This window comes from Rhinolophus ferrumequinum, chromosome 24, assembly GCF_004115265.2.
Source record: "Rhinolophus ferrumequinum isolate MPI-CBG mRhiFer1 chromosome 24, mRhiFer1_v1.p, whole genome shotgun sequence".
NCBI lineage: Eukaryota > Metazoa > Chordata > Mammalia > Chiroptera > Rhinolophidae > Rhinolophus > Rhinolophus ferrumequinum.
This window is the reverse complement of record NC_046307.1, coordinates 13,380,074-13,520,933: the sequence shown is the minus strand read 5'-3', so window position 1 is coordinate 13,520,933 and position 140,860 is coordinate 13,380,074. Positions and strand designations below refer to the sequence as shown.

The 140,860-nt window shown below is 44.7% G+C and overlaps 7 protein-coding genes across 16 annotated transcripts; 2 read left to right on the top strand and 5 right to left on the bottom strand.

Annotated features, from left to right (window-relative positions):
• Positions 1–3,989: 3,989 nt before the first annotated feature.
• Positions 3,990–7,996, bottom strand: EGR1 (early growth response 1). The gene is made up of 2 exons (XM_033096774.1): positions 7,274–7,996; positions 3,990–6,553 (listed from the first exon to the last, which is right to left on the bottom strand). The coding sequence occupies exons 1-2, from the start codon at positions 7,572–7,574 to the stop codon at positions 5,226–5,228; spliced, it is 1,629 nt and encodes a 542-aa protein (XP_032952665.1). The 5' UTR covers positions 7,575–7,996; the 3' UTR covers positions 3,990–5,225.
• A 13,045-nt stretch (positions 7,997–21,041) lies between these two features.
• REEP2 (receptor accessory protein 2) lies at positions 21,042–27,719 on the bottom strand. 2 transcript variants are annotated; one of them, XM_033096843.1, is made up of 8 exons: positions 27,159–27,719; positions 25,253–25,325; positions 24,900–24,976; positions 23,410–23,530; positions 23,068–23,181; positions 22,569–22,716; positions 22,326–22,456; positions 21,042–22,239 (listed from the first exon to the last, which is right to left on the bottom strand). In XM_033096843.1, the coding sequence occupies exons 1-8, from the start codon at positions 27,188–27,190 to the stop codon at positions 22,171–22,173; spliced, it is 765 nt and encodes a 254-aa protein (XP_032952734.1). In that variant the 5' UTR covers positions 27,191–27,719; the 3' UTR covers positions 21,042–22,170. The 2 variants fall into 2 exon arrangements, with proteins under 2 accessions (XP_032952734.1, XP_032952736.1); XM_033096845.1 differs by having other exon boundaries at positions 22,569–22,710; positions 27,159–27,343.
• A 1,369-nt stretch (positions 27,720–29,088) lies between these two features.
• On the bottom strand, positions 29,089–81,697 carry KDM3B (lysine demethylase 3B). 4 transcript variants are annotated; one of them, XM_033096069.1, is made up of 24 exons: positions 81,303–81,697; positions 68,372–68,539; positions 66,049–66,162; positions 64,890–64,995; positions 63,210–63,334; positions 61,682–61,756; positions 58,403–59,002; positions 53,989–55,225; positions 53,004–53,205; positions 49,592–49,806; positions 48,653–48,805; positions 43,521–43,628; positions 42,407–42,534; positions 41,005–41,278; positions 40,049–40,305; positions 37,631–37,897; positions 36,661–36,832; positions 36,177–36,267; positions 35,439–35,569; positions 34,691–34,810; positions 33,536–33,675; positions 33,081–33,257; positions 32,433–32,567; positions 29,089–30,511 (listed from the first exon to the last, which is right to left on the bottom strand). In XM_033096069.1, the coding sequence occupies exons 1-24, from the start codon at positions 81,498–81,500 to the stop codon at positions 30,431–30,433; spliced, it is 5,274 nt and encodes a 1,757-aa protein (XP_032951960.1). In that variant the 5' UTR covers positions 81,501–81,697; the 3' UTR covers positions 29,089–30,430. The 4 variants fall into 4 exon arrangements, with proteins under 4 accessions (XP_032951960.1, XP_032951959.1, XP_032951961.1 ...); XM_033096068.1 differs by having other exon boundaries at positions 29,112–30,511; positions 37,631–37,900; positions 81,303–81,517; XM_033096070.1 differs by lacking the exon at positions 81,303–81,697 and adding an exon at positions 70,490–70,609 and having other exon boundaries at positions 29,112–30,511; positions 37,631–37,900.
• A 5,674-nt stretch (positions 81,698–87,371) lies between these two features.
• On the bottom strand, positions 87,372–94,686 carry FAM53C (family with sequence similarity 53 member C). 2 transcript variants are annotated; one of them, XM_033096260.1, is made up of 5 exons: positions 94,449–94,686; positions 91,357–91,586; positions 90,899–90,956; positions 88,548–89,332; positions 87,372–87,636 (listed from the first exon to the last, which is right to left on the bottom strand). In XM_033096260.1, the coding sequence occupies exons 2-5, from the start codon at positions 91,432–91,434 to the stop codon at positions 87,379–87,381; spliced, it is 1,179 nt and encodes a 392-aa protein (XP_032952151.1). In that variant the 5' UTR covers positions 91,435–91,586; positions 94,449–94,686; the 3' UTR covers positions 87,372–87,378. The 2 variants fall into 2 exon arrangements, with proteins under 2 accessions (XP_032952151.1, XP_032952152.1); XM_033096261.1 differs by having other exon boundaries at positions 94,431–94,488.
• Positions 94,687–95,745: 1,059 nt separating this feature from the next.
• LOC117016697 (oocyte-specific histone RNA stem-loop-binding protein 2-like) lies at positions 95,746–97,963 on the bottom strand. The gene is made up of 5 exons (XM_033096262.1): positions 97,923–97,963; positions 97,714–97,818; positions 96,886–97,038; positions 96,623–96,743; positions 95,746–95,877 (listed from the first exon to the last, which is right to left on the bottom strand). The coding sequence occupies exons 1-5, from the start codon at positions 97,961–97,963 to the stop codon at positions 95,746–95,748; spliced, it is 552 nt and encodes a 183-aa protein (XP_032952153.1).
• Positions 97,964–99,391: 1,428 nt separating this feature from the next.
• Positions 99,392–120,378, top strand: CDC25C (cell division cycle 25C). Of its 5 annotated transcripts, none has more exons than XM_033096255.1 (14): positions 99,392–99,605; positions 100,048–100,257; positions 100,988–101,097; positions 101,796–101,841; positions 103,064–103,097; positions 103,220–103,309; positions 104,289–104,366; positions 108,178–108,330; positions 114,595–114,645; positions 115,534–115,596; positions 116,974–117,072; positions 117,613–117,746; positions 118,127–118,238; positions 118,433–120,378. In XM_033096255.1, exons 2-14 carry the CDS (start codon positions 100,064–100,066, stop codon positions 118,580–118,582), a joined length of 1,314 nt encoding a protein of 437 aa, XP_032952146.1. In that variant the 5' UTR covers positions 99,392–99,605; positions 100,048–100,063; the 3' UTR covers positions 118,583–120,378. The 5 variants fall into 5 exon arrangements, with proteins under 5 accessions (XP_032952146.1, XP_032952148.1, XP_032952145.1 ...); XM_033096257.1 differs by having other exon boundaries at positions 99,392–99,629; positions 100,988–101,082; XM_033096254.1 differs by having other exon boundaries at positions 99,392–99,629.
• A 3,391-nt stretch (positions 120,379–123,769) lies between these two features.
• Positions 123,770–140,114, top strand: GFRA3 (GDNF family receptor alpha 3). Its single transcript, XM_033095714.1, has 8 exons — positions 123,770–124,193; positions 129,824–130,111; positions 134,705–134,797; positions 136,040–136,352; positions 138,365–138,468; positions 138,635–138,769; positions 139,168–139,241; positions 139,428–140,114. Exons 1-8 carry the CDS (start codon positions 124,109–124,111, stop codon positions 139,515–139,517), a joined length of 1,182 nt encoding a protein of 393 aa, XP_032951605.1. The 5' UTR covers positions 123,770–124,108; the 3' UTR covers positions 139,518–140,114.
• Positions 140,115–140,860: the final 746 nt, after the last annotated feature.

The window sequence follows — 140,860 nt, the reverse complement described above, 5'->3', positions numbered from 1 at the left end:
AGTGGGTGAATGGGGCCTGTGTCGCAGAACACCATCTGGGGAAGAGCCCCAGGAGACAGTAATAAAAAGCAAAGTGTACAGATAACCTCTTAGGACTAGTCCCCTGGGGTAATATTCCACATCATCTGATCTTAGCTCCTTCTTCCTTTCGAGGCAGGACTGCCTCATCAATGTGTAGCCCACCCTCTATCAGATACTTTCTCTTTAGGAAAGTATCACCAAGGACTCACGTACCTTTGCCAAGCTGAATAAATAATGATGTATTTTACTTAGTCCCAGACAGCTCATTACCAGGAGGGTATAAACAAACGGGAGGGAGTTTGAAGCAGAGCAATAAAAATGATGAAGGGGCTGGCTCTGTTAATTGGGGGGAAAGCTTTGATGAAGCAAACCCCTTAGGAGGCTGGGCCCTGACTCTGCGAGGGTGGAGGGAGATGGGTGATTATTCTTTGAATAAAAAGAAAGTGAGTAAATGGAGGCACGGTGGAAAGAAAGGGCGAGAATGGGGGACTCTGGAGTAAATGGAGGCACAACCACACAAAGACTTTTACTCAAATGTTGACAGTGGCTTTATTTATAGTAGCCCTAAAGGGAACCCACCCAAATGTCCTTCCACGGGTGAAAGAGTGAACAAATTGTGCTATAGCCATACAGTGGACTACTACTCGGTGATAAAAAGGAGTGAGTTATTTATACATAACGTAACAAGATGGATGAATCTCCAAATGATGCAAAGTGAAAGAACCCAAACCAAAAGCATTACACACTGAATTATTCAATTTATATGAAACTCCAGAAAATGCAAACCAATCTATACAGCAACAGAAAGTGGATCGGTGGTTACCTGAAGACAGGAGTAGAAGAAGGAAAAATTACCAAGTGAAACAAGGAAAGTTTTGGAGGTGGTGGATAGGTCCATTATCTTAATTGTGGTGATGGTTTCACCATCTGTGTACATATGTCAAGACTCATCAAATTGTATACTTTGTATGTACAGTTTACTGCATATCAATTGCACTTCAATAAAGTTGCAATAATAATGATAATAGTAATAAAACAACCTAAGTACTGAGGAGAATGGGCTTCTTGGAGAGAGCTCCCCGAAAAGAAAGATGAGACAATTCTACTTGGATCTGAGAAGCTGAGTGACCAACTTGACCTAAGAGAATGTCTCGAGTCAGCTTTGCCTCAAAAGGCTCTCCTAGGTTCTGGTAATGAGAAAAGGGAGATGGGAAGAAAAATTACGGAAGTGGAGGGTCAGATTTGTTATTTGGGTGCAAAAATCTTATTAGCATTCAAAAGTTTATGAGTAAAAATGCTGAAATCTTATTTGCTCGACACCTGATTGTTAGACCTGGCCTCATTTTCTTTAGGACCCTGGGATCTTACTCTGCACCATTTTCCCCTCTCACAACTGCCCTAAGTGTGGCTAGACTAGAGAAAACAGCAGGGATGGGGACAGAGAGGGACATTGCAGGGGATACCTCTGAGCCTATAGTGCTCATTTCTTGGTGTGTGTGTATGTGTTGGGGGGGGGTGTCTCTGTATTGGGGGAGGTAGAAGGAAGCACACCTCAAACATAGCCTGAAAACTAGGCTAAGTACCATCCTGAATGCATAGAATCTTTCAAAATGGATGAGACCGAACATTCCTGAAATTCAAGAAAAAAACCTCTCTCTCAGGTACTAGGGGGAAGGATCAAGGGTCCTTAGGACCTGGTTCTTTCTTTTACTTCAGAATGTGAACCTGTCCTTTGCTGGAGGAGTTCCCCTGGCCCCTCTCTTCTACCACCCCACTCCTCTCTGTCCTTCTCCACATTCCTGAAGCCCTAGACAATGTCCCCAGGTAGCAATCAATTCAACATTATCTGGGTTTCTTCCCAAACCTCAGCCTTTATGATGACAGCTTTTATCAGCACTGCCCTGTGTCCTTGGTTTCACATTTCCCTCACAGAGGCAGGAGTTAAAATGAACAGTTTCCTTTTATTTTATACCATAGGACTGTAAAATGGGGGCAATTTGTGAGTTTTGCCCTATTTTAACCATGCCAAGAAACTTAAGTTTGGACTGTCAGAACCTAAAGATACCCTGCTGACCACAGGCCTCATACAAAATTACCTAGTAGGATGGGCAGAATTTCTTACCAAGGCATCTGCATCAGAATCGCCTGGGGTGCTTACTATCAAGGCAAGTTCCAGGACCAAGCCAGACCTGAAGAATCCAAGATGTGGGAATCTGATTCTGATGATTGTGATAACATAGGAGACCCTCTGTTAAAGGAACAGACTCTCTTCACTCCTTCTTTCATATTTTATGCTTGCCATGTTTTGTTTCTTGGGAGTATGTGGGAGAAATTCTTAAGAATGTGTTGCAGGCATAGACTTGTGTTCCTGGGTCTAGAGTGAGATGGGAAGGGGTAGGTGGGGCTGGGAAGAGGTATGCCAATGCAAATATTGTCCCATCAGGACCTGGCAGATTTGCCAGGAGGCTCACAAGGACATGCCCTTTGCTAGAGAATGTGGCTTGGTTACCCCTGCTCTAGTCTCAGGAGTCTGGTATCATGGGATAGAGCAGAGATCAACAGTGCGGGGGGGGGGGGGGGGGGGGGGGGGGCGGGGGAGGCTAGAATAGAAGACAAAGAATTGGGCCGATTCCAGGGAATTGCTGGAATTCCCCTGGCCCCAGGTGTCCATCAGTAACCTAGGACACTCTCAGAGGTGGGAGAAAAAGGGCAGGCAGGTGAGACCTTGACTTCACTCAGGGCCTGATAACCAGACCCAGGTAAGGGCAGGATTCTTCCTTGCCCTTGATTTTGGGAGTCAGAAGTTAGGAGGACAGCCGAGGCTTGAGAATTCCAGGACACCAAATCTACTGCACCCATTTGACCAATGGATGGTGGTGTCTAACCAATTCACGAACTCGTTATCAGAGTTGGAGGTAGTGCTTCCATTCAGTTATACATCTATCCACTCTCCCCAGCAAAGACTCAGCCAACACCCTTCCTGCCTCACACACAAAGCAAGTCAATCAGGTTGACTCCTACTTACCCTTTCCAACTCAACTTTTCCACATTTCCTAAGTCCCTGGGTGGGTTGAGTGTCCTTCTCTGTGCTTGCATTAGAGCCCCATGCTTGCCCATATTATGTAACATAATACCATGTTATAATTTTTGGCTTATATCTCTGTCTCCTCAACTGACAATCTGCCTTGCTATAGCCAGCTCAAGGCCTCTCACAGAATATACAGATGCTCATGAACCCCCTAGGACTGCTCCGGGCCTGAGTGCAGAGCCTCAGGGGCTGGGGCCAGAGGAACTTAGCGCCTCGGGCCTCCTACACAGCTGGTACAGACTCGGTCTGGATGGGAATCTTAGACACCAGGCCAGACTCCTGCCCACTCTGTCCCGTGTCCCGGAAGCTGCCAAGGATGGCAGCTCCAGCTGGCAAGCGATGAGATTTCTTCCTGGAAGGATTCTTGGCTTGAGAACTGGCCCTTGACTCTTCTAGGCTTCTTTTTCACCCTTAGGTTTCTGGAGACATGGAGGATGGGAGAGGCTGAGTCAACTCCAGCTGTTATTGTTTCCCAAAGCCTTTGTGCCCACCCCTTATCTCCTCCAAGTATATGGCAGGAATTCCCAAGAACATAGATTTTCCCAACCTTTGGTAAAGATGGGGGCAGGGCTGGTTGAATATTTGGGGTCATGGGGACAGCACTGCCTTTGACCGCACATGTCCCACCCCTCCCTCTGGACTTCTTCAGCTTTAACTAACCAATATAAGGCTGCAGCCCACCAGATTGAGGAGGAACAGGCCCAAAATCAAAGAGACCCACACCCAGTCCTCATAAAGAATTCAATCCAGTCACACACAGTGGGCACGACTCTGTTTGGAATATCCTTGTCCCTGTAAAAGCCCTCAAACCCCCAAGAGGACAGGGATGGCAACTGCAGAGCCCACCCCCTAGCCCAGGAAAGACATGTGCAACCACAGCTATTTTATTTTCCTTTTAATTTTTCTGAAGGATATACACCACATATCCCATGGGCAATAAAGCGCATTCAATGTGTTTATAAGCCAAACAGTCACTTTGTTTAAGCAAACACAAGTACAAAGTAAAATAAAACCACAAAATAATGAACTTCATGTTCATAACATACAAAAATCGCCGCCTACTCAGTAGGTAACTACAACATTCCAACTCCTGAATATATTTATAAATTTACAATTTCAGTTAAAAAAATAGACTTTTGAGAGTTCAGATTTTGTTTTAGATTTTGTTTTCCTACATTCTGGAGAACCGAGGCTCAGCTCAGCCCTCTTCCTTATTTTGCTCCCAAAGCTTCTTCCCCCAAATCATCACTCCCTGCCCCCCTTAAGGCTAGAGGTGAGCACGTCCCTCACACTGGCACATGTCAAGCCATCAGCAAGGCGCATCACACAAAAGGCACCAAGACGTGAAACTTTTTAAACCAAAAGGACAAAAAAAACAAAACACTTTCAAAAAAAAAAGAAGAAAAACCAAACCATATTTTGCCACATGTGAGAGTACAGACGGGCAGTATTTACAAAAAGGTTAACGGAACATCACTCTGACACATGCTCTGATTAATACCAGGACTGCTGTTTCAAAAAAAGCTTCAAACTTAATCGTCACAGCATCATCACAAAATAAAGGATCACCATTGGTTTGCTTGGCTTTTCTTTTTTTTTTTTTTTCCCAAAGTGAGGACCTAACTCCAAATAATACAATAGAATATTCAAATTATCTTCACATCAAGAATACCCCAAGAAAAATGAAATCCATGGCACAGACACTGTACAAGGGCGTGGGGCTGGGCTCTGAGGGGCCCAAACCCCATTTTGCCAACTCGATTTTCTAGCATTGAAGGGAGCAAGGGGTCAGGCATATGGTGGAGATGATACTGAAATGATATATCCAAAATCCATGCAAATCAAGTTCTTTGGATAGAGGTGAAGAACTTGGACATGGCTGTTTCAGGCAGCTGAAGTCAAAGGGAGTAGGGGAGGAAGGAGGGGAAGTGGGCAGAAAGGATTGTTGGCCAACAGACCTTCCACGGCTGACCCTGGGGTCAAGTAGAGGGGGAGGATTGGCTCTGAGAACCTCCATCTGGCCTAAGAGGAAACGCTCCTATGGCCATCTCCTCCTCCTGTCCTTTAAGTCTCTTGTGTTTCTTTTTCTCCCTTTTCCCTTTCTTCTTCTTTCCCTTTAGCAAATTTCAATTGTCCTGGGAGAAAAGGTTGTTGTCATGTCCGAAAGCCCTGTGGAGGCGCTGAAGGAGTTGGTGACAGCTGAAGAAGGGAAGCTGCTGACTTGGGCCTGGAAAGCAGGGGGAATGGAGGAGTATGTGGTAGCCACTGAGGGTGAGGGGAAACCACTGTGCACAGGGGATGGGTAGGTCGAGGAGCCAGGAGAGGAATAGGAGGTGGGCACGGGTGATGGGTACGAGGTGGTGGCCGGGGATGGATAAGAGGTAGTGACTGGGGAGGCATAGGAGGTAGCCACCGGCGAAGAGTAGGAAGAGAGGGAGGGGGTGGCAGAAGAGGCCACAACACCTTTGTCTGCTTTTTTGTCTTTCTGCCGCAAGTGGATCTTGGTATGCCTCTTGCGTTCATCGCTCCTAGCAAACTTTCTTCCACAGATGTCACAGGCAAAGGGCTTCTCGCCTGTGTGGGTGCGGATGTGAGTGGTGAGGTGGTCACTGCGGCTGAAGTTGCGCATGCAGATGCGACACTGGAAGGGCTTCTGGCCAGTGTGGATGCGAATGTGGCGGGTAAGCTCATCGGAACGGGAGAAGCGGCGGTCACAGGACTCCACCGGGCAGGCGTAGGGGCGTTCATGGGGGGGAGTCTTGCTGGGCCTGTTGGGGTACTTGCGCATGCGGCTGGGTTTGATGAGCTGGGACTGGTATGTGGTGTTGAGGGCCTTCAGGTCCTGGGAGCCCGACTGTGTGGCAAAGGCCTTGATGGTAGAGAGTGGAGTGAGTGAAGGCTGCTGGGTACGGCTCTCCAGGCCCTGGAAGGGCTTTTGGTCTGGGGTGCCCAGGCCCAGGTCCCCCTGCTGTTGTGGGAACAGATAGTCAGGAATCATAGGGACCTGGAAGCTACCTTTGGCAGCAGGGTAGGCAGGAGGCGGGTACTGGAGCGCAGTGCCTGCTGAGCCAGGATAGGCCTGGCCTTGTGGCTCAGGGAAGATGTCAGTGTTCGGCGTGGGGAAGGTGGGTGCAGCTGAGTAGATGGGGCTGCTGTCATTGGACTGCACAGTGCAGCTCAGGGGTGGGCTCTGGGACGCTGAGGAGGAAGAGGAGGCTGCTGGAGATGGTGCTGAGGATGAGGTGGCTGGTGGGTTGTTCATGCTCACGAGGCCGCTGACCAGGCTGAACAGGGGCTCAGGCCATAAGGTGTTGCCACTGTTGGGTGCAGGCTCCAGAGAGAAGCGGCCAGTGTAGGTGATGGGGGGCAGCCGGGTGGTTTGGCTTGGGTAACTTGTCTCCACCAGAACCTTCTCGTTATTCAGAGAGATGTCAGGAAAAGACTCTGACAGGAGAGAGAGAGAGAGGCTTGGTTACTGGAGAGCAATCACTGGAGGGCAAGGAGGACCCGAGCGGCCAGGCAAGAGGTCGGGCGGCTACCATTGACTGCTGAGGTAGTTAATAATTGATGGCAGCAGATTGCAATGTTCCTGGACCCGCTCCAGCGGCAGAGCCCATTTCAACAACAGCTGACGCAAATACAGAGAATCCCCCTCCACTGCAGCTCCCAGCGCTCCGCTCCGCAGCGGCGGCTGCCCGGCCAAGGGATTCCCGCCAGCACCCCCTCGGCCACGGCTAGTGCGCGTCCCCTACCCCGGGCTGCCGGGACATCCCTGGCCACGGATCACGGCCTTTCCTTGGGGACAGGAAGCAGGCAAGGCAAGCCTTTGGCGGGGAGGAGGGCCGCGCAGCCCTGCTCATCAAAACAAGCTCTCCCCCCCACCTCCACCCACCCACGCAGCCCCAGAGCTCTCCATCCAAAACAAAAGCTCGCTCCTTTGAGCACCGCTAGGGACCAGGAAGGTGGGGGAGGGTGATGTCCCCAGCCATCCCTCTAACACATGACCCTGGGGATGCGAGGAATGGAAGGGAAACCCCACTTGCATCCCTGAGGTCTAGGAGCACTGCTGCGGTGAAGGGAGCGCTGCAAGGGCCCCGGGGGAAGGACTGCACGATAGGACGGTAGCTAAAGGACTAATAATCCTCGGCGTAGGCCACCGCTTACCTGAGGTCAGGTGCTCGTAGGGTTGCTCGCTCGCCTCCCCTTGAGGGTTGAAGGCGCTGCTGCTGCCGCTGTTGCTGCCGCCCCCTCCACCTCCACCGCCCCCGCTGCTGCCGCTGCTGTTACTGCCGCTGCCCTCGGGGGCCCCGGCGGCAGCGAGGAACTGGGGAGCCCCATTGCCCAGCAGCATCATCTCCTCCAGCTTCGGATAGTTGTCCATGGTGGGCGAGTGAGGAAAGGAGCCAAACGGGTCGGAGATCTGCAGCGGGGACATCAGCTGCATCTCGGCCTTGGCTGCGGCCATCCGGGACCGGCGGGCTTGAGAGCTAGTGCTGGGGCGGGTGGGCGCAGCCGGAGGCTGGAGCTGCGGGGGACACACTCTCGGGGCCTGGCCGGGTCACATGCGGGGCGCGGGACACACTGTGGATAGCGCAGGTGGGGTTCCCAGGCTTGCCCTCGCCGCCGGCCGGTGTGGACGCGGCGCTGCTACCGAGGCTGGGGTAGGGGCCGGTCCTGGGCGGCGGAAGTTGGCGGCGAATGTAGCTGGTTGCGGCGACGGCGGCTCCCCAAGTTCTGCGCGCTGGGATCTCTCGCGACTCCCCGGATCCGCCTCTATTTGAAGGGTCTGGAACAGCACGGGCCTGCCTCCGTCGTGACGTACATGGCCATATATGGGAAGCAGGAAGCCCTAATATGGCAAGACCGGCCGGGAGGACCCGGAGTGACGTGAAGCCCCCCCTATGCGAGAGCAGTGGGCACCACCATCCCGAACCCGAGGCACGGCGCCCGTTCCCGCATCCTGGGCGCCCAGGCCTCGAGGAAGCCTGAGGATCAAGCCGCAGCCGAGGACTCCCGGGCCCCAATGCCCCGGAGTTCCCGAGGTTGCCCCCGCCCCTTCCCTCCGCCTTCTTCCCTCCTCCCGAGCCGGAAGCGGCTGGGCCAAATCGGGCCGCTCCAAATAAGGCGCTGCCCAAATTAGGGTTGTTCCGGCGGGGGATCCTTCCTGCTCCTTATATGGCGTTTCCGGGTCGCTGCTTGCTGCTCCCTGGCTTCCTCCCTCCTCTCTGGTCTCTAGCGGGGAGCCCGAACGCGCGCAAGAGCGGGGGACGCCCAGGCGGGGAGGGCTCAGGCGCGGAGAACTGGGAGCATCTTGGCTCTGGCGGCTTCCCGGCGGGGACTGGGCTGGGGAAGCCCGGCCCGTGGCGGGGGCGAGGGCGAGTCGGGCCCGGGTTCTGCCGGCGTCATCCAATGCCCGCCCGCCCACCTCTGGGACCGTGGGAGCGGGGCGGGAGCGAAGGGGAGGAGCGGCTGGGCTGGCGGGGGCAGAGGCCGCCCAGGAGAGGCGGGGCCTTGACCTCGTGCCTCGACCAACGACACGGTGCCTTTCCAAGTGTCACTGGGGAAACTGAGGCTAGGAAATAATAGCCAGATGATTCCTGGGTTCCTTTGCGTTGCGGTGAGCGCCTGCTTCTCCGCCATCTGCCAATGGGATGTTGGAGCGTGGGGATACTTCTGCGCCACCAGAACTGAAAGGCTGTTCCCTGGTCCCCTCCGGGGAAGAGACCACCTTTGGGTGGCCAGATAAGGGAACCTGGTTGCCCTAGGAGAGAACTGAGTCCTTTTCCCACTAGGACCTGGGGGTCCTTGTGGTGGTGGGTAGACTGTGCCATCTTTATCCAGAACGGGTGGAGGTGGGGTGGACACTGAAACGGGGGGCTTCGCTATGGGCTGTGTGCGGACCCCAGGCTAGCACGAAGAGAGGACGTTTTGCGGCTTGATGCTGCCCCCTGGAGGCCCCTTCCAGCTCGGTTCCGCGATCCCCTGGCCAAGCGGGCTCTTCCGCTGCCTACTTGCCCCTCCTTCTCGGCTCCGGTGCTGGGCGCCGCGCCAAGCCGGGGGAGCCTGAGACGCAGTGAGCGCGAACTGAGCAGGCGCCGCAGCCTGGGCTCTCCCTGCAATCCCTGGGGAGCCGCCACCGCCGAGGCGACCAGACTCGGGGCGGGATAACACTCCCCTCACGTAGGTCTTCCGGGAGCGGGATGAGAACAGGGAAGCCCTCCCCGTTCCTTCTTCCCGGTAGTCAAATGTGCACCCCCAAAGAGAGCAGCGATTCCAGGAGCGGAAGGGTCCAGCTCTAGCTCTGAATCAAGGAGAGGTGTTTTTCTGAATTTAAAAAGAAAGCAGAAAGTGTGTGTGTGGAAGGCGGGTGCTGACGACACCTGGAGGTCGGGGTCTAGGGATTTGGAAGGAGGGTTGGCGGGGGTGGAGGGGGTAAGGGGGTGGGGGGGGGTGGTAACTTTTGGGCTTCATCCCTCTGTATCATCCCCGCCTCCAACATTTTTGACTAAAAATCTGCTTAAGGAATCCAGCAATGAACCAGGACTCCCTTGTCTGTCTGCTGTAGGACTGAGCTCCCCATGCCAAGTGCTTAGGATAGGGTAGGGGTCCCCCCCACTGCCTACCTACCTAGTTGTCTATTAGGGGCAGGAGTGATGCGCCTCTTTGAGGTCTCCTGCAGGGCACGAAGGCCACGCTTGGCAGGATCAGATGGTCCTGTGTCTGAATGCCCATTTCGCCACACCCTGCTGGGTATCTTGGCCAGGCGTTTTATCTCTCGCTTTCTTCAGCTGTAAAATAGGGCTGATGTTAATGATACCCACATGGAGTGTGTGAAGTCTGAAACTTACATGGACTGCCATCTGTGAAGTCCCAAAGCACAGTGCCTGCCTTGTAGTTGGCATCCAATAAACAAAGTACCTATTGTTATTTTCCAAAATAACAATCCAAAAGTACCTATTGTTATTTTCAGGGGCTTTTGACCCATAGGGTCACCCACAGTTCACCCATCCTCAGCCTCCAAGCACACCCCAGTGACCCTTTTCTAAAAAGTTGTACAGAGAGGGAGAAACATTCTGATTCTAACACAGGGGACATTGTGTGGAAGGGCTAATCTGAATCCTTCTTGCTGCAGCCTAGAATCCCTGTTCTGTCCCTGGAGAGCTGCCCAAATCCCAAGAGCACATCCTCCTTTTTTAGCCAGAGCAAGCTGGTTCCCATTCATTCCAATGTGCAAGCTGACCTAAGGTATCTTAAGGTCCTCACTGAAGCTGGGCTCTGGAAATCTTATAGTCTACATCTTTTGTTTTGCGGGACCAACATCAACTCCCGCCTTTTTTTCATAACTACTCCCCAGCCAGCGACTTCCTTTGGGGAACCACCCCAATCCATGTGGTTGGGGAAAAGATAACCCCATTCTAGATGTAGGCGTCCCACCCATGCCCGGCCATCCATTTAAGATGCTCCAGTCTAGGAGCATTCCACCTCTCTAGCCATGGCAATTGAGTCAGGATGGGCACACGACTTAAACCAGACCACTGAGAATCACTTCCGGGACTTCTGGAACTCTTGAAAAATAGGAATTCCCAAATATATGGTGATGGAAGGTAGTGAACTACTCTGGGTAGTGAACAATGTGACATATAGATGATGTATTACAGAATTGTACACCTGAAACCTATGTATCTTTACTAACAATTGTCACCCCAATAAACTTTAATTTAAAAAAATAAAAATAAAAAGAGGAATTCTCTTTCCCTGGTAGTACTCAGCCATTGCAATGTGAGCCTGGAGGCCATCTTGCTATTAAGACTGGAGAGCCTACCTGAGAATGAAGCCAGTGCAGAAGAAGTCAGAGAGAAGAGAGATTCCTGCAGAGAACAAGTCTCTAGATACAGCCTGGGCATTTTAGTTATGTAGGCCAGTGAATTCGTCTTTTATTTAATAGCATAAAACAGGCTCATTTCAATTTCTGTTACTCACAACCCAGGAGGTTCTGACTAATATACCCATTTCCACAACAACAAAAAGCTTTTCTGAGGACTGACTTTGGGCAAGGCCTGGGAATAAGGCCTAAGGCATTGGCCCCCGTCCCTAAGGAGCTTACAGTTGGGTAGAAGGAGCCTGGATTCCATGTTCAATGCGAATTAAGAATAGGAAGCATCAAATTTATTGTGATGGCAAGAGAACTGACTCTGGGTGGTGAACACACAATCTGATGTATAGATGATGTACCACAGAATTGTACACCTGAAATCTATGTAACTTTGCTAACAATTGTCACCCCAATAAACTTAAAAAAAAAAAAAAAGTAGGAAGCAGTCCTATTAGCCACCAAAAGTCAGTTACACCAAAGGACATAGGGGATAAGAGGAGGGAAAAGTTCCAGAGGTCTGGGAAGAGCGGAGGGATGATGAAGAGATTTTAGGGAAAGGACATGAGAACCAAACTTTGTGCTGAGGAAGTGAGAGGTGCTTTCAAGTCGGGGCTGGGGGTGGAGTGGGGAAGAGAGTCCACGTGTAGTCTGTCTGGGAAAAATGGGCTGGAGGAGAGCAAGTTACTATTGGGAAGTAGGAGGAGGTAAGAGTGAATAAAACATTCATTCTCTAAAAAAAAAAAAAAAGTATTGGCCACTGCTTATATCAGACTCAGTGCTAAGTCTTGGGGATCCCACATGGGGAAGGCAGATGTAGTTTTGCCCTCCTGGAAACTACTATTCAGTGGGATAGGTGGAACTAAACATCTATAGAAATAGAAAGCCTAAGTTCATGTTATGATAAGTATCACATACTAGAGAGATGAGGGAAGGCATCTCAGAGGAGGTGACGTTTATATAAAGATACAAAGGATGACAGGAAACCAACTCTGCACAGAGGAGTGTGGTGGGGAGAGCATTCCGGGAAAAGGGACAGCTGTGTAAAGGCCTCAGGAGGGAAAGAGGCCTGGCGATGATCAGGCTGGAGCTTCAGGCTAAGGTGTGAGCAGCGAGAATGTCCCTATACCCCGGCACTCTCATCTCCCCAGTTCTACCCTCTACAGCTCATACAGAAGAGAAAGGGGCCTTCTCAACCCTGCCCAATCTCCCTGGTGTATGCCCTTGGAAGGCAGCTTCTACCCAGGAACAGTGAGAGGAGCTGGTTCAAAGCCCCTACACACTGCCCGGACCTAAGCCCTCTGTGATGAGACAATCAGTGAGAGAGAAGACCTGAAAGCTTCTGTTTTGGGTAGGGTTATGCTGCGGGCCTGCCCTCTCAGCCCCAGGGCTGGGGACATCTGAGTTATCCCCACTCTCCTCTGGTCTGTCTTTTGGCCAGTGATCCTTCTGTTTGCTGTGCCTGGGGATACAGGAAGGGGAGGAGACGTGTTGAAAAGAGTTGTCCCTTTCCAAGGAACCAAATCTCAGCTTGGGTTTGTGAGCACCCAACTTGTAACCAACAACCCTGATGGGACAACTGGCCTGGGACCCAAAGGAAGCCAGGTTGGAGGGAAGGAAGGCTCTGAGACACTCCTGCACCTCACTGTGGGTGCCCACGGGGCCTCAGAGATCGCTTAAGGATGAGACTCTCAGACCTTGCCTGCCAAGTGACTGGTGCCAGAAGCCCTGGGAAAGGTAAGACGCCCTCGGAGGATCTGCAGGCCTGAGCTGCTGTCTGTGCTCAGACTTTCCTTATAAATAGGGGAGGAGGAAGAGGAGGAGACAGAGGTGAGAAAAGAACTGAACTTGTCTATGGTAGCTGGGGCTCCAGGAGAAAGCCAGTGGGAACCATCACGTCTCAGACACCTGACCCGGGGCTGAGAAGGCTACAGCTCTCAGAGGAAAACAAGCCCCTTTTTCCATTGCTGCTTCCTTTTCCCCAGCCCCAGGCTACGTCAGCACCCACATGTGCCGCTCAGATTGTGGTTTGCCACGGCTGTGGCCAGCCGCGGGGCTCAGGAAGTGACTCTTTTTTTGGTTCTGTCTGAGGCGCCTGTCACACTTTCCGATGGCTGATAGGCTGTGTCGGAAACATGAAGGGCCTGGCCTCCAGTGGGTCTGGGGGCAGCTCTGTGCCCACACCAGGGAGGGTTTTAAGGGGTTAGAAGAAACCTGAAGAGACCAGGTATAGGGTGGGACAGAAGGTGCCCTGAGAGGGTGGGGAGAAATAGAGAAAGGGGAGATGAGAGAGAATCATCCAGAGTGTTGGAGTGTGAAGCCATCTTATCTACTCCAATTACAGACGGGGAATGGGTGCCAGAGGAGAACCCTGAGTCTTAGGATAGGTGCAGGCAAGTTCTAAGAGGGACCCATGCAGAGGGATGCAGAGGGGGTCCTCTGGACTCTGAAGAGGGTGCCTGGCATGCTGCAGGTGGGACCCAAGGACTGTAGGGAAGGGACCATGGAGGACTTGGCCCAGGGCCAGGGTGGGAGGTATCTGCCTGAGAGAGTTGGGGTCTGGGCTGCTGTCCTCAGAGTCTGCCTGAAGCCCATGTGCCAGAGAGTTAAGTTAGGCCTGAAGTGAAAGACACAGGGGCATTATAACTTGGAAAGTGGCACAGAGGGTCTGTTAAGGAAAGAGGGAGTGGGTGCAGGTGAGGGAACACTTAGGGCTCTCCAGGTCCCCTCTGCCCCAGAGTGCCCTGCAGATGCAGAAAGCAACTGTTGTCCTTGGACTCAGCCCCTCTGCCCTATGCTGGGTGGCCTCTCTCTCGGGCTGGGACTGGCAGGACCCTGGACTTAGAGGACAATCTAGCCTGTGGTGAATTCTTTGCTCCCCCAACCACCCCTAGCTGAGTATGCAGCAAAGCTGGCTGCAGAAATCTCTGGAAGCTCGTTGGGCAGGCAGAGGGAGGGGAGCGTTACATAAGAGTCCACTGATGTGCAGGAAGCCTTTAGATTAGAAAGGCAGTGTTCCCATCCAGCCCAGAAAGGCAGGAATAGCAACCACGGTTATTTCTGGCCCCTCACCACCTCCCAGAGCCGGGGCTGCTCAGTTTGCCGTGGGGGAGCTTGGGCTCTGCAGAGCTGGTATGAGGGGAGGGAAAGGAGGGGGCAGGCAGCCCCTGGGGTTACCCCACTCTGGTCTCACCCCCCACCCCATCTCCAGACACCAGAACGCAGCAATCAGTGGTGGTGCTTGTTTCCCCTAATTTTCCTTCATCTTTAGATGCATTCTCTAAGCCCCCCAGGACACATTTACGCTGTGACAAGGCTCTGTGCTAAACACTCAACAGACGTTTGTCCTCACAACGCGTTCTCAGCTTCATGTCACTGATGAGGAAACAGACTCAGAGAGGACAAGGTGACTTGCTCAAGGTCGAGCTGGGCAATGGTGAAGCCAAGGCTCCCGTCCAGACAGTCTGGCTTCAGAAGCTTCTAGCTGAACCCCAGGCGATAACAAGAACTGTTGTCTGGGGTCCCAGAATGAATCAGACAAAAACTTTCATCCCACAGGGGTTCTTGAGTCAAGTAGACTAGGGGAGACAGACATGTGAACAGATCATTTCAATTCATTCATTCAACAATTATTTATCAAACATCACTCTGCTCTAGGCATTAAAGACACAAAGAGAAGTAAGGAGGGTGCTCCTGTTGCCGTTCACAGCCTCGCGGGGAGACAGGCTAATAAACAAGCAAGTACAACAGTGTGACCCATGCTCTCACTGGGGGTGCACAGCGGCAATGGCAGCCCCTAATCCAGCTCCCCCCCGGTTCCCAGGCAGTCAAATGGCCAACTGGCCGTTTTACAATAATGGCAGGAGGCTGGGTAAGAGAGGGATGGTGGTGAGACCAGCCACGAAACCATGCAATAGTCCAGGAGAGAGGGTGAGGGATGGATGCATCAGCACCAGCTATCACAGACGCCCTTCAGGGGCCTCTCAGTCAGAGGCACAGAGCAAGAAAAAAGTGACACCCAAATTTACTGACAGGCAGTTCGACCCAACCTGCATCTATTTCCCTTGCTACAGTGGCCATAGTGTGGTCAGAGAGGCTGGATGGAAGGGTCCTCTCTTTTTCCTTCTCCAACCATCCCCTTCCTCCATCCACAGGGGAGGACAACATCAAAATGAGTAACTGAACAGGACGCTGGCACTTGGAACCAGGAGGAAGAGCTTCCATCCAGATGATCACACTGACAAGTGGTGACAAGAGGGAGGGACAGTTAGCTCCTCTCCCTAGGAACACCATCGGTGTCCATCGCAGAGGGATCTTGGCTTTGCTCTGGGCAGGGTAGCACTTCTGTTCCTATCAGCAGCCAAAGGGAGGGGAACCTTTGCCGTGTACAGGACCTGGTTTTCCTTTGGTGCAGCTGCGGAGAGAGCCATCAGAGCAGGACGACTGTGTTTTAAAGCTGACGTTGGACTCAGTATCTTTTTTTAAAAAAATGTATTGTGATAAAAAAGTGTGTTGTGGTAAAAAAAATGTATTGTGGTACGTAACATATTTTAACCATTTTTAGGTGTACAAATTATTCAGTGGCGTTAAATACATTCACAGTGTCGTGCAACAATCACCATCTCCATTTCCAGAACTTTGCTTTTTCGTCATCCCCAAACAGAAACTCTGTACCTGAAATTAATGAAACAATTATTCCCCATCCTGCTCCCTCCCCTCAGGCCCTGGTAACTCTGTTATAGTTTCTGTCTCCATGAATTTGCCTTTTCTAGGTTCCTTATGTAAGTGGAATCATATTTCTCTTTTTGCAACTGGCTTATTTTACTTGGCATAATGTTCTCGAGGTTCATCTATGTTGTAGCATGTGGCAGAATTTCATTCTTTTCTGAGGCTGAATAATATTCCATTGTATGGATATACCGCCTCGTGTTTATCTATTCATCTGGTGATGGACATTTGGGTTGTATCCATCTTTTAACTACTGTGAACAATGCTGCTATGACTATTAGTGGCCAAGTATCTGTTTGTGGACTCTCTTTTTGTTCATCATCCATTTCAACTATCACAAGAGAGATTCAAGTTAGATTTAAGAAGCACTTCCTGGTTTCACAATCCCAGTGACCAAAGCAGCAGCATCTCCCTCTTTGGGTAGTTTTGATAACCAGAGTCTCTTCTGCCTCCCCTTATCCCACCCCTAGACAGGGATAGGAAAGAGGCTTTATAGGGGTCACTCTGGGGTCATGGCTCTGGGTGATTTATTTTTAGGAGCTGGGTTGTGGGGGTTTCGTTGTCTTCTCTTGGGCTCTGGGTTCGTTTGTCACCACTCCCCACCCCACAACCAACTTTTTCCTTTCCCTGGCAACATCCAGGCTGTCTCCCTTTTTCTCTCCCAGGCTAAATTGGGAGTGTGAAGCTGCTCTTCTTCCCAATTTAGCTTTTGAATTAAAGTGAGAACTGAATGTGGCTGGAAAGCTGACTCCCATCTGTGTGTGAGAGAGAAAAAAGGAGAGCAGGTGAGCCTGAGCACATACTGTGGCAATCAGAGGGAGGGGGCTGATCTGGGCCGCTGCTGTTACACAGACACCCATCCTCGGGCAGACAAACAGCTCAGCAGACAGTTGCTGAGGTTTGAAGGTTGGTGTTTTTCCAGGAGTGCTGCAGGGACATCATTCGAACATTTCATGAAAATGTGCCGAGAGCTTACTGTATGCCAGGCCTTTTATAGATGCTGGGGAAACAGTGGTGAACCAGATAGACCCATCACCGATGCCCCAGCTTTCAATGTGGCGGTGAAACAGGCAACGACCAAACAGGGTAATGTGTGCTGTCAAGGAGGCAGAGAGGGGCCTAGATGGAGTGGAGTGAGGGAGTCACATTTCAGCTAAGACTTGCAACACATGTAGAGGCTGACCAAGTGATGCAGAAGAACAAGAATGGCTGGGCAGAAAGCACTGTGCATGCAAAGATTTGAATGGGCCAGGCAAACAGCGTTGACTCCAGATGAGATGGGCTCAAGAGGGCTCAAGAGCGTTTACCTCCTCCTCCAGCTCCTCTCTACTCCCCGTCTTCCAGGGAGAACAAAACTAGATAAGAGTGACCTAGGCCAGAGAAGTCTGGAAGCCCCTAAGTCCCTTCTGCTCGGGACGTAAATAGTTAAAGTGGGGATGGGGAAGCTGCAGGTCTCCTGAGCTGCAACTCAGAAATCTGGACCTGGCAGGTCAAAGATGGACATGGCACAGAGGAAATGGGATCTCAATCGCATCATAGGAGACACAGGTATCAAGAAGGGTCTCTGCTTGGTTTAACTTATGCCATCCTTTGCCCCCTGGGGATGGGGGGACTGGATGAGTTGGTCTCTGGGGGACCTTTCCTCTTCTTAGTTGATAGGAGTGAATCATGATTCTGGCTGAGGTGGGAACAGGTCGAAATCAGGAAGACCTTCTGTTAGCAGAGACAGGAAAGAACTTTCTGGGGGTTATGCATTTCTCTCTCAGCTCTCGAGTTACTCAGTGACAGGCACAGCTAAGGGATTCTGGTGTAAAACTCGTCATCAATATTTCAGGCAGCATTATTTATTGATCACTCATCTGGCTGGGACAAAAGGAGAGTAATTTATTGCGGATGCAGGGCTGGTGGGGTCAGTTTGGGAAAGAGGTTAAGGAAAGATAGATCACTGAGGAGCCCCAGCCTGGGGTCCTGAAAAAATACCTTGGGATTCCAGTGTTCGGGGATTAGAGTCTTTGTCTTCTTCTTTTTTTTTTTTTTCTTTTTCTTTTTAATTGGGGAAGGGGAACAGGACTTTAGTGGGGAATAGTGTGTACTTCCAGAACTTTCTTCCAAGTCAAGTTGTTGCCCTTTCAATCCTAGTTGTGGAGGGTGCCATTCAGCTTCAAGTTGTTGTCCTTTCAGTCTTAGTTGTGGAGGGCGCAGCTCAGCTCCAGGTCCAGTTGCCGTTGCCGTTGCTAGTTGCAGGGGGTGTAGCCCACCATCCCTTGGGGAATTCGAACCGGCAACCTTGTGCTTGAAAGCCCACTGGCCCATGTGGGAATCGAACCGGCAGGCTTCGGAGTTAGGAGCATGGAGCTCTAACCACCTGAGCCACCAGGCTGGTCCCCTTTGTCTTATTTTTAGGCCCCACAGTACCCCAGAGGAAAACAACGGAAGGGGCAGGGGACGGAGAAAGCAGAGGCAGGCCTGGGACTGTCACTGTGGCCATCAGGGAGCTCATATACAGGGAATCCTGCAGCCAGATGAGCTTCCCTCCTCTGGACCCAACTGGCCCCTCCCAAGTTCCTACCATTTCCACCTCTTGAGTTCTCTCCCCGCCCGACCCCTGAAATCAGTTCTAGCAGCCTCTCTAGATGCCGTGTCCCTTAGGCTGCAGCGCCCTCCCTGGGTCAGCCTGGCAATTTCCATGCTCCCAGGAGGGTATCTGATTCTCAACTAAAGGGAGTACCTGTCTCTGAGTCTGACCTCCTGTGGGGAGTGGGCAGGGGTTGTGCACACAGGCCGGGCTCAGGGAGTAACTTCTTGAGAATCTATAGCTGTCCTGTCTACCAGCAAGAAAGCTTTCTTTATGAATCTCCAACTCTAGGGAGTTGGGGCACTTTGCTCACCAGATCTTAGGTGGAATGGCTGCAGGAAAGATTGTCCCTTGCAGAGGCCAGGGAATCCCACACTGGGAGGGAGCTGCGCCACCTAGTGGGCTTTTCCCTCCTTGCAGGCATGCCTCCCACCTGCCTCCAGCCTAGATAAAGGACAAACAAGCTCTCAGGCAGAATTCAAAGGGCTCTAAGAGTTGAGGTGCCCGCCTTCTCCAGGCAGACCTGACCAGCTCAGAGAGAGAAAAACTGGGGTAATTTGGGAGGGAGATGATCACGTACTGGCTGAAATTGAAGGCAATGGGGAAGCCAGCAGTGGATTTTGGCCTGGAAACAGTCTCTCCCTGTTATCCTGGAGGCCACAGATATGGGGACCGTGGACCAGCGCCCCCAGTGCCCTTGCCTCTTCTGTCTACCCCCCCTTTCCTCCACGCTGAGCAAGGCTGGGCTCAGCTCTGCTGATCAAGGAAGAGCTGGCACAAGCTGGAGATGCTGGCTTTCCTCTGACGTCACGGCCTGGAAATCCCATTTTAAGCAGGTTCTCTGGGTATGGGGCACAAAGAAGAAAGGGAGGGGAAATCAACTGAAGCAGCTCCATGCCTGAGGCCATTCTAGCCAGAAACCTCAGGCCTTGAGGGCTGCCCGGTGTCCCCAAGATGGTCTGGGTGTGGGACACAGGGCTAGACCTCAGCCCCCACTCCAAAGCTAATTATCTCTTAAAACCCACTGGGGACCCAGGCAGTGATCAAGCACCTTTCAAACATCTCTAGCCAGACACCTCTGTTCTAGATTTTCTTCCCCACTTCCCCGGCCTAAAGGGATCTACTGAGGCAGAGGGGAGAGGACAGGTTGTCCCAAGGAATGAGATAGCAAAGGGTCACCTAGACCCAGATGTGTCCCACCAGCTTCCTCTCAGAAGCCTTTCCACCCATTCCTTTTGTCACCCTGCATCTCTCCTCTCCTCCCCTGCACCACAGGGGCCAGGCCCTGTGCCGAGTTCTTGGAGGCTGAATGTTTCCATGGCAACGGACCAATGAGCTTGGAAATCTGAGCATGTTCTTATTGACACAGGGAAAGCCAGATGTGCACGGAGATCCTGGCAATGCAGAATCTGGCAGTGACCTCCTTAGCTACCGGTCACTGTGGGTACCAGTGTGTACCTGAGTGTGTGTGTGTGCGCAGCAAATGGGATTTAGGTTAGATAGGGCCTAACCTGGTTTCCTGACCATATGGTAGCTGCTAGCACGAGACTGCAGCATCTTACTCTCTGGAGATCTTTCTAGAACAAGAGAGTCTCTCCCCTGAATTCTGCCCTGACACTGCCTCTCCTTTCTGAAAGAGAGAAAAGGGCCATTTGCTCAGAGGCCCAAAGGAATGACCTTGAGAGGGCTGTTGACTGGAAGCTTCCAGGGAGGATGAAAAGGTTATCTCACCCCCCACCTCCACTGTGACCTCAGTTCCAGATGTTCTTGGCCGGCTTGGCTCAAGGGTGGCAGGAGGAAAGTGCTGTGATGCCAGGGAGGGGGGAGGAAGACCTGGTGTAGGGGCATTTGCTGACCTTGGGGCCAGAGCCTGGGGCTAGGTTGCCACCCCCACCACCCCCACCACAGCCCATGCTCTGCTTCCTCCATTTTCCTTCCACAAGGCTGAGCTGCTCTTTCTCTGCTCCCTTCTCCCTCCTTCCTACTTGCCTCCCTCTCCACTCTTTCATCTTCAGATGCTGCTTCTACTTCCCTGCTATCCTTTCCCTTCTCCTGAGTTCTGCCTTCCAGGGTCTCATTCTAGATATTTGTGCCCCTTGGCCCCTATGGCCTTGGCTGTCCCTCCCAAGGGCTCAGAACCCATGTCCTGCAGCTCAGGGCTCGACCTCTCTTTTCTGGGGCCACACGGGCTACCTCTTTGGCCCTAGTACTTGGGTACCTGTCCTCTTTGTCTGTTCCCAAGGTCAGACAGGAACCAGGGGGCTGGTTCCCCATCTCTACCTTTCCCTTCACACCACTTGCCTCCTCCTTTCAGAGTCTCTGGCTCACAGTCCCCCTCCATCTCTTTTTTGCCTTTCTAGGCACTATGGCCATCCAACCCTCCAGCCCTGCCCAGCCTCCCAGCCTCTCCCCTGGAAGCCTCACTGGGGTCTTTGTCCCCAGAACTTACACCTGGCACTTTCTATGTGTACCAGAAAGCCTATTCAGGGAAGGGGGTCTCAGGGCAGGATTCTGAAGGACGAGGGTTGAGGCTCCTAGCCCTCCTTGTCCCCTGGCTCTATCTCAAACCCCACAACCATTTTGCCATGCTGAACCCACTCAAGCCTATCTTTTATCTTGGAAATCAGAGCTCCCTGCATTCAGTTTGACCATTTCCCTCCTTCCTCCCACAGTTGGGCCCTGCTTCACACTTCAGGTCCCTTCCACCTGTGGACTGGGTGGGATAAGAACAAAGCACAGAGGCCAAAGTAAATGAGGTGCCAGAGTTTGGTTTATTGGCTCATCCAGTGCCAAAGGCCCAATGAGCATCCACTTTCCACAAAATCGGGAGCCCCTTGGCTCCCCCACTGTTTTTTCTTCTTCCCACATTCCTCCTGGCCCTGACTGAAGTCACAGGCAGAAGCTGGGGCAGGGTGTGGGGCAAAGGCTGGGCTCTGAGCGGGGTCTGCTCACATGCCCCCACTCCGCTTAGCACAGGGAGAGGACTGGGGGAAAGGAGGACGGGCCCAAGGTGGGGAGGACAGGAACTGGCTCCGCAGGCGCCTCTATAGACCTTCCAGTCTAGGGGCAGGGCAGGAAGGAGAGGAGGCAGAAAAGAATTGGGGGCAGAGGAGGAGGGGAGAGGACCCCCCCTTGGAGCCCCATTTTCTCTCATGGGCTGGGGTCCTCTGAGCCTCAGAGACCAGGAAGGAGGGCTGGGGGGGAGAAAAGGGACAGCTGACTGTGGGGCTCGGGGTGGGGGGTGGCTGTTGCTGGAGGGAAAGTCATTTGTCCCATATCCCTCAGCCTTAGACCCAGAAAGACACACACACACACACTCAAAACTCACATCCCTGGAACTCTACCTCTTTTTAGTGGGGACACATAGCACACAGCCGTACCCAGTGCCCCCAGCGACAGCTCTGGCCTGGCCATCCTGGTTACTTACGCACACACTAAGCCCCTTTGCTCCATTCACAGCTGTGGCCTGGAGCCCCTGCCCAGGTTCCCTGAGGCCTTCCCCACACACCCCCACCCCCAGGTGCCTTCAGGCCCATCTCTGGTCCATCAGGGCTGTGACTGCCTCCCACCCCTGACCAGGGAGAGCAGTAGGGGCATGTTATGACCCCAGAGAAGCAGATGGCCATGGTTTTCAGCAAGGCACTGGGTGGGCGGGCAGGGTTGGAGCGGGGAGGGCTGGAATGGCGGTTCAGGCTCTGAGGGGCCCCCACTTCATTGGGTGGCTCAGTCCTCAGCTCCTGGTCCAACCTCTACCCTCACACCCCCCAGCATGGCTCCCTCCTCTTTTCCAAGCCCTTCCAGAGAAACAGCCATCTGAGGGGCCTGGGGCCCGAGACACGTGGGCACACAGTGTGAGCAGGGGCTCTGTAGCCTGTGGGCATTGGGACCTCAAGCCGAGTCGCCCCCGCCAGAGGTCTTCTTCTTGGGCCGGGTCTTCAGCGTCTTGGAAGCCAGTGGCTGTGGGAAGGAGGGAGAAAGACAGAGTGCTCAGCCGGGAGTCACAACCCCGTCCGCCTCCCCCCAAACTCTGGCTGGGCTCTCACCTCAGCTTTGGGCACTTTTTTGATGGACTTGACCCTCTTGGGGGCCTTGTCTCCCACATCCTCCTCAGAAATCTCTGTCCGGGGATCTGCCTGGTGTGCGCTAGACCGTAAACTCAGGGCAGGGTCATCTCCTGGTTGTGGGGACAAAGGAGAACTGGGGTCTGGATGTTGCTCCCACCTGGCCGCATCCGAGCCCTGGTACCTCCCCCCGCCCCCCCGAGCAACGGCAGGCCCTGCCTGTACCTAAGTCCTCAGCGGTGTCCAGGAGGCTGCCGGGGTTGGGTCGGAGGCGGCCATCAGGCCCCTGCAACGGCAGTGTGTCCTCATCCCGGATGAGGGTCAGGTCCTGCATGCTGAAGCTTCGGAGCTTCTCTGACAGCACCCCCTGGCCCTAGGGTCACCACCACGCACCGGGAGGACCGGAGGAAGGGGCGGGGTGGAGAGAGAGGTCACCATGGGGCACTGGGCCACCACTGGGCTCAGTGCCTTCCCCACACTGTCCTCTCCCAGTCCTGTGGAGCACTGACAGGCAGGGGCCATACTTTCCCTTTGGACAGATGAGGAAACTGGCTTGGAGAGTAGAAGTCACTTAGCTGGAGTGGGGTAGAGCCAGGATTGGAACCCTGAGCTGCACAAGCCCCAAACCTTCATGGCCTGAGGACAGGGTAGTTGCAAAGGGTCTGACCAGGAGCATGAGATGAACAAGGGGGGCCCCAGGAGCGTGGGTCTGCCCCCGTCTCACCTTGGCAGCAGCTGTGACCGCAGCATTGGCGGCCAGGTTCAGGCCTCTCTTGCCCACCCTCATCATGGTCTCATAGCTCTTGTCTCGGGCCTGTGTGATGTACTCGTCAATCTCCTGAGAGGTCGAAGGGGGAGGAGGAAGAAGTGGGGGTGGGCCCTACTGGCCAGGCCCTGCCCTGCCCTCGTTCACACCTGGACAAAGGCACTGCCTGCTGCAGAAGGCCAGGCCCTGCCAGCTCACTTCAGGCTCTGGGCACCCACAGGGAGGGCCAGGCCTGTGCGTGGCTGCAGGCACTGGGCGGCCTTGGCCTGCGGCCGGCTGGGAAGCAGAGTGGGGGCGAACCTTCTCCTTGTTGGACAATGTCGGGTGCACGAACTTGCGGTAGAGTACGCTGGAGCCCTTGGTATAAGGGGACAGCAGCCATATCACAAAGGCGATCTTGAGCTCAAAGTAGAAGGGGAACCTGTTGAGGGGACAGAGGCATGGGGCATGTGCCGGGGCAGAGAGTCAGGTGTCCTGATCCCCTGCACGACCTTGGCCGGCCCCCACCCCTCAGTGCACTGGGGTCCCCTTGTGGCTCAGGAGACCGGTCATTTCTAATCTTAAGGGTACTGGGAGGCTTGGCTGAGATCCCAAGCAGGAAGGTGAGAAGGGAGCCCACCGGGAATTCCCCTCAGCAGTGGCTCCCTTGCCCTTTTCTCTCAGTCTCGGCCCTCTCAACTGACAGAAGACACCCCCGCCCACTCCTCTGTCCTGGGGTCAACTCCAAGGCGAGACCCCTAACCTTCTAGATCTACTCCTGCATCCTCACCCCCTTCTCCTCCTGCCCTTCCTCCCATGAAGAAGATGGGGGCTTCTCCAGCTGTGCTCTGGATTCCATCCCTCAGTGCCATGACATGACCTTGCTTTTAAGAATCCTCCATTCTTTTCAGAATTCTCCATTCCCCATGGTTCCCTCTCTCAGGCCACAAACTCCTGCAGGCAGGTCTCCTACATCCTCACAAAAACACCAACAAAGCTCTCTCCTTTGCTTGTTAGTCAAGAGGCAGCTACACTCACTGCCCTCAATTTTTAACCCAATTACCTTGCTCTGCTAAAACTATTTTTCTCAAAGGACATAGATCCTTGTACAGCAGGTCCTCGAATAACGTCGTTTTGTTATAACATCGATGAGATGCCATAAGAACTTAACTCTTATTTGTTATCAATTAGCTTGTGGTAAAACTGGTTTTGTTGTAAGTCGGTTGCAGAACCTACCAACGACGTTAAGTGAGGACTTACTGTAATCTACAAATGCAACAATCTTTTGTCTTCTACCTCTCTGTAAGGCTCTTTTCTTGACTTCCAATGGACTGTGCTATGTTAGTTCTCTCTTCCAAGAGGCATCTGTCCATTCAATAAACATTTCTGAGCTCCTACTGTGAATATACAGATGCTGAAAGCATTCCGTCTTCAAAGTATTCACACATAATCTAGTTGTGCCTGGAAAATGTCTTTGAAATACACGCATCCAATGTGCTTAGGACTGAATCATTTACAAATAGGGAAAATGAGCCTAGAGAGCTGTGACGTGCCCAAGGTCTGGCAGAAACTGAATTCTATTGTGGTGCTTTGGCTGCCACCAGAAAGAAATGTGGGGGTCATGTTTGTTCTTATTCTGCTGATCAAACAAGGCCTGGATGGGGTGGGCGTGGCGGGGAGGGGGGTGGAAATCCAGAAACCCATGGAACTGTGCTCTCCACCCTGGGTCTCAATCTTCTGTTTGGCTGGCTGGGTGGAGAAAGTCAGAGGCCCTGGAGCCCGAGATGCAGGGAGGGCGTGCTGGACCTCACCAGGAGAGCACGATATCCGTGAGCGTCTCAGCTGTGGTGAAGAAGGCAAAGACGATCCAATACATCATCCACTTTACCTGAGGGTACAGAGGGCAGCGTCGGCTGGGGCCTGGAGGATCTCTGCCCGTCAACTGTGCGGGAGGTACTGTGGGGAAGGGACACTCAGGACCTCAACTTTGCCTGAGGGTCATACCAGGGCAGGGGGAAGGCACGTACAGGAACTTGCTGTGAACCAGGGTCTCGTTAGTGCCAATAGCATTGGTCCAAAGTTACCCCCCATATAATGTGACCCACTGTCGTTCCCCTATCTCTGCCATGTGGGTTGGGTGCGAGATGAAGGGTCATACACTCACATATTCCTTCACGTTTTTTGTCTTCACGGCCTTGTAGGAAGAATAGGCTGGATACAGGGTGCCAAAGATGAGCCTAGGGAGGCAGGCATGGTTACTGGGCCCCTTGGCCAAGAGCGGTGGCCTGTCCCTCCCAGCTCTGCATCAGTCCCTGGATAGGTAAAGGGAGCAGGGACAGAACTCCAGAGTGCCACAGCAGCTGGATTGATGAACTCAGGTCAGGGGTAAAGGTCAAAGCAGTCAAGATTCAGGCAATATGTAAGCATGGAAAGTCCCAGCCAGCTAGGGTGATGCCCTTTCCCCTGTATTGATCAGTTTTTCTCCAGTCCCTGAGATACAGAAAGACCCAGCGGGTCCAATATAGTCCCTTCAGCCATGATCCTTGATTATGCACAAACATATGGGAGTGGGGATCTAGTTACTGCCATAGAGGTGTCTTCTCCAGACACCATGTCCATTCTCACCCTTCTGCCCTCACCATCTACCTCCCTGTCGCAGAGCCAGTCTGGGTAGGGCCAGGTCTGCAAGGGAACCTGACACTGCCTAGCAGGGCACTCCATATGGCAGTCAGAGGCAACACTGTGGCCCTGGGGACCTGGGGAGCAGAGGACATAGGGGCAGGAGGCCCTGGGAAGGGCAAAGAGGATTATTCCCCCAAGAAAACACTCTTGGGGCCAGGCTCAGGGAAGGGCTGTGAGCTCAAGACCCTGGCTGGAGTGGACCTGATGGTGACTCCATCAGAGACCATCTATATATAGGTCGCAGGTGAGGGGACGAGAGGACTAATGCCCCTCAGGGAGCACATCGAGATAAGAGCAGTAGCCACTCTGAAGACCACATGAAATGAGCCCCCTGGACGCCCTCTGGGGTGGAATGTAGGAGAGGAAGCGAGGAGACTCCGGCAGGTCTAGAGGAAGCCAGGACACACGCACATGACAGCAATGAATGGGAAGAAGGCAGCAGGGAGGGGATTCTGGGGTGTCAGCCCCCATGGTGGAGGCTGAGGGGCAGGGTCCTGAGCTGGGGGAGGGGTTGGCTGAGGCCCATGTGGACAGCCCCTTGACAATGTGGGGGTACTGCCTATTCCCTCCTGGACCCACCTCATAGAGGCAGGATACTTCCGAACTGGCCTGTGCAGATGGGGTGGGGGTGGAATCCTCAGACAAAGTCTGGGGTTGTGGGAGCAGGGTTCCCTCCTGGAGCCTGAGGGAGGTGGCAGGGGTATAGCTCCAAGATGTGGCTGACAGCCTGGATAGAAGGCCACTTAACGCCTTCCCCTCTGTGACTTTCACAATCCCGAGCACACTCATATTCTCTCCCCATTACCTCCCACACTTTGTCCTCCAAGCATCTCTGCTTCCTGATGCTCAGACATCGTCCCTGGGGGGGCTTCAGAGCATATGCCCTCCTCCCCATCTCCTGATGGTCAGTGGAAGAGGGAGGGAGAACTGAGCCCTTTGGGGAGACCAAGGCTGCTGCTATGGCCCTAAGCTATGGATGACAAGGCCCTGCCTTGCTCCCACTCTTCCATTAGCCCTTATGCTCCAGGGAGATTAGGGCCCAGGTCTGAGCAGCTCCTCCAGCTCCGATCTGGTAGGTGGGGGAAGGGACATGCCCGCCTCCCCTCATAAATCAAGCGCAGTGCTCAGCCCCTAGGATGAGGGAAGGCGAAGGAGCAGGGAAATTAAAAAGGGTGGGAAGCCAGGCCTGCCATGCTCCTCAGTATTTCCCCCTCCAGTCCGGGGTCCCACACCTCCATGTCCCTGGGGACCCCAAATAGGGATGACATGCCTTTGGGTCACCGCGCTGTTGAGGCCACGGAGTGGCCCATCCCGGGCTTCAGCACCACCTCACTCCCACCCCTACCCCCACCCTCCTCCCACCCAGCCGCGCCCGCCGCCGCACTCACACCACCAGCCGAGAGATGATCCAAGACACCATGGCGAGGCGAGGCGAGGCGAGGCGAGGCGAGGCGCGGGCCGGGGACCCAGCCCGGGCCGAGGATGCAGCTGCCGGAGGTCGAGCGGTGGCGGCAGCAGGAGCCGCAGTAGCAGCAGCAGCCGCAGCAGCAGCCGCCGCGGGGGCCGCGGAGCACTGAGCCGCCGCCGTTTAAAGGGGAGGTCCCTGCCGCAGCGGCGGGCCGTGGGCGGTGGCGGCTCTTAAAGGGGAGGCCGCGGCAGCGGCGGCGCGCCCCCCGCACCTGCTGTCGCCGGGCACGCGCCTTTGACCCTCAGTGCCCGGCCTTCTTCTACCGGTAATCGCTCGTTCACTTTTCTTGGCTTCCAAGCCTTCACGGTTCCATCCTGACAGCCCAGCCGTTCTCCTGCCCTGCCCACATTGGGCTGAAAGGCTTAAACATCCACGAGGAAGAACAGCTATGACTTGAGGGCTTACTGTGTGCCAGGCCCTATGCTCAGGGCTTCCCCTGCATTGTTTCAGTGAACCCTCACGACCATCCTCTAAGGCAGAGGTTATAATTATAATTATCCTCATTTTGAAGATAAGGAAACGGGAAGCTTATGGAGGTTCAACAATTTGCCGAGTGTCACAAAACCACTAAGTCATGGTTCTCTGAACCCCATCTACTTTAAACAGGCTACTTCTCCCCACTGCTGACTCACAAACCTTCCTCCCCCATCACAGGTCCTGTAAAGACACCCCCACTCGTCCAAGAATTCCTGAGGTCAAAGGCAGAGCTGCGCCTGTCCACCTCATCCCTTCTCCACCGTCAGCAATCACCCAGTTGTGAGAACCTCCCCATCTGACCTGTTTAGGGTTGTCAGTTCCTAAGCTTTGCAGGGAACCCTATGCTCTCAAGGTGGATACCTTGGGGCACAGGAGTTAGACCTTCAAAGGCCTGGGTCTAGGTTGGAGATGGAGCCAGGCACTCCAGTTCCACCCCCATCAGTAAGCACTGGCAGCCGTAGATGCCCTAATTCTGAAGACATTTATATCCAGAATGTAGGCTAGCCTAGCCGGCCTCCTGATTTTTACCAAACCAACAAACCTCCAACCCCCACTCCCTTCCCTTCATTGCTTTCCTCTCCTGTCCCATTTCAAAGCTTTTGCATTTGTCACCCCTTTGTGTGGAGGTGTAATCCTCCTGGAGATCACAGCACCAACCATGCCCATCTAGGCTGAAAGGACATGCTCAGAGCTCTGCGTTTCAGTTATGGTCCTATTCAAACGCAGTATGTTTGAACCATACAATGATCTATGTCCACCCTGATAATTGTGTTTCCAGGCTCAAACTCTTTGGAAGGTGTTTTCCAACAGGCTCCAGAGAAACAGCCTCTAATGACCCCTCTTGCTATTCTTTACAACTTCCTCATCTAAAGGCCTTTTCTAATTGGAATATCATCTGTCCATTTCATTGCTGCTTTGTAAACAAAAATAAATCCCATTTGGGTCTTCCCCTCGCCAACTCCCAGGTGGAGCTAGAGCCACATTTATGTGAGCAGCCCAGGCCTCTTGCTTTGAGGAACCCCACCACTGATGGCTCAAAGCCTTGCTCAGGTCATCCTCCATGACCTTTCCCCCCCAGACTGCCCCAGGAAGGCACCCCACCTTTCCTACTCCATTCACTGAGCAGAAACTATGGGAAACCTCTCTCCCATCCTGTAACTCATGTGATCCCTTACCCTCACCCCCAAGCCCTCACAAACCACAATGACTTGGCACTTCCCTCTCCCAATTGGGCACAAATTCAGAAGCAAAGGGTAATAATGGGATGCAGCAATGTAATGATCTGAAAATGAACCATCTTCCACCTCCAACCCTGCCCTCCACCTGGCCTTGATTTTAATAGCTGGCACAGGAAAAATTTAATCCACTCCAAACAGATTTGTTAGATTTTTAATAAGAACATGGAAATCCCAATCAGCCCTTCAACAAAATTAAAATACAGAAAGTGAAATTAAAAGTATTCTACAGTAAATGACTTTTATTTAAAAAAAAAAAAAGTAAGTGTGAACATATAAACAAGCCTGCAGGGCACTACAGTACAGCTGGAAAGAAGATAGATACATTTTCCAATGTACCCATGGGCCAATGAATTCCATTATTTTCAAATAAATTTTTAATAAAACTCCACTGAATTGTAAAGTTTTGCTGAAAATATTTCTGGACAAAAAACCCAAAAAACAAAAAGCTTCATGTAGGAAAATGCAACTTTCCTTTGAATTTGGAACTGTAAGAGGAGTCCCAAGGGAACGCTGGTAGTAGGTGGAAATGGTTCCTGAAGTGTGTGTATGTGTGGAAAATACCACAGCTCAGACATGACAAAGTTATTTTCTCAGGTGGCTGTTCCCTCAAGATAGGACTGAGATGGGAGGGGGAGAAACTAAAAGAATCCTAAAAAGCCAATTCTTTTAAATTCTGCTTTGGCTGATTTTGTGCTATAATGGGCAGTTGATTTCTAAAAATCATATTTCTTCAAAGAGTTTTATCGAAAGGAAGACTAAATGTAATGTGCCTTTCCTCATAAACCAGGAAAACAACTGTGGTATTTCAAAAATTCTAAAAATATCTACTTTCATGAAATAGTAACTATTTCACTACAAACCTATTTTTCACTAAATACACACGTTTCCTAATCCTGGAGCCTCCTGGGAAAAGCAGTGGGTTCTCCCTGGGTCCTGCAAGACTCCAGTGTTCACGGGAGAGAGTGTGGGGAATGGCTTTACCCCGTCTCCTGGGATGGGCTGTGTCAGAGGTCACGTGCAGAGACACTGTCAGGCTTCCACCAGGCATGTTTAGCAATGAGCCCCTACTTGTACCAGTTATATAATTCCCTCTACCTCCAAACACATTCCCACTTCACTAGGCACAAGAGAAAAAGAAAAGAAAGGTGTGCCCACATTCCGGGTTTCCATGAATCTCAAATCACAAGAATGTAGGAAAGCCCCGCGACGTTCAGGCAATTCAGAGTCCCAGAAGGCCACAGGATGGGAATGTGGCACCCTCGGCTTGGAGTCTGAAACTGTGTGTGTGAACAGTGCGACTTTCCTGTGTCAACCTTCAGTGTTGAGGCAGCGTAGACGAGAGTGGCTGGAGAGTTTGTAATACTGACCACACTGGCTCCGAGTGAAGGGCCTCTGCTCCAGCAGAGAACCCTGCCGTTCCCTGTATGTGTGTGAGTGAAAGACCTGCTTCACAGGGGAGTCTGGAATTTCTTGATGCCTAAGACCTTGCCAGTTTGGATTCATGAGCCTTGAGGGTGCCAACAGCATCTTTCACTGCATGATAAATGATGTTCTTCACCTGCAGAGAGCAAACAGCAGTCAGTTCGTGGCAGCCCCATGCTGTCTTCTGCAAATGACTATGTACGTTCTACACTGACTATAATACGCCTACCGGTTAGTGAGGAAATCCCCCAACCAGGATTGCGTGCTTCCCAAATCAACCCCATAGGTGATTTACCACTCACGTAGGACGTAAGGTCCATATTCAAAAAAGAATGATGAAAACGTTTGAAAGGCTACATAGTCACCACCATCTGTGTGCTCACTATGTGCTGGGCACTACTGCTAACCTCTGTATATGGACTTTCATTTAATCCTTATCATAATCTTGTGAGGTAGATTTTATTATTATCCCCATTTTATAGAAGAGAAACTGAGGAAGCCAAGGTTCCATGGTTAAGAACCCTGCCTAAGGTCTTGTAGCTAATAATTCACTAAAACCATAGTGGGCAAGTCGGATTACTGACTAAAAGGAACACGCATTATGTGTGAAGTAGGAAGATACAGTAATAGTTATTGAAGTGAACGGCCGAAAGACAGTTTACAATGAACAGGCTAAAGACAGTTTTAAACCAAGATGGTGATTTCTGGGGAAGGAAAGTGGGGAGATGGAATGGGAAGGGTACATGGAGACTTCAGCAATGTAGTTGTGTGTGTTTATGTTGTACAGTGTACGTACATATATGATGCTTTATTACTTAAGCTGAGTGATGGGCACACAAGCCCCCCGGTGCTATTCTCCATTAAATTTTTTGTATTAATTCAACACATATTTACTGAGTACCTACTTACTATGTGTCTGATATGCTAGGGAAATTCAGTGAATAAAACAGTAAAATACCTGCTTTCATGGAGCTTAAATAGCTTACATTCTAGTAGGGATAGAAGCAAACAGATAAAATACAAAGTATGTTAGATGGGAAAAAGTAATACAGAACAAAATAAAGCAGTGACAGAGGATCGGGAATGCTGGAGGTGACCTGTTAGAAGTAAGAGACCTAATGGAGGTAAGGTCTGAAATATGTATGCCTGAATATTTGCATTATATCTACAACATCACTGTTATTTATTTATCAATGTGATTGCATTTTATATAAGAAGTTTATGGTTGAAATGCTCCGTAATTTTGAAAAAGGAACAGCAAAATAGATCAGACTCAGGGGTTGGAGGTGATTGAATCTATCAGTAAACGAGGAAAATCTCCAACCTCATTGGTCACTGACCAAAGAAGACACACCTGAGTCACAGGCATGATGGAGGAAAACAGGCCACAAGTGAGAGGCTGGGAGAGTGCATATTCACATTGCTAAAGTTCTGCTTGGGGAACCGTGCTTCCTTATTCTTTCTTCTTTTTCTGCTACTAAAGCACCCAAGTGTATTAACAATGAAATTCTGCCCTGAAAGTTCCAATCCATTTGGGAGCAGAGGAAAATCTAATTTGTCTAGCTTAGATCTACAAGAGGAAAACAATCCTCACCCTTGCGAATACAATTTTTAGGGACATAGATGGCAGTCCTTAGCAGGGCTCTGAAGAATTGAGTTTGCACAGAAATCTGTTGTGAGAAGCAGCTTCAGAGAAATGGGCCCTTTTTGGAAACAAACTCAGAACAAATTGCCACAGTGCTTTTCCCACCTGACTGGGGAAGTCCGCCTAATCAGAGTTACTAACACAGAAACATTGTATCTCCCAGGGGCAGAGACACAGAGCACTGTCACACTGGGAATGATTAGGTTAAAAGATGAGCAATCTCTAAAACCAAATCAGTCCTGGATTAAATACTTCCTGGAGGGAGGACTCCATACCCGCACACAGGTTCCCTTAATCATCTCTCCCCAGTTATACCTCCTAGAGAATGCTCTGCAAGTTCAAAGTGCCTCCTGTGTGTGTAGCTGAGTGGGAGATGAGAAGATGGAGGGGAAGTGAAAGAGGAGCTATTTACCTGCAGTTTATCCTCATGGTTTGTATGAGTGTTAGAGAGATGTCTGAATTCCTGTGTTAGGCGGAAACAGTGCTTTACGTGTTCTGGAGAAACAAAGTCTTCTGCTACTTTTATGCAACTGTATAGATTGTGCACCTGGAAGGGGAAAAGGACAGAGGGAAAATATCAGGCATTAGAGATTCAATAATACATGGAAAATGTCCATGCAAGGTTAAAAAAAAAAAATTAAACTTTAGAAATACTTATAATAGTCCATTTTTATAAAAATAACAGATGCAGAAAAACTCTAAGATAAATTTATAAATAAAAACATTAGTATTTGCACAGAAAAGGATCTGGAAAAATATACACCAAACTGTTAACAGTATGTCTGAAGAAGGCAGGATGAAGAGATTTAAAAGGGGTATGACACAGGGAGCTGAGCTGGGACTTCCACTTTTTCTTTAATAGTCTCCATTGTCTAAAAAATTTTTAATAAGCATTTAAAATTACACAGAAGAAAATTAAAAAGCAAAAGATAAGTAGTAGTTTAAGAGCAATCTGCAATCTGTCTAATCCAGACATTTGTGTCTATGGCCAGATTAGCAGGAAACTCAGAAATAAGGAAGCCCATGGAACCGTGGAACCCAGCCCCAAGATGGAACCCACCTGGTGTGGGGCTCCAGCAGGTATGAAGACGGCATCTCCCAGGAACTGAACAATGGCCCAGCCTTGCACGCCATACTCTTCATAGAGTCGCTTACGGAGGGTCTGGTCCAGGTACCAACTTTGGTCATGAATTGGGTCATGATCAGGGGGATTCTCTTGGCCTTGCTCTTCTCCAACCTGAAGCCATGACCAAACATAAAGACAGAAAAATCAATGAATATATAAAAGTTATTAACAGCATAAATCTAACAAGCTGCAGCAATGTCCATAGGGGGCCAAAGCTTCTGCTTTACTCTATTCAACATCCTCTAGGTGTAGATTCAGACCTTTGGGGCATTTTGACAAAAGGTACAGGTCTTTAATGCCAAGGGACTCCACACGAGAAACCCAAGGCAGGTTGTCTCAGCACCCCCAGACCCTTAACCTGTGCACTGGTAGCCCACTCTGGGGCATACCTTTCGGAGCAGCTCCCGAATCTTCTCTGCATCCTTGGCTGCATAGATGTGCCACAAAGCACCAGGCTTCTCCTTCCCATCATGAATCCTCTGCTTTGTCACCTCATCAGCATCTCCCTCATCAATTGTCTTGAGTACCTCTGAAAAGAACAAAATGCCACTTTTCAATGTAACTAGTACCTCTGAGTGAAGCAAAATGTCTAATTCAAACAAGTTTCATCTCCACTACTCTCATCTCTGTGTAGTAATATAAGGTAGAAACGAAACTCATATTGGTCTAAGTTTCCTATACACAGGAGAAGTGACCATGTAATCTTCCTTACTTAGTAGAGGCTCAGCATTTTTTTGGAAGTATGGTTTTCCTTTAAAACATATTTCTTGTTCAAACTGTGGAGCCATATCTTACGTTCAAACTGCAGGTTATTTCCTGCTGCAAGTAGATGGACTCTACATATTTTCTCAAGACATCTCCGAACTCTAAGGAGTCTATGCGTTAAGGCCACAAAGTGTAAAGCTTCTCTGGCGAGTTAAGAGGGCCAGCTTCTAATGCTTATCTGTTATAATCCCTTAAAGGTGACACAACGGAAGGATCTGCAGGTGTGTAGCATCAAAAGCAAACGTGTGGCAGGGAATATACCAAAGTAATGACACTGATTATCCCTGAACCTTGAGATTTTGAGTTACTTATTTTCTTCTTTAAAACTGCCTATGTTTTCTATACCTTCCATAATTAACACATATTAATCTTAAACTCAGATAGCAGGGAGTACAAATGCAGCAAAATATCACTTTCATGCTTTATTTCTGTGCAAGTGACCTGGCTTTATCATCTGACACCTGACAGCTGATCTGGCTGATGGACCATGTAGGCTGGTTTGCCCTTTCTTCTTCATCCCTCTTTGTGATGCTACACACTCAGTGGAAAAAGGCAGCACTTCCAGAAGGAGAATGACATGGTCAGAGATACACAAGTAGCATTCTTCTCTGCTAGACCCTCCCTTTGTCTAGCAGCATTCACTGGGCACCTACTACAAATCAAACCTGGTTGAGATTTAAGCAAAAGCCACTGGCCTTGACTGAGGAGGAAAACACCCAATTCTACTCCCGAGGTCAAACCTCGCCATCCTGAAGCAGTGGGGGTTCTAGAAATCGTACCTTCATCATGAGCACCCTCCCCGATGGGGATCCCAACATACACCATCACATTAACTGCATCAGACACATCCAAGTGAAGATTTGTTGTGCCAACCCTTCTATCTTCCGCTGTTATCAAGCCTAAAGGTAAAAGGAAGATATGCAAGGTGAAAGGGGATATTCTGAAGAATCCACAGAGACTCTGCGAGTGAAATGAGTAACATTGAGAGAATGAAGTATGTCTATTCATCAAGGAATTATTCTCATTTCTACCGTTTTAAGACTTCTAGCTTGGTTGACACTATCGTTAGCTTTGGCCACTAAACCATTCCCCTCCCGGTCCCCCTCAATGATCTCTTCTTCAAAAGCAAAACAGATATGGGCATTAGTGACATTCAAATGAAGCCTGGCTTTCACAGTGACTTAGAACATTACTGAGACTTCACAAAGAGCTGGTTGGGTAGCATGGTACCCAGACTTCTTCATTGTTATTTTACGACGTCTCTTAAAAACTAAGAATCCTATCTCCTTTGAGAGGAAGTTTCCTTTGAGAGGAAACTTTCTAACTCCTGGAGACTTACAAGCTTATGGACTGGGCTGATATGGTATTACGCAAACCAGTATGGCAAAAGCAAACACATTCAAAACTCTCCTGGATCCTGTGAACTTCCCTAGCACCTGCACTGGCCTCTATCATCTGTACACTACCTCTCAAGGTGAAATGGGAACAACAGCGCCTCAAAAGGGCACCATGGTCTCGCTCTCATACCATAGGCATTGTACATCTTGGGGCCCAGATCGGGCCTTACAAAGTAGCTGGGTAGCCTAGAGGCCAGATTGAGCCTGCCGTCTCGTTTGGTATATTCTGGTAGAGGAAGGTTCTCCATCAGATCTTCAAACCTACAAAAAAATAGGAAAGATGACTTAGTTTGTTACTGGGAGCAAAAAAGCAAAGAGGCAGGGGGCCAGCCCGGTGGCTCAGGCAGTTAGAGCTCCGTGCTCCTAACGCCGAAGGCTGCTGGTTCAATTCCCACATGGGCCAGTGGGCTCTCAACCACAAGGTTGCCAGTTCGATTCCTCAACTCCCTCAAGGGATGGTGGGCTCCGCCCCCTGCAACTAAGATTGAACACGGCACCTTGAGCTGAGCTGCCGATGAGCTCCCGGATGGCTCAGTTGGTTGGAGTGCATCCTCTCAACCACAAGGTTGCCGGTTCAACTCCCACAAGGGATGGTGGGCTGTGCCCCCTGCAACTAGCAACGGCAACTGGACCTGGAGCTGAGCTGTGCCCGACACAACTAAGACTGAAAGAACAACAACTTGACTTGGAAAACACGCCTGGAAGTACACACTGTTCCCCAATAAAGTCCTGTTCCCCTTCCCCAATAAAATCTTAAAAAAAAAAAAAAAAAGCGAAGAGGCAAAGTTCATTTTTCTGTGATTACTTTTGGGATGGCTTTGGCAAGGCAAAAAAGTCTCTCAAGATGACCCACTATAAGTTCACTGACCTTGTTGGCATCATGTCCCGAAAATCTTCCCCAGGAGGCCAGTCCTTGAGTTTGAGCACCATTGGCTGTCCATCTTCTGACCTTAATCGCTCTGGAAGACAGAAAGCACTCCCATAAACATCTGCTGGGTTGGCCGCTGCCTGATTTTCCAGTGACTACAAGTTTTAGAAGACTCGCTCTTATTTTCGAACTTGTAAACTCCCAAAATGGACTAGATGGGCCTTGTTAGCACTGCTTTAGTACATGCTACATTTATCCCCCTCCCTCAGAGTGAAAGTGCTCCACAAACCCTGTGGGATCACGTGCTTAAGCTCAGGTGTGCTCTGGGAGCCAAGTGACTGCCAGGTGAGCTACCTGATTGGCACCAGGAAAGAATGTGTCTCCCTCCAAGAGGATATAGTCCGTTATTCTGGGGGGCGGGGAGGGCAGGCATATGCTTACTTCCCAGTCTTCCATTATTAAAGTAGGTATCAAAGCTACTTACTGCATATGATCTCGAAGCCATCCCAGAAATCCCGAACTTTCACATCAGAAATTATAGCACAGTTCCTGCAGTTCACCAAATCCACATCTTGGTCTCCAAATTCCTGGCTAAAGGCTTCTGGCTTCCAGAGTTCAGACTTGAGCTTTTTATGTACCCCTGAAACGAGCACTGGCTGTGGAAACAAAAATACCCCATTTAGGAAATACTTTTAGCTTAGGACTAAGGGATGGAGTAGAAAGATTTCCTGGGGACCACCTCTTCTCCGTGATGATTTATTGTTCCTTCTCAGTTTCAGAATCTATGGATTTCAACATATCAGCTGCAGCAAAGGGACACTACTCCTACTCAATTATTACTCAATTCACACCCTAGGAATATACCATAGAAATCACTTCTGTTGCCCTAGTATCTACCACTATTTTGAGGTGAGAAGATAAAAGCACCTTTGAGAATACTTCCTCACATTGACAATGAAAAAAAAAAAGACTATCCAGACAATTCCATAACTTCCCCCTTCCTTAAGTACCTGCTAAGGGAAAAAAACGAATATTATCACACTATCACACAAACTTGTGTGGCCTTGAAACATTTACCTAGAAAAGCACTACTCGCTTCCACCCACATTCTCCTCACCCCACATCACACTTAAGGATTTTCCTCTAAAGGTGTCATTAAGATCAGATCACCACCTAACAGAAGTTTCAAATGCCCTATTAAGAGCACAGAGCCACACAGCTTAGAAACAAAATCCATAATGTGTTTTTAGGAATCTTCTGATTTTTAGAAACCCAAGAAAACTGGAAGTAGCAAGGCTGTCTACAATGAACTTACTTATGTCTAAATCTCCCTGGCCAAAGATCTCCCAGAGAGAACTGCATCTCTCCTGGTAGGTGTGGCAGGCAGGCAGGCAGGCAGGCAGGCAGCCAGCCAGCCAGCCAGCCAGCCCAGGGAACTTCTTATTCTTGCTTACCTGGCCTTGTTTCCAACACTCCCGGAAGATCTTCCAATTGTTTTTGTTGCTGGGGTCATGGAGACACAGAAGTCTCCCATCACAGAGCCAGGAGTGAGAGGTGTGGGGGTCCAGCACATTTAACCCCATCACCATCTCCTTCACCTCCTTCTGGGTATCAGTCAAGTTACAGGACCGCTTTGCAGCATCTGAGGTTTTCTTATTTTCCACCACTGAGGCAATGATGTGGTCAAGGAAGTTGGGTAGGCTGGCCTTGTTCTTCACTCCCTGCTAGACACAAATCCATCAGGTAAGTTTGACGGAGGCCACGTGAAAAGAGCATTCAAAAGTCAGCAAGTTGTGTTCATACCAAGGAGTTCTGATCTACTTCCTTAGAGTTCATAAAAATTGTTGAAATGAGTTTTATAATTGGAGGGGGGAGTCTATTAAGTCAATATCTTAAATTTCCCTATCCTTCATTTGCTTTACATTTATGAAAGAAAGAACAGGAAGATCCCTTCTGCCTCAAGAGATCTGACACCTAAGAAAATAGCTCTGCATTCAGCCCTGCACTAAGCATAGGCACACAGAACGCAGGGATCACAAAATGCTGTGACTGAGTGAAAAACGTCATTCACTTGGAGGGTTATCAATTTTTTTCTGGCCAGCATGCCCAAGGGATGCAATATTTGAGCTTTTGTCAACTTGATAATCCTATGCCTGAAGTGTCACTAACCATTATTTCTGCAGAGTACATGTCATCATATAACATTCTGGAAAAATTAAAAAAGAAAAAGGAAAACTGGGGCTTGGAGCAAGTACAAAAAAATAGAGCCAAAGTAATTTTTTTAACGTTACTTATCTAGAAGAGAAACAAATAACCCACATTGTACAGGGCCCAACCACCCAAAGCTAATCAAATTTCAGCCATTAATCATAAAACAGATTTAAGCAGAATCAGAAAAACATTTATGTACTTGTTTGAAATGATCTCCGACATATATAAACTGAAAACAGAAAAACTGTGTAGAACCTCTGTGTAAAAAATGGGGGAAAAAGCTATATATGCATGATATTATCACAGAGAGACTACTCATGAAACAACAGTGACCTCCAGAAAGGGAAACAGGTGGCTGGGAGACAATGGTGGGAAGACTTCACTGTTTCTTTAACATTGTGTACCTTGCGAATTCATTTGTTCAGTAAATGCTTACTAAACACCTACTATGTACCAAACACTGTAGCACTAGGGATATGGTGAATAAAACAGCCAAAAATGCCTTTAAAAAGAGGCGAGACAGACAATAAATAAAACACACAGTAAGTCAGATGGTAAGAAGTGCTATGGAAAAAATAAGTGTAGAGAAAATAGTTATGAGTGGAGGATGGGAGTGGGATGGACCTTTAAAAAGGGTGATCTAAGAAGTCTTACTGAGGAGGTGACATTTCAGGAGGGAGGAGAGGAAGCGGATGATGAAGCAAGCCATGTGATTACACGGGAAAGAAAGTTCTAGGTGGAGGAAAGGACAAGTGTAAAGGCTCTGAAGAGGGTGCTTGCTGGGCCATATTCAAGGAACAGCAAGAAGCCGGGCATGGCCAGAGCAGACTGAACAAGAATGAAAGTGGTAGCTGAGGTCAGAGAAGTGAGGGGAAGATGCAGAGAGAGGGCTGGAGCCTTACAGTTCACTGAAAGGACTCTGCTTTATGAGAGAAACAGGATGCCCTTGAAAGCTTTTAGGCAGAGGTGACATGATTTGACTTAAAAGGATCACCTAGCTGCTGCGTTGAAAACAGACTAGAGTGGAAAGGGAAGGAATAAAGAGGACCCGTATAAGGAGTTTACTGCAAATATTCACGCAAGAGGATATTGGCACAGACCAGAGAGGAAGCAGTGGGGCTGATGAGAAACAGGTGGACTCTGAATACATCTGAACATCAAACTGAAAGGGTTTGCTGACAGACTATTATGAAATGTTGAGAGAGGGAAGTCCCAAATGACTCCAAGATTTTTGGCCGAGCAATTGGAAGAATGGAGATGCCACTGACCGAGAGGGAAACTAGAGGAGATAGCTCACAGGCAGATCAGGAGGGTGGTCTTAAATATGTTAGGTTTGAGGTGTCTCTTAGATATCCAAGAGATTACAATATGAAGGTACTGCCTAGGTTAAAAAAAAAAAAAATTAATGTCTTTCAAGAAAATAAAGTGACTTCTACAGATGACTAAAAATTTCAATACCTCAATTTCTATCGACTTCCTAATGTGGCACAAAAGGTTCACTATTTAAAAGGACCTCAAACATTCCCAAAACTTAAAGACCTTTTGGCTGGACAATGGAGAGAACACAAGTCACCCACGTACCCTCTAACCCAGTTATCAGCTCTGTGAAGTTTCTTTCACGGAAAAGCAGGAAATGCTCGAGGTGTAGAGGAGACACTTACTGCTGAGGATGTAGAGAAGACCGGGGGGAAGGGTATGCCTGTGTCCAAGGGGGTTTGAGGAAGTTTTCCGGGCCCGGAGTGAAGGAGGTCTCGAAGGCTAGAGCCTTCGGTTTTGTTGTTGGAGGCAGTGGGACCGAGTAACAGACTGTTAAAAAGCTTTGGAGTCAACGGAGAGACTTTTGCAGTGGAGTTGAACGAGTCCAGCCCAAAGGGTGAATGAGACTCTTTATTGAGCACCGACCTCAGGGACCCTGCTTCTGTAAGAACATAACCGGGAACAGCATTAGGCACGACAAGGAACACCCAGCAGGCAACTGACTCCTAAAAATCAGCCTGCCCCCCAAAACTGCATACGGGTTGTCTGGGCCAAGCCTGATGAGCTATGACTATGGCCAAGGAGAAGCTCCCCTACTTCTTCCTTTCTCTTCCAGATCTGGATTGCAAACTTCCTTTTGTTCCCATTCATCTTTAGTCTCCCTCACTTTCTAAGGCAGTGTTTCTTCAAGTGGGTCTCCAGAACACTTGTACTGGAATCACCTGGAGTGCTTGTTAAAAACGGAGATTCCTGGTCTTACTCTAAGAGATCCTCATGTAACAGGGCTGGTGGGGCACAAGAATCTGCATTTTTTACGATTCCCCAGGTGATTCTTGTGCCCACTGAAAACGGGGTCTAGCCCTCAATTCTGGCTGCGTAACAGAGCCACCTGGAAAGCTTATTAAAAATCTTGCATCAATTCTGACTGAAGAGGTCTGGGGTAGAGCCCAGCCACGTGCCTTTAAAAAAAGGCTCCACTTCTACAAAGAAGTTGAAAGAGATTCCCTCATTTTATGTGATCAGCCAGAGAAAGCAAGTGGCATGTTTCATAAATGTGGATGGTAATGTGTGAGTTTGAAGAATCCCAGAATAACTCAAGTGTTCCACCCACAGGCAGAGCAGAGGCTTGTGTTCATCTCACCTTTTGTTTCTTCTTTAGCCTTTTGAGTTGCTAAATCCGCCAACCAGTGCAGGGCAGAGGAGGGTGGGGCTGTGTCAGGGCAAGGGGGCCTGATGGCTTTTAGCTCACTATTGCTGTTTGATGCCAGACTGTCTGCTTTGGGAGGCTCCTCAGCTCTGATGTCAGTGCTGTCGGCTTTGGGATCGGGCTCTGGAGTTGTTACCACTGCAGTTCCTCCTCCGCCTGAGAAGGTGGTTTCATTTCCAGAAGAGGCACTAGGGTTTATGCTAGGAAGCTAAAGCACAGGAGGCCACCATGGTTAGAGGGGAGTCCTTGTGCAGAAAAAATAAAACACAAATAGCAATACCTGCTCACACAAAATCGGTCTGGAAAAACAATCTGAAACTGCCCCATAAACTGCTATTTCATTCATTCATTTATTCATCATATAATTATTGAGTCCTATGATGTGACAGAAAACTACGCTAGGTTCTATGGAAAGAGCAGTGAACAAGCCTTGGAAATAAAACAGGTTTTTGGTTTTTTTTTTAAATTTTTATTTAGCATATCTGACGTTCAAATTCTGCAATCGGTGATTAGAACTCGATCTTACAGAGCTGTTCTGAGGATTAAATGAGATAGTATATGCAAAGAACTTAGGATAGTTTCGGGCACACATAAACTCAATGAATGTTATTCTGTTACTGAATTTTACACATCATTTGCTCTAACATGGCAACTCTACTAAAAATGTATCTTGAGGTCCATCAGCATCAATCCCTGCGTCTCTTATTGACCTTGTGTTAGTGGGAGCATTCCTGGAAGGGCCTCCCAATGTATGCAGTTAGTTGTGTGTGTGTGTGTGTGTGTGTGTGTGTGTGTGTGTGTGTGTGTGTGTTGAAAAACCAGCCTTTTGTTCAAAATAGCCACCGTCAAACTGGAATGACCTCCACCTCTGAGAGAGCAATGAGAAAACCACTGCTCTCTTTGGAGGTCTGGAGGCTTGGGAATGCTTTCAGGGCAGGATGATCCTGGCTCAGAAGGCCAATCTTCGTATCTTCGTACCTAACAGGACCAGGACAGGGACCAAGCATAGATAGGACTGTATTCCTAGTAACCTCGTCTGTACTCTTCATCTGCACAGGACCCTAAGGTATAAATCTTGACAAGATGCAAAGAATCTCTTTGTGCCATTTATTAGCTAAGCCTGGATTGGTTTTAAAGATGAACGAAGAGACACTTGTACCACTCAGGGGAAATTAAAGTCCTTTGAGTAACTCTTCTTAGGCTCTTTATAGAAAGGCTTCACCATTCCCTAACTTCTCAGGAATTGCAGGAAAACCTGGGACAACAGAGGAGAAAATGGGGCATTTCCTAAGAACTTAAGTTTCACTCAGCTATACCCACACACACACCACTTTACCTGCGACATCCCATTGGTGACAGCAGGTCTCAACACAGATTTGTTTTGCCGACTAATACAAGGGCAGTTTGCTTTAATTCCCCACTTGCCGCGGGCAGCATGTACCATGTCTCCAATATTATAAAGAGCTGGGAGAAAGACAACAATAACAACATTAGAATGCTTGTATGTGCCAGGTCTTGTGCTAAAGACCTTATTAACATTATCTCCATCAATCCTTACCACATTCCCATGAGACAGCAGCCTTTTCCCTCAGTTTTTGACAATGAAACTGAGACTCAGAAGTTAGGTCATTTGCTCAAGTACATATAGTTGGCCAGTCGAAGCACTAAGGCTTTATTTAACCCAGGTATTCCTAGCCCCGAGTTCTGTGTTCTCTTAACCTCTAAAGCACACTCTTTCCCTCCTCTGGAAAACTTAACCCGGTGTCCTCCAGAAGAAACTTTAGGGGTAGATTCCTTAAAGTGGAAGAGTAAACATTTTGAGATGTACACTTGAGGTTTATGTACTTTACTGTTCTATTGCTTAGAAGCACTGGGGTATAAAGGATCCAGGGACTCCCACCCGCTACCCCCCCCACCCCGGGGCTTTCTTTAGTGAAGAAGAACATGGGCAGTAGTTTTGCATATTAACCACCTTCAATGCATGTATGTTAGTGGAAGTGTGCAAGCTGGAACGACTTTCTGGAGGAATCACTGAAGTAAACTAGGGCTGTGACACACACACAACCACTTATTCCTACTGTTAAGCCACGTTTTTCGTGGATTCGGAGGTTTGACTAGCTTCAGTTGGATTTTTATGAACCTAAAACGAAAGGTCTTTCTGGCAACGTGGGGACTGGCTTTTTCTATTCTGGTCCTGACAACCATGGGAATGTAAAATGGTACCTGGAACAGTAACCAACATCTCCAACCAGAAAGGGGAAGCAAAGTGTGTGCAGTGGCTGCATGTATTCTAACACATGTCTAAAGATTCCATTTCTCAGAAAAATCTGATGAGGCTTAAAAAAAAATCATGCTGAGATAAACCATTTCACCAAACCTTAAGATGTGAGAATTCTATCTCAATTAAAAACATTTTCCCCCCACCAAATCCAAAAAAGGAATTTCCGTACCTGTGCCAGGGATGATCTGCGTGGGCATGAGATTCTCTGGTTCATGGGACTGCCCCTTTGCACACTTCAACCAGGAGAAAACCTCTTCGTCACCCATCTCTTCTGTCTCTGAAAGAGAAATGAAATGCCTTCACTTATTTTATGGGGTCACAAGATGTAGCCCTCTTAGACTCCAAAGACCAGTTTTCTCAGGGACCAAAGAAGGTAACAGCTAACTTTTTAAGTCTGCTTCACTGAGATATAATTTACATACAATAAATCCAATGATTTAAGGTGTGCACTTCAATGAATTTTGACAAATGTACACAGTTGGATAAACACTATCACAGTCATAACATAGAACATTTCCATCTCCCTTCCTAAAGTTCCCCTGAGTTCTTCACAGTGAATACCCTTTCCTCAACCCCTGGTCACCCCCGAGCAGCTTTCTAATACTCAAGTTTTGCTTTTCCTAGCATTTCATGTAACTGGAAGCATACGGTATTTGTGTTGGGTTTCTTTCATTTCTTTCATTTGTGTTGGGTTTCTTTCATTTAGCATCATGATTCTGAGATTCACCATACTGTTGCATGTGTCAGTAATTCACTCCTCTTTATGGCTGAGTGGGATTGGTATGGATATATCACACTTTGTTCACCCATTCCTCAGCTGGCGGACCTTGAGATTGTTTCCAATTTTTGTCTATTATGCATAAAGCTGCTATAAATATTCAAGTACAAGTCTTTGCATGGACATGTTTTCATTTCTCTTATCAATACCTAGAAGTGGGATGCTGGATCATATGCTAAATTTATGTTTAAATTTATAAGAGGTGGCCATACTGTTTTCCAAAGTGATGGAATCAATTTGCATTCCTATCAGCAGTGTTTAAGATTTCTAGTTCCTCCACATGTTTCACAACACTTGGTACTGTAAGTTTTTAAAATTTTAGCCATCCTAGTGGATACAGTAGTCTCTCATTATGATTTTGATTTGCATTTCCCTAATGAATAATGATATCTTTTTCCCATGTTCTTATTGAATCTGTTCAAATCTTTTGCTCATTTAAAAACTGGGTTCTTTGAAAAAAAGAAAATAAAAAGTGGGTTCTCTGACTTCTTGTTATCGAGTTGTAAGACTTGGTTTTTATTGTGGATAGAAGCCCTTCAGGAAACATGTGATTGGCAAATCTTTTCTCCCAGTCTGTGGCTTGCCTTTTCATTTACTTAACACTTTTGAAGACCAAAAGTTTTCAAATTTGATGATTTAAATTTTTCTTTTGCTTTTTGTGTCCCATCTAAGATATATTTGTCTAACCCAAGGACACAAAGATTCTGTTTTTTTCCCTAGAGTTTTTAGGGTTTTTATAGCTTTTATGTTTAGGACTATGATTTACTTAAGAGTTACTTTTTTGTATATGGTATAAAAACAGAAGTTTTTTTATTTCTTTGGATACGGATATATAATTATTCTAAAACCATTTGTTGAAAAGACTATCTTTTTCCTCACTGAATTATCTTGGAAACTTTGTCAACAATCACTTGACTGTGTATGTGTGGGTTTGTTTCTAGACTTTGTTCTCTTGAAATGAGGTAGTATAAATCCTCCAATTTCATTCTTAAAAAAAAAATTGACAATATCTTTCTTTTAGTGTTTATTCATATTGAATGTAATTATTTATATTTAATGTAGTTATATTGTGGGGTGTCAATTTACAATCTTGCTATTTGTCTCATTTTTTTGTTTTGGTTTTCCTTTTTTTGAATTGAGTATTTTTATGATTTCTTTTGTCTCTACCTTTGGCTTTTAGCGACACTGCTTTATTTTCTAGTGGTTGCTCTAGGGTTTGTAGTATCTTTAACTTATCACATTCTATCTTCAAATATTATACCACTTCACATATATTATAAGACCCCTATAAAACCATACTTTCATTTTCCCCTCATTTCCTTTGTGCTGTCATTACATATTTTAATTTTATATACATTGTAAACCCTGTAATACACTGTTAAAACTTCTGCTTTAAACAATTATCTTTTAAAAGATTAAAAATAAGAAAAAAAGTCTCTATATGTACCCACATATTGATCATGGAGGTTGTTCTTCATTCCTTTGTGTAAATCCAAATTTCCTTATCATTTACTTCTGCCTGAATGACTGCTTTTAATTTTGTAGTATGGATATACTGCTTCTTTTCCCTTTATAACTTTTTTCAGTAAGTTGGTTATGATGTGCTTTGGTGTGGTTTTCTCAACCTTTCTTCTGTTTGAGGTAGATTGTTGGATTTGTGGTTTTATAATTTTGTTCAAATTTGGAACTGTTTTGGCTAATGAAGCCAAAATACTACAAATGCACAGATATTTTTTGTCTCTGCCCTCCCATCCTTTCTCTTGCTTGGAGCCCTAGTTATCCGTTTCCTAGACTGCATACCATTTCCTGTAGTTCAGTAAGGCACTCTTCCATTTATAAATTGAAGTCTTTCTTCTCTCTGTGCTGAGTTTTGGATAGTTTCTAGTGCTAAGAGCTCACTGTTTCTTCTGCAGTGTCTTGCTATTAATCCTATGTGACGTTAATTTTTTTGAGATATTTTTCATCTCTAGAAGTTTCATTTCAGTCTTTTAAATATCTTCTTTCTCTACTTGTCATATTCATGTTTTCCTATGTCCTTAAGCATATTTATAAAATTTGTAAAAGCTGCTAATGTCATTTTATACTAATTCTATCACTACTGTCATTTCTAGGTTTGCAGCTATTGATTTTTCCCCTCAGATTACTGGTCATAATATTCTGCTTTGGGGGCCGCAGGATGGCTCAGTTGGTTAGAGCGTGAACTCTCAACAACAAGGTTGCCAGTTCAATTCCCGCATGGGATGGTGGGCTACGCCCCCTGCAACTAAAGATTGAAAACAGCAACTGGACTTAGAGCTGAGCTGCACCCTCCACAACTAGAATGAAGGACAATGACTTGGAGCTGATGGGCCCTGAAGAAACACCAATAAAATAAAATAAAATAAACCCCCCCCACACACACACACACATAATATTCTGTTTTGCATACCTGATAATTCTCGACTGAACACAGAGCTTTATGACATTTATGTTTCTGTGTATTGGATTTTGTTGTGATCCTTGAAAGAATATTTGGTTTTAGTCTGGGACATAGTTAAGTAACTTGCGGATCAGTTTGATCCTTCAAAGGCTTGCTTTATACCTTGTTGTGGAAGGTCCAGAGAAGCCTGTATTCCACTACTAAGGTGTGACCCTTTTGGACTCTACCCAGTGTCTCTCTACTCTGGCTGGAGGGAATACAAATTCCAAGTTCTGTAAATTATTCAGCCAATTGCTTTCTGAGGGTTTTTTTTTAAGCCTTCAGGAGTTTCATCTCATGCATGTGCAGATCACTATATAGCCAAAAAATGCAGGTGATCTCTCTGTAAACCTCAGGGTTCTCTCTCTATGGAGCTCTGACCTCTTTAGTACTCTCCCTCACTGTTCTCAGACTGATCTCTTTCTCAACTCTGTGAGATTGCCAAACTCTGTTTTAGTTGCCTTTCCATGTGCTACAGCCTGGAAACTGCCTCCAGGCAGCAAACTGGGGCAATTGTAGGGTTTACCATGTTTCTTCCCTTCTCACAGGCAGACTCATGCTGCCTGTTGTCCAATGTCTTAAACCATGGTTTCATATATTTTGTCTGGTGTTACTGTGTATGGCAGGAGGGCAATTCCTGTAGCAGTTAATCATTCATGGGCAGGAGTAGAATATCTAACAGCTACTTACCATGTAGTAAGTAGTGGGTGTCAGGCCTTGTGCTAACCACTTTACATATATTATTTCATTTAAACCTAACAACAGAGATGTGAGAGAAATACGCACATTATCTTTGTTTTTATGGATAAGAAAACTGAAGCTCTGAGGGGTGAAGTAACTAGCCCAAGACACCATACTGGTGGAAGTAGGTTTCAAATCTCAGTAGCCTAAGTTCTAAACCAGTCATAACGGTTACACTGTATCTCTGAAGAGGGAAGAATGAGGTGGTCACGGAGCAAGGATTCCTGGTGTATCATAAAATAAAGCAAGAACAAAGGGAAGCAAAGGATTTAGATAGACATTTCTCCAAAGATAATAAACACGGGCCACAAAGGACATGAAAAGATGCTCAACGTCATTAGTCATTAGGGAAATGCACATCAAGACCACATCAGAAGCTGGCACTTCACAGATATTATGATGGCTATAATAAAAAACAGACAATAACAAGTGTTGGTGAGGATGTGGAAAAATCGGAACCCTCATACATTGCTGGTGGGTTTATAAAATGGTGCAACTACTTTAAAATACATTTTAGCACTTCCAAAAAGGATTAAAATAGAACTGTCATAGGACCCAGCAATTGTACTCCTAGGTATATATATAGGTATATATATATACTCAAAAGAACTGAAAACATATGTCCACACAATAATCTGTACACAAATGTTCACAGTGGCACTTTTAATAATAGCCCAAAGTGGAAAAAACTCAAATGTCCATCAATTGATGAATGGATAAACAAATGTAGTATACTCATACAATGGAATATTATCTGGCAATACAAATGAATGAATTATTGATATGTGCTACAACATGCATGGGGCATTAAAACAGTATGCTAAGTGAAAGAAGCCAGTTACAAAAGGCCAAGTACTGTATGATTCCATTTATTTGGCACATACAGAATAGGCAAATCTATAGAAACAGTAAGTATATTAGTGGTTAACAAGGACTGAGGGGACATAGATAGGAAAGGGGAGAGTCTGGTAGTGGGTACGAGGTTTCTTTTTGGAGTGATAACAATGGAATTAGATAGTGGTGATGGTTGCACAACCTTGAGGACATAGGAAAAATCTGTGAATTGTATACTTTAAAAGAGTGAGTTTTATGGCATGTGAATTCTATCTCAGTAAAGATGTTACTAAAGAAAACAAAACAAGGAGGATGAGTAATAACCCTTCTTGGATTGTGTTAGCCTTCCCAACCAGGCTGAAGGACTGGCAATTGTAAAGAATGAAGCTAAATAGCTAAAGACGGGGCACAAACCCATTCCTGCTTCAATTTCCAAGGGCCACACACTGACAGGTTACCTTTAGAACTGCAAAGCACAATATTTGCTTACCACTGCGCGGACGGCTTTTCCTGAGCCTGTAACAGTCAAGGCAGACCCCAAATCCACATTTGCGACAAACCCAGTGAATGTTGAAGAGAGTTGTTTCACATACGTCACACATCTCCCGTACACCACGCACAGCTCGCTTCCATGCCACTTTCTCTGGTGGAAAGAGGAAGAGAAATATTGTTGGCACCGACCATCTTCAACAATAGCAAAAACCCCAGAGACCCACTGCTTCCTACTCAAGTTGTTTTTTCCAATGATAAAACTCAAAAATTCATGAGGTATGTTTCTGTAATTGCAAGAGAAACAAAATACATGAAATTTCTAATATTTCTGAACAAGGGTCAATAGAGAATGAATGCCTCATGGTACCACTTACAATATCGTAAAATTTTTAATTTGGGGGAGTTTGAAATAAGAACATTCTTCTCTTGAAATGTAGGGCATAATTTCCTAGTACAATTTCCCTTAGTCTGGAAATAGGGTCCAGTATCTCACAGACATGGAAATGTCATAAATGTCCGAATAATGTAGGTTCTAGGTGTGAAACACGGCACCTTATAGCACTTCATCTATTCACAAATCAGAGTGTATTGCTTAGTAATACAAACTGGTTCAAAGTGAGCTGCAAATATTCAGAACCAAACCCAAACAGGGATCAAAATGCATTTTATGGTAGCTGTGCCACAAAAACGAAAGGTAAGCAGGAAGAAGTTTTTGGTTTAACTGCTAAAGACTGAAGGAATGAGGTCTGCTGGATATAGTTAGGGCCTATATAGTTTGGGCCTATATAGTAGCTATATAGTTTGCTGCAAAGGAGTCCCATCACTCATTAATTCATCTACAGAAAATGCCGTCTGCCAGTCCTTCCGCTCCTCCCTTTACAAGAAAACGAAAGTTCCTACGAGGAGTGCCTGGAAGATGAGCAAGAGGGTGCCTTACGGTGTGGCTCCACCATCATCATGGCCTCCTTCTCGGACATCACGAGCTGGCAGAACTGGTCCCCGACGTTGGCCAGGATGTATTTTGAGGTTTCTAGGTCTATCCCTTCTGCTAGGGAGGAAGAGGGAATCCACAGGTTCATGGCATCAGGGTCGCTTTGCTGGGGACTCAGAAACCCCTCCACACGGAGTACCCCTTTTCGAGTGAAGATCAACCTGAGATGGGAAGGAAAACAGTCAAACACATGGTAAACAGCAGCAGTCATGCAAAGTAACATACACCTAAATTCCTAGGACCTAGAAGACATTAAAATGAGACTTAACAGGAATCAGGCTGAATTAAGAACTTTCACCATATCTGACCAACATATTAGGTTGGTGCAAAAGTAATTGCGGTTTAAAAGGTTAAAAAAAAATTGCAGGCAGTCTCAGTGGCTCAGGTGGTCGGAGCGCGGTGCTCCTAAGGCTGAAGTCACCAGTACGATTCCCACATGGGCCAGTGAGCTGTGCCCTCTACAGCTAAGATTGTGAACAATATCTCTCCCTGGACCTGGGCTGCCGTGAGCAGCCGGAGTTGGCGTGAGCTGATGTGGGTTGCTGCGGGCTGCTGTGCTGCCAGCAGCGGCCAGTGGCCAGCATGAGTGGCCGGCAGCTGGCGAGAGCTGCCGTGAGCGACCGACGACTGGTGACTGACTGCCTCAGCCAGGGGAGCGCAAGGCTCCTAATACCAACATGGGCCAGGGAGCTATGTCCTCACAACCAGACTGAGAAACAATGGCTTGAACCAGAGTAGGGGGGCAGAGACGGAAAAAGGGGGAAAAAATTGCAAAAACCACAATTATATTTGCACCAACCTAATAGTATGCATTCTTTGTGCTAATAAGAAGGTTGGCTAATACTTAAGTCACAGAAAAACACAGAGCCAGGCTCACTGTCACACTTTAAATTCATGTCTACCTACATCAGCTGTTCCCTTACTATTGCCTAGCAGTCACAATCCAGAGGGTGCACTCCCTCTCCTAGATGTCCGTTTCGTATCTTCTCCTTTCTTTTTAAACCTCCAAAATTCCCCTGGAAGACCTTGTTAAGTGTTCCACTGAGAAAATACAAAGAGCCAGAAGAGAACTCCCACAAACTCTGACCACCACATTACCACACCTTCCTGCAGCTGGGCCCATGGACTCCATCTAATCTGCTACAATGAATGAACTAGGTCTCAGCAAAGACCAATCTTTCCACCTATGCTTTACATCCTATCCTTTCATAAGCATCCCTCCACTAATTTTCTCTTCTACATCATCTATTTTCCTCTCTGCTGAATCATTCTTGTCAGTATTTGTACTTGCTCTCTCAAAAATCCTCTTGCTCCCATACCAGCTTCCATTTATTTGCTTGTTAGAGCAGCTTCTTGGAAGAATTGTCTATACTGATGTTGCCAACTCTCTTTTCCTTTTTATTTTCCTTTAATCCACTCCTATCACGTTTTTCCCCCAAAAATCTACCAAAGCTTTTTGACAAGGTCATTCCCTCTTGTTAAATCTAATGGTCTCTTGCAGTCTTTATCTTACCTGACCCAATCAGGAGCATTTGCCACCGTTCACTATTCCTTCCTGGATAAACTTTCTGCAGTTGTATTCCAGGATACCTCGCTGGCTGTTTTTTCTCAGCCGTCTGTACTAGTTCCTCCTCATCTCCCTCTCTATGTTGGAGAGCTCCAGAACTCAGTACTTGGACTGCTTCTCTTCTCTATTTACACTGTGATTTCTTACATGACTATCAATTAGGCTTAGAGTCAAACAGTTTTAAATACCTGGTGACATCCAAATTCTTACCTCCAGTTTAGACCTCTTCTCTCAGCTCTAGAGTTGTATATGCAGCTGCCCTTTCAACACCTCCATTTGGAAATCTAATAAGCACCTCAAATTTAACATGCCCAAATTAAAGCTCCCTATTTTCCTCCCCAAACCTACTTTTCCCCGAGAAATCTCCTTATCAGTAAATGGAAACTCTGTTCTTCCAATTTTTAGGCCAAAAGCTGTAGAATCATCCTTTACTCCTTTCTTTCATACTTCACAACTGACCCATCAGAAAATCATGTGGGCTTTATCTTCAAAATATATCCTTAATCCAACCACTTCTCATCACCTATATCGCTACCTCCCTGCACTAAGCCACCATCATTTCTCACCTGGATAATTGCAACAGCCTCTTTCCTCTGCCTTCACCTCAATGTAATCTATTCTCAAGAAGGTTGTCACAGTGCTGCTTTGAAACATTCATCAGGGTCACTCATCAGCTCAGAACCTCCAATGATTCTTATTCAGCATAAAAGCCAGGGCCCTAAGAGTAGCCCTTTAAAATCTGGACCCATCATGAACTCTTTGGCCTCAACTCCTTTCTTCCCTGCTTACTTTTTTAGTCACTCTGGCTTCATAAACACACCAGGGATATTCTAGCCTTGGGACAGTTGCTCTTGTTGTGCCCTCTACCCGGAATACTTGTCTCCCAGAAAAATGTGTGGCCAACTCCCTCACCTCCTTCAGGTCTTTACTCAGATCGAACTTTCTCAAATCATCCTATTTAACACCATAGCCTCTCTAAGTCTCCCGAAACGTCAATCTTCTTTCCCTTCTTTATTTTTCTCATAGTTATTATCAGCTGACATACCATATATTTAATTTTTTGTCTTACTTACTGGCTGCCTCCCCAACTATAATGCAAAGCTCTCAAGGACTGGAATTGGAGGTTTTGTGCACTGATACTCTCAGTGTCCAGAGCAATGAGTAGCACACACTATGTGCTCAACATAACATTTGCTGAATAAGTGAATCCACACCGTGTGGATAAACCATTTGGATTTCTTTATTTTAAAAATTAAAGATTCTTAAAGATCATTTAGAAGAAATTCCTCTTCTAAGTCTATCAAGCGTAAGAAAAGTAACTAAATAGCTGTGGTTTGGTAAAATTAGGGGATATTCCTAGGATTTATCAGTTATCTCTAATTCAAAGACGATTCACTTTCTCTCCTAATCTTACTTTCCCTTCTTTCTAGGGGACTCCAGTTACTCTATCACTGAAGAGGCGAGTGAGTGGTCAGACAGATTCAAAACACAAAGCGGAGTCCTGCTGCTGCTATACCACTGGTTTCAAATAGAACCCAAGTTAGGAATAAGTCAATGTAGCTGAGGAGCTGGCAGCCGAGACTGTTCAACTTCAATTCTCCAAGGACAAAGCCACATGGCATTTCGCCATCCAAACAACTAAGTGGCTACTATGACAGAGCAGCAGACTCTGAGAGCAGAGGAGTAAGGAAAACGAAGAGAAAGATGGTGAGATGTTTCCAGATGCAGACGAACAATGGGAGTTATACATCACTAGTGGGAGCTGGGCAGGAGACAAAGAACTCTGGGTACCTCCGGAAGTGAAAGAAGCGGCAGGCCACCGTCGAGTCATCTTGTTCCTGTTCCTTAAACTTCCGATAGCGTTCCAGGCGGCACTCACGACACTTGTGCAGGTGAGGGGCTACATTGATGCATGACCCATCCTGTAGGAAGGGCTCTCCAGACTGCTTCAGCTTCTTCACTTTGCTTACATCCTTCAGGACTGACTGGCCAACTACGTCAAGGGAGGGAGGAGAAATGGTTGGCTGTGACAGGTACAGACGAGATGCAATAACACGATCCTTTTGGGGACACACTTGTCCTGACCTGGGTCACTCCTCTGCACTGTTTGGGTGTGTGCCCGTCAGGGCCATCCTTAACAGAAAGGGAGCAGAGGGAGAAAGAGGCTTCACTTGGGAGCTAAGGACCATGGAGAATTTGTGGGAAGTGGCCCATTATAGTGAAACAACTGTGAGCATGGGCGAGGAAAAACCCAAGAAGGCAGAAGGGAGCTACCATCTGCCTCGAGCTCCTCACGGGATGACTGTTCTAAAGCCATTAAAACCTGATATATTTGCCAGATAGAAGCAAAGTGAGGAGTGATTCTCTTTGCTTCCAGTCAGTAAAAGCCTGCTATGTGAGAATGGAGACCAATACTCACAATACTCAGTAACTCTCCTGAAGTAAATTAAAGAGGAGGGACCAAAGGGAAGCAGAAAAGGTGAGAAAAACACAAGGAAGAAGTTTCTGACCAGACAGACTGCCAAGAAGATCACAGATCTTCCTCTGTGGGATTATCACTCTGCAGGGCACATACCCCTCTTAGTGCCGATTTAGAGGCAATCCTGCCCTGAAACAGGCCTGGTGAGGGGGTCTCTGTTAGGGCCTTCTGGCTATGTGATTCTGAGACGATAGAACTTTCCACCACAGGGAGGGCCTCAGCTGCCCAACAACACAACAGGCAGTGGAGACTTGTGCCAGAGACAATCCCACATACATAGAGCCCCAGCAGGATCACCTTTCAGGGGTGCGGTCCGAGGCCGGCCCTTGGGGGCCTGCTTCCCCTTGCTTTTGCCCAGCAACAGCTCAGCACTGCGCTCCCCATTGGGGCCCAGCTTCCCCATCAGGTGCTCTGGAATCCCCTTCAGGCCACTCTTGGCCTGCAGCTGCTCCTCAGAGTCGCTCAAATCTGACAGGTCACTGTTGGTGCTGGAGTCCGAGTCCTGTCTGCAAGCCAAGCTTCGCTCATCCAGTGAGAACCTTTTCACAGCTTCAAAAGGAGCTTTGTTCTCCTGTGAAAAATCTGCTGGGGAGGACAGAAAGCTGCCTGAGTGCCTGCCAAAGACGTTACTAAAGGTTTTGAGGAGGGGATTGTCCTGCTGCCCAGGCCCCACAGTTGGTCTCTCCTCCGTGGGGCTGGAGGAGAGGGTAGGCATCTCAATGGGCTGGGTGAGGCTGCTGGTGGGCGAACTGGAGCGGCCATTCCCCATGGCAGAGAGGCTCGGACCCCCGGTGGTAAGAGTGGAGCCCAGAACACTAGGCACCAGTTTGGAAGAGTCAGTTGTGATGAAGAGGGTTTTCTTCTTTGCTAAAGATGCCGAATCTGAAGAGGAGTGAGACTCGGGCCAGTTGGGTGCTGCCTTGGAGGTGACAGTGGTAGCAGAGGAAGAGCTACCTGATGCCTGAGATGCAAAGCTGCTGAAAGGGCTATGGTCAACTTTCTCCACAAATGCCAAGAAAGGGTTAGAGGGCTCTTCTCGGGATAGTTTGGGGGGCTGTAAAAATAGATTTTCATGACTCTCTGGGGTGCGGGCATTCAGGAGGCTCCGTGGGAAGGCTGGTGTGAGGGTGGGCATGGACTCTGCAGGCACTTTCCGGTCCACAGAGCTGCCAGCCTTAGAGCCTGATTTAGTGTCTGCTCCAAGAGTGGATCTGCCTTTACACAGGCTCTCAAGGCTTTGTTTGAATGAATCTCGACTGGAGGAATCATCAGCCAAACTTTCCGAAACGGTAGTGAAGTAGTTACTGGTGGGTAAAGTCTGGGACATGCATTGAAAAAACAAGTTTTTTGAGAGATCAGAGTCTTTTTGAGACTCTGGTGCAGAGCTCCCACCAAAAGAGAAGCCCAAAGGTTTGTTTTCTGTGGCTAGAACCCCATTGGACTGGCTCCTTCCACTTCCAAAAGTCAACGGTTGTGATAAACTTGGAAGAGACGCTCCAAATCCAGAAGAAGCCAGAACAGAATTTCTTGAATTCTGAAAAGAAGACAGCTTGAGTTAGTGATGCTGGCATCGCTGTACAACCTTATGACCTCTTTCTTGGACCTAGGCCAACATTTCTTGTAAGGTCAATCAACTTTTCTCTCCTACAATTCCATGAAAACTGCTCTTATAACTAGATTTCACCAGCATTAGGGAAGAAACCTGCCACAGACCACACAGAGAGCATCTTTAGCAAGTTAGCTAGACATAGCAGGATGTCATTTACCCTGGCACTCCCGTGGTTGTTAGTGAACTGGTTGTCACAGCACTAGGAAGCTATGTAGGCTTCCTAGTATCTCTTTGGAAATAATGACTCCACCAGGGAATTGGTGAAAAGGATTCCTGAACAGACATCAGCTTTTACTTTGAAATATACCAAATGACCATGTAATATTAATCTCCTCGATGACCTTAGGGGCTATTGTTGAAGTTTTGATTTATTTAAGCTACTGCAAATTTCCCATCTTACAAAAGTGACTTCAGCCCCATGAGCCCATTGTACATTAAGGAAAAGTATTCTTTTATTAGTTTGAAACTCCCAAAGATGGATCCTTTTGGAATTTGGCAATTCATTTTTGGGTCCAAGTCAATCTAAAAGCTGAGTATGTTTCAATTAAAGTTAGACCTAAAGATGCTAAATTAAAGAAAGCACACTGAACCCTTGTGTTATCATCAGGATCTAACAAGTCTCCAAACAGGAAAAATGTAGATGCTGATTTGCCCACCCAACAAAAGCATTAAGCATAACAAACTGCACAATGAAAAAACACTTTCCTTTTTTCACCTTGAAAAAGTTAACTTATGTATATGAATAAAGGGTGTGTGCGTAAAGAAGGGTATATATTATACACCCATATACCAATACATACACAGAAAACATCCGTAGGTAGGTATGAGCACTTATGTAATACTTGTTAATTTAATAAAACCCAGGTCTTAACACTTGACTAACGAACCATAGAGTACTAAAAACAATTAATGTTCAGGTAGTAGAGGATGATCCCCGCAAACATTCACTTTGAAACACTGTAAATAAAAATTATCCCATGACGGCTTAATGGATATGGTGTTTCCTTTGGGGTCAATGAGAATTTCTGGAACTAGACAGTGGTGATGGCTGTACAATATCGGGGATGTACTAAATGCCACAGAATTGAACTCTTTAAATGGTTAAAACAGCACATTTTATGTTACAGGTTACTTTGCCACAATTAAAAAAAAAGTTCCAGGTAAACAAAAGGGCTTTGTTAAAAAAAAAGGGGGAAGTTTCAATTTACCTAAGGTATTCTTTAAATATGCAAGAGGATTCTACTTTAGGACTTCGCTTGAGGGCAGCATAGAAGCATGAGGACCAAGCAGCTCACCAGCTGACATTTGCTATAGAGACAGTTTCAGGGCGTTTTAGAGTTCATTATTCTTTTTTCTTTTCCTTTCCACTAACCAACAACCATTCCCATTAAAAAAGAAGGGAATAGACAGACACAGCCCTGAGGCTTCGCAGTTGTTTCGCTAGCAGGATTTGGCCAGGCGCCTTGACACCTGCAGGACTGCAAGAAACCAGCATGGATAGCTCAGGTTTCACTACTAAAGTTACCCTTTAAAAATAAATACACACATGAATGAAGACCAATTTGGATGGTCTTTCATTTTCCTTCAAATGATTAAATTCCAAATCCCTTTCTTATAAGAAAGTGATGACAAGCTGATTTCAACTCAAGTTTTCAGTGCGAGAGGTTTCTAAACTTATTGATTTGACATCATAATGGAAACATCCATGTCTGTATTTTTAAATCCTATCCCAAGGAGAATACCTAGGCTGACACATAAACAAAATTACTGATGCGGTCACAGAAATTTCTCCAACCTGTATGGAAAACGCCCTTTGAATCCATATTTCATCTATTCAGCTTTGCTACTCCCAACAATAACAGCACTCAGTGAAGCTCTCCTTGCAGCGTGTAAAATGTGGTCTATTTTGTAATCCCCATTTACATCGACACTGCTTTCGACATGGAGTTGATTTTAATTAATCTGGGCAATATGACAACACACACACTGGAAATCCACATGAGACCTCACCTTGTTCTCTTGGGAATGCTGGTCAACTAAGAGGACAAACCATGAACAGTGTGAAATTTGCATTTACAGGCCTTCTTCTCTCTGCCTGAACATTTCACCTCTCTCCCCATCCCTACACACTAGGGATTGACAAACTGCATTTTCTAGGGAGGGGAAGAAATCAGGTGAAATGCATACTCCATGTTTTACCTGGCATTGTTATACCTAAAATGTTTTCATTTTAGGATGTGAGCTCCTTCAAATAGGGATTTCAATTCTTTAAAATATACAGTACTTAGCACACAGTAGTTTCCTATATGTAATTTAAAAATGTCATTTAGCATTTTATCTTTGTAATTCATATTCCAGCTTGAAAAAATATGACTAACATCATGAATCAAACTTTGGTGACCAAAGTAAGAGTCAGAAGACTATGAGAATTGATTTTGATATTGTTTCAAATTTGATTGGGGAGTCAACTTAATGCTAATTTGTATTTAACAAAAGTTCAATTTCAGCAACGATACATGCATATCAGCTAAAGAAAATAGTAAACTGGATACTACTGTGATTAATTCTATCAAATTTTCCAGCTAAAGCTTAAAAAGATTAAGTTAGGATAAAAAATTTAGGGCCATATCAAACCGTGGAAAGCCCAATCTCAAGGGAAAATATCATAGAAAATGATGAACTGAAAGCATGGGTTGGTAACAGTAGCTTTCACATAGCTTTAATTATAGTGTTGACTATTACCATCACTGTAATTCATTAACCTTGCCTCTTACAATCCTGGTGGAGGCTCAACCATATGTGAACTAAACAGATAATTGAATTAAGAAGATTCTCCACCAAATCTATCTTATTTCATTAAATTGGGTTGTATAATCAGTTTTGATTAGCCTAACTGTTCAAGTGACTTTTAAGAGCTGAAAAGGTTATTAAAATATACACATTTGCCCAATGAGCACTAAAGGACTATCCAGAGTTCAATTTAAGCACATCTCAGAAATACTTCTTCCCTGTGACAATTGAGATACTTTTTAATGTGTTAACAACAAAGTAGGGTGAAAGAGTGAACCCAAATCTTGCACATCTGCCCCTGAAACAACTCACCTCTCCTGGGGCCTGCGACCGGCTGTCTTTCTGTTTGTCTGGCCCAGTCCCTGCTGCAAGGCCAGTGTCTGAGATCCTCACCGTGGTTGGGGTAGAGCTGGCGGTAGTGACCACAGCTGCTGAAGCCACCATGCCCTGGCCAACTTGTTCCAGTGTTTTTCCTGCCTCTTTGCTTTCGGCTCCACCCACCTCTGGGGCCAAAGGTGTCTGACCTGTGGCTGTAGAATATGGAGTAAAAGGTACAGGTGTGTCCCCACCTACAGGCTCATCCTGCACCACCAGAGTCCTGCCGTTTTCTTTGGTGTAAGTGGCAAAGCGAATGTTGCGGTTAATCTGGGGGACAAATGGAGTCGGTGGTTGCTTGGCTCTCTGATCCAGCCCTGGCTCTCCACTGGCACTCCCTCCTTTCCAGGGCCCTCGGCTCGCCTCACCTCCATCACTCCCATTACTGTCTACTTCACCCCTGTCTCCTTTTAATTTCTTTGATGCAGGGTCACACCCAGAGTCCGAAGCACTTTTTCTCCTCCGGCCATCTTTCCCCTCTATGCTCTCTCTCTTCTTCTTTCCTTTGGAAGATTTTACTGCTTTTAACGTACCCCCCTACAAAACAAAATTCAAAAGAGATTTATTACAAGGGACTTTCCATCCTGTGAAAACCATAAACCATTAGCTCTTTCCCATGTCTAGAAGCAGAAAATCAAAGCAGGCACAGATTGCCAAGTGCCAATGCTAGCTCTAAGACCTCCCCTTTGTGAAAAAGCTCCAATCTTACTATGACTCAATTTACACACACATATTCAAGATAACGGTCACTAGAGATTAACTCACTTGGCAAACCTTCCCTTAAATAAAATGTACTACTTCCTCAAATGAACTTTTTGAAGATTTTAAAAATTTGTAGAATTTCTTTTGCAGAATAGACTGCCAAAGCTAGGCTGGGATCTCATTCGTCCCTTGATGGAAAAACACTTTATTTCATATTTATCTCCTTGTTTGACAGAAACTGGCATTTCAAATATTGAAATATAAAAACTCTTCCTCCAGAAGTCACTAAAAGCTGGTAACAACAATAGGAAAACCAACATTTCTGAGTCTGACCAGAGGAAAAGTGAACCCACAGAGACAGGTCTGGATTGCTCTTAAAGACGCTATAAAAAAGCAAAAAAAAAAAAAAATATCTCCAGACCTTATGTCAAAGCATTAGAGCAAAGCAAAAAAGGCAGGTTCATAGCCCAAACAATCAAATCTCTTAGCTCTTCCAATAATTTCAGCCTATCTCATAATATATTACTTGTGTCTTATTTGAGAGGCCAGATAACCTTAAAAGATACAGGTTAGAAGGGGCAATTTCTATCTTCTTTCCTAAGAAGTACAAAGGGGGAGGGGCTTGGGACACAGCTAACATTCTCTCAAGCAACCATTGTGCAGCAAGAACTTGTCTGAAACATTCTTAGATTGGTATCCCATCATGAAGCAGGTATTCTTTTTAGCTTTATTCAGGTAACTTTCAGATAGTTTAATTTGTTGATAACGTGTTGGGGGTGGCAGTAAGCTAGTGACAGTTATTTAGCCATTAATATTTACTAACAATAAATCTACTCTTAACTCCCCTTGAATATTTATAAATTCTTTGTGCAGATCTACAGATTTGCATTTGTTGTAATCATTATTATAGCTGTTATAACAAACTTTTTCAAATTTTATATTTCTTTTGCCAATTCTAGTTCCTGTATGTCCCTCCCTCCCTTCTCTTTTTCTGCCTTTATTTCTATCTTGTATCCTTTAATTTCCTTCTACAACTCTTAATCAAAGCTCAAAGTTCTACTTCCCGCATACTTTTGGTAATATTAACCTAAGTTTCTAAATCTTTCATTCAAGAACTATTTTTGGTTGCTAAGAATTATTTTCATTTGATCCTTTTGAAACATTTTTTATCCCTTCTTCAACCTCTATCACCATCCAGTTTTCATTGTTGTAAACTACAAAAAGCATGATCAGTGAAATCTCCCCTCTTGCTCACTCATTCAAGGAGATGAGGTTGACTATGGATCTCTAAGAAGGGTTACTATAAAACTTGGCAGAACTGTCAATAATAGTTGTGCTTTGCGAGCTAAGAAGGTAGTCACATCATGGCCAAAGCTGAAAAGGGAAGAATCCAGACCTGCTGCTGAAAACCACAGATCTCACCTCTAACTCACCTGGCCAACGAGCAGAGCCTGGCTCACAGCAACGCCGCTGAGCAACAACTTACAGTAAATACTCAGTGTCCTACTTACGGTGAGCTACTCACATGTGAGCAGACAGCCTAGGACGTTGAGACCAGTACTCCCCAGCTATATCTAGCCAGCTGAACACTACCTGGCATATAATAGTAGCTTACTGAATAAATGAAATAAGGAAGCAAAAAGGGGCCCAACACACCATCAAACAGGTGTTTTCAGCCATGTAAACACAGTCAAGAGACTTATCCTATTTGTGGTAATATAATATGTAGTAAAGAACTATTTCATTTAACCCTGATTCTTCTTGTCCTACCCTTATCTTGCTTCATGAAGCCATGAATGACTGGATAAAGAAGATGGGGAAGAACTGTATACTTAGCGGGAGTGGCCAAAATATCAATATCAGAGGCGCTAAGAGACTATGAGAATATGTGGACAGCTGGCTGTACTTGTCAATATTCTACTAAAGGAAGATCACATAGAATTCCTTGATTGGTTCAGGCACTGATTTATAATGTACATTTATGGGGGCTACGATAATTTTAAACGAACCAAGAGTTGGCCTGGTTCACAGTAATTATAGAGTAATCCACTGTGTGCTGAGCACTGAACTAGGCACCTGTTTGATTTGATTTTCTTGGGATATGAAATTTCAGACTCCATTGGAGCTCACTACCACCTAATGGAAAAGAAAAAAAGGATGTAGCTTCTCCGTTTCTTATTACTGGGTAGATCATGAATATTACCACTGCTTATTACAGCTTTAAATGTCTACTGTATCTTTCAAATATACCTATCCTAAAAGAATGTAAGAAGAAATAGGCTATGGATTTTAAAAGAGCTAGACAATATAGCCATGATTAAAAGGGTTTGCTCAGACTAGGTCTCTTTCTTGAGACTATCCTCCCTTAACTGGACAAGACTGTGGAGAAAGGAAGATGTATAGTGGCCAGAGCCGAAATCCAAAGGGCATCCATGGATAACACACACATAAGGAATCTACATAATAACATAATGCAAGCTCATGAGTCTGCTCAGACTTAGTCCATTACTGTACCTCGCTCTGAGGCGTCGAATTATCCATCAGCATCACATGAATCAGTCTGGGATCTACAGACTTGATCTCACCACTCTACAGTAGGAGCAAGATAACAGGTTACAGGAAAAAGAGGGGGGGGAAAGATTTAATACCTTGTCCACCAAAAACATAATTATGTATTTTTCTAATCTATGTCATGATCTTTTTATTTGTTTCTACTTCCCTACTAAAATAAAAGCTCCACCAGAGCAGGGATCTCAACTGTCTTACTCACTAGAATAACAACATCTGAAAAGGTCTGGACTATGGTAAGCATTTGCATTCAAATATTTGTTAACTGCCCAAGAGTCTCTTTTAGGGATGTTAATTTCACGTTCTGCATCTCTAAAACCTTCCTATTCTGTACATTACAGAAACCAAAAACCTTCAGAACCAAAAATCATTAAAAGCACCACTCTACAATTAAAAAATAAAAGCTTTTGGGAGGGGCCAATTTGACATTGTGGGATTTAATGTGCATATTCTTTGACCTAGCAATTCCACACCTACGAATTTATTCCAATAATGTGAAACAGTGATATATGTTCAAGTATATTCACTGCAGTATTATTTGTATTAGTAAAAATACTGGCAATGATTTAAATGTCCATCAATTTTAGATTAGTCATGATACATCCATTCAGTGGAATAGTATGCACCTATTTTAAAAGGACAAGGCAGATGTCTACATATATTTACACAGAAAGATGTTAATTTAAAGTATGATTTATATAACAAATAGATAATATTATACACACATGATATTTGGAAGAATATGTAACATATCAAATTATTAGTGATGGTTACCACTGAGGGTAGTGATATTTGCCAAGGGGAAGGGATGGCTTTCAAAATCTACTTTATGTATGTGTATTGTCTGAAATTTTTAAATAAAGATTAATTAATTTTTTAAAAACTCAAATAAATAAAATCATGTATGCTTATATTACATGTGACTGCTAAGGTCAAGTCTGAAACCTATTCAAATTTATCAAAAATACGTATTTATTTGCCTCAAAACACTCATTTATTGTTTTTCCTATACAATTCTCCAGATAACTCTAAATGCTGTTTTTTTCTGTTTACTTCATTAGAAACAATTTTTTCTGTATCTAAGGGGTCAGTGGCATAAGCATTGCAAAAGCAAATACTGACTAGATTTTTTAACTACTAATAACCTTTACAAATGAAAAAATAATACCACTTCACAATTGTATATTGTTTTACAGATTTCAAAACACTTTCAAATACATTATCTCACTTCCCAAAACAATGCTATGAGGTCAGTGTGTGTGTGTGTATGGGGTTCCCTAATTACCTCTAATTTATATATGAGAACACTGAGGTTAAGGAAGTTGAACAGCTTTTCTCAAGGTCATACAGTCATTAAGTGATAGAGCCACAGATGGAACCCAAGTCTTCTTACACATGTGAAATGCTCCCTTTCTCTTCACCACCCTCTGTAAGGGGATGGATGAACCTTAGAGGAAGTAACACTGAGCCTTACCTCAGTTATAGACACCTCCATAAGACGGGTGATGGAATCTTGATGGCTTACAACACCACAGAGCCAACTTTCTTCCCCCTCTGGCTGGTACACTTTGACCCTATGACCTTGAACACTGTAGGGACCTAAAGGAGAGATCAGTCAGTATTGAATATCAATCAGTATTGAACATTTTTGGCTAAGTATTTCGTAATTGTTTCTAAAAGAAGAAGGAAAACTATATGGTGTAAATATCTGGCACTTTCATTCCTCTTGTATGGAGTTGAATAAATGAGCAATTTCAGATTTACCATACTTGGCAATTTAAAAGCAAACCAAATAGTTTTCCCCAGTGACCTTTGTAAATTCAATTTATTTAGAGATTTCTTAAGACTCTCTCAGGCCTCTGATTCCACCTTATCTCAGTCTTCCCATTCTAGAAGTAATACAGGGAAGAGAAAGGAAACTCACAAATCAGAAACTACAGGTAGTATGAAAATGTACTCAGCTCTGTCTGACACCTACATAATAAAAGTGGGAGGCCAGTCAGTTGAAGGTGCTCTTTTGTTATGTTACCATAGGAATGATATAACCATTTTTACTCTGCTCTGTAACTTTCAATAATAGTAGATGCACAGTTCAATTTGTGAGGTTTCCAGCCTCTGCACTAATAATAGTCCAAACAAATATAGCATATCTTCCTAGGAACTCTGAGTTTCAAAGATATGACTTTATCAGCTGGTAATTTCAGCGGGTCCTCAAAGGATAGTTTCTCTCTCCTGCATATCTTATACATTTGAGACTATATAGGTAAATCCTTACTTAAAGTATTTCTCAGAGCTCTAATTAAGCTTAATTTTAAACATACTCATACACATCTCTAGACCTTTCATTCTGTCCACTCGATTTCTTCTATCAGTTTTTCCTCACATTCTTTCTTCCCCATACCTTTCCTTGATTAAACTTCACTTTATCCTGATACTCTCTTTCTCTAAACAGATCAGTGTTCCTACTTTTACCTGTTTAGATTTAGTTTAACAAAAGAGAACCAAGGACCGTATTTCACTGAAAATCCTGATCATCATGAGCTTCAGAAAGGAAGAGAGTGGATGAACGACATGAAGGGAAAAGATGAATGAAGCAGTGTCTACCCTTTGCGTAGAATCTTGGGCAAATCTATATCTGAACTGGAAAAAGCTAAAAATTCTTTCTTGTTTGCACTATTAACAAGGAACATGCTGCTGATGCGAATGAGTCTGTGGACAGCCTCCTTTATGAAGACACCTTGCACTCTAAGTTGTTATTTGTTGGTGCTAACAGTCTTTAGTCCTTGAGATCCTTACAGGCAGTAAGCTCAACAAGGGCAGAGATTTTTCTAGCTCATAGTTATTCTAGCTCGTATTTATTAAGGTTGCTCCTTAATGAATATTTAAGAAATGAAAAAACAACAAAACAAAACCACAACAAAACTGTGTATGTGAAACGCAATGTAAAGAGGAAACAGTAGTCTGAGTGAAATCCTATTTTTCTAATCTATTCTAGAGATCGAGCTAACTGGAGATACTCTTGACTCTACCCACAAAAAGAAGACAAGCACAAATAAATGTTTAGAGTTGCACAGTTTCCTCCCTGTTTTATCACTTTCAACATTGTTTATACACCTGATTCAGAATTCAGGGTTAGAAGACTACCTAGTCTTACCTCGGCTGAATATCTCTTGCAGCTTTTGGTCACTGATCAAAGCATTAACTGTTTCTCTCAGTGCAGCGTGTTCCAAAAGAATCTGATTTTGGCTATCTGTTCCCATCTGGTAAAAATAAAAATAAAAAACAACTGAATATTAAAATGAATTACAATAGTATCTAACCAGGTGAGAAAAATCAAACTCCTGAGGAGCTCCATATCAGCATTTGTCCAAGAATGTTCTGTAGAAACCCTAGTCTCATGAGATGCTCTGGAGAAAATAAAGATGCTAAGATCAATTATGTTTAGGAAATATTATATACTATATCTTTCTACAAGAGCATATAAAAGCTCTGAGAATACATGTAGGAAAAAATAGTGTTTCTCATACTTGTTTGACCACAGAACATTTTATTCCATGTAAATCTTTTTGCTTATTTTTATATTTATCCAACATCTACCAAGTGCCTACTCATATAAGCACTAGGATTACAACGATTTGAATAGCAAGATTGCTGAAAGGGAGTGAGGCCTAATGAGGGAGGAAAACATCAACAAAGAAATCATCATTAATATTTCACAGAACAGTTTAGGTATAATCGTATTTCTCTTAGCTGCCTCAATAAAACAGCAAATCTTAGACGTCTCCTAATTTTTAACCTTCAGACAATAACCCTCACTAATGAGAAACAAATATTACCATCTATACATTCTGAAACTCTAAGTCAGATGCTAGTTTGTTTAAACTACTAACTTACCCCTTTTCTTTGTAACTAAAGATATACCTAAGCTCTGCAATATTTGATGCTGCCCAGAACCAGCCCAAACTCCCAGCCTCCCTGCCACTGACATGAATGTAGGCCCCTCAGACTCCAGTTACAGACTCCAGTTACAGAAGCAGTCACCTCTGGGAAGCCACCTCTTTTGAGGAGATGAGTTAAAATTATGATCTTAAGTGTGGTGTTAGAGTGGGGTAGGGTGTGTAGAAGAGGAAAGAAGCCTCAGCCACTGAACGTACTTTGCAAGGGAGCAGAGAAACTGTAAAAGGCACAGGGAATTGCTGGGAGGAAGTACTTTGTTTCAATGCTAAAAGAAAAGGGGAAAGACCATATTCATAATCAGTAAAGAAAGTAGCAAGGAGAGAAATAAGCTCAGGACTAGAGCAAGTGTTAAGTACCTGGAACAGATGCAACCCATTAGCATCTGACAGGAAACGCAGCTCTCGGTCCAGAAGGTATTCAACTGGAACTACAGAACCCAAACCGATTTTATCTACTAGGGGAGTGAAAGTCTGTGAAATACAATGACAAGAAATTGATTAGAGTTTGGAAAATAAAATAACAATTCAATCCAATTTCTAACACCAGAGAAAATGTCCATTACAAACATATCTTTCACCTCAGTAAATGCAGAGGAGCTAAAGCGTACGTCCTGGGAAACATTCCTTACCCAGCATCTGCCCCACAAATAAACATGAAAAGCAAACTAGAGCAGAAAGTCAGCTCAATACTCTTATTTGCAGCTAAAAAGGAGAGGAAGAATAAGAAATTCCTCATTTTCTCTAGAGATCTGACTAATTTTGCATAGCTTCAAGAGGGCTAAATTACAGTAAATTCCCTGAGCAAAGAATTACACCATTATCATCTCTAGAATTCCTGAAATCTTTATGAGATTTCTAAAATAATCATTGGTATAAATATGCATGGTTAAATGCATGGTACTCTTTCATAAATAAATAGCCTACAGTCACCCAGGGACCCATATCCATTTGAGCTTCTTCTAAAAGTTCAATTGGAAAGTGGCCTTAAAAACAAATGAAACAAGAGTGTAGTAAGTGATGATATGGATAATCAATAGGTAGAAAATATGTTTTGAATATTATTTATTTCATTTGGTTAGCCACAGAACAATGAGATTTGTTAAAAATGTTAACTATTTATGCCAATACTTTGCTAACAAGGATAGATACAAACAAATGGATACTTTTAGAATTAAATTTTATTGCATAATTTTGTCGACTTCAGAAAACAAGACTAAAAAAAACCTTCACACACAAGCCAACAAAAGCAAAAATAAACAAGTGGGATTACATCAAACTAAAAAAGCTTCTGTACAGCAAGAGAAATGATCAACAAAATGAAAAGGCAATGTAAAAAATGGGAGAAAATATATGCAGTCATATATCTGATAATGGGTTAATATCCAAAATATTTAAGGAACTCATACAACTCAATAGCAAAAAAAACCCAAACTGGTTAAAAAATTAGCATATCACCCAAAAAGGCATTTCTCCAAAGAAGATATACAAATGGCCATCAGGTACAAGAAAAGGGGCTCAACATCACTAATCATTAGGGAAGATGAGATATAACCTCATACTTGTCAGAATGGCTATCATCAAAGACAAAAGGTTAAGTGCTGGCAAGGATGCAGAGAAAAGGGAAACTTTTTGCACCATTGGTGGGACTGTAAATTGGTAAAGCCACTGTGGAAAACAGTAGAGGTTCCTCAAAGTATTAAAAATATGATCCAGCAATCCCACTTCTGGATATATATATCTGAAGGAAATTAAATCACTATCTTAAAGAGATACTTCACCCCCCATGTTCACTACAGCATTTACAATAGCCAAGACATGGAAACAACCCAAGTGATCAGTGAGGGATGAATGGATAAAGAAAATGTGGTGTGTGTGTGTGTACATGAATATTATTTAGCCATAAAAAAGGAAGAAATCCTGCCATTTGCAACATGGATGAACCCTGAGGGTATTATGCTAAGTGAAATAAATCAGAAAAAGAAAGACAAATACTGTATGATTTCACTTATATGTGAAATCTTAAAAACTGAGCTCATAGGTACATAGAGCAGATTGGTGGTTGCCAGAGGTGGGGGGAATAAGGGAAATCAAAGGGTACAAACTTCAGTCATAAGATAAGTCAGTTCTGGCCACCTAAGGCATAGCATGGTGACTATAGTAAATAATACTGTATTTCATATTTTAAAATTGCAAAGAGAAAATCTTAAGTTCTCACCCTGGCCCCCACACACAAAAAGGTAAAATGTGAGTCAATGGACCACTTGTTAGCTACCTTTATTGAGGTAATCATTTCACAATATATATGTATACAAATCATTACACTGTATATCTTAAAACTTATACAATGTTATATGTCAATTATATCTCAACAGAGCTGGGAAAAAAGTTTGTATAGAAAAAAAGACCTTAAGGATTACAAACATTGTTTCATAGCCTTATAAGACTAAAGGTGAAAAGTTATTTAGAAACAAAAAGCATCAAATACCTAACATAAAAAGGTTCAGGAGACACAGACGAAAAGATTTCTCCCAATTTTTGCGATGGTAACTTCAGAATAAAAGTGTATTAAGGACTAAGAATGGAATTTTGGGAATTCTAAAGAATTTAGCTATTGAATACATACCAGTTATAGTATAGGAGTAAAGATCGAACATGTTCCTAGCCAATGAAAGTCACTCACCAAGGCTGGCCACTGTGCAATTGAGACTCGAGTGCCCTGCACAAGAACCGGGTCCTTCCGGGGTGCCCATACTAGAGAACCTTCCAGCAGAAGCACAATAACTTCTTCAGCATGAACTTTAACCCAGGAGTGTTGCTTCCAGTTACAGCCGTCAAATTCTACAAAGATCTGCAAAAAGAGATGACAAGCAGTTTGGAGGTCACATTTGGAAAAATCTTACTATTATATGTAAACAAACATAAACCCCTTGTTTTGAATAACTGACTAGAAAAAATCCTACTAACTTGTTTTTAAGGTTTTTTTAAAAAATGGATTTCAATAAAAACCAAAACCAATTATAGTGCAGAGCCAGGAAAGCCTCACTCTGAAAAGGGGGGTCAGAATTAAGGAGGCATGAGTTATTCAGTCAGTAGTTTTTAGCTGTGATCCTACTGAAATTGGTAACTTTTAGTTTCCAATTCACATCTGTGCACACTAGCTGGGGGCTTACTATGTATAAGGCACTGTGCTAGGTTCAGGAATACAGAGAGAAATCTAGCACATTTCCTGGTTTCAAGGAGCTCACAGTCTAATAAGCAAGAAGAGAAATTTTTTACACTTTTACTGAAAATGACCATGAACTTCTCTTATTAATTTTTTGAATGGGTAATACGTGTATGCACATGGTGCAAAATTCAAAAGGATATAAACACTGGGGAAAAAATAGTTGCCCTCCCCAGTCCTGCCCATGGATTTAAGTGCCATTGCCAGCAGTGAGCTCGTATCTGCTAGCAGAGGCATGCTGTTGTCACAATAACGCTTTGCTTCCTCTGAGAAGACACACTCCACTTTTTGGGATATACTTAAGTAGACACTGCAATGTTTGTTTTTTTTTAAAGCAATTCATATTAAATGGAACCACATTTTTCTAATAGTATGCTTAGGTTTGGGTTTTCCACATAAATTCTGACTTTTGAGCATATTAAATACAGCATAAAGAGGATGATACATGCATATAAGTATCAATATTTAGGACCTGTCCAGTGTCTAAACTTTAACTGGTCACAAAAGAAGGGCTAGAGTATTTATTTACATTCCACTTCATTTTCAAAGAATTTTAGTTGGCTTTGGGGAAACACACGCAATAAAACAATAAAATATACATTAAAAAATCAGGGTGAAGCAAACTACAACAGGAAGTCACTACCAAAGTGTAAAAAGGGAAAACTTAAGCAGGCAATAAAGATTTTATACAGCTATATAACTGAGTAATATATTTAGCTCTGAGCTTCCTTTTGAAGGCCAATCTGAAAATGGAGAGAAGGTCAGCTACATAGTTCTCACTGTCTAAAAGGAAAACATAAAGCAATTACTCAGGGAAGCAACGCTTTTCCACCCACTTGGCTCTCTTAAGAAATTTCTCACATGAAGTTTCCTAGGGTAATAATGAGTGATGTAGGGCAATGTCAGAATCCCACAGCAGTGACTCCCAACTGGGAACCATGGAGTTACCAGATCCCCAACTGGGAACCATGCAGTTACCAGAAAATCTGTAGGTACTAGGGGCCCCAAGTATTTCCTGCAGACTGAATACCAGAGCTCTTGTACATGTAGGTATTATTTTTCAAATATGATTATATAATGAATAAAATTCAAATCCATTAAAATTGTTACTGAATTCATAACAGCTTTTGTTGGAATGTATGTTCTCATCCAATCAACATAAAAATTATAGTTAAAACGAAAATTCAGGATATTTATACTTGAAAAGTGTGAACTATTGCTCAGTAGCCTGGCAAGGCTTAATCTCTTCACAGGCAATAAATACTTGTGAATTGAAGTGCACTGTTGAAAAGTTATGCCAGAAATTAAATTCCTTATATAAAGCTCTAGTTTTATTATTTATAATATATCAAGTATGAGTTTCACTTCTATTAAGAAAACAAACAAACATGATGGGGAAACAAGGCTCCGAAAAGGGAAGCATGATTTTTACAGAGAAAAAGGCAAACACTGACTGAACTGCACTGTATTTAATATATGAATGGGCTCACTCATATACACATGTATTTTCTAGGGGAGTAAAACACAACTTCAAGTAACTTGCAGGCAACTGGAAAGAGATGTATTCAAACTTACATTTAAGCGCAGACTCAGGCACCAAGAAAGGTAGCAGCATAATGAACAAAGCTTGGGGCTTGCGATCCAGGAGGCTTGGATTAGAGTCTTAGCTCCACTTTCCATTAACTGCAAAACGTGGGAAAGTCTCTTTTCCCTCCTCAAGTCTTGCTTTCCTCCCTTGTGACAAGCAATACCTATCTTACTTATTGCACAGACTAGTTGTAAAAATTAAATAAATGGATTTGAAAGCACTTTGGTCAACTGGAAAGCACTACTTGGATAAAAAGAAGTCGTAAGATAAATAGAAATAAAGTAAAATAAAGTGTGGGGGATATTTAGAGGCAGGAGAGATCACTTCAGGGATGCAGAGGGACTGATATAGGCTGAGGCCAGAAAAGTCCCATTAAGTTCCAGAATGGGCAGGAGCTTCAGACAGAGGGGAAGGAGCGGGAGACCAGACTGAAAAGACTAAGAGTCAGTGTGAAACAGCTTTAGTACCGGGATAAAGAAACTGGGCTTCACGCAGCTGCCCATGGGAGATGTGTGGATATGTGAGTGAGTGTGTATATATGCAGTTGCCATTAAGAGGTTTCATTAAGGTCAAGCTCTGAGTAGAGCCACGGGTTTTAGGCAAGCTCAGCTAGCTAGCAGTGGGTGTACACGGATTAGAGCTGAGCGGGAACAGAAGGTATTCTTACATGACCTAGAGTGGGAACCGTGAGGCTAGGATGGAAAGTACTGGTGCTCGTGAGACTCCATGAGTCCTATCAGCGAGCTTCATGACTAGCTGGGTATCTGGGAAGGGAAATTTTTTAAATGACTTGGATTTTGAACCAGACTACAACAGTGGCGCCATTACGTATCTAATGTCAGGAGGAGGTGATGGCTGGAAGACAGACAAGACCTTGCCAGCCGTGAAAAGGAGCATATGGAGTCTGTTTAATGCCCAGGCTAAATCTGACCCTGAATGACAGTTCTCTACTGGGCATCACTAGAAAGCCAGAGGTTGAGGCTCCATGGTGACTGACAGCTAGGAGCTGTGCTGCAATCCTAATCTGCCAATCACTTTAAAAATCAACAGGAGTCACAAAATTCTAAGTCACACCAACAAACAAATACAAGAACAACACTAAGTCATTGTACTAAAACTGTAATGACATTTATTCTTTGTACGAAGAACTTAAACATTTAAAAATTAATATTCAGGAATCCTATTATCACATATCTGAAGTAATCAGGGAAATGCTGAAATATTTGAAAGCCAGATTTCATCTAATATAAGGGCAATTATCTCTTAACCTGCCTGGGCAAAGGATATGGAATAAAGCGTTGAACTTGACAACAACGGAGTGCTGTTTGTTCTGGGATCAAACAACAGCTCCAGGCTAACAACGTGAATTAGTTTTGACAGCAGTATGGAATGTGGATCTATGTGAACAGGTTCTCCCACCAGGGAGGCTTTTTTCTAGTCCTAGCACTGTGCCTCACCTACAACAAGAGAAATGGAAGGAGTTAGAACATGTAAAGAATTGTTTCAGATCAAAGTACATAGAATGTAAACTGTTAAAATAACAGAGGCCAGGCCACAGGACAAAGAAAGGCTCTACACTCACAAAAATCAATGGTAGTGGTTGGATTGAGTCAGAGATGGCCAAGGCAGGTTGATCATCTGAACAGAACAGGATTAGAACATTTTGGGTTGTTTTTTTTTTTTTTTTTTTTTTTTGGTCTTTAAAATTTTTCTACTCTTAGAGTAAAAATAGCAAATAGTACTACATGCTACTGCTAGAATTCAAAATATTTCATTCATCAAGGAGAGTTGGTAAAACTGTTGTTTTCATTTTAAAATTCCTTTTATGGTCTATATGTGATTTACATTCATTTTAGTGACATTAAACTCAAATTCTTTAAAACTCAAATAAGTTACCCTAACTTTGGTAACATCAGCAGTAATCTGAGTAATACAGGCGTTCATGTTTATCATGTTATCAGTTTGGATTCTGGTTTTTGATAAAGGCTATTCTTACTACAATAAATAAAATTGTTTATTCACCCACTCAACAAAAACAGAATGCCTTTTATGTATGTGTGTGCAGTACCAAGAATATCAAGGTGAATAAGGTAACACTTGGCAGGAGGGACTCACCCTAGATAAGCCAACAGGGATAGAAATCATTAAGAGGTACAGAGCTATGTAATAAGGGCACTAATAAAGATTTGAACGTGCTATGTTAGGCTAGAGAAGGCATCTATCTGCCTTGGGAAACTAGAATGGTTTCACAGAGGCGGTAGTCGACAAGCCGTGTCTTACAAGATAAGATGCATTATTCTGGCAGAGAAGGTAGAGAAAGACTTTTCAGCAGGTGCAAAGGCAGAGAAACAGAAAAGCAGATTGAGTGCTCTAGGAGGAAAAGAGTAAACTGTAAAGGGCTCTGATTGGCATGTTAATGGACACTAAATTGAAACCTGGTGGCAAAGGTGTGTTGTTCAGCCAGCAGAGTGTCTGTTGGTTTGTTTTTAATATGCATTGGAACATCTTTAGGCAGTGTCTGCACGTTCCAGTTGCCAATTCTCCCCTATACCCGTTGGTCTGTCATCCAGCTGTTTCTCACAGCCTGGTCCCTGGACACATGCGAGTTTACATTGCCTGCTACAGGCCTTGGGGGAGCCACTGAGAGTTTTAAGGGAAGGAGGGGGACGACATGGCAAAATGTGTTTTAGAAAGATACTGCCATCTGGGGGGAGAAACTTCTCAATACTCAGTTTCAATAGGAAATGAAAATAGAAATTACCAAGTATTTTATAATTAGGTGGATAGCTAAACAGCATTTATTCATACCATGAACACGGAATTTTAAAAAAGGAGGTGTATCAATTAGACTAACATGCAAAGACCTCCAAGATACAGCATATGGAAAACAGTAAGTTGCAGATTATTTCTGGGGAGCTGGGGGTACAGGAGGATTGGGATTGGAGGGGTAATACTATTTTAACCTTATCAGTAAATAGCCCTTCTTTTCCTTTAAAATATGTATTCATATATTACTTTTATAATTAACATATTTTAAAAGGGAAAGAATCAACTTTGGGGTCAGGTTGGAAGATAAATTATAGAGGAAAGAAACTGGAGGCAGAGAGACCAATTACAAAGCAATGACAGCCCAAGAAACAGATGAAAAAGGCTTAAATCAACAAGACTGTATGAATGGAAAGCAAAGTACATTTGAGGAATTAGAGATAAAAATAACTGGATATGCGACTGATTATGAGAGGGTAAGGGAAATGGAAGACTAACTCCCAAGGTTCCTAAATTTTCATTTCCAGTTTTCCTACCTATATTCTAAATAAGATATAAACTCTGCTACAAATGATTTTACAAAACTGGGATATCTTGACAGCCAAGATAGGGAATGATATATATCTAGAATACTGCTGTTTTCTTTCTTTTTTGAACACTGCTCTTTTCAAATAAAAAATAATTTTCTCTCCATAGTGTCTTTGATCAAGAGATAGCTTTCTGAGAGCACATCTTCACTAGTGTATTAAAAAACAAAAATTGCTTTCTAACAATTATCCCCAATTTTTTCCAACTTTCTAACATCCTCAATAAATTAAATGTTAAATACTTGAATAGCACAGGGATAACCTCAATCAAAACTTAAGTATATATAGTGCTTTTAGGGGCTTTAGAATCACAAAGCTTTAGATTTGCATCCCAACTTCCCCATTTCTGAGCATATAGCTAGGAGCAAGTTACTTTAGCCTCTTTGAGCTTCACTTCCTTTCCTATAAATAGGGAGTGTCTAAGCACCTCACAGGATTGTCATAGGATTAAACTAAAGTGCAAAATGCCTACAGTTGCAGACTATGGGCCCCTGATAAACATGTATTCCTTAAGCAAATTCATACCACTAGTCAAATTATAAATTGGTATGACTTCAAAAAAAACACCTATATATATATGTACATATATATAATATATGTGTGTATATATATATATATATATATATATATATATATATAAAGAATCTTAAGTACGTGTATACTCTGTTTCCATTGATACCACTCCTGGCAATAATCCTAGGAAATAACCGTAAACACAGAAAAGACTTTATTCACAAAATTGTTCATCACAGAATTACTGATAAAGCCTAAAATGTAAAGCAATTTCAATATCCAATGAAAGGTCAATAGTTAAATAAATTATCCAGCCAATAAAAATTATAAGATTTCCTTACAGAGCATTTATTGTTTTCCTTTCAATTATGAAAGCAACAATACATGTTACCTGTGGAAAATACAGAAAAGCCAAAAAAATTAAAATTGCCCATCGTATAAAAGTTTTAGTAATACAGGAAAATACTTGCCACATTAAGTGAAAAAGCAAAACATTAAGTGAAAATTGAAAATATAGTATTCAACTTTCAACAATACTAAAAAAGTTTAGAATACGTATCAAAATATAAACATCAGTTTTTAATTGGTTGTGACACTACAAAAACCATATTTTTCTTACGAAAATAATTTCTACATTTTGTATAACAGGCATGCATTACTTGAGAATCAGAAAAACAAAATGACTCAAGTGTAAATCACAAAAACCAATGGACAATGTAACCTTGGATTGGGGTCCCAAATATGATTCCAGTAATGTTAAGGCAAACAAAATTAGTAGTGAGTCCATATTTATAAACATATTTAAAAGAAAAAGGCTTAAAGATAAATATAAATACCTTATACCAGGTGGCCACAGAGTAGAAATTCCATAATAAATCAGAAGTGAAAGTTAACAACCTAATACTGGCTTTTAAATATTTTTTAAGATAGGGTGGTCAAAGAAGGCCTTTCAAAATAATAATAGAAAATGCATGTTTTCTGTTCTTGATGAACTTACAATCTAGTAGGGGAGATAAACTATATATCTAAAACAAGAAAAACTGTGATAAACATTCTAAGAGGTACCCACAAAATGTTAAAGGAGTAAGGGGAAAAAATACCACACACACACAGTGGAGATTAAGAATGGCTTTACAGAGGTGGGTGGCTAAAAAAAAAAAAAAAAAAAAAAAAAGCTTTCTTTTCTCTTAAAGGATTCCGATGCACGACAACATTAAAAGCAAAGGATAAAAAAGGGGTAACAAAGCAATGGAAACCAAAAAGTACTAGGAAAGTGGAGGATCTCCAAATCAGGACTGCTTGCTGTAAATATCCGTTTGATAACACCCAATTTTCCTTGTCTGATTTCTTTGCACACACCAAGGATCCTTCTTATCTGTAATTTGGTCTCTTGAGTAGACCAGGAGGGGGCTCTGTGCAGATCTCTGGATATGTGTATTTACCACTGTAAATTAATAACCTTACTTGTGGATTTACAAATCAGTCTCCAGAGAGTTTGGTTAGTGAGACTGTCCCTTAGTGCCTGATTACCCCTGAAGACACATGAAAACTCGAGTTTTTGCCCTTGTCAAAGTCAGAGAGGTCATACTATATGAGTCACTACTAAACTATCAAGCAGGTTTTACCACCCATGTACAGAACAAAGGTGAAAGACACTTTGGCAGTAGGGTTAGTGGGATGTAGAGGGCTTAAAAACCACCAAGCTGTCAAAGGCACTGGAAAACTGAGAAGCAGCAACAGGTGCTATGTCCCCCAGGCCTTGTGGAAGCACAGCCTGCAGGAACCCACCCCAGCTGTTGTTGAGAAAACCACTACAAGAAAACTGCCAAGTTACTTATCCACCATTTGGGGGGAGAGGGAGAAACTAAACAGAACAAGTTGGGGACTACAACTAGGCAAATGAGCACTAAAGGAGGGAATAGTACGTCCTTGACAGGTGGGGAGTTAGTGAAGAAACTGTTAGAAACAAATGGGCAATTAATTAGAAGAAAGATCTGGTTGTGAAGTAAAGGGAGAGACACTGGACAAAATGACCAGAGTTTAACGTGCACAGCAATGAAATAAATAGAATGCAAAGACAATTTAAGATAGAGCTATTAAAAATCACCAACACATGTAATACAAACTTTTTGTAAAAAATGAACTATACTTGAGTACCTGAAAAACTCAAAGGTGGGCTCAATGTTTCAATAGAACCCTTGCTGTAAGAGAAGCATTAAGATGAAAAGTGTGCTTAGGTGGGTTCACACTTAAACGTTAAATATTCTTTTATAAAATCTCATTTTTATTTGAAGTTCTCTAAATTGTACTGACCCACAAAAACATATTCTATTTACTTCAATAAACAGCATGATATCATGATATCACTCAAGATATTTAACTTTTGGAATTATAGGCAAGAAAAGGACACTTAAGGATACTGTTTGTTTGAACATAGGTTGAGAATAAATACTAATGGGTTGTACACTGGAAACATAGCACTATCCTGGGCCTGACTATAGTTATTAAATAACTAGAAACAAAGTAGAGACGTATTTTAAAGGCCACCTAACCTGAGACAAAGAGGAAAGGTTGGAGGATGAGGTAAAAAAATAAGGCAGATACACTTTCACTCCTCTTGGAAGACTCCCAGATAGAAGAAACATAGTACTAGCCCGACACTGCTACAATTATTACATTATCTCAAATCAAAGGAAAGGAGTATTTTAGAGTCTACCTTTTCCCTAGATAAAGATGAAAGATTAAGGGATAAAAAAATAAGGCAGATATGCTTTCACTTTTCATGCAAGTTCTGGATACATATTCAAAACAAATTAATGCTACTAAAAGCATTATTTAATTCTACCATACGGCAAGGAAAAGATGGTTTATCTAATAAAACTGGTGCTGCCACAATTGGTTACTCAGTAGGAAAAAAATTAGACCCCCCCCACCTCACCTGACATTTATAAAAATATTCCAGATGAACCAAAGATCTAAAGGTAAAAATAAATAATACATGAAAACATTAGAAAGAAAATTTGAATATTTATATGGGCTCAAGGTGGGGGAACTCTTCCCAAGCAAGTAAATCCAGAAGCCATTAAGAAAAGTCCAAGAGTATCTGATGATACAAAAATTTTACTTTTCTGTGTGGCAAAGCAACCCATAAACAAAGTCAAAAGACAAATGAGAGAAAATAACTGCAACACACTTGACAGGTAAAGGGGTTAATATCACGAATATGCACGTAACCTGTACAGAGTGGTAAGACCACTCACTTTTTTTCAAATGGGCAAAGGACAGGCATAAATAACTCATAAGAAATGTAAAAGGCCAATAAATATAGAAAAACACTAGTGGTTATGAAAATGCTAGATACTATTTTTCACCCATCAGACTGCCAAAAATGACAAAGACAAACGACACCAGTGATGGCGAGAATGAAGGGAAACAAGCAGCACTACGTGCATACTCTGCTGGTGGGAGTATGAAATGTTATAATCTTATTGGAAAATAACCTGTAATCACCTAATAAAATAAAAAATACATATACTCCGTAACCCAACAATCCCACTCCTTGATGGCTGAACTACAGAAACAAACCCATGATTACATAAAGATACTTGTATATGAAGGTGGCCGGTTAGCTCAGTTGGTTAGAGCAAGGTGCTCTTAACAACAAGGTTGCTGGTTCTATCCCACATGGGCCACTGTGAGCTGCGCCCTCCATAACTAGATTGAAACAACTACTTGACTTGGAGCTGATGAGTCCCGAAAAACACACTTAAAATAAATAAAAGTTTAAAAAGATACTTGTATATGTACAAGTATATTAACTGCAGCGCTGTATGTAGTGCCAAAAAATTTTAAATAACTTGTATGTCCATAATAATGGGGGAAACAACTGAATCAATTATAGGATAACCATTCTATGGAATATAATGTAGTTATCTAAACGGATAAGAAAGACCTATAAGTTCTAATGCTCATGGTATAATGTTAAATGGAAAAAAAGAAAGATATTATGCATTTGCTTAAAAAAAGCAACCCTTTGTATATGAATGTCTTTAAATTTTGAAAGATGAACAAAGCCTTCTTTGGTAAGTGAGAGCTGGTTAAGGATGGATATTATTGGCTTTTCCTGTGTATACTTTCGGTTGTTTGACATTGCGCAAAACATAAGTTTTATAACAATACCAACAATTGTGAAGGTCCCAAGGTCTCTGCAATTTATATGGACCAATAATGATTCAGGTACACTAAGATGACAGAAAAGAACTAGAGATAAACACATAAAAATCCATTAAACTAATTTTGCAACAAGACTTAAACAAACAGGCCTGTTTTGCAATATAAATAAAGCTACTCTTCCATGAGGAGAGGAAGAGCTGTTTTCCTACTTAGTCTAAAACTTAGTAATTATTTGTCAGCATAGCTTCGATGAAGATGCTCGCCTATCAACAAAACTCCCCATCAACAGGGTCCTGACTTTCCTTTTCTCATTATTTCATCTTAAGGTAGCACCTGGCTTTGATACTGTTTTCCAAAAAGAAAAAAATGGGGGGGGGATGGTGGGTTCATGAAATGGATCAGGACAATATTCTGAAAGGTTTCTGAATCAGCAAGTATTTAGAAAGAGGATATTAATGCAGCCTAAAATTGAGAAGTGTTTTCAATCACTTCAAAAACTCATTCATCCAACCCTCAATTACTCATCCTTAACAGGGGGGCGCCCTGCTATGCATTACTCAAAACCAAGCATGCCTGAAAACATCTTAAACATAACTGAATGAAAATCTGCCCAATCACAGGCCAGCAGCTTGCAAACTCCACCCTTGAGTACAGGAAGAACACTTTTGATTGGAAGACGGTTGTGTTTACTACCGTGTGTGGTACAAATTGGAAAGGCCCACATGTCTAGGGTCCAAAGGAAATCTCTAATGAAAAAGGAAAACAAACGGCCAGTTCTAATTCTATATTGCTCATTGTCATTAACAGAATCTCATTACAGCCACAGCAATTCTTGAGCAGTTTTGCAAGCTGGTGAAAATTTCTAAAGGCTCTAGAAGTTTTGTTTGGTGGCTGTTTTCTCATCTATGTCCCTAGCTATACATACAAGACAATCGTAGTGTTTCCTCAAAACCCAAATGCGCCTTGGCTATATGCATACAGTTCCATGCAAGACCTCAACACAGTTGTAACGTACAAGAATTTACAAGAATCATTTACAAAGAATCACTGCAACTTGCACTTGGTTTGAGAAACCAATTCCATGGGCCCAGCAGTAACATTAATTCAGCATTTAGCATAGAAGGTGTCCAGCATTTCAGTGAGCTTCAAAAACCTCTGCCCTTAGGGAACCCAGCAAACAACAAAGTGAATGGGTAGCCATTTCAGGTGCAGAGCTCACTTGCAATTCATCTAATGGAGGAAACAACTAGAAAATAAAATTCAGCATGAAAAGCTAGAGCAGACTAGGCCTTTGGACAAAGTTTACATATATAATGGTGGATCTTAAGTATATTTTGCATTCAAATGGGTAGAGTAAATTACTGGACCTGAGAGGGACACCTCTCCCCCGCATCCCAACCTAGAAAGCTATCTCCTTTCTAAAGAAAGAACAGAGGAATTTAAATGCAAATCTCCTTAATCATCACCGTCACACCCTTAGATTCCTGGTATCTTTACAAATTTGCGCCACTGAAGCCTCATCAATGTCCAAGCAGCCTTTTCTTATGGAGCATGGAGAAAGATCAAAGCAAGTGAACCGAAGCAGCAGAAGCAAAGCCTCAGCCAGCCGCAAGCCTACCAGGGGGAAAAAAAGTCGAACACCGCTGTTCACTAGGTAGAAAAATAATAGTAACCTACAATACTACTATTAAATCTCGCAAAATGCCTTCCTGTTTATAGCGAGTGAAATATCTGCAGAAGCAAGTTCATCAAGAAAATGAACTTTCTGCCTGATGACCTATTACATTCCAAAAGAATCCCCGTTTTTCATAGCCTGATCTCAACAGAAAAGCTAGGGTCGCTATCAGAATGAGGAACTAAGGAGGCTTGCCAAAGCTCAGACAATATTTTGCCGCCACATTAACAAAAATAACACATCCTAGCCCCGAATGCTGGTTAAATTCTAACACTAAACAACTTTAATCACAAAATACACCAAGGCACGTATTCAAAAGCGGCCAAGCCCCAACAAAGTTTCAAAACAAAACCTCTCCCAAGGTTGGGGGAGTAGCCGAGCTAAGAGCAAAAAAGCACCACCCAGCTGCCCCATTCGGCTACCAAGACACATCTCAAACTTATCAAAAACAGTCACAACTGCAGCTCCTGTCACCCAGAAGCGCAAAGAGAGAGGAGCGCGACAGTCCGGAGAGCTGGTCTTTCTGGAGACCGCCAGGCCGAGCCCGGCTCAGACAAGGAGGAAGTAACTGCCAGATAAAAAAGCCCCAAGCAGCTCCAACTGCAGCCTCTGTGCCTCCCACAACTGCCCACATTCCCGCCCCACTCGGGGCTCCGGGAGGAAGAGAACAGGGCGCAGGTCTCCCGGGAGAGGCTGGGGACTACAGGTCCGCGTCTTCCAGGGACAGCGGCAGCACCCGCCGAACTCTGAGGGGCCCGGGAGCCCAGGGTTCGGGAGCTTGCTCCAAAGGCGTGTTTGGGGGGGGAGCTGAAAAAGGGTCGCTCAGGAGGCGGGGCCTGCCGGGTGGAGGCAGCAGCTTCTGGCGCCCTGGCCGCCCCCCGGGGGAAACCGGGGCGCACACCCCGACGCGGAAGCCATGCCGGGCAGAGCTCGGGGTGCTGAGGAGCCTGTGGGGGGCGCTGAGGAGATCTGGGGGCGCGGAACTGGGTCACCCTCACCCCACCGCCCCCTCACAAAGGCCCCCGGGGAGGCCGCCCGCAGGCCCCGCAGCCCCGGCCTCGAGTGCCCGCCTCGGCCGCCACTCACCGCTAGGTCCTGGGGCACCGCCCCGCTCATGGCCCGCACCGTGCCGGCCCGCCAGGCCCGAGTGCGCAGCGCAGGCCCCGGATCTCCGCCCGCCGCCGCCGCCGCCGCCGCCGGGACCGAGGCCGAAGCCGAGGCCGCGGTGTCCGCGAACAGAAGCAGCAGCCGCTTGCCCACCGGGGAGGCCGCTGCGTCCGCCATCGCCAGGGCCGGCCGGCCTGACCCGCGCTCCCGCCCGCCGCCTCCCACCACCTTCTCCGCCGAGCGCCCGATCCGCCCGCAAGGCCTCCCTCCGCACCACCCGCGGCCGCGGCTCCCCCCCACCCCCCCAACAGCTACCACCAACCACCGGCGCCGCGCAGCGCCCCCGGTGGCCGGGAGCGGAGCCGCAGCCCGGGCCCCGCACAGCGCCCCCCGCGCTCCGGAGCGGGGCGGCAGCTCCGGGCCCCTCGCAGCGCTCCGCCCCAATCTCCCCGGGGCCTGCAGTGCCCCCTGCGTTAGGGAGGGGAATTGCAGTTTCGGCTGGGGTGGGGAACTGGGCGGGTACTTCAGTTCCCCAGGGCACCATCATGGTCCCAACCTTCCTTCAGGGGGTCCCATATCACAGAAGGCTTTAGCTTACGCTCCTGGAACACCAAATACTTTTACTGGGGTCGGGGGATGAGTGGCAAGGTACTTAGACAGTGGATGTTTAGAGCTGAGATGTTAGCGCCCCAATACTCTATTGGTTTCCTATCCTGAAAATATGCACTACCCTTTCTGTCATTTTTTTTAAAGAAACTTTCTCCCCATTGGTCCAAGGGACACAATATCTTTCTTCTAACTGGCCCATAACATGGTACCATCCCATTCTATACTACCAGTACTTCATAGGTTCCTTTCCAATTGACCGATGTGTTACATCCATTGGATGTGATAATGCCAGTCTTTCCATTGGCTGAAGGCCAACATGCTTCCAACATCTTGGTACTATGACTTAAACCCATCGAGCTTCTTCCCCTTTCCAAGTCTACCAATGTTATTAAGTCCAGGTGTTTCTCAACTCAAGTTTTAGAAGAATTGGAAAGAGACCAATTGTAAAGAGATTCTTTTCTGATTCAATAGCACCTTATCTTACCATGGAAATAGTGGGGCTGGGGACAGAGAAAACCCCACCGCTTCTATCTGAATTCATTTAATACAGGTGTGGGAGATTCAAAGCTCCTGTTAGAAAAGGGCCTGTAGAGACGGATAGATACTGAATTTTTTGCCTAGATTGTTTTCATACCAGGCAATGGGAGACCTCAATAATTAAGTTGGTCATGTCAGAGACTAGCACAGGTTCCATGGTTTTATGGATGCAGTGACTGAATATACAAACTAGAAAGATAAAGGGTCTAGTAATAATCCATGATTGTTACCCTAAAAGTGGCTATTTCTTCTAATGATCTGCCCTACAGACAGGAAAGAGCAGTAGCTGGTTCTTTCTCCAAGACTTATGTGCCTACCCAGTAATCTGTCCATAACCTTGTCTTTACCCTTGACCTACTTTTCTTGCAGCAAAGGTTGGGGGCAGAGGTGGGGGGTGGGTACCAACTACTGACTTTAGTAAACTACAAAACATATAGGGAAATCATTCTAAAACCAACCCTGTGGAGCCCAAGTAAACATTTCCTTGGATTTGTCTCTCCCTATTCCTTGGAACTTCCATTTCCCATAGCCAACCTGAGGCCTGACTCAGAATGTTTTTCTGGTCTAAGAGACACCTCTTAAAGTGCATGTTCCATGAGCTGTAGTTGGGAGAAGTGGAATCACGGTGAATTCATATAGGACCTAGCTGCCTTGCAGCTTTCAATCAAAATTCACCAGTGCGATTTTCTCCCATACGGAGTTCTAATTACTGCCCCAGTGTCCGAAGCTGGCTTCTTCCAGTACCAGAGACAGAAATGTGCCTAAACTCAGGGACTGGAAGGCAAAGGTGGGAAATTCATTCAACAAACACGGCAGGTATTTTTCATGTGCCAGTAACTTTTCAAAGTGTTGGGACACAACACTGAATAAAACAAAACGCTTGTCTTCAGGGAGTTTACATTCGTTCCTACATTAGCAGGATTTCAGCAATGTTAAATGAAATCACACTAGGCCTCACAGAAAACAAACAGTAGAAAAACCCAACATCAAAAAACTGAACAGAAGAAGGGGTGGGAGTTATTTTAGATGTTTAAACTTTACCTCTGCTCAAACAGCAGGTGAAATGAACAGCAATTTTGAAGGAAAAAACCTGTAATGCTGAGCTTCTTTAACCACATGCCATTGCCCCACCTCCTCTAGCCCCTCCCCTTTGTTTTCCAGGGCAGGTGACAACTCCCACTCTTTTTAGAGTGTATTTTCATTCCCTCAAATGGTCCTGCTTCAGGTAGTCAAGCCAATCCTGTCCTGCACACTTCATTGGTATTCAATGATGAGTGCCACTAACCTGAAGCAGGAAACTGGGACGGAGGCTAAGCAACTTGACTCTTCTTGCCGGCTGGCAAGTCAGCACCAAACCGGTAAAGAAAGGCTATGCCTTAGGGATAGAGGCTCCTGCCTGGATCTCTAAGCAACTACACTTCACCCACACACATTGGAAGAATGCTAGCATAGGGAGAAGAAAGGGTGGAATAGAAAGGTCTAAAGAGAACGAGCCACACAGCTTCTTTCAGCAAATGAACATTCCAAATTGAAGCATTAGGGAAAACACCACCTTCTAGGGCAAAAGAGCAGCTCTGCTGGTAGGATAATTTTACAAAAGCTGTATATTTAGGATGGAGAAATTGCCTAGGTCTTTGGAATCTAAATTCTGACGACTAATCTCCATTTCCCCAGGACATAACATGTGAAAACTTTTAAAGAACGATTCCTGGTCAGGTCTTCCATGCTGCCTTCTCCCCACTTCCCAAAACCTACAAACCAATCTAGACAAGTCCTTGCCTGCACCAACAAGCATTCTGAGGGAGCTAGAATGTATTAATACTTTACTTCAACCTGCTGGAAGTGAGAATGCTAGTAGGAAAGAGGAGAGGGGTACAAGGAAAGAGACAGACCAGACTGCCAGAAACACCCAAAGTTTTAACAGAAGCCTGGGCCACAGGCTACGACTGCTGTGGCCGCAAAGAGCCTCGGGACCAGAGACTGCCCTCGAAGGGCAAAGGCCAGCCATACCGTAGAGGAAGGGGCTGAGAGAGTTAGGTGGCCTTCTCCGTTTCCTCCTCACCTTTCTTTGTGGAGAAGGGAAGAAGACACTGTAGTACACCAGGTTGCTTGGGAAAATGGATTATTCTAATAAAACTTTATTTTTTCAAACACAGCCACAGAGGCAGGACCTCATGTTTAACACACACACAGACTTATGGATTTTTAATATAAAACAAAGTTTACGAAAAAATTTTTTCCACTTTTTGTATTTGTAATCCCATTAGCACAGGGACTTTGGCAGCAGGTGGGAGTGAAGGGCAGCTGGAGCTGCCACTGGGCAGTCACCGGGCACAGGAGGAGAGCACCAGCCTGGGAGTGGCTTCACTCACACACGCAGGAATACTCACCTACGGGTCAGCCACACCACACACACAACACAAATGCAGATGTCTACCCAGCGTCAACCACAGCCCTGTAGAGGTGTGCGCCACTCTGGGTAAGCCCAATATGTGAAAATCCAAATAGTCAAACAGCTAAAGTAGAGAGGGAGGCTGCTTGCTTTACAAAAGAAGCAATCACAGGCTGCTTTTAATGGTCAGCAGTCCAAATGCATTGAAAAATAGCATTTGGTTTACACAGAACTGTTGGAACAGATCTATTGTGTAAAGCAAAATGAACCACTTCTTCAAAAGGCTTGTCCCAGGGTCATGGGTGCTTAGATTGAGAAGCAAGATGACAGTTCCAGCTAGTTTAACTTTCCAGATCTTAAAAGTACTGGAATTCAAATATGGTTATCTGTAGACCCTCTCACCTAAGGATGGTACCCTAGGTGTTTGGGGAAGCCAGGGTGGAGGCAGAACTACAGCCCTCGCTTCTTCAGCATAGGACCTGCAGAGAGCCCACTGACACTGCCAGTGGCCTATTGGTAGCTGGCATAGACAATCTGCAGCAGAGAGCCCAGGGATGAGAATGCCCGAGGAGGAAAAGAAGCTGGCACCAGGGAATTTATGGCCTAAAGAGGGAGAAGAGCCAGGGGAGGGATGAAACCAAGGATGGGCAAATCCTGGGCTCACAGTTTCCCTGGATTCTCCAGAGAGCCTCTCTCAGGCCCCTAGAGACCTAGTAGCTCACTGGTAACACATGGTAACTAGCAGAAGGGGAGGAGCCCTGCGAGGGTAGAACCTCTGAGGGCCAGAAGCTCGAGAAGAAATGACCAATGCCTCTGGACTGGAGGTGAGGAGGCTGGAGCCTGGTTGATGCTTCTATCCAAAAGTGGGAGACCCAGAAAATGACAGGATCAATTTCATGAGGAAGAAACAAATAGACTTTGGTCTCCTTCTCTAACATGAGAAATTGGGTCCCAAGACACCCTAGAAATTAAAGAGAAAGTGCCCTTCTTCCAACAAACAGGAAGGGCAGGTCCAATCCATTCACGCAGGCTCTAACCAAAGCTGGCAAAGCCTCACAAGCTATTGTGGCAGCAGCTTCAGTACGCATCTCCACTGGTGCCAGCCCCACCAAGGCTCCCACAGTCCTTAAACCTACCACTGTGGCCACTGGGACCTGCTGCCCTGACTCCGGTTGTGGGTGAGAAACAAAAAAGGAAATTCAATCCAACAACAACAACAAACTCCCAGCTGCTTCTCACAGCCTTAGCTTTACACATCCTCAGCCAATCCCTCAGTGAGCCCCAACCTCCCGGAGGTCTCTCAGGGCTAATTAGAGGCAAATAAACATTTCCTGGCAGGAGTGGAAGACAAGCAAACTAGTAAATGCTGACATCCCCTTCCTCATTTCTCAAGCAGCTCAGAAAAGAGGCTGGGCCTGGATCTTATAACAACAGGTTTCCCTGCAGTCTGCTTCCAAAGGGCAGTGCTAGGGGTAAGCTCACCCCTGCCTGCTGGGGACTAAATGCCACTTCTCCTGCTACAGGTCGGCCTCAGTAGACGCTGGGGGCAATAAAGGGCCTTCCTTCCTTGTTCTTGACCCTCGAAGGTCAGAAGGTTAAGGGGGAAAAGGTCTTGTCAGTAAAGAGAGATGGAGCCCTTCAACCCTGCCTCAGTTACCCACATGTGCTTGCATCTACTTAGAGTGTGAGAGAGGCAGGTTGTACACAATCTAGGCAATCTGATGAGGAAAAAAAGGCCAGCTCAGAATCAATGTGGAGAGCCCTCTCCAGCCCCAGTACTAAATCTATCTAGAAGGGGTGGGCCTGAGGAAAAGACCATTAGCTGAGGCCACAGCACTTAAAATAACCTGCAGTACCCCCAAACAGAATCCATCCAGTGCACAGCCAGTGGTGCTTATGTATTACAAGCCTGGTTCCAGAGCTACTCAGAAAAAAGAAAAACTTGGTGCCCTCCTTCTAACTCCTTGAACAAGCGCACTGTCCCCTGAAAACCCAAGATCCTGGGGGGTATCACGCTGCTGCTCTACTGTTAAGGAGCAACTGTCTTCCTTCCCTAAGGCTCCGCAAACACATCTTTCCTCAAGTGTACTCCCACGCACACACACACTCTCACACAATTTCTCCGAGGAGGCTGAATGAACCCCCCACCCTGGCCAAATTCTAAGACACGAGTGCCCTTTGAAGCAAAGGGGCTAGTGAAATTCCCCGAGCTGGGGTCAGCAGACCCCTTCCTTCCCTGCCCATCGCTCTCTCGGTGGCAGGGATACTCACACTCAGGGCCGCCACAGGAGGGGTCTGCTCTGGGGCTGTCCCTCCCGCCACCAGCTCCGTTTATCTTGTCCCGGCCAGTCTCTCAGCTTGGTCGAGCTTCCTGGAGCGAGAAGATTTCCAGCTGCCCTGAGTCGGAGCCCCCCACTCACCCCCATTCCCAGGCTGGGCCCCTGGTCTTGGGGCCTCGACACTTGTTAGGAGCCATAAGAGAGTCAGTCTGTGTGGCCCCAGAAAGTAGCCTCAGTTTTAGTTCTCCTCAATCAGATTCAAGTCCAGGTCCCCAAAGTCCTGCTGGCACAGTGTCCGCTTGCTCAGTGCCTGCCGCCCCCACCGCACGGCCCCCTCCTCCTCCTCTTCGCTTTCACTCAGCACCTGGGAGGAACCCCCAATGGGGCTGCAGGAAGCAGAGAGGGGTGGGGGGCTACAGGCCATGAACCACGGCGGAGAGATGCTGCTGCCTTCCCGGGCTGTTTCTTGGAGACAGACACCTCCTGAGTATGGTTTCTGTCAAACAAACAACAAAGTTAACAACGCAAAGGAAGATACTAACGTCCCAGAGCGCCCTGGCCCAAGCTGTATTTCAAAGTGTTCTTCTTAATTGCCCTCGAAGGCAGAAGTACTAGGCTTTAGGGTGAGGTTTGTGAACTCCCTGAAAAAATTTGGAAAATTTAGTACACACGTACATTTCTTTCAGAAAAGAGCCCAGAGTTTCTATCAGATTCAAGATTAGAAGCTCGTTTATAAGCTTCACGTGGGCAGGAATATCGTCTGCCTGTTTAACTACCATGCTGCCAGGGCCTAGTCAGAGCCTGGTACATAGTAGGCATTCAATAAATGTTTGCTGACTGGTTGGACAAGTGAATAAGTGTGTAAGTTCTCAAAGAGGTTTGAGACCAGTGGTCTAGGAGGAAGAATATGAAAACATGTAATTGCAGTCACACTGGCAAGACAAAACACATTTGCTGAACACATGAATGTTGCAGCAGCCTGTTTTCAGCTCTCACAGACCCTCTTAAAGCACTGAACGGCCAGTGGCAAAACAAGACGTGAGCACAAGGAGGGGTGGGGCACTGATGATGGCACTTTTGTGGCTTATGCATTCTCAGAGAGGAGAGAAGGTGCCTCCACCAGGACACTCTGGGATCCCTGTTGGAAGGTTTAACATTGGTTTCACCCCAGTTTCTGTGGAACCCTCAGGACTGAGCAGTTTCATAGGACATGGGACTTAGCAACTGTCCCGTGCTAAAACCGGGACAGTTCTGGGATGGTGGATCACCCTAGCAAAAGCTCAGACAGAAAGGAGCTCCAGGGGAGGCCCTGCCAGGGGGGCATGAAACCAGGGCAGCTCAAAAGTGACAAGACGGAACAGAGTCCCTGTGCTCCCATCCAGGCTTCCCCATTCCTGCTGGTCGCACCTGATTCATCTTGTCAAAGTCCAAGGAAGGCCGCAGCCGCCGGGGGTCCTCCTCGTGGCGCCGCTTGACTCCAGCTTTGCGGGCATCCAGATCGCAAGGCTGTGAGCGGCTTCGGGGAAGGTTGCGGAGGCCTCGAGGTCGCCAGGGCAGTTCTGGGGAGGAGGCGGGGGAGCTCCGGGCAGAGGGCAAGAAGCGGCTTGCCTGTGGGCCCAGGCTGGGCGACAGGGAAAAGCGGCGCTGGGGTGGGCAAGGTGACAGGGACTCGGCATCACTCTCCCAGGAGCCACTTTGGGGGGAGGCAGCGCAGGGTCGAGAGGATTCTTGGGCCAGGGCCAGGCTGAAGAAAGGGGGGCTGTAGGGTCTGTGGGCTGGGGCACATTGAGAAGAGGCACTGGGAGCTTGGAGGAACCTGAGGCTGGAGACCCTTTTCGGGGGGCTCTGGTGAGGCACCTGCGGCCCACCCCCTCCACCACTGCCCCGGTGCTTGATGGGAGTCCACAGCTTGGAGGGGGCAGGCCGCCACACCGGCTGCCAGCGAGACAGGTCCACGGGCACTGAGAGTGAGCGGCAGTGCCTCTTGGATGGAGGGGCGGGGGGCACAGGAAGTTTCTCTGGGTCTGGGGGCTCAGGGCTTAGGACTTGGGAGAGGGGCTGCTCCGGTGGGGAACTTCCCCGGCTGGGTGGTCTGAGGTGCAGGCTCAAGCCTGAGGGGTGGTAGCTGAGGTTCAGGCTGTCCTGGAACTCGGCACAGGAACAGCCGGGCAGGCCCCTCCAGGAAGCACCTTCTGGAAAGCATTCATAATAAAAATAATATTAATGATTTTTTTAAGGGCTTACTATGTACCCCACGATGTAACGAGCACTTTGTAGGAGGTTTCCCAAAAACCTTACGAGGTAGGTACTATTATCCCATTTCACAGATGGGAGAAGTTCAGTAACTTGCCCAAAGTCATGCAGCAATCAAATGACCAAAGCAGGATTCTAACCCTGGTCTGTCTGATGCTAAGGCTGAGTCTTTTAACCACTCTGCTATTCTGTCTCCATTATGAAAAATCACATGAAATTGAAACTATAATCTCATATACTGCCTGCCACTTCCTCTCAAAGGTAAAACAAGAGAAACGTGTGTGTGTGTGTGTGTGTGTGTCCTGTTCATCCCACACTCCACTCAGCCTAGTCCTACTTTGCTCCCCCAAAACCCCTAGCCCCAGGTTGTGAAAGGCAGGCTTATACTCTCCTTCCTTAGCCTTTCCCCTCCCCATGTGTCAAAAGCACCAAGACAGGAGTTAGGACTGCAGGAGATTAAGAGGTAATCATGCAGGTAAGAGACCATTTTCATTCCTAGGAAGGGCAAATAGAGTGCAGAAGGCCTTTTGACGGTGAAACGTGCTTGCGAAACCCTAAGGCTTTATGTCATTCATGTTCCTGTGTCTGGCTACCCGTGTACATTGATTCCACTCCCCTAGGCCTGCTCTGAAATCCAAACAGATTAGGAGACCGAGGGGTGGAAGGGGAAATGGACGAAAAGGAATGGTCCTCACTGCATTCTAACCAAAACTCTGACTTCTGGGCAACAGCTCATCCAGGGACAAATGGCCGACTCCAGGCTCCTCTGGCTAGCTGGCTGCAATTCTGCAGAGGCTAGATATCTGGAGCAACTGGCAAGCATATGAAGTCAGACTTGATGATGGAGAAAACCCACATGTGACATTTTTGGTCAACAGTTCTGCCCCTTACTAACCTCCCTGAGGGCAGGGACCATGTGTCCTGCTCAGTACTTACAGCAAATACCTGGCTTTCAGTAAGTATTTAATAAACCACAGGAAGAGGCTGAATGAAGATGTTTTTGCCAACACACTTCCCTTGCCAGGTTTCCCAGAAAAGAAAACAAGCTGTACAGCGGCCCAGCAGCACGGGTTAAGAGTTCTGGTTGTGCTCTAGTGATGCCTCCATCCAAATGCCCCCATGATCAGACCCTTCGAGTAACTCATAATCTAGGAATTGATACCTCAACTACATTTTTACATGTGAAAAATGACACGTACAAGGTTATTTATTCACTATGGTTTTGTCGTAACAAAAGATTGGAAATAACCTAATGTGCACCAATAGATCAGTTACATAAACTATGGTACAACCCCCCAGTGCAATAATATGCAGCTATATAAAACAAGGAAATGTAACATAACATGCTGATATGTAAAACGGAGACAAGTACCCATCTCACAAGGTGACCCTGTCAAGAAAGTTGTGGAGGTAGGCTACCTAGTCCTAGACACTGGAAACCAATGAAAGAAATATGTGGATGGAGGCATGGGCATACACACATAGACGCAAACACACCACCTTACCAGGCACAAGCTGGAAAGGGTTCCCACAGTTGGAGATGTCTGCATGATCAGGCAAAGGCTAAGAGAGAGAGAGAATATCCATCATGATTCAGGTTCAGGACACAGATTTCCAGGAAGCCCTGTTCAGCTCACCCCTGCAATTGCTGGGCTATTGGGATGTTGGGGACTCTTAAGTGTTCTCGTCTTCTTTTTTCTTCCTGAAGTTAGTGAATAAAAACAATATTCCACAATTTCCAACATGTCAAACCCTTCTCCACCCAAGTTCTGGTGTCCTTTCTCATTCTGTGGAAAAATCCCTGCCCCCTTCCTTTTGGGCTGGGTTTTGAGCTTTCAGTGGGCTCTTCCAGTACAAGTACCATAACTCATATAGCACAGGACAAGGGTGAAATAGTAGCAACAAACAGCCTCAGAAAAAAGGGGGATGGGGTTGTGGAGAAGCAGGAAGACTGGTCTTTTACCAGACTGATGCTGAAGCGTGTGCATTTCAGCTCATCCAGAGTCTGCTTCTGTAGCTGCTCAGTGATCAGGGTTATCATGATTCTCCCCAGGATTTGACTTGCACACTTTGGAGCAAATGATGGATGTCTTCCCTGTCGTTCTTCCAGACCTCACTCGTGAGCCGTCTTCTGCCACTGCAGCACCATTCTAGCACCATTGGGACTTCCCTCTCCAGTCATGCCTGCTGAGTCTGCCAATTACAGAGGGACCGGCCCCAAGTGATATTAGAGATGTACCTGGTCCAGAGGCGGCAAATGTATGGCACACATACCACAGCATCCCTACGCCAGGCCTCTGGCAGACATCATTAATTGATCACAGTTCTTTCCTGTTAAGCCTAAACACAGCCGTAGACACATTCTAAACTTGGCACTCCAGATATGCAGAAAAATGAACTGGAGGTGGCAAGTTGAAACCTATTTGCCGCTCCTAACTTGGTTCATGCTCTGCTGTCTACCCAGAATACCAGCACCACTTAGAAAACAGCTCGAGTGAGAGGAATGCCCAAATGGTCACTTCCATCCTGATTAGCCCAATATTTTTATTTTCCAGTCAAAAGCAATGAGAGGTACCCTTTTCCTAAACTACAGAAATAATAATAGGGAACAGGGAGGAGCAGCAAGGAATGACTTTCTGCTTCAGACCGATCAGAGTAAATAAGGTTTTAAGTTCTTCCTTAGCCTGACCAGCTGATGTATTATAGTTGTCTAACAGACACTGTATATATTCTCTTATAAAACGAGAAGATAAGGAAACGGTACCAGGGTAATTCCAATTACATTTCAACTCTACAGATGTTAAAAACAACTCTATGATTTCATTCAACCAAGTTTTTAGCTTGATCTAAAACCATGAATACAATTAATCAAGACTCTTTCTCAGGTTAATTTTGGTAGAAGCAAACTAATTCTATCAAACAGGCTTCAAGCCCACACCATTGCCTGAGGGGCCTTGTTCCAGGGAGGGGAGGAGGTTAACCTAGCGTCTCCATACTATTCTGCCTATTTCCAGAAATGACCAGCAGCAGACAGCTCACCAGAGGGTATAGGTAGCATTCGCTAGTAGAACTATCAAGAAATCTAAGTCTTGATCCGATTTGCTATGGCAGTTTTGGCAAATCATTTAACCTGTCTTGGTCCCAATTGACCCACATATAAAACAGGCAGAATAATCTGAATCTGTCACAGGGACAATATATAACACGAAATATCAAAATGTAAAAAGCATACCATCTGGCCTGTACAAACCAAGAGTCCACATAGGCTGCAGTTTCTCACCCCTCCCATTTGTTGCTCTACAAAGCCTCAGAAGGCCATAGTGATGATATCATTAAGACAAGAAAGCAATCAATCGGGTTTATCTATTTGGTTGGATGTCACCTGCATAGCAAGAGAAACCCTAAAGGGCTCTTCTGTGACCTTGGAGGCAGATCACTTTCTACTTTTACAAAAGAGAAGGACTCATCTCTACCCCAATCCCACTTCAGAGGGAAGCAGGCCACAAGGAATCAAAGAAATACACACGGATGTACTTGGAGTTTGGGGGAAGAAAGATGTGAGAGAAGTCAATCGTCATGATAGTCAACTATCATTTTCATGCATAATTATTACAACCCTGAACAAAGTTCCAGCTTCCTGAGAGCTCCCTTCAGCTGCTTCCCCTGTGTTCTTGTGGAAGAAGCTAAAGCTTATATCACTTCTGCTCTTGGTTTCTTAACTCTGCCCTCAAAGATCAACCAGAGAGGAAACCTAACTGCAGGCTTTTACCCCAGAAAGCCCAGACCTCTGACTGACCAGCCATGAGGAGCAGAGAGTGAAGCAAAAGTCTTTGGAGCTTTTCATGAGGCATTTGGCCAAACAGCAAACTCCCAGCCCTCTCTGGGATCAAGAGAAGAGAGTGATTTCGTGTTTTTCTGCATTTTAATTGTTGGGATGTGGCCACACACACACACGGCGGTAATTGGAACAATGCAACTACCACCACGCAACTGATACTCTCAGCCTGAGTTTCCTAAAACAGGCCAGGCTGAGAGGGGGAACAGAACGGAAGCCATAAGGAATCAAACCAGGACACAAAAGAAGGCAAACCAGCTCCGCCAGGGGCCTCCTCTTTCTCAGGCAGGCATAGAAAAATGTGTAAGAAGCCCTCTCTTGCCGCCTTCCTTCCCCTTCCATTTTGTATATCTGAGGGGTAGAGACAGCCCTGAACGTTCACTAAACAAGTTAAAACTTCTCAGCTTAACAACTGGCACGGGGCTCAGCCCTCTACAGAGCAGCAGGCCGCAAGGCCCTCCCCACAACCCCACCAGGCCCAACTCTCAATCCAGGCTTTCCCTCCACCATCGGCCTCCTAAAATAAAGGTTGGACCCCCATCCCATCTTCTATTGGATGGCAGTAACCCTTGACATTCGGGTTTCAGGGATGCTGAGGTTGTGCTGAAACCTGGAGAAGGTAGGATCAAGTCAGGCCAAGAGGGAGGAGAGTCACAAATCCCCTGGGGACCCTTCCCCAGGTCCCAGCCCCACACCTCTGGGAGAGACTGGAAGAAAACATGAGGGAAGCAGGGAGGTGCATGAACAGGTAAGTGGGGACTTGACTGCTTTTCTCCCATATGGCTCTGGTGGAGATGGGGTAACAAGTGGGGAGCACCCCTCCCCCCACCCTGATGAAGAAGCAAAATGCTAGGCCCCCCCTCCAATCTTAAACCTCTCCCTCGGTTGCCCTGCCAGTCCCCGCGGGGTGGGGCATGGGGCGTCCGCTGGCCCCGGGAGGGGGGGGCGCGCTAGGGTTCGCTCAAGGGGGTGTTGCTCGCCTCTTCCCAATCAGCTTCCATCATCTGGCCGCGAGAAGCGAACTCAGGACTCGGGGGATGGAGAAGGTCTGGGACTTAGCACTCCGCCACCCCCTCCCCCACCGGGTCCCGTGCTCTCCCCGCGGAGGCGGTTAGCGAGGCCGTGCGGCGCAGGCGGCCGGGCTGGGGGAGGGGAAGGAGGGACGGACGGCCGAGGTGCCCGCCCCGAGGCCCCAGCGCTACCTGCCCTCCGCCACCTACCGCGGCTCCTTCAGCTCCCAGGGCCGCGGCCGGAGCAGCTCTGAGCGCTCCGTTAGCCCCACGGTGCCCTTAAAAGGCGCCGGCGCAAACCAACAGGCCTCTGAGGAGAGTGGGGGAATCGCTCCGGTTCACAGAGTTCTCCTGAACCACCCCGGGAGGCTCGAGACCCGTGTTGTTTCTCTGTCAAAGTCTTTCTTGGATAACGCTGTCAGGAACGAGCCCGGCTTCTTGATTTAGGGATGAGGACGGTTTCCTCATTATCGAGTCACCCCCTCCAGAATATTGCAGAAGGTGGACCGGCCCAGTTGGAAGCATACCTCGAAACCCGCGGGGGAGGCCGTATCAGACGAAGGTAAACAAAGCCATAGCCCCCACCCTCCATTCCTACATGGGCCCAAGTACAGCCCCCTAATCGGTTCGGGCCGCGTACTACAATTAGCCAAGGTTCCTCTCACCTGCTCTCCGGTCCCGCTTTCTAGGGCCACCTCACTGAAGGAATCCCCCTTCCCCCAGCAGAGGACCCGTCCGTGACGTGAAGGATTCTGGGAAGTGTAGTCCAAGCGCCGATTAGGGCCTGCTCTGTGTCCCAGGAGCCCCTCTTCCAGTGGCCGGATCGGCTCGAACCTCATAAATCCAGGACTTGTAACAGTTGCGGGGCCATTTCCATTTGGTTCTGTAATTAGCCCTTACCCCAAACACTTAGTAAAGCTGAGGAGGGCCCAGGGCTGTTCACTCCTTCTCCTCCCTCTACGCACCACCCCCCCAATAGGATGAGGTAATGGGATTGTGATTATGACATCATAGGCGGTTCAGTAGCTCGCGTGGGGGGTGGGGGGAGTACGGTGGTTACAGCTGGACCACTTTCCTTAAGAGAGGGAAGGAGGGAGGAAAACAGGCAGATGGGGAAAAGATGTTGATGTTGCTATATTTCCTCTTCAGGAAGAGGAAACCACCTTTTTATTACCTCTCCACCATTGCCACCACCTCCCACCTCAGCCAAAGTTTAAGTCCTTTCTGAAGAGACTGAATGTAGTCCGTAGTAGGTGAAGAGGTTGGGGAACAGCTAGATGGTTTCTGGTCCTTATGTAAATTTGAGTCTCAGCTATCAAAGAAGATTTAGAGAGACAGACAAAAAGATGGAAAAAGGAGAGGTTTTAAACAATGCCTCCCTGTTGTGATCTCTTTTGTAGGGCAGGATTTTAGATTTCTCTTTTAATCAATTGGAAAGTAACAGTAATGCAAGTAAATCCTCACTATTACACTTAGCAACAAGGCCCCGGAAAGACATCTGTTTTCCTTAAATATTCTGTGCCTCACTCAAGTCTGGGACAGATAAGTAACTGTGATCAGCCAGAAAGTAGAACCAGTGGTGGGGATCTTCTTCACAGAGCCAGGGAAGGGAGAAGGCAGGAGCCACCAAGTCTGCAAACTGGAAAAGAAGAGGGAAAGTGAGGTACTTAAGAAAATGGGGGGGTGAAGGGAAGATGTACTTCACATTTCCTTGCCCTGCACATTTGCCCTTGGGAAAAGAAGGAGCAGGGGTAGGGGCCATGAAGTTACAGGAGACATGGTTTCCAATAATTGCTATTGTAAAACACTTATTATGTGCCAGACACTTTAAATATGTATTCTCATTTTTGCTTACAATCATCAAATGAGTCAAAATCTCCTTATTTGACAGATGATAAGTGACTGCCCATGTGGTGGACAAAGGTAGTATTTAAAAAAAAAAAAAAAAAGAGTCTGAAGCTCTAAAGCCCTTGGTCTTCGCCACTAGGTGATCCCCCTTTTTATTATTAACCATGCTTACTAAAATGATTGAGTATAAGAAGTTAGCATTGGCTCATTTGCAAAACATTGACAGAAATTGAGGCAGTTAAAAAATAACAAGCCCCGCAAGTTAAGTTTCAGGCCTCACTTCAAAGGAAAATTATACACCTTTCATCAAGTATAAAATAGCCCCCAGTGCAGCCCAACTCCCCATTACTAACTATAATTAAATCTCCTTATGTCACTTTTCTCAAGTTTTTAAATTCATGTCATGCTATTTTTTCCTGCTGCCCCATTTTCTTTGTTTTGTTTTTGGACTACTACCTTGAAGCCCATCTTAATTGTGACCTCCTGGACCAGACCCCATCTCTGACCCTGCTCCAGTGGATTTCAGCAGAGGATACTACCTGGGCTCCCTCTGGTCTCCATCCATATTGTGAAGATTCCAGGGGTTGGAACCAGTCATCCAGGAGGTTATTCAAAAGGGAGGAATCCACTGGCTCTAAGAGACTCTTCATTCCCTGCCTGGGAAGGCAGCAGAGTCAGAGAAACATGCACTTCATTCAGACTCTCCTTTACAGCCAATGAAAGCTAAATCTTTGCAAAGTGGGGGAGATGTAGGACTCAGTCCACCACTCAAGAAAGGAACCAAGAATAATGCACACACCCTTTAGCCCCCGTGCCCTGCAGAGGTTGGCTGGGGGGATCCCAGGAATGTAGGGCTCTTCTCCACTGCCTGATCTGGGCATCCCAGGAGCGGCGACTGTACCTCCTATTTTTGTTTGGTGTTTGAGGGTGAAGTCCTGGCTGTCGCTGTGTCCTGGCAATGACAAATGTGTCAGAATGAGGTCAAGGTGAGGGGGCACGGCTCACTGCTTATCACAGTAAAACAGGAGACTCGTTAGGGAGTCTCTGAGAATAAGGTATGATCAATTCTCTTGATCCAACAGAAAAAAATAAACCTTCAATCAGATTAAACATCACCTTCCTAATTCCCTAATATTCTTTCTTCTGGAAATGGTAAATTATATATTCCAATTTCCTCAGAAGTCAAGATAGATATAAAAGACAGTATTTGATATCCTGTTCAAATACTTTCTACCTTTTCATACATTTAGTTTGTATGTATGCATGCAAATTTACATGTAATTGGGCAAGTATGTTGCAATTAGCCACGTCAGTTGGAGGCATGAGGTAAAAATGATTGGAAAGAAAAAAACTTCATTATCCAAAAACATGGATAGTTTTTTTTAAAAGATAGACTTTTAAAAAAAGTCTTATGTGCCAAGTATGACTTGTTCCATTTGGAAAAAATCTTGGAAACTTAATTTGGGGGCTAGATTGCAGGATAATTCGTTTTAGTAATGCTGCAATTTTGTGAGAGCACTCAGATTCTAGTATCTTTCCATCACCTGACATTGAACCAAAGCCACTTGATTGACTCTCTTATTGTGACTATGCACAACTTGGGGGAGTGCTTAAGATGGGCACTCACTTGGGGACCTGCTGCAGAAAGCACTGGTAACCAGGTGTGCGCTTGCCATAATCTATCTGCTTTTGCCTCCGCTGTAGGACAATTTCATCTGTCTCTACCTCCCACCTGCAGAGAAGTATATAGTGGCTCCATGAAGTGTGATTATAATTATCAAAGCAGAAACCAACTCATCCCACCCTCCCTTAATCCCCAGCCTGATTTTCACTCACCTGGTATGGCAGGGCTCTGTGCTGACTCCCACACTTACCATCTCTATCCTAGAGGACAAAGAATCTTCACACACCTCCTTCCTGGGGAAGCAGATTCTACAGATGAATCTGTGTTAGGGCAAAATCCAGCTTGCTACACTGCACCTCTCAGCCACTACTACCACCACCAAGATCCTGACACCAGATAAAGGTTGTATTTCTGACTTACTGTTTCTAAAAGGTAAAGGTTGCATTTCTGATATGTTTCTCAAAGTGTGGTCTGCAAGCCATCTGCAGGGGTAGCACCTGGGGACCTTGATAATTCCTCAGCCACACTCTAGACCTATTGAATCTTCATTTTGGAGGCCTGTATTTTAAAGAGCTCCCAAGATTATTTTAAACATTTTTTTTTTAATTATAGAAAATTTCAAACATACAGAGAAGTAAAGAGAATAGCATAATATTTTGCTACTCAAACTATGGTCCCTGTAGCAGCTGCATCAGCATCAGCTGAGAGCTTGTTTGATGTAAAGAATCTTGGGCCCCAGCCCAGACCTACTGAATCAGAATCTGTATTTTAACAAAATCCCCCAGGTGATTAGTATGCAGCCTAAACTTTAAGAGAACTGACATAATGGACCCCCGGTTACCCATCAACCAATTATTATGGCCAGTCTTGTTTGGTCTATACCCACCACCACTACCACAGGATTACTTAAAAGCAAATCCCCCAAATTAAGAATAAATTCTTACTATCACCTAGCCAATGTTCAAATTTCCATAAACAACCAAAGTTTGGGATCCTTTGGACTTTGATGAGGATTGTGCCAACAGATGATTCAACTCCCCTGCTTTCCGTAAAAAGGAATTTCCTTTACTCACATAACCTAGCATCTCAGAGATGCTGTGCGTTAAAAGGGACACCCAACAGGGAAACCTCTTGGAAGGGGCCAATGCCGTTTAGCATAAATACACACACACCTGTTTCGCCACATCTGCCACACCGGCGACAAATGCTCCACTTCCAGCGGAAGGCTAGCAAACTAAGAGGGAAAGGTCCATGTAACAACACAAGAAAGAACCAAGGAAAAAGAAACGCATAAAACACCCTTGTATCGAAACTAATGTCTTCAGGTATTAACCTAACGAGTGGACCGCGGAGCAAAGTGCAATTTAAATCTCCCGGGGACGAAGGGGCTGAGCAAAGGGAGAGCTCAAGATGGGTGTGGCGATTGGCCAGAGGCAGAGCCAATGGTGCGCCAGGCTCCGTGTGGGGCGGGGCTTACTAAACCCCTTGCCGAACGCCAGTGGGCCAGTCGGCATTCTGCTCTGGCTGTGAGGCGGGGCAAATTGTGTTCCTTCCAGCTCAAGTTCACGCCTCCGGTTGATATACCAGCCAAACGATTGGCCGAGGGGTTTCTGGGCGGGCGTGCGGAGATTGGCTGACGCAGTTTAGAGGCGAGCGGGATAGGTTATTGGGAGGGCGGAAGGTTTGAATGGTCAAGGCCTGTGGCTGTTTATTTTCTTGCTCCGAGGCTTCGACCCTCTGAGGAGAGAAGCGGCAAAGTCTGACTCCGACCTACCCAGTGAAAAAGCAGAATTGTAGTCTGGTTAATTGCCACCTTTCCCCAGATTACCTTTAATTCTGCTCTGGTCTTCGCTTGTGATTGACCCCATCTACATCCACTTCCCTTCCTCCTGAAGGTAAATCTCAGACTCAAACCTGAGGTAAGCCCGGAGCTGTCTGCGCCTGAATCACCCCATTGTCACCCCAGAGCCCCGTCGGGGCCCCACAAACGGAAGTTTAGGGGACCTAATTGGCATTGTCTAGAGTTAGGAGACCTGAGTTCCTTCCGGTCAGGAGTCACGAGCTGTGTGGCCCCGAATAAGACAAAGCCCCCTTTTTCATTTCCTGGGGTTAAAGTCCTGGGGTTACCTCTCGTTAAATTAAGGTTCCAACGAAAAGGCCAAGCCGCTTCAGGCAAGTTAACCTTCAAGCCAAGTTTTGTCATCGTTTGGGGATGACCCTCCTAAAAATACTGACCGCTTGGCCGCTGCTTATATATTATATTATATTATGGACGATCTGTGATGTATGTATATAGATGATGTCCTCCTCTTAGCTAGCTTTTATTTTTTTTCTCAGTGTGTACTCGGAGACCATGTCTGCCGATCTCCTTTCATCCACAAGCGAAGAGGGAAGTCCTGAGTCAGGACCCAGTTTTAGGTCCCATCAGAGGAAGATATTAAACCTGCTCCTGGAGAAAAACACTTCCTTTACCATCTGTCCAGATCTTCCTAGAACTCCAGTGGACAAACTTTTTGGTGATTTTGCAAACCTAAGCATTTTGTCTAGGTAAATCTACTTTTCTCACCTTCGCTCCTTTGCTTTTCTAAACAGTTAATGAGTTTTTAATAAAATTCTGGCTCAAAGATCAGTGTTTAAGTAAGTCTTAGCTCTGCCCTTGACTAACCGTGTGACCCTTTTGACTCTCAGGCTTCTTTTCTGTGACATAGAAATTATCATCTCTTCCTATCTCACGAGGATCTTGTGAGAATCAAATGATGTGATGTCTGGGAAAAGTCTTTGAAAACTCTATTGCATTATGCGTTGGTCCCTTTATTAGTATTAATATTAGTGGTATTGTTATTGTACTTTAAATTCCGATCATGCCATACCCTGACTCTCAGCTAGCAATCAAAATTGGAGGGTTGTAGACATGAGAAGTACTAGAGACTCCAGGGAGAAATCAAGTCTGTGTTCTTATGGTGCACAGGACAGAAGATGTGGGGTCAATACCCACCTCTGTTAATAAACTTTGGTCTTCATTTAAAAAAAATTATACTGTCTCAATACCATATGTTGGTGAGGAGAAAATGAGATACAGATTGTTGGAGTAGAGAAAAGGTGGGAGATTTTTCTCAGCGTAGTCTGAAATATTTCCAAAAGCAGATTTATCTGGACACTGTTCAGATTATATGAGAGTCATTGAGGGTTGTTTCAAATGAAGAGGATAACATGATTTTTGCCTTTTAAGGATATTACATCCTAATGGGAATCTTGATGTACTATTATGTCTCAACAGAGGAACCCCAAAATGTTGCCTTGATCTTTCGAATCTTAGCAGTGGGGAGATGTCTGCCACACAGCTTACCACTTCTGTACACCTTGATGAAACTGGTAGGGAGAAGGATGGTAAGGGTCAAGGGAAAGAATAACTTTTAAGGGAGAGGACAGGGTAGTAGGCTATAGATGGAAGGTAATAAAAGTAAATAGAGAGCCTTGAAGTTGGAAGTCTGTGGGTACCTATAAGATTTTTGAGGAGAATGATCAAGCCAACGGGAAGAGAAAGATAATAACATTAATAGGAGCCACTTTGCATTTGAAAAATTAGAACAGGAAGGTATACTGTGTTGACTGATTGATGGTATGAATTGAAATTCACTGATTGATGGGAATGAAAGTAGTAGTTAAGAGGAGGAATTTTATACCCTAGTGTAATCTTAGCAGAGGCAAAGAAACCTACATAAATACTTTGTCAGCTAATTCTTGTGTTTTCATAGGGTCTCAGTCCTAAAGGAATTTTTTTACTAGTAAACCATTTTAGTATTTGTTCTAATTTCAGATTTCCTGAGTGGTAAGCATACTTTTCTATTCATGAAAAAAGAAAAATCTCTGTAAGTTAGTAGTTTCCCAGCATTTTTTCTTTAAGTGATACATGCAAATTCCTAAGATTCTACTAATTTATACCTTGTACCAAGAAATTAATAGCTATCAAAAACCATGGTGTTCAAAAAGTCAGCTTTTGATATTAATATGGCTTACTGGTAATAAAGAAAATCAGAAGGAAAGACAGGATGCATGGACAAGAATAACTTCATATCTGATTGCAGGTCACTTGGATTCTTCAGGACCTCAGGAAATACAGTTAGCTCTGATGTGAGTTCTTTTGTTAAATGGACCTCATGCTTAAAGCCTTTTCGGCACTGGCAGGTGGATTTTATCCTATGCAATCTCAGCAGAGTATAGAACATTTCACTTTGGGTATAATTAGCTTGGAGGCCTAGGTCTTTCCCTTGAAAGGTTTTTAAGTTTCCCAGAGCTAAATAGTGTCATGAAAATGAGGGCTATTCATTTTAACCATCACACACCATCAGTGTTATCTTTAAAAATGGAGGAAAATGGTATATACTGCACTTAGCTATACGCTGTTACATGCATGTGAGTAGTGCAGTATCTTAGTGGTTAAAAGTGCTGAGTGTAGGTTCTGAAATCAGTGTCTGGATTCCAGTGGCTTAGTACTTCACCAACTGTAACCCTGACAAGTTTCTTTACTTCACTGCACCTCAGTTTCTTTATTAATGATAAAGAAACAATAATAATGGGGATAATAACAGCACTTCTTATAAACAGCTATTGTGAGGATTAAGTTTTCATTTAATCCTTTAGCCAATGAAAATTTAATCCTTAGCACCTCCCAAGCATTTTATCATGTTTATTGTTATTACTCATGAGGATTGTTGGAGATCTTAAAATCTTCAGTCAAGGAATACTCATGGAATGAAAGGTAATTTTAATTCAACTTCCTAAACTTGCTGTAAGTTTTTCATTTGACTGTTTTAATCTTTTTAGAACTTTATCCTTCAATGTTTAGGTGAACTAGGTGTCATTTTAGTGCATTAGGGAAGGTTTTCCATGACTATTTTTATCAATACATGTAAAAATTTCACTTTGTATTGCTTGTATTTTCTTTGAATTGCTTAAAATGTCCTGGCCCATGTAGACTAATGAACTCCTGGGAGGGATGATAGAAATTCATGACAAAATAAATATTAGCTCCCAATAGTCAATGCTGGGAACTTCATAAATTGTTAGTGATGTCTACATAAAATGTAGGACAAATTCATTATCTTTGATAATCTATATATGGGGTTATGCAAGTGAAATGAAGGCCTTATCCCCAGGATGTCACTCAACGTCTTAATATTTACTGCAGAGAGCGGTAAATATTGTTACCCTACATATTGTTATTGGAAGAGACATATCAATTAGGTATAGGGCTCCTAGCATGGAAGAAAGAAAAATTGGGATGTCCCAAGCCACAGATGAACAACCAAACAGTATTTGGGGCTTAAACAATAGCGTTTTTTTTGATCTGCAGGAATCATCACCAGCACCTCATAAAATGCAGCCCAGTGAGTAGCTCTTCTTTCTTGGCTTTGGGTTTGTTTCTCAGGTGGGAAGCAGAGGGTTTCCAGGTCACCTGTGGCTGGAGGATGCTGGATATTCTCAGAAAACGATCTTTTGTATCTTATAGGCACAGCTGCTTTGTAGCACTCCGAATGCTTTGGACCATGGTAACAGGAAGAAAAATGCCATATGTAGCTCATCTACCAATAAAAAAAATGTGAGTGTTTAATGGAAACCTAGATACATTAGCAGTTTTCTTCATCTGAGTGCAGCAACTCATCAGTTTCATGAGTCCTAAAGCTGTTTATGCCTCAGTATGCTAGGCAAGCAAACAGTATCACTATAGGTAAAAAAATTCTTTATGGTTTGTTTGTTTTGTTGTTTCTTTTTAAGGTTTGACCCTAGAATGGAAACCTAACTCTAAGTCTTCCATAGTAGGCTGTCATACTTACGAAATCTCTGTTACTGTAGTCTAAGGAATTTAGGACTTTTAAAAACAAAGCCAGATAAGAATAATGTACATAACTTGTTTATAGACTATTTGCGTGGCTTCATGTACAGGTCTGGAGTTCTTAATTTCTTATTTCTTCCTTAGTCTAGCTTTTTATCCCCTATTCAGAGAAAGCCATGGCACTTTTTTATTTCAACTTCAGGCCATCCTTCAGTTCCAAGTTGAAACTGACCTCTCGAGAGCCACTTAATTAATTACTAAGATAATTCTCTAACTAATCTCTTCAACTATCTACTTTTCTAGCCATCTTTTTCTTTTCCCTGCCTCCCACGCTGTCCTCCAGGTCAGTATCCATAAAAGATAGCTGCTGTTTTTCTTTTCTCACATTAACCAAGTTATACCCATGTTTTTAGCTGTCCTAATTAGTTTTTTTCTTGATTTAATACTGTTCTCATCTCCCTTACTCACTATATAAAAGTCTCACCATCCCCTTCCCGGTCAGGCTCTCTTTTAACTCTCTTTAACTCTCTTTGGCTTATGATCATAAAATTAGAATCCTCCAAAACAAATCTATATACCACACATCAATTCCAAACCATAATTTGTATCTTTAGGATATAGGGTCAACCTTGATTACTTTTAATGTGTTCCATGAGGGTTATTCATGCCTTCATGGGATGAAATGTTTTTGGCAGGGCCTACTGACACTTCTTTTCCTTTAGCCAATGTAGTTTTTCTTATGCAGGAAAACACTTTGAAGCCCAGGAACCTGAAGTTTCGAAAGAGACCAGGGGGGCTTTACATGTCTCCCCTTTCTCTACTGGTGAGTCACTGGCCATCGTCATCAAGGGTCAGCAGAGGTGTTGTGGGGTATGCCGTGGCAGATCTGGACTTATTACCCTTTGAATTTTTCTAAGCCGGCTTGAGTGAGAAAAGGGGTTGGAGAAATAGTTTGAGCTGGGAAAGAGAGGAGATGTACGTCCTGTGATCTTTTTATTTGTTTAAACTTAAGGAGCAGAAAGAATTCTAGGCCTTTTTAAAATTTTCTGCTTTATTCTTTAAGTGTTTTTGCCCTGACTTTAAGAGTACTATGTGCCCATTGTGAAAATGATTTAAAAATAAAGTATAAAGAAGAAAATTGCTACCTCATATAGAAAAACCACTATTAACATTTTACCTCATTTCTTTTTAATCTTTTAACTATGTTGTACAGTTTTACAAACTTGAAGTCATATATTTATAACTTTGTATTCTATTTTTTAAGTTAAAACTCTTAGTAAACTTATTTTATTATTAAATTTGTTGGAGTAGCATTGCCTAATAACATTCTATAAATTTCAGGTGCACAACTTTATAATACAACATCTGTATACTCTGTTGTGTGCTCACCACTCAAAGTCTAATCTCTTTCCGTCACCATGTATTTGACCCCCTTTACATTCTTTGTCCTCCCCCCACCTCCCTTACCCTTTGGTAACCACCATTCTATTGTCTGTATCTCTGTTTGGTTTTTGCTTTTGTTTTTTAATGACAGCAAATTCTTTTTTTTTGGGGGGGGGGTAGGGAAGGGGAACAGGACTTTATTGGGGAACAGTGTGTATCCAGGACTTTTTTCCAAGTCAAGTTGTTGTCCTTTCAATCTTAGTTGTGGAGGGTGTGGTTCAGCTTCAACTTGTTGTCCTTTCAGTCTTAGTTGTGGAGGGCGCAGCTCAGCTTCAGGTCCAGTTGCTGTTTCTAGTTGCAGGGGGCACAGCCCACCATCCCTTGCGGGAGTCGAACTGGCAACCTTGTGGTTGAGAGCCCACTGGGCCATGTGGGAGTCTAACCGACAGCCTTTGGAATTAGGAGCACGGAGCTCCAACCGCCTGAGCCACCGGGTTGGCCCTGTTTGGTTTGGTTTGGCTTGGTTTGGTTTGGTTTGTTTTGTTTTGTTCATTTGTTGCTTTTTGTTTTATATCCCACATTTGAGTGTATTCCTACCCATCTTGTCGTTTTTTGTTTGACTTATTTCACTTAGCAGAATACTTTCAAGATCCATCCATGTTGGTGCAAATAGCAATATTTCATCGCTTTTATGGCTCAGTAGTATTCCATTGTATATATGTACCACATCTTTATCTAATCATCCAACAAAGGACACTTAGGCTGTTTCCAAGTCTTGGCTGTTGTAAAAAAGCATTAATTTTTAATGGATGTTTTTATTCTAATAAATAGGCCATAATTTACATATGTCCTGCCCTATTATTGGACACTTAGTGGAATCCAAATTTTGCTTTTACAAATAATGCTATCAAGTAAGTTCTTGAGCATAAATCTTTGAGTACATTTCAGATTTTTTTCTTCAGGATTAGTATCAAGAATTGTAATTACTGGGTTAAAGGGTATAAATATTTTAAAGATTTTTGATATATATTACCAAATTCCTTTCAAAAAAGTTATAAGAATTTGCATTTTTATGAGTAATTCATGGCTTATTTGGATAAGTTATTTGTTGTTTTTTAAAAATTGCTAATTAGAGGGCGACCGGTTAGCTCAGTTGGTTAGAACGCAGTGCTCTTAACAATAAAGTTGCCCGTTCAATCCCCACATGAGCTGTGCCCTCCACCACTAGATTGAGACAACTGCTTGGCTTGGAGCTGATGGGTCCAAAAACACACTTAAATAAAAGTTTTAACAAAATTGCTAATTAGATAGGTAAAATGTTTTATTTTACATTAAAACTAATTAGCAGTGATTTCATGTGAATATTAGCCATGTATATTTTCTCTAGTGAATGATTGTGTCCTTTGTCCATTTAGCTACTGGAGTTGTAAGTTATCCAGACACTCATTTGTTTCTAGTAAACCATGAACTCAAGATAACTCCAGAAATTGAATTCTAATCTCAACCCTATGGGAAAGCCGTTTTAACATATCCCATCCTAAGTAGATAAAATTGATCATGTTTCAGATTTTTTTACTTCATGGAGGAAGGGAAGACTTGGAGCGTGGTAAATTACTGGATAGTCTTTTTTGTCTATGTGTGTGGTATTTTTTTTAAATTTTATTGGGGAATATTGGGGAACAGTGTGTTTCTCCAGGGCCCATCAGCTCCAAGTCGTTGTCTTTCAACCTAGTTGTGGAGGGTGCAGCTCAACTCTAAGTCCAGTTGCCTTTTTCAATCTTTAGTTGTAGGGGGCACAGCCCACCATCCCATGTGGGAATTGAACCAGCAACCTTGTTGTTGCGAGCTCGCGCTCTAACCAACTGAGCCATCCGGCCACCCCTCCAGAAACTCAGTGGCAGCTTGTTGTCTTCAATCTGGTTGTGGAGGGCGCAGCTCACTGGCCCATGTGGGAATCGAACCAGCAACCCTGTTGTTCAGAGCTCATGCTCTAAACAACTGAGCCATCGGGCTGCCCTTGGTTTTTTTTTTTAAGTGGTAAAATATACATAACATAAAATTTACCATTTTAACCATTTTTAAGTGTACAATCCAGTGGCATTAAGTACATACATAATGTTGTACAACCATCACCCCATCCATTTTCAGAATTCTTTCATCATTCAAAACTGAAACTCTCTACCCATTAAATAATAACTCTGCATTCTTCCCTCCTCCTAGCCTCTAATAACCTATAGTCTACTTTCTGTCTCTGTGAATTTGACTACTCTAGGTACTTTGTGTAAGTAGAATCATATACATTTGTCCTTCTGTGTCTGGCTTATTTCACTTAGCATAGTGTCTTCATGTTCATCCATGTTATAACGTGTATCAGAATTTCATTCCTTTTTATGGCTGAATAATATTCCATTGTATGTATGTATCACATTTTGTCTATCTATGAATATGTTGGTGGACATTTGGTTTGTGTCTATCTTTTGGCTATTATGACTAATGCTGCTATGAACCTTGGTATATAAATCTCTGTTCAATTCAAATCCCTGCTTTCAAATTTTGGGAATATATAGCCAGAAATGAAGTTGCTGGATCATATGGTAATTGTGTGTTTAATGTATGGATACTATTATCCATAGCAGTTGCACCATTTGACATTTCCCACAGCAATACACAAGGGTTCCAATTTCTCCATATCTTTTCCAACATTTGTTATTGTCTGGGTTTTTTTTTTATAGTAGCTATTCTAACGGATATGAAGTGGTATCTCATTGTCATTTTGATTTTGATTTCCCTAATCACTAGTAGTTATGTGTGCCTCTTTTCATGTGTTAATTGGCCATTTGTATATCTTCTTGGAGAAATCTCTATTCAGGTCCTGTTTATTTCTGTTGTTGAGTTGTAGGAGTTTTTTAAAAATATATTTTGGATATTAATTCCTTATCAGATATATGATTTACAAATATTTTTTTACCATTTTGTAGGTTGCCTTTTCACTTTCTTGATCGTATTCTTTGATGCACAAAAGGTTTTAATTTTGATGTTCATTTTTTCTTTTGTTGCGTTTGCTTTTGCATCATATCCAAAAAAGAATTGCCAAATCCAATGTCATGAAGCTTTCCCCTTGTGTTTTCTTCTAAGAGTTTTATAGTTTTAGTTACTACATTTAGGTCTTTGATTAATTTTGAGTTAATTTTTGTATATGGTGTAATGTAAGGGTTCTGGATAATTTTTAATATTGTCAATATACTTGATAGGACAATGGAAACTTGGTGGAAAGTGAATATCTGGGCAGTCCCATCACTACTGTTCCAAAATTGGACAAAAATCCAGAACTAGAAGAAGACCAGACAGAGGAGATTTCAGATGAATTGACAGAGTTTTTCCTGGAAGATCAAGAAGAGGCCAACGTATGTGCTTTCTGGTGGTATCTTTGCATTTTTCACATTCCTTTATTCTTAAATGAACAGTATTACTTATCTAATACGTTGCAGTTATTGTACTAAGTGACAGGTCTGCAGAGATGTAGAAGACATGATCTCTACACTCCAAGGGCTACCTGACTGATAGGGTGTCAGGTCACTATGGGTCTCTTCCTACTGCTGGATGACAGGGTTCTAGTTAGTAGTTTGAGTAGATTACTATCTGTGTAAGCTGGTGTAAGCGATGCCTCCAGAATAATGGTAATGGACAGAATATGTCTAGTATGGTTTTTCAGGTATTTTACAATATATTTATTTGTTTTCTTTTTTTCTCCCCATATCACTGAGAGGAGTATCTGAAACCTATGGCTTATTGACCATGTACTAATATGTTAAAGATGGTTTCTGAGGCATGTAGCATTTCTGAATCAACTTCATTTCTTTGGAACAAATATGTGCGGCGGTGTGTTTTTAAATACTCTGAGAATTTTGTTGTTTAATGTGGAAGAATAGCATATGGTTGTTAAGTATTTATTTTGTTGGTCTTAAAAAAATATTAAGTCCCATGGTGAGCTCATTTTCTTGGACTGTGACTTTTACAAAGTCATTTTCAAATTGAAGGCACACTGATGAAGAACATACATAGTGACAGGTTTTGGTCTCTGATTAGATTTAACATCTAATTAGATTAGGAAAGGGGTATGGGTTTTTTGTTATTGGTTTACCTCTTTGATGTTAAATGGAAATAGGTACCTTATAAGGCAGTGAACTCCTCGGAGACTGGTGAAACGTTAGTGATTGCTGATTGGTCGTTTAAAAAATATGTATTGCATACCAATTAAATGTCAGGCACGGTGCTAGGCATTGGGGATACAATGGTGAACAAAACAGGCTAGGTTGATGCCCTCCTAGAGTTTATATTCTCGTCAGGGAGACATCAAAGAACAAAAAACAATGTTTATCAAGTTAATAGATGTTCTAGTTAGAGTTCTTGGTTGAAAATAACAGAAACTGATTCTATTTACATCAAGCAGAGAAAAGATTTTTTTGGAGGGTATTGAGGAACTCAGAGAATATTCAATAAGACTGGAAGACCAGGTAAAGCCTGGCCCAAATGCTACTGTGGGAACATTGTGCTCGGGATGCCACCACTCACTGGCTGGACACTCAGTGCCAACACTACTGGCCCCTGACACAACATAATCTGACCTGCTGCTGGACTCTGCTGCTCAGGGACATTTGCTGCCACCCACTATATTCTTCACAATGATGCAGCAACCATAAAAGTCTCAACCAACCCTGTGCTTTTTTGTTTCTCCTCAAGGTTCAAAATCCAGGCAGGAATGTCTAGTTGGCTATAAGAAAATGATAAAAAGAATGTCTGTCCCCATTTGGTCTCCTTATCAGGAGGCAGGGCTGCCTTCCATCTAATTTGAGATTTTACTAAAATAGGATGCTTGGTAGCCAAATGGCAAATGACTGCCTTAACAACCGAAATAATTTAACTATTGCAAATTGTCCAAGTGCTATGAAGGAAACAAAATGGAGACTGAGATAGAGACGAAGAGAAGGGAAGCTTTACGTGGGGATAATTAGGAAGGGCCTCCTTGAGCAGGAGATGTTTAGTTGAGAACAGCTTGTTTGCAGCCGGGGAAGTTCCTAGGACATGGGACTTTCAGTGCTAAAACTGGGAAAATCCCAGGCGAATTGGAATGTGTTGGCCACTCTAGTTGTGAAGGAACCGTACATGACCACAGTAGAAGCAAGAGCACTCCATGAAGAGGGAATATTGTAAGTGCAAAGGTCCCAAGGTTGAATAGATCTTGGTGTTCAAGAAACTGAGAAGCCAGTGTAAGTGAGGGGGAAGAGTTATCTGAGATGGGAAAGGAGAGGTAGTTAGGAGACACATCATGCAGGGCTTTTAGGCTCTGGGGAGTGTTTGGATTTTATTCCAAGTGCTTTGGGAAGCATATTCAGGAGAATAATATGATCTGTTTTGTTGTATGAAGACCACTTTTGCTCCTGGATGAAGAATGGGTGAGAGAGGATTAAGAGTTAGAAGGACAAAAAAATAAAAAGAGTTGGAAGCAGGGAAGTGTAGGGAGCTATTGTAATAGCCCCAGTGAGAGTTGGTAGCTCGGTAGCCCAGTAGCTCAGACTAAGGCAGTAGGTATGGAGGCAGAGAGAAATGAATGAATTCAAAATGTATTTTGGATATAGACTCAATAGGACGTGATGGGTTGGTTAGACTGTGAAGGAAGGAGGGGATCTAGGATGACTTTAGACATGCTAAGTTTGAAGTGTTTTGTTTCAAAGAGAAAATGGAAGCAATCAGATGAAGACTACCTTCTTTTGTCACCAAATGTAGCATCCTTTCTGCTCTGATACCCATATCATCTGCCATCCCTCTTGTTATAGGGTATGGAGCAGCCCTGCTCCTATGCAAAGCCCCCCGCCCCTTCTTCACACTGCATTCTGTTAATTCGTTTACTTCATAACGCTGGGGAAACAGTAGTGAACACAAGACAGTCCCTGCTGTCATGGAGCTTACATTCTAGTCAGGAGGAAACAGACTGATAAACAAATACATTTATCATATGGCAGATGGTAAAAATACAATGGTGAAAAAGCAGGGTAAGGAGAATAGGGAGAACCTGGATTGGGGTGGGGTGGAGTGAGAGTTGATCTTTTTTGATAGGTTGCATAGATTAGAGAAGACCTCTCTGAGCGTGACATTTGAGCAGACATCTGAAGCAGAGGGGGAGCCAAACAAATAGGTATCAGGAGGAATGAGTTATCAGGCAGAAGGAAAAGTAAGTGCAATGCCCCTGAGTTGGGTATATGCTTGACATGTTCATGGAACGGCACGAAGGCCAGTGTGGCTAGAGCAAAGTGAGCAAGTGCAGAGTGGGAGATGAGGCCAGAGAGTAGGTGGCAGGAGGACAGATCAAGTAGGGCCTTGTAGGCCATTGTAAACACTTTGCAAAAACTGAGATGGAAGTATCTCCTCTTGTACGTCCCTGTAGTATTTCTTCTCTCTCCTGTATTATCAATTTTCTCCTTTCTCCATGACTAATGGTTCTCAAATTTTTTGGTATCAGGACTCCTTTACAATCTAAAAGTTATTGAGCACCCCTTTGTTTGTACCCAATCTTACAGGAAAAGCTTCCAGTTTTTCTCCATTGAGTCTAATGTTAGCTACAGGTTTCTTGAGATGCCCCTTAGCAGACTGAAGATGTTTCCTTCTATTTCTAGTTTGCTGAGACATTTTAGCAGGAACAGATACTAGATTTTTGTCAAATACTTTATCTGTATTTCCTAAGATGATCATATGTGTTGTCTTTTTTTAACCTGCTAATATGGTGAATTACATTGATTTTTGAATGTTAAAACAACCTTGCATTCTGTGATAACCTTACTTGGTCTTGGTATATTATTGTTTTTATATATTGTTGAATTTTTTTTGGGGGGGAGGGTTATTCGGGAACAGTATGTTTCTCCAGGGCCCATCCTCTCCAAGTCAAGTCGTTGTCCTTCAGTCTAGTTGTGGAGGGCACAGTTCACTGGCCCATGTGGGAATCGAACTGGCAACCCTGGTGTTCAGAGCTCATGCTCTAACCACTGAGTCATTCGGTTGCTCTATATCGTTGGATTTGATTTGCTAAAATTTTGTTGAGAATTTTTGTATGTTCATGAGAGATTCTGATCTTTAGTGTTTTGTTTTCCTTGTAATGTCTTTGGTTTTGGTATCAGTGCAATGATGTCATTATTTGGAAAGAATTCTCTCTTTTTAAATTTTCTGGAAATTTGTGTAGTATTGGTTTTTCTTTTTTAAATGTTAGGAAGAATTCACAGGTGAAGCCATTTGGGCCTGGGTCTTTCTTTGTGGGAAGTTTTTAAATTACTAAGTCAATCTCTTTATTTTTTGTAGGTTTAGTCAGATTTTCTGTTTTTCCTTGTGTCAGTTTCAGTAATTCATGTCTTTTTTGGAGTTTTCCCATTTAATTTTTCTTATTCATTAGCATATAGTTGTTTGTAGTATTCTCTTATGATCTTTTTGTTTGTTTGTTTCTGTAAGGTTGGTAGTAATGTCCTATTTTTCATTCCTGGTTTTAGTAATTTGAGTCTTCTCTCTTTTTTCCCTTGGTTCAGTCTAACCAAGTTTTATCAATTTTGTTGATCTTTTCAAAGAACCAACTTTAGGTTCTATTGTTTTTCTCTATTGTTTTTCTATTTTCTACTTCATTAAATTTGGCTCTAATTTTTCTTATTTCTTCTTGCTTGTTTTGGATTTAGTTTCTTCTTTGGTGCAAGATTAGGTCATTGACTTGAGATCTTCATTCTTTTTTATTATAGACATTTTCAGCAGTAAATTTTCATGTAAGCACTGCTTTAGTTGCATATCATAAGTTTTAGTGTGTTGTGTCTTCATTTTCATTCATCTCAAAGTACTTTTTAATTTTCATTATCGTCTTTTTTGACCCACTGATTATTTAGGAGTGTGTTGTTTAATTTCCACATGTTTCTGAATTTTCCAGATTTTTTTTTCCTGTTATTAATTTCTAATTATTCCATTGTGGTCAGAGAACATACTTTGTATGATTTCAATACTTTAAAATTTATTGAGGCTTGTTTCATGACCTAGTATGTGGTCTGTCCTGGAGAAGAATATACAAGAAGAATGTAGATTCTGCTGTTGTTAGGTACAGTGTTCTATCGATGTTTGTTATGTATAGTTGATTTATAGTATTGCCTCACTTAGTTTTTGAGCTTTCTAAAAATGGTACCACACTAAATGTGGCCATATTGGCCTCACTATTCTCAACAGGGCCTTTGCATTTGTTGTTCCTTCAGCCGGGAACCCTCATCCCACAGGCAACACATGATTTCTCCCTTATTTCAGTCTCATTTCTCCCCATATGTCATTTCATCAGAAAGACCTTTCTTGACAAGATTTCCAGGTCCAATATTTTTTCTGTCTTTTTATCCTTTGTTTTTTACATAACACATTTATCACTACATACAAATATAGAGTATATTTATTTGTCTGTCTCTTCTACTCTCTTATTCACTGCCATATCACCTAGTATTTCCTCAAAAATTGTTAAGCAGGTATTTGGATATGGAAGTCTGGAACAGAGCTCTTGACTAGAGATAGAAATTTGAGAGTCATCAGCATAGAGGAGAAATTTAAATTTATGGGTGGGAAAAAAAAGTCACCTATGGTAAGGGTGAAGAGATAAAAAGGGACCACGACCTAGCCCTGATGAATCCAACATCTGTTAGAGGTTTGATAGGTGAGGAGGCCCAACAAAGAAGATTGAAAAGGAGCAACAGAGAGGTAGAAGCCTCACGGTTCTTTTAGTGTAAGGGTTACCTATATTAGAACAAAACTGAAAAACTAGGAGGTACCACTGAAGTCAAGGAAGAAGGGATGAGCCAAGTCAGTGGAAGCCTCTGTGAGGCTCAGAAAGATTATGGCTAAAGAAGTCACTGTTAGATACGGCAACATCAAAATTGTTGATAACCTTGACAAGAGCAGTAGAGTGGTACAGACAGTAGCCGGCCTCTGTGTGTTGAGGAGTGTATAGGCCATGAGGAAAAGGGGCTGCCTTCTCAGCTTGCAAAATAACCTTCTTTAAAAAATAAAAAAATCTAATTATATTTGGCTGTTTTATAAAATCAGTATATGATAGTATAGAAAGTGCAAATAAGCAAAACGAAGCTGTTGCAAATGCCCATGATCCCACAGGCCACAGATAATTACTGTTAGCACTTGATGTATGTTTTTCCAGACACTTTTCTATGCCATTGTTTTTCTTTTATTAAAGTGGTATTACAAAATATTTTTAACCTACTTAATGATGTAATAAATTTATTTCATGTCAATGAAATTAATCTACAACATTCTTTTTATTCCCTAATAGTAATCTATAATATCTGGTATTTGTTTGTTTGTTTGTTTAACCAAGACCCTGTTATTGAACATTTAATTTATTGGCAATTTTTCTCTATTATAAACATGCTGGGGTATCCATCCTTATAGCAAAATCTTTGTGCATATTTTTATTTCCTTAGGAAAACAAGTGGAATTATTAGATCAAAGAGTATGCATGTTTTTAATGATTCTCCACTCCTTCCATCCCCTGGTTTTTAAACCTTTAACGTGAGAATTGGGGGTGGGGAGAATCTTGTCATTTCCAGAGCTTAGTTCTAAAGGCAGTCTCTCTCTGTGACATTAATATCACTCAGGTGCTGGAGGAAGATTCTAAGCAGGAGTACCTGACAGGTGATTTCTCCCAGGTGAGTGTGGTTGTACCCCTTCTATATTGCATTGATTCATTTTGAGCCTGAATCTTTTCTTCTGTTTGCAGAGGATAGACACTAGGTATAATTACGCATCCTCACCAAGTATTCTCTGATAACCTGAAAGTGCTATAGGGGCAGTTCTAAGCCTTAAGCCTTTCCAGTGAGAACGTATTCCTATTTATTCTGGGAAAATCCAGAGCAATGGGGAAAGTATGAGGCTTTTTAAGTTTTTTCTTTTTAAAAATATCTTTTTAAATTATATAAATAATGTTTGGTCATTACAGAAAAGGTATGAAGTGAAATCTACCCCAAATCTTATCAACCAGAATATAATTGCTTTTAACATCTTCACGTATATCCCTTCAGACATTTTTCTATCTGTTTTCACAAACACATGTACACACACAAATACATTTTTTGGTTTTCTACAAAAACAGTTTATACTGTTTTGTGATCTGTTGGTAACGAGGGTTCTTCCTCGTTTACTATATCAAGAACGATTTTCCCCCCATGTCTGCTTCATCATTTCATCATTTTTAATAGCACAGTATTTCATTTGTTTGGCTGCCCATAGTTTCTTGATAAATTCCTTCTTGTAGAATAATTTGCTTTTATAATTTTTCCTTGTGAAGTATACCACAATGGGCATAGTTGTAGTGAAATATAAACTTTGTACACTTCCTCAGTTAGTTCCTTGGGATCAGTCCTTAGAAATAGAACTATTGCAGTTTTTAGAAATGGAATGCACATTATAGAGACCATTGATTTTTTAAGTCGTCTGGGGTTTTAAAGGTCATTTGGAAAGAAAGAAAATGTATGGATGTTTGATCTCAAATTTGAGTATAAAAACTTGCTATTATTTCAGCTCTTGGGTATTTCTAGGTATGTGTGCTGCCAACCGTGTCAGGGCGACACCAAGATCTGAAGTACATCAACCCAGAAACAGTAAGCAGATTTCTGGAGATGGTAGCTGGTTATATAAGCTACCATCTGGTCTGTTCTGTCCCGAAAATCCCCATTTCCATTTGTATCTCTTTCACTGTGTTCACTAACATAGGCTTATTATTCAGCTGAAGCTGTATTAAAGGACTCCCTTTTATCCTATGCTTCCGTCACCTTCGTTTTTAATTAAACAAATGATATATACTTGTTATGAAGGAAAAGAAAGAAAAAAAGAAAAGAAAGAAAGAAAGAAAGAAAGTAGGCAAGGAAGGAAAGAAAAAGAAAAGAAAAGAAAAGGAAAGAAAAGGGAAAAACCCCAAAAGGAAAAAAGAATCATCACTCAATTTGGGTGACCTTACATCCTGGTTTACATGTCATAATTTCATTTACATGTGCTAGTGCTGCGTAATTATTAAAGTGTTCTCTTTCACTCTGAAAAGTGTCCCAGTTTGTGCAATAATTATTTGGTCACCCATGATCTTGCCACCAGAGATGACCACTACTAATGTTTTCCTTATGGTCTTCCCGATTTTATTCTGGTGTGTTTTATAAAAACAGGGTCATGAAGAACATGCAGTGTTACAATTAGCTTAGTAAGACATTATAAACATCTTTCTCTGTCAATAAAAAGATATCTATATTATCCTTTTAATGACTATATAATATTCTATTATGTTGACATGTGTAATTTATTTAACCAAACCCATATTTTTGAATATTTACGTTATTTGTAATATTTTGATAACCTAAAACAATGCTGAGATGAATATTATCGTGCCACATTTTTGTTTACTTTTCAGTTTACTTAAGATGTTAGAAAAGAAAGTGCTGAGTCAAAGTATAATTACATTTATTTTTATATGTATTTTCAAAGTTCTCTCCATAAAGGTGGAACAAAATTATACTCCTACAAATAGCTTAAGATTCCTCCTCTGGGTATCAAACTTTTTCTTCCATATTCTTTTCAAAAACATTTGCTTTCTTCTTTCACATTTGAGGGTGGGGAACCATTTCCCATCTCTTCTTACAAAATTGGGATCTCTAGCTACTACCTGTGCCAGTGAAGAAGTCCCTGCGTGTCTTTGAGAGACTGATTTCAACCAGCCTGCCTCCAGATGAGTAGTTTCATTATGGTTTTCCCTGATATCCTGGCAATACCAGCTATTCTGGTTCTCCAAAAAGTGACTTCCTATTTCACCCTCTTATGTGGGGTAGGGCTGAACCATTGCCACATTTCAAATATAGGGGGAATTTGGAGGCTGGACATACACTGGGAATCCTAGGTGACTACAGGGAGTACAAATTAGAAACTGTGTGACTGGCTCTTCTCTCCCTCAGAGTTAACAGTGAGCAGGGTATTCAATCATAGTTTCTGTGCAGGTGGCTGCCTTACTGTCTGGGAAATTCCAGGGTCTGATTGAGAAGTTTTATATCATCGATTGCCGCTATCCATATGAGTACCTAGGAGGACACATTCAGGTGAGGTTACATTGGGGAAATTAGCAGGGCAGGGGCTGGTGATAGCTCTTTATTAAGAAGAGTCTGTGGACAAAGAGTCCTGTGAACTCTAGAACCAGGGCAGACATACATTTGGAGCACATCAAAGCTGTAAGTCCTCATTCCTGTTCTAATTCTGTATACCTTGAGCAATTTCCCTTTCTCTCCTAGACCAATCTCCCTCTATTCTGTAGGAGCCCAGGTCTCTTACATGGAAATAAAAACATTAATCCAAGGACTGAGAAGCCCTTTGTAAACATTTACTGCTCACACACATTCCTCGCTGTGATCCCTCCACATTAGGCAGTTTAGTTCTCCGAGCATTTGTTGAGCAACTACTACATACCAAGCTCTATGCCAGGCCCTGGGGGTAGATACAGAGATATAATTAGTTCTCTCTTCTGAAAGTGCTTATAGTCTAACCTTCCCGGCCCAAATATTCCAAGGTGATACCCCAGTTATTTCTAAATGTTGGCTCTATCCACAGGCCTTGAGAAAATACTTATTAAAATTCTTCTACAGGGAGCCTTAAACTTGTACAGTCAGGAAGAACTGTATAACTTCTTTCTGAAGACACCTATTGTCCCTTTGGGTACCCAGAGAAGAATAATCATCGTGTTCCACTGTGAATTCTCCTCAGAGAGAGGTCCCCGAATGTGAGTGTCTACACAGGGTAGGGTGGGTGATGGAAATTGATCTTGAGTTGGGACTTACAGACAGGGAATCTTCCCAGACCAGTTTAGACAGAATGAATGCATGCATGCTCTTCACTATAGTTTGGAGAATGTTAGGGAGGTGGAGGAAAGGGGTTTCTACAATTCAAAAGTTTGGAGCAATGAAAGAAAAAGTTGGGAATTAGGCACCAATAGAGGAAAGGGGAAAGAGTGGTGCTACTTAGATCTTGTTTTGCGAAAAGAATGAGCTCTGAAGGTGTTCACTGGGGTTATTGATAGTCTATTCGTTCTCCCCTTCCCTGGTAAATGGCCCATGGAATCCTCACCTTGCTTCTTTTCACCTATCTGCGTTTTCTCTAAAGGTGTCGCTGTCTGAGAGAACAGGACAGGGCCCTGAACCAGTATCCTGCATTGTACTATCCAGAGCTGTATATCCTCAATGGGGGCTACAGAGACTTCTTTCCAGAATATACGGTAAAGGATGGGGCATGTGGGGCAACTGGGAAGCCCAGATTTGGGGGAGCCAACGTTAGCATGCAACTCCCAGCGCCTGCAAAGCCTTCCGAGAAGAAACTGCCACTCCTTTTTAGCCACTCCCAGAAGCCTCTCTATTCATAGGCAGAGTTCAGGAGCCTAGAGCATCCCTTACTCTGTCCCTGACCTTTCAGGAGCTGTGTGAACCACAGGGCTACTGTCCTATGCATCACCAGGACCATAAGGCTGACCTGCTGAGGTGTCGAAGCCAGAGCAAAGCAGTGGAAGGGGAGCGACAGCTGCAGAAGCAGATTGCCTTACTGGTGAAGGATGTGAGCCCATGATAACAGATCAGCAGCTGGCTGCCTAGGAGTCACCAAAAGATACTGTAGAAACCCTGGGCAAAAAGAGGCCATCTTCCATGTGGCTAAACTCAAGATTGTTAAAAGATGTCGGCAAACCAACAGGCTGCCAAACTGATGAAATCCTAGGCCTGAGGATTGGTAGAGCAGCTCTGCTGGCTGGTGGTGAAGTCTTGGAGCTGGCTGTCTAAGGCTGTAGTCATGGGTTGCACCAAGATGTGTGTTGCTTCAGGGAGCATTTTTGCATTCTCTCCCTAACTACTTGTGTCTTCTCACAAGCCAGCCAGCTTCTCTCCCTGAGCTTCTGGCTATACAACAGAGATGCCCAACTTCTTTCTCTGTGCTTCCCTTCTTTGTTCCCCCCTCCCTTCTTTTTTAAAATGGGAAAATAAACATTGTAGAATGAGAGATGTAGAATGATAGCCTATTATGCTTTTGGGAGATTTATATAAGGAAATAATGATCACCAAATTAAACATTTTCAGACATAAAGATAAAACCACCTCTAATTCAGAGCCGAGATGAAGCACTTTTCTCTAGACCAGTGGTCTCAAAGTTTAGACCCTGGACCATCAGTATTGGCTGAACTTGATTCAAATGCAAATTTTCAGGCCCCACCTCAGCCTTACTCCTCTGAGGTTAGAGCCCAGAAATCTAGGTTTTAAAAATCTCCCTTGTAGGTGATTCTGGTGCACACCAAGGCTTGAGATCCACTGCTCTGGAATTAAGGAAAACCTTTTATACTGCGTTCTTCAACATTATTCCAGGCTTTTCCTTTCCATAACTCCATGCTACGAGTTATGTAAAAGTAACTCACAGATACCTAGACTCAGCATTCTGGTATCTAGGCTCAGAAACCAGATCGGTGGCATTCTCTAAGGCAGGCGATAGATAGGTCTGAGTTTGTCTTAAAGGCTCCTTATCTTCAGCCTCAATGGAGTTTTGACTTCTCCCATTTTCCAAACTTTTCTCCACTCCATTGCCCATCTTACAAAGACAAGGTCAGGATTTAGAGTGGTTGGAAGTAGAGATTTGTGTTATATGAAGATAGGAATAAGAGAAAATAAAAAGTGCCAAGCAAGGTCAGTTAGACCTAAGAAAGATGGTTTAAACAGTATTCTTTAGCAATATACCAGGCTTTCCTTCCTTAGAGCTCTTTAAGGTGAGTATGCTTTGTCTGCTTAATGAGATCCAGCTCTATTTGGCCTGGGGTGGCAGCGGAATTTATTGTAATCATTGTCACTCTCTGGCATTAACCTAGTAGTAGTTATAGCCCAGGACCAGGAAAGGACAAAGGGCTCTGAAGCCTCGGCTGAGATGGAATAGACAAAAAACGACATCCTCCCAGGTTCTGGAGCAGGGAGACTTTAAAAGTCAGCAGGCAGGAAGGAGGGGCAGTGGTAGCTGGACTGAGTTTTGCCAGGTTCTCCAGTGCCCTTCTCCTGGAGTGCTGCGTGCATGCCTCTCAGCAGAGGGCACTGCTGTATTCTCTAAGTCAGCTACTGGAGCCGGCCTTCTCCCTGAGCCCTTGAGCTCAGAGCTCAGAAGGGCTGGGGGAAAAAGAAAAGCTGCTGCTACATTAGGTGGGGGGATGGCTGAGGGAAAGATGCTGCCCCTCTGTCCCACCCCCATACACTTCCACCAAGCAGGAACTCCTGTAGCCTGAGAAGGAAACTGCTAGAAGCACCTCCACTTCAAAGTGTGAGGAGGGGTCCCTGACTCATTGCCTACCTATCCTGGTAATTCTTCCCAGAAAGGTAGAACCAAGCCCCCAACCTGGGAAGAGACTGGTAAACATGCGTTTATATTTTAGTAATAAGTGTAAAATAAAGAAACTAGGGCTTAATAGTTATCTACTTTGTGAAAAATTATATGTGCCTAAAAGGCAACATTTTCCCATGTAATTCCTTATAATATCCTCCCATTGTATAGATACCATGTGACTTGATTCATGTTATTTTCAGGAACAATAATAATAGTCTCTAACACTTTTCAGGTACGTATTGCATGCAAGACTTTTTATGAACTCGTGTATATATAAACTAATTTAATTTTCACAACAATCCTGGGAGGCAGGTACTGATTATTATACATGTTTTACAGATAAAGAAATTAACTTATTTTAAGATCACACAGCTAGTGAGTGGTGGAGTGGAGATTTACACACAGGCAATATGGCTCCAGAGTCTGTACACCTAATGGATTTTGCTGTTACCAAATTCTCATCAAAGAACAATGTGCTTCTCTACAATTGGCATTGTACTGGGGTTGAACATGTAAGCCTCAATTACAGGTTATTGAGAAGTCAGGGCCATAAGGGTTGTTTGGGCTTGGGAGATGAGGCTGAGAACAGACACTAAGACCCCAACCCATAGAACTCAGCACAAGGCTATTTAGGGGGTTCTGCTCTGGTGTTCTTGCACAACTAGTATTTGTCCATCATGAAGTTAAGTAATAAAGCATAGAAACTTTGGGGCCTAAAAACTGCTTCTGGTCGTCAACCTCGGACCTGGCTGACCTCTGCCTTAAAGAAGGGAGGAGCATTTGCCTTTCCTTCTCAGGAGCATAAAGTGGGAAGCATGGCAAACTCTCGTTCCCCATTCAGTTCAGACAAGTGTTAAGAAAACACCAATTCCTGTAAACATGTATATCTGAGGTCGCCAATTCTAAGTGCCACAGATATTCAAATAGGACACGGTCCCTGCCCTCAAGATACTGACAAGGTAGAAAATGATTCTTTGTTCCCACCCCTGGCCCACTAGCATATTCAACGAAAGGAAGAAGAACTGTAGCCTCCAGCTCCAACGCAATTGGGTGGTGGGGGCTGGCCAAGTTCACAGAATAACTCCTGCGTGCTGCCCTGGATGATATCACCATTCAGTGCTTGCTATGTGTCAGACACTGTGCTGAACCCTTTCCTCAATATATACTTGTTTAATCCTCATGACTGTTATATAAAAGTAGATGCTGTTATCATTAATTTTGCAGATGAAGAAACTGAAGCATAGAAAAACCAAGTGATGTGCCTAGGTCACCTAGCATGTGTTGGAAGTGGCGTTTGAGCCCAGGCAGTCTATAAAGCTTGTGCTCTTAATTATTCACTGTATTGCTGATATCCTGTGTTAGGGTAGCAGCAGGAAGTAAAGTTTAACTGTGAAAGAAGGCTAGATAGAAAGCCGAGAACTAAGATTACAAGTGAAAGAGGAGTAAGGTACAGGGTTTTTGGACCTTGGAGCCCCGATCAGTGGATTGCAATGCCTGCCATGGCAGGGTTTGTGTCTTAACCATTTTTGTACCTGGCACAAAGCTGGACCCATAATCATTCTCAAAAGACATTATTGAATTGAATGATGGCTGAGTAACATCATCTTTGTAGAAAGGACTGACTCATTTGTCATTATCCACAAGGTTCCCAACGGCAATGCTGCTTATCTAGCAGGTGTTGGCAGTCATAAAGCACATGGTTGGTGGGGGGAGGGTGTGCTGCAAGAGCTGTCAATATTAATCTTGGAGTCATATTTATTTGCAGAGGCTTCCTCAACCCTCCCCTATCTTTGGTTACCAGTCCTCATTCAAGGTCCAGTGATGTCAGGCTCTCTACCCCAGTGCCCCCAAAATATGTGTCAGGCATCCCATTTACTCTCACAAAAAGGTTGACCTCTTGCAGGTGGAATTGGGCATTGCTCTCAGCCCTTCAGTTTGACCTTATTCCATTCCTGCTCCATTCATTCCATGGGGATAGCATTGAGTAGACTTTGAGTAGGCACCCTGAGCAAACGCCTTTTCCCAACTTACCCTCCGACCCCAAACTTGATTTGGCTTTGTTGCTGAAAGAGAGGAGAGCAGAGGTGACACCCCTTTACCATACCACATCCTTGTTGACTCGTAGGTCTCAGCTCTTTCCCAAAACTCCATTTTGAAACTGTTGTCGGAGTGGAAAGTGGGGGCTATTAGCTCCCCAGCTACAGGCTTTCTAACCTTACTGGAGAGGAGGTACGTTGGAAAAGGTACATTAAAAGTAGGGTAGAGCTGGGGGAACACAGGCCCTGTGCAAAAGCTGAGTAGCCAGATGTTCACTTTCACAGTTCTGTAAGACTAGCAGGGAAGATATAGATTAAAATGAAGCACAAACTCCATTTCAAGTGCATTACAGCTCAGGCACCAGCTCCCCTTGGGCAGGAGAAGGGAGGAAAGGGCACAAGAGGCCACCTCAGTCTCCTTCCTTATCTAGGCCCACATGTCTCTTTCCTAGCTTTGTGAAGGGTGATTTACACCCCTGGCTGGAATGACTCTCTTTCTGGGCTGATTACATCTGCAAATGCCCCCCAGAGGCCACAGCAGGATGGCCATATTCAGAAGCAGCAGCCAATAAATCTCAAAGGTTTATATTGCGCTTCTCAATACCCTCCCTCCTGGACCTCCGCCAGGATGGCTGTGGCAGTGAAAGGGCTTGGTTGGAGAGTTAGGGGATGAAACACTCTACGTCCTTTCATCAACCTCTTTTTCTTTCTGAGCGCTGCTTAATTCTCATTCAACTCCTTTTGCCTCTATCTTTACCCTGGAAGCAGGTGGGAATCAGCCCTAGTCCCAATAAACACCCTTGTGGCTCTGGATAGAAATCCTGGGCTCTGGGTACTTTGGTGTTTCCTAGCTATTTAAAATGATGAGGCTCCTAAATGGTCTCTCTAGTCAACTTCCTCAGTGATCTTGCCTTTCTTCCAGGGGAATTCCTGCTGTTTAGTCTTGGGGTGGGTGGTTTAATCCTTCCATGCACCTTCATGACACTGAAGGGGCCGAATTTGATTGGAGTCTAGTCTGGCAGAGGTCCTGGGATCTGGCCCCTGGTCTGCTCCCAGCAAAGCCATTTCACCTGTCTGGTACCCATCTTTACAAAATCTTGGGGGTGAAAGACAATGAATGAATCTTACCCGTTAAGATACTTATGAGAGGAAAATGAAATCATAGATGTGCAAATCCTAAGAAAAAAATATACTAGAAATGCCCTTGTGCGGGTTTATTCAAGTTTTGTCACCAGACTTCATTTTGTGGTGGTAGTGCGGTGGGGATGTGCGAAAAAGGGTGCTTTTTTGGACAGAGATTGGGATGCCCCAGATGGCGAGTCTCCAGCGGCAGCTTCCCCACTGTCTCAGGCCGAATTCTTCCTCTAAGTGGCGTGGGCTGCCGACGACAGGTGGGCGGACCTGGCAGAGCACGGTCTTCCGCGCCCCTCCTGGGGCACTTGTGCTCCCTCGCCCCCACCCTGGCCGCTTTCTCTGTCCAGTAGAAGACGCGTGGTGTAGTCGTCCGCTTGGAGTTGGAGGGCGGCTCCCAGGACCCTGGTGGGAGAGCGTTGGCGCCGTTTGCGAGGAGGGGCTTGCGAGGAGGGGCGGGAGACGGTGGTGGGAGGTGCCCCCGGCGCGCAGAGCTCCAGTTCGAGGAGCGAGGGGAGCCCGGCACCCCGCGCAGGCAGAGCGCCCCGAGGGTGGACACCAGCGTGCGCTCCCCACCATGGCTCGCCCGCGGACCCCTCGACCACCGCCGCCTGTACTCCTGCTGCTGTTGCTGCCACCACTGCCGCTACTGCCCGGAGCCGGTGAGTGTCGTCTGTGGGTACACAGAGCCCAGTACGGACAGGGTGTTAGGGGGAGCGGAGGGGATCGTGTAGGCAGGGTCCCGGTTACCGCTACCCAGAGGGCTCAGACACCACACTACCACCTGGTCCCAGGCATCTGTCCCTCTGAGCCGGGGGAACTAGATAAGGGATCCCGGGGTGCGGGAAGAAGTGGGTTCCATGCCTAGTAGTGTCTGAGCTGTTGCAGATGGAGTGCCAGCAGTGGCCAGGGCACCCTGGCATCTCCTTGCTCCAGGTTTCCCTCTTCCCTCTTTTGAGGTGCGTCTGCACCATCACAGAACTACCAGCTGCCAGGCCACTTCCAGGACAGCATGTCTGGGGGCGGGGAAAATCAGAAGCAGCGCTCCATTTGCTCCATGTGGGCTTCATCTCTTCTACCCCCTATAAGGACTAGGGATGTGGACGCTGGGTACAGATAAAGAAAACGAAATTTTCCTTAGAACTGATTTGTCAAAAGTAGGGTTGTAAACTACTGCCAGAACATGCCAACATCGTTATTTGGTTGTATTGCTGAGAATATTGCTCACCACCAACCTACTCCCTTCAGGATATAGTTTTTGTTAATTATTTTAATTAGAGGAGAAAACTATTGGGTAAGATGGCCTTCCCCTGAAAGCTGACCAGCACAGTGCCTTCCCCTATTACAGATACACAGGTGTTTTATGGAATATGTAATTCAAGGTCTGGGTTTGAACCATGTCATTCCCCCAAGGAAGGGGGCAGCCTGGGATCCATGATCCCAGGGAATGTGCTCATGGCCTTTGGGAGTAGGACCGGTGTGTGGAATCCCATTGTGGGGCTCCTGCCCAGAGCCTGCATGTAGACTGGTGACCTCAGTCCACAGGGTCTGTACTGGAGAAACGTAATCTTGGCTGCAAGACAGGTATGGAAAGAAGGAGGGAAAGGACTAATCTGTACAGAATGACTCCCTCAATAAATCAGGGCAGCGAGACATCACTGATTTGATTTGATTTGACAACCCAGGAAATTTCACTAATGCTAGTGGTATGGCTGCATGTCAGGATCAGGGATAAATATTAAATAATCTTCATTAACCAATTAAATGGAACAAGCCCCACCGTGTTATAAGGAAACTTAATGTGGCCCCCATCATCTTTTGAGCTGCAATGCCCCTAAATCTACCACTGCTCAGAATTGGTGAGCTATCAGATAAAAAAATTAGAGAGGTTTACTTTTGAAAATTGTTATGACTCAATATTTAGTCCATTTAAAGCAATAAGACTTGGACCTGCTACATTTCTTTCAGCAAGTACTTACTGGGTACCTACCAGGAGTAACATCTTAAACATTTTATTTCTCAAACTGTTTAAATTCATGTCCCCTTTTTGGTAAAGATAAAAATCTTGTGCCTTCCTTAAATAATTTTTTTGAAACTTCAAAAGCTGTTTTTTTACCTTCGACATATAAAATTATCAAATATGCTTTTTTAAAAAGAATATTTTTATTGGGGGAATATTGGGGAACAGTGTGTTTCTCCAGGGCCCATCAGCTCCAAGTCATTGTCCTTCAATCTAGTTGTAGAGGGCGCAGCTCAGCTCCACATCTAGTTGCTGCTTTCAATCTTTAGTTGCAGGGGGCGCAGCCCACCATCCCATGTGGGAATTGAACCGCAAACCTTGTTGTTGAGAGCTCACGCTCTAACCAACTGAGCCATCCAGCTGCCCCTCAAATATGCTTTTTGAACCACACATTCCCTTTGAAAATTCTGATATACCCCTAAAGGGGCCTAACCTTTCTCTTCTCCATCCTCTCCACTGAGAAATTTTGATTTAATCCAATCCCCTCATCTTACATTTGAGAAACTAAGGTCCAGAAAGTGAAGTAAATTGTCCTAGGCAGGGCTGGGACTAAGGTGAGGTGAGTGAAGGGGCTGCCAAGAAACTCAGCAGTCAAGATAATATTAATGCAATATTTTTAAAAATCAAAATTAATGCCCCAAAATCCATGATGAACAGAATATCAAAATTTTAAATAGAAAGAGTAACAATGTCCTGTTGAGGCATATTGGAGTCTAAAGCAAAAGAAAAAATCTGTACTACTGAGACTGCCTTTATTTATACACTGGATATGGCACTAATTCTCAAACTACTCTCTGGTGAACTTGCTGAAATTCAGATTCTCAAGCTTTATCACCAGAGATTCTGATTCAGTAATTCTGGGATGGAGCTCAGAAATCTGCATTTTACTGAGTAATCTAATTGATTACAGGTGACTGGAAGAGGAGGTTGGACTAACTAAACTCTGAGGTCCCTCCTAATTTTGGGTCTCTGATTGTAAGTAGACGAAAAGGGCCCAGAGAAATTATAGAGGTGGCTCACAGAATGTCTCTGTTATCTGGTTATTTCTTCGGTAGCAGGAGCTCACAAAGAACAAGCAGTGTTCTTGGCACTGGCGACAGAACAGTGATAAGAGAGACATGGAAGTCTAAAGGGAGAGATAATCAGAAAAAAATCAAGTTAAAAAAATCAAGTGGTAATAAGTGCTATGCAGAGAATCGGAGTAATAATGTGTTAGAGTTGCTAGAAGGTTATTTTACAACGGTTGGTTGGGGATGGCCTTTCTGAGATGTCATTTAAACTGCAAACTGAATTACCAGAAGGGGACAGCTGGACAGCCATGTGAAGATCACAGAGAAGCGCATTCCAAGCACAAAGAAAGACTAGGGCAAAACCCTGAGGTGGATGCAAGCTTGTCTTGGGTAGCGGCAACCACAGAGAAGGCCAGTGTGGATAGAGGGAAGTGGGAGAAGAAAAAAGGGCTAGGAGTTGAGGTTAGAAAAGTGGGCCAGGACCAGGTCTCACAAGGCTTTGTAAACCAGGGTATATAAACTAGATCTTAACCTAAGTGCAGTGGAAGCTATTGGAGAGCTTTAAGCAGAGAAATGAGCTGATCCCATGTAATGCCAATCAGCCTTAGAATTGTTGCATTCACACAATGGGATGCTATACAGCAGCAAAAACAAGCTACTTACAACTATACTTAACAGTGTGGGTGAATTTCATAAACATAATATTGAGCTAAAGAAGCCAAGACACCAAAAGCACATGTTGCATGATTGAAAAACAGGAAAAATTAATCTCTAATGTTAGAAATAAAGAGGCTGGTTTCCTTGAGGGGATGGTGACTGGCAAAGGGTTTCTGGAGTGCTGGCAATGTTCTGGTCCTTTATCTGGGGTCTGGTTAAGTAGGCGTATTCAATTTGAAATTCATTGAACTGTGCATTTTTGATTTGTGCACTCTTCTGTATGCTATACGTCAATAAAATAATTTATTACCAAACATACAAGTGGCTAACAAGCACATGAAAATGTGCTCAACATCATTAGTTATTAAGGAAATGCAAATGAAAACCACAATGTGATACCACTTCACACCCATTAGGATGGCTATTTAAAAAACAGGAGAATAACAAGAGTCAGCAAGTATATGGAGAAATTGCAACCCTTGTACATTACTGGTGGGAATGTAAAATGGTGCAGCCACTATGGAAAACAATTTGGTGGTTTCTCAAAAAGTTAAACATTGAATTACCATATGCCCCAGCAATCCACTCCTAGGTATACGCGTACACCCAAAGAACTGAATACAAATATTGAAGCAAATACGTGTACATGAATGTGCGTGGCAGCACAGTTCACAATAACAAAAGGAAACAACCCCAGTTGACATTCATCAACTGATGTGTGGATAAACAAAATGTGGTATATTCATACAATGAAATAGTATTCATCCATTAAAAAAGAATGAAGTACTTGATACATGCTACAATGTGGATGAACCTCAAAAACAGTATGTTATTATAGATGAAAAAAGCCAAATATAAAAGAGTACGTATTGTAGGGGTGGCCGGATGGCTCAGTTGGTTAGAGCGCGAGTTCTTAACAACAAGGTTTGCGGTTCAATTCCCACATAGGATGGTGGGCTGTGCCCCCTGCAACTAAAGATTGAAAACAGCGACTGGACTTGGAGCTGAGTTGCGCCCTCCACAACTAGATTGAAGGACAACGACTTGGAGCTGATGGGCCCTGGAAAAACACACTGCTTCCAACAACAAAATAAATAAATAAAAGATTACATATTGTATGATTCCATTTACATTTTAATGTCTAGGGAAATCTGTAGAGACAGAAAGCAGTTTAGTGGTTGCCAGAGACTAGGAGGAAAGTAGAATGGTGTGTGGATTTCCCATTAAAGTGAGGATTTCCTTTTGGGGTAATAAAAATGTATTGGAATTAGGTGGAGGTGATGATTAATAACAATCATGAATGTACTAAATGCCATTTAATTGTACCCTTTAAGATGGTTAATTTTATGTTGCATGAATTTTATCTTAATAAAAATGTTTTCCAGCCTAAAAAAAAAATCATTAAAAAAGATGGCTGCAACAACAACCAAATAGTAACTCTGTGAGGTGAAGGGTGTGTTAATTAATCTTATTCTGGTGATCAGTGTGTTTCTCCAGGGCCCATCAGCTCCAAGTCATTGTCCTTCAATCTAGTTGTGGAGGGCGCAGCTCAGCTCCAAGTCCAGTCGCCATTTTCAATCTTAGTTGCAGGGGGCGCAGCCCACCATCCCATGTGGGAATTGAACCAGCAACCTTGTTGTTGAGAGCTCGCACTCTAACCAACTGAGCCATCCGGCTGCCCCACCGAGTGCTCAGCGGCAGCTCATTGTCTTCAATCTAATTGTGGAGGGTGCAGCTCACTGGCTCATGTGGAATCGAACCAGCAACCCTGTTGTTCAGAGTTCGTGCTCTAATCAACTGAGTCATCTGGCCACCCAGAATCAAGGAATCTTGGCAGTAGTTCAGACAAGAGTTAATGGTGGCTGGAGCTAAGGAAGTAGTAATAACAGATGTGGAGAGAAGTGGAAAGATTCCAGATACGCTGTGGAGTTGACAGGACTTGTTGGATTGAACTAGGATGTGAAGGAAAGAGAATTATGAATGACTTGTAGATGTTTTGCCTTGAAAAATTGGGGGGATGATGGTATGTTACCTCTTGATAGTGACCCTAAGTCCTAGGATGCTTTCTCTGGAACTGAGCTCTAACCTTGGGATTCCTGACTGAGTGACAGAATCAGTAAAAGCTCCGCACCCCAACCCTAAGCAGTTCCCACCGTAAGGTATATTTTAAATGACTCAGAATTGTCGCTAACTCTCACTGTGCATGCCCATGCACGTTGTCAGCTCTCCGGTTACGATGCGAGCCCTATCCATGACATAGCTCTGCCCAGGGCACTGGTATCTGTGCCTGGAAGGGTCATCAGGCTCCACTTCAAACACCTGTCTGCCTCCCCCTCCCTGGAGGCTGAGTAGCCTCTCTTGAGACCCCCACCTCTTCTTGGGCCTGATCTATTCTGTCCAGATTGTGACAGCTGCAGACTCTCCACTCCTGCTAGGCTTCTTTCTCCTGACACTTGTTCCTAAAGGCCTTTTGTGTGTTCCCCCAAGACCTTCCTGCCTAAGGCTTTCCCCGGAATCCCCCCAACCTCACCTTAGGACGACGTGGTACTCCCAGGTAGCTATTCTGACCTTATGTGAGCCTCACCTGGTCTCTGTCCCGCCACAGGGGACCCCCTCCCCACAGAAGGCCGGCTCATGAACAACTGTATCCAGGCCAGGAAGAAGTGCCAGGCCGATCCCACTTGCGATGCTACCTACCACCACCTGAAGTCCTGTACCTCTAGTATAAGCACCCCGTCACCTGCAGAGGAGTCTTCAGTTTCTGAGGACTGCTTGGAGGTAGCACAACGCCTCAGGAATAGCTCCCTGCGGAGCTGTACATGCCAACGGCGCATGAAGAACCAAACTGCCTGCCTGGACATCTACTGGACCGTTCACCCTGCCCGCAGCCTTGGTGAGGCCCCATCCTAGAGTGGACTAAGCTAGGGAAGGTGGCACTTGGGTGTTGTTTTTTAATCAGCATATGAGCCCCATGGTCGATTCTGACAGATGACAATGAAGCTCTGCATGTGACATCAGTAAAAAGTGGAGGGAGGAATTGGCAGTCTCCTTTTGGGTCCCCCAACATTGTCCTCTCTTCCTCCTACTTCCCCCTTTCTTACCTGAAGGCATGTAGCTGCTTCTTGGCAGAGGTCCAAACCAGGCGGAGGCCCAACCTGGGAGCTCCTAGGACAGAAGGGTATGGAGAAGGAGGTGGAGGAAAATGGTCTTAACCCACAAACAGGCTCCAAATACAATGTAATCCATAAGTTCGGAGAGACTGGGAGGCAGTGTCCTGGTCCAGCCTTTAACAGAAAAGATACTTATTAGTCAGGCCGACGGTAAAAGAGGGCACAGGAAGAGCCAAAGAGAAGAGCTTCCTCTGACTCTTTCCATAGACCCCTCTGTATTAGTCGGCTTTTACTGGACTATGCTGTAGTAACAAAGGTTTACTTGTAAAAGAAGTGATTTGCAAAACAAAGGTTGAGTTTTTGCTCATGTCCATGTTGGCTCTTTCATGTGCCCCCATCATTCTGGGATCCAGGCTGGAGGTGCAGCCTCTATCTGGGATGTTCCCTTCTCATGGCAGAGGGAAGTGAGCAATGGCAAAACCATGTTATGGATTTAAAAGCTGCTCAGATACATAAAACACTCTGCTCACATCCCATCACATAAAATACTCTGCTCACATCCCATTGACAAAACAAATCACATAGCACACAAGCCTGACATCACTGGGGAGGGGAGGTTTACTCTTCCCACAGGGAGACATTAAAAACTACATGGCAATAAGTGAGGATATATAATCTTACAGGGAGGGCAAAAATGAGTGGAAACAATAATGCGATCTCCATAGTCCACCACTTGGTCAAAATATTCATTTTCTTCCTTTCCACAAGCAAAATACGCTTACCCACTTTCCAAGGAAAATGCCCTAAGAGTTCTATTCAAACACGACATCAGGTTCCAAGTCTAGGATCTTGTGATAATTTCCACATCAGCTCTGGATATGGCTCCTCTTGATCTAGAAATGTATGGACTAAAAAGACAAGTCATCTGCCTCCCATACATACTCCATATACAATTATGGGACAGGGACGGGAGAACCACAAAAGACACTCTCAGAAAGGGGAGGGATGGGAGGCTTACAACAGACTTTGATTCATAGTAACTCTGAAGTCCTGCTAGACAAATGTTACCAGGGCCATCTCCTCTGGGAGCAGGGGTTGTTCTTTAATAAGACCCTGTTTTTGCTCCAAGGGAGAGCTTCTCTATCCAGGACTCTTGGCCCAGCTTTCTGCGAGGTCCTTCTTTTCCATTACGGTTAAGTCCTCACTTAACATCGTCATCCACAGATTCTTGGAAACTGACTTTAAGTGAAACAACATATGATGAAACCAATTTTACCGTAGACTAATTGATATAAACAAGAGTTAAGTTCCTATGGCATATTTCTGGTCTCAAAAACATTGCCAAACTTCTAAATAAAGACCCAAACACTTCTAATATTAAACATTGAAATGAAAGTGAGCTAAGCATACATTTAAGAAAGATGAATAAATACAAGTAAGATAATTATGTTCCAACCCCCTATTCCTGTTCAGGGTCATGGGTAGCCAGAGCCTATCCCAGCCGCTCAGGGTGCAAGGCGGGAACCAGCCCTGGACAGGATGCCTTTCCCTCGCAGGGCGCGTGCACATGCAATTGCATACACACACAAACACACACATACACACACAAACACACACACACACACACACACACACACACACACGCTAGGGCAACTTAGACACACCAGTCACCTCATATGCACATCTTTGGGATGTGGGAGGAAACCAGAATGCCCATAGAAAACCCACGCAGACATGGGGGACATGCAAGCTCCACACAGACAGTAGCCCCGACTGAGAATCAATTTTTTTCCTCAACATTGAAACAACGAAACAACATTGAACAAAATGACGTTATATACAAAAGGACCCGCTGTATTTTCTTTGGCCACATCTGGAAAGGGCATTGGAGACTCTGAGCTGCTCAGGGACTGGACAGCATTCTCAGTTTGCTTCCTATCTGAGGAATGTTGGGGCATTTTAAGTTTCAAATAGTCACAGTCTCTTTTAATCCAAACTGGTTACTCTTAGCAGTACAACTCTCTCAAAACATAATTGCTTTTTATACTTTGATTTCTGTCACCTCCTGTGCGAGTAGTTGCCTTTTTCTGTAATTCTTTTCAAGACATGCATCTCTTTCTGACTGAATGACCTTGCCCTTATCAGGCTTCTGTGGGAGAGCCACTAGTCTTTTTTCCCTGAGCATGTTTGTACAACTGGCAGGATTTATTGGATACCATCGTTATCAATGAGAAATCTCCACAAAGAGCATGATAGCCACAAACTTGATTTGGTCTTTGCTCCAAAGCTGAGTTGTAATAGACCTTATTACTCTAAGCATTTTTCAGTGTTATCTTTTACCCTTTGACTATGAGAAGCAGTTGCATCGCTTAATCCTGCAAGTCCTAGAGTTTCTGGATTCTCCCTTTTCTGTTTCCTCACTATTTGCAAACTGGCAAGTTCTTCTGTGAGCTTCTATCTTTCTTGGAGAACCTTGCCAAATGCAGCCAATAGCAATCAAGACATGCTAGTAACCTTCTGTTTCTCGGTTTCTTCCCCTTAAAGCACGAGCTCGTTCAGTACATCATCTTTCTTCCAAGTTTACTACCCACTACTCTGTCCCAAAGCCAATACCATATATTTACTTTTTTGTTGTTACTGCAGCACTCCACTTCCAGATACCAATTGCATTTTTAATAAGAATTTGCTAGGTTATGCTGCAGTAACAACCCCCAAATCTCCGGTTTTCAACAGCAAAAAAATATTTCTTGCTGAGGTTACACATCAACTACAAGCTTCCGTGAGTTGGCTTTGCCTTTGCTCTACCCATCTTCATCTGGGGATCCAGGCTGGCAGAGGGAGGAGGGCAACAGCAGAACCATGTGATGATGGTTCTTACAGCTTCTGCTCAGATGTGATTTACGTCACTTCAGCTCACCATCCATAGGCCAAAGCAAGTCATGTGGCAAAGCCTTACAGTGGAATGGGGAAGTAGACTGCTCTCAGTAGGCTGAAAGCCACATGGCAACAGGTGGGGATATACGATCTTCCTACAGGCTGGGTGGCAAATAATTGCAAACAGCAATACAACTTGCCTTCCACTCCTCATCCTAACCACTTCTGTTTCAGAACATCCCCTGAGACTTCTCCTTGGATTCTCTTGCCTCCCTCTTTTCCCTTAAGAGTATCAGATCTTCTCAAGTATCCAAACCATCCTCTCCTATTTGCCTGACATCATCCGTATTCTTTCCCTCCTAAAGGCTTGTTGGGTGACAGACCTGCAAGCTCACCTCTCTCACCTCTCTCTCTTCCAAAAATATTTATTAATCAACATCTAGTGAGCGCCTACCATGCAGATGAGCTATGCAGTAATTTTATAAGACCTAGTAAGCCCCCTTAAAGAGCCCACAGCCCCATGGGGGTGACTGAGAGAGATGTGTTTCTTTTGAGATCACTGTCTCTTCCTTCTCAGCTTTTCTCAGTCAGGTTCAATTGGGATCTGGCTTCCCTTCCATCTCCTCAGCATGCAATGCAATGCATCTGCATAGCCAAGTGGTCAGGCCTGGAACACAGTCCAACACTGCCCCTTCTCCACTAGCAACAGAAAGCAAGACAGAGTCCCATTGCCTGCTTATGGACCTACAGGCAGTACGTCTAGTGGTTAGGAGCAGGGATTCCGCAATCAGGTTTCAAACCCCAGCTCCACTTCTTAGCTTATGTGAGTCTGAGTAACTTAACCTCTCTCATCCTCAGTTTCTTTTACCTACCCACAGCCTTCTCAGGAGGATTAAATGAGATCATACACCATGTTTCTCCGAAAATAAGACCTAGCTGGACAATCAGCTTTAATGCGTCTTTTGGAGCAAAAATTAATATAAGATCCAGTATTATATTATATTGTATTATATTATATTATATTATATTAGACCCACTCTTGTATTGTAGTAAAATAAGACCAGGTCTTATATTAATTCTCCCTGGCCTGGATACAGTTGTTCATGATCCGGCACTCTGTGGGGAGCGGGTCCCCTGTGGCGGGAGAGAGACCAGGTGAGGCTAGGTCTTATTTTCGGGGAAACACGGTATACTAGACATTATCCCTTTCCATATATATATGAATTTTGTTTTCACTTACACCATAGAGGCCAGCACACAGTGTGTTCAACATGGTAGCTTTACTGTTCTTATTACGACACCCAGTTTATTCATCAAGTCCAGCCTATACCTTTATGACCCTGTTTTTCTTCCTCATTCCTGCACAGCTTACAGTTAGTAGTTAGGGAGAGACTGTGCCTTTCCCTTTTTGCCACAGGGCTTTGAGGTCTGACTCAGCAGCCTCAGCCTCTCCTGCCCCTGCCCCCAGCTCTGTCCTCAGGTCCTCTTCACCTTGTCTCTAGGTGACTATGAGCTGGATGTCTCCCCCTACGAAGACACAGTGACCAGAAAACCCTGGAAAATGAATCCCAACAAACTGAAGAAGCTCAAACCAGGTGTGGAGAGCAAACAGAGGCTGGGGCCTGAGGACCGGGCCTGAACACTGAAGGCGGGGTGGCTGGTGGGGAACACAAGCTGGGGGTCTTGTCTGGGGGCAGAGTCCTCCACCTTCCGGTAACTAACACAGCCTTGTGTAGGGTGGGAATCTGCACCGTGGGGCATGGTCTGGTCTCACCAGAGTAATCAAAGAGCGATGGTTACTAGGGAGGCATTTGAAGGGAGCCCATTAGGGCTCCCTGGTTTCAAAAGGTGGGTCTCTCTACAAAGTGTTTGGTGGGAGTGGCAGCAGCCCCAGAAAAAAAGTGTGCTGAAATGGAGTATTTACCCTCATTCAAGGCTCCCACGAAAGTAATTTTTTGTCCCTGAAGACTAGGAAATTGCTTGTTTTCCACCATTCTAATGGGATGGGCGAGGTGCAGGGCAGGGAAAATGATTAGAGAGAAAGACTCCTCAGGGGTGACTCGGTCTGCCAAGAACTAGGATACATGTTTTTCAGGAAAGGGAAACTGTCGTGTTAATTGGAAAGGATTGCACACACACTCTCTTTTTAAGAAAGATGTGAGTTTTGTTATACTGTCCTATGTACTAGAAATTTGGAAGAAAAGCACAGAGATTTGTACATAACAAAACTCTTAGTGACAGGAACCCGGGAATTACCTGTTCCTGTTACTCCATGGTTCTGACTGCCGGAATATTCTGTTAATAGAAATATCACCCTAATTTCCCAAGACTCAAGGGTGTGGGAGACTTTCAGGTGGGCATCAGTCAGCAAAGGACATGCAGGTGATATTACTACTGAGCAGAATAGACAGACGTAAAACAAAACAAAACTCCTAAATAGAATTGGGGTGCATCTGTTTCGGACAGTTCAGAAAGTGCTTCAGATTGTTGTAGGGTCCCTCGGCAATGATTTCCACCATGACATCTCACTCAATGCATAGGATTGAGGAAAGGGTTTTGGTTATTTGAGCTTTCTGGCTGCTTGATTTCTAGATAAATGAGCGTTAGATAATACATGGCTTTTTTTTTTTTTTTTTAAACCTAATCAAGCTGAGAAGCAGGATATGGGGAGGATACCAGATACAGTTTATGGATTAGGAGTGGCTTACTCAGGGCAGTCCTCCCTTTCTTCCTACACCCACAACCATGCTTATTAAAGCGGAGGGTGGGCAGGGGGCTGCTAGGGAAGTGGCACCAAGTCACTAGTCCTCTGTGACTTGGTGCCACTCTCCCCACAGATTGGGATCTCTGCCTCAAGTTCGCCATGCTGTGCACTCTTAATGGCAAGTGTGGCCGGCTTCGCAAGGCCTACGGGGAGGCGTGCTCGGGACCCCGCTGCCAGCGCCACACCTGCCAGCGGCAGCTCCGCACCTTCTTCGAGAAGGCCTCTGAGCCCCACGCGCAGAGCCTGCTGCTGTGCCCGTGCGCGCCGGCCGACCTGGGCTGCGGGCAGCGCCGGCGCAACACCATCGCCCCCAGCTGCGCGCTGCCGGCTGGGACCCCCAACTGCCTGGAGCTGCGGCGCCGCTGCCTCTCCGACGTCCTGTGCAGGTGCGGAGGGCTGAGTGCGGATGGGCAGGGTGTGCACCACTCCTAACAGGCAGCCTTCCCGTGCGGCCCTGGGGCTGGCCCGCCAGGGACCGTGCACTGACGTCACCAGGCGGCTACCTTCGATATTTTCTGAAATGCTTTTCTCAAAAAAGTAATATATAGTTTTTGTTGTGTGTGTAGAAACTTCAGAAAATAGAAAAATGTATAAAAGTATCACTCCGAATCGTCACCTGAAGATAATCTATCTACCATACCTTTGGGAGCATTTTCTTCCAGTCTTCTTTGTATACAGATAAACAAATTGGACATTTTGGGAATAAATTTCTATCTTATATTGTATCTTTTTTGCACATATGGTACATAGTTTATGGGCATTTTCCTGTGGAAGCAGTATGGAATAGTAGTGGTGAAGAGTGGCTCTGAAGTCAGACAGGCGTGAATTGAAATCATGGGTCTGTGTGACCTTGAGCCTATCATTTAACCCAAAATTCTTTCCCTTAACCTAAAGTTCCACTTAGTCCTGTGTTGAAACTGGGATAATAATGCAGAACTCGTACGATTTGGGCGAGAGTTAAATTACATAATTTGTGTAGAGTGCTTAACTTACTGGTCCAGATAAGTACTCAAGAAATGGTGGTGCTTATTGTGTCACTTACTCTCCTTTGCCAACTTGATTTTTAAGTGCCTACCTCGTATTCCATTCCATTCCAAGGATGCCCCATTCCTTATTTAATCATTCCTCTAGTGTTGGATATTTAGGTTGCTTTCTTTATTGCTATAAATAAGGCTGCGATAAGTATCACTCTTGTTCATCAATCTTTGTGCACAAATCTAATTATTACTTAGGATTTGTTGCTACAAGTGCCATTACCAAATCAAAGGGCATGAAGATTTGTAAGGTGTTTGATACATTTTCTCCAACCAAATTCTGATCTGGTTTTTTTCTGCCTCCTCTGGACAAAACACTCACCAAATTGAAGTCATCATCCATTCGAGTGACATTTGTTGTTAACGGGAATCACACCAACCTTGTTTTGTAACCTGATTCTAACACTCACTTCTCTGTAACCTTGGGCAGGTTACTTAACCTCTGAGTCCCACTTTCCCCTCCTGTGAAATATTACATTGTCAGAGCTCTCAATAATCATAATACTAACACTTACTACTTACTATGGGCAAGGTCCTGTTTTAAGGACTTACCACGTATTAAGTCATCGAAACCTCATAAGAACCCTGCAAGATAAGTGCTATTTTTATTTTCTTATCATCCTCAGTTTACAAATGAAGAAACCACAGCAGAGAAAGGTTAAATAACTTGCTCAAGTCCACCCCGGTGGTAAGTCAGGTTTGTTAATGAAGTTTGGGCTGAAGGAAGTCTGGCCAAGAGTCTGTGCTCCTAACTCCTCTGCCATACTGCCTATTATTGTGCTGGTAGCTATTACTATTACTGTTACATAACAAGTGCTGGACTAGATGGTTAAGATATTGTTCCTTTCTTCAAGGAGTTTGCATTTGAGTGGGGGTGACAGAGGAGTAAACCACCAATCTAACAAAGCAAAATGTAAGGAAAACTGTAGAAATGTATACATTAATAGAAAAACATAATTCCATCATCCAAAGATAACCAGCTTTACCTATTATAGAATGAATGTTAATAATAACAACATCTCACATTTGTTAAACACTTAAGTACCAGGCACTATGCTAAATGCTATGCACACATTCTCTTATTTCATTCTCACAGAAATCCACTCTCTCTATTTATGGTAGAGGAAACCAAGGTTGAAGAAGCTCCATAATCCTAGGATTTGGAATGATATGTTGTGGGGACTGGAGTGGTAATGCATTTCATTGTGACTGGAGCAGGCTTCACTGTGGAGGAAGCCCTGGGCCAGGTTCTAAAGGCAAAGGAGGATTTGGCATGAAGACAGTCATGTCAACTAAAGAGGCACCAAGGTGAAGTCTACAGTCCAGACCCTCAATAGGGACCATTGAAATTTTCCTTCTTCCAGATCTCGCCTGGCAGATTTTCAGACCCACTGCCATCCCATGGACGGCAGAGAGACCTGTGCTACAGACAAGTCCAGATGTCTGCTGGCATACACGGGGCTGATTGGTGAGGATGGGATATACGTGGAGGGAGCCCACAGGTTGTCCAGCCCTGCGTGTGAGAATGCTCTGGCTACTGAACCCATATGGAATGCTCCTGAGACAGGTGGGAGAGGGTGGGAGCTGAGGTCGGGGCTGGCCTAGGCCCTCACAGTCCCCTCTGCACCCCACAGGCACTGCCATGACCCCCAACTTTGTCAGCAATGTCAACGCCAGCGTTGCCTTAAGTTGTACCTGCAGAGGCAGTGGTAATCTGCAGGAGGAGTGTGAGCGGCTGGAAGCGTCCTTCTCTCACAACCGCTGCCTCAGTGAGTATCCTCCACCTGCCTCCTCCCCGTGGCCAGGTCAACTGGATCCAGACGGAGGAAAAGGTCAACGTGATGGGCCACACTGGCTCCATCTATCTCCTGTGAGGAGCAGCCCGCCCCCTCCTCAGTGTAGGCTTACATCACCCCAGCATGGGCCTTTCTTTCTTCTGCTGCTTTCTGAGTGACCCCCAAGCTGCCTGTTCTACCTGTCTGGGCCCCAGGAACACTCTTCAGCTCAAGGAATAAGCAAGCAGAATAAGACAATATTCCGTTCCCACCTGCCACCCACCTGCCCTTCTGTGTCTTCAGGTCTCTGAGACATTCCCGTTCCTTCCTTGGGAGCCTGAGAGCTCTCCAACATCTACCTGCCTCCAGTCTATCCTCTCTTTTCTCCTCAGCGGAGGCCATTGCAGCTAAGATGCGTTTGCACAGCCAACTCTTCTCCCAGGCCTCACCTGTGATGGAACACCAGGTAGAACCTCCTCTATTACATTCCTCTTACCTTTACCAAACCATCTGGGGGAACCCAGGAAAGGCAGACAAGGGGATGGAGGGGGGTGACCTTGTTTCCTGAATACTATAGACCTCTAATGGGCACCTTGACTGAGGCTGAGATGGTGAAAGGGGTGGAGCTGACTGCACTGCGTTTCTTCCACAGAAAAACAGCGCTGCTCTGAGGCCACAGCCCTGGGTACCATCTCTGTTCTCCTTCACACTTGCCTTGATTCTGCTCCCAAGTTTCTGGTAGCTGTACTTCCCTGGAGGCCCTCTTCCCCTCTGCTACACCCAGGGCTGACCTGCTGCCTATAAGAGGTGAAGAAAGGACAGTATCAGGAAGGAGGTGCAGTACACAACGTGACAACCCCAACCCCTCCCCCCACCCACCCATCCAGTTTGCTCCAGATGAGGCCACACAGTAGGAGCTGACTGGCTAAGTTCTCATTCCCTCCACTTCTGACTCAGGTTGCTCCTCCTTAGGAACTGGTTACCACGTTTAGCCATCTCTTCTGGTGGTGACCAGAGCTACGAAACTGTCTCCTGATCCCTTCCTCCTGCCCCACAGGATCAGCAGGCTTTCAGAAATCAGTCCTTCTCTATTGCATTCTCCAGGTCAGCAGGGCTGTGTTCCTAGGCAGCCTGGAAAGACACCCCCCATTGTTAGGAAAGCTGGAGCAAGACCCCTGCCCCCTTGTCTCCTCTGAAGGGGGATGGGAACCCACTGCCTGCCCTGCCCTGGGATCCTGCAGAGCGTTTGAGCATCAAGAGCAGGAGCATTTGGGCCTTGCGGTCTTCCTGCCACTGTCCCAAAGTCCCCTCAGCCTCTTGGATCATGATTAAACGTTTTGACTTCAAACTTTGCTCTTTTCTCACATTGTGAATTTATACAGAACTAGAGATTTTACAGACAGAAGAGCCCAGGCCAGGTGACCGGGAGACACAGCAACTCTGCCACCAACTGCTGTGTGACTTCAGGCACATTTCTCAGCCTTTCTGTGTACTTGACATGGAGTTAGAATTAAAAATAGCTTATGTGAGGCTGTGGACCTGGTATCCATCCCAGCTCCAGCCATTTTTGGGATACTGCCTGGGATCTGCCACAGCAGCTGAGGAGGGCGGTCCTTAGTCAGCCACAGCATTTATTGAGCACCTGCTTGTGCGATTGGTCTGCTCCACATTATAAAGGGGGCCAGAGGAAAGGGGAGACTGGTCCTTGATCTCACTGGGATGAGATCCCTGTGCAAACAGGCTGTGCAAAACAGCCACCAGTGCAAAGTAGCTGAAAGAATATCTTTACAGAGCTGTGGACATTTGTCTGTCAACTCATTCACTCACTTTTCCCATAAGCACCTGATAAATACAGGTGATTCCCAGGTATTAATATTCAGATCTTGTTTTCAAGCCTTTCACAAACCAGAGCAGGGGAACAGATGAGACAGTCAATTAAAAAAGTGCAGTGTGATAAGTGCTGTACAATAGTCATAACGACAACACTCAGCTATTGTGCCAGGTACTACTTTGCCCCTACTGTGTGCACGTACATGTATTAATTCTTCTAATCCTCCAACAACACTTGATTTTGTCAGTCACTAG

Coding starts and splice junctions, on each gene's coding strand:
- EGR1 (XM_033096774.1), bottom strand. CDS start 7,574: ATGGCCGCAGCCAAGGCCGAGATGCAGCTGATGTCCCCGCTGCAGATC. Junction 6,554..7,273: donor CTACGAGCACCTGACCTCAG/GTAAGCGGTGGC, acceptor CTCTCCTGTCAG/AGTCTTTTCCTGACATCTCT.
- REEP2 (XM_033096843.1), bottom strand. CDS start 27,190: ATGGTGTCTTGGATCATCTCTCGGCTGGTGGT. Junction 22,457..22,568: donor GGACACCGCTGAGGACTTAG/GTACAGGCAGGG, acceptor CCCCACAACCAG/GAGATGACCCTGCCCTGAGT. Junction 22,240..22,325: donor AAAAAGTGCCCAAAGCTGAG/GTGAGAGCCCAG, acceptor TCCTTCCCACAG/CCACTGGCTTCCAAGACGCT.
- KDM3B (XM_033096068.1), bottom strand. CDS start 81,500: ATGGCGGACGCAGCGGCCTCCCCGGTGGGCAAGCGGCTGCTGCTTCTG. Junction 33,676..34,690: donor GGAGGGTGCTCATGATGAAG/GTACGATTTCTA, acceptor TGTTCTTTTCAG/AGGTACTCAAGACAATTGAT. Junction 32,568..33,080: donor CTGCTGGAGCCCCACACCAG/GTGGGTTCCATC, acceptor TTCCCCTTCCAG/GTGCACAATCTATACAGTTG.
- FAM53C (XM_033096260.1), bottom strand. CDS start 91,434: ATGATAACCCTGATCACTGAGCAGCTACAGAAGCAGACTCTGGATGAG. Junction 90,957..91,356: donor CACGCTTCAGCATCAGTCTG/GTAAAAGACCAG, acceptor TCTCTCTCTTAG/CCTTTGCCTGATCATGCAGA. Junction 89,333..90,898: donor CCCTTTCCAGCTTGTGCCTG/GTAAGGTGGTGT, acceptor AATGCTTTCCAG/AAGGTGCTTCCTGGAGGGGC.
- LOC117016697 (XM_033096262.1), bottom strand. CDS start 97,963: ATGGTAAGTGTGGGAGTCAGCACAGAGCCCTGCCATACCAG. Junction 96,744..96,885: donor CAGGGCACGGGGGCTAAAGG/GTGTGTGCATTA, acceptor CTGCCTTCCCAG/GCAGGGAATGAAGAGTCTCT. Junction 95,878..96,622: donor GACCAGAGGGAGCCCAGGTA/GTATCCTCTGCT, acceptor CTTCTTTTCCAG/TTTGCAGACTTGGTGGCTCC.
- CDC25C (XM_033096255.1), top strand. CDS start 100,064: ATGTCTGCCGATCTCCTTTCATCCACAAGCGAAGAGGGAAGTCCTGAG. Junction 114,646..115,533: donor TGACAGGTGATTTCTCCCAG/GTGAGTGTGGTT, acceptor GGGTATTTCTAG/GTATGTGTGCTGCCAACCGT. Junction 115,597..116,973: donor AGTACATCAACCCAGAAACA/GTAAGCAGATTT, acceptor GTTTCTGTGCAG/GTGGCTGCCTTACTGTCTGG.
- GFRA3 (XM_033095714.1), top strand. CDS start 124,109: ATGGCTCGCCCGCGGACCCCTCGACCACCGCCGCCTGTACTCCTGCTG. Junction 130,112..134,704: donor TCACCCTGCCCGCAGCCTTG/GTGAGGCCCCAT, acceptor CCTTGTCTCTAG/GTGACTATGAGCTGGATGTC. Junction 139,242..139,427: donor CACCTGTGATGGAACACCAG/GTAGAACCTCCT, acceptor TTTCTTCCACAG/AAAAACAGCGCTGCTCTGAG.